The sequence below is a fragment of the Anomalospiza imberbis genome, chromosome 4 (genome assembly GCF_031753505.1).
Source record: "Anomalospiza imberbis isolate Cuckoo-Finch-1a 21T00152 chromosome 4, ASM3175350v1, whole genome shotgun sequence".
NCBI lineage: Eukaryota > Metazoa > Chordata > Aves > Passeriformes > Viduidae > Anomalospiza > Anomalospiza imberbis.
In genome coordinates, this window is record NC_089684.1 from 32,214,081 (window position 1) to 32,358,259 (window position 144,179).

Here is a 144,179-nt window from a genome sequence, read left to right on the forward strand (position 1 = left end):
AAAAATTTTAGGCTTACAAATAATCATAAGATCAAGCACCTCATTGTGAATGTAAGATATTTGAGTCTGTAAAGTCAGAGATATGGTTCTTTTCATCAAGACCAGAAAAATAACATATTATTCTGTCCCCTCTTCTCGTGTTTCAGGTATACTGTAGGTATTCCCTTCTCTAGGTTTATCTTGACCCCATCTCTGGGGCTGTCTGGAGATTTTGCTGTTTGATGTCTATGTTGTAGCATGGTGGCATCCTCGAAAGAATAGATACAGGATTTTAGGAATAATTTTGGTTTTCATATTTTTGTAACATGCAAAAGCTTCCAGTAACAAACAGATGAATTCTGCCCTCAGTAGACATTCAATACCACATTCATTCAGTCACTCCTTTGTTCATCCTATCGCTATGACAGAATTGACTCCCAAATATTTAAAATGTAATAAACCTTAGCTATCGTCCTGGTCTTAGAACCATGATCATAACCTGGTACCTGAATTCTGCTGAGATCTCTGGGGAAACACCCACTTCAGACTCTTTTTGGGAAGCAGCATGGCTCTCTGCTCCTTCCAGTTTGTGAATTTACTCAGTTCTTTGCTCCCATCCACCTTGTCTCTCCTCTCCAACTGTTATGCATGAACCCAACTGACGAGCCAATTGGATGAAGCCTTCTCTTCCCTTCCTTGCAAGGGAACCTGATAAGCTCTTGTTACATGCCTTGCTGGGAAGATTTTATGGTGCTTGAATTTACAGGCTCTCGGCAAATGCCACACCTTTTCTTCAGTGCATTTTTGAAATTCAGCTTACTGGTTTCAGAATGCAGCATAGACAGTCTGATACCAGAGTCTTTGTATGTGTGATCTCCCTAGGTAAATGCCAGCTTGACTCATCCCATAATTAAAACTTGTCAGAAGGAGATCCCAGACTATGTATTTAAGCAGTGTTATTGTTCAAGGGACAAGCATAAGCCATTCATCTCAATTTGATTGAGATGGCAAAGAAATGAGTGAGAATGACGAGCAACAGATGCACTTTTGTTTTCTTTGTGCAGTGGATAAACAAAACAGAAACTGAATCCCTGAGTTGTTATTTTTGTCTGCATATGAAGAAAAGATATTAGACTTGAGTGAAGTTTTATCTAACCAGTACATTTCATACATTAGCCCACTCCTTTTATGCACTGCAGGGTAAATGATGTCTCTCTTCAGTCATGCAGGAGTACTGTATGCAAGGAAAATGGTTAGAGCTTCATGGAATCAGAGAATGACTTGGGTTGGAAGAGAACTTGATCATTAGTTCCAGCTCCCCAGTTTCCCTCTTGCCTGTGCAGGAGTCATCATTCAAATCCAAATATAGGAATAACTACCTACTACTGATGACCACAGTAATTCCAGAGAGGGAGTCATTAGCAATAAAGTTCAAGGATGGTTCTACAGCTCAAAACCTATCCTACATACACAGGAATGTCTGTGAGCACATAATCCAAAGCCCTTTTTTTTATCAATTTCCCCATGTACACCCTGGAATACCCTATGTGGCAAAGGAATAATGCCTTGGGAGTTACACCTTCTTTCTGTGAATCTGAAATCAGGCTACCATGTACACACCCTGCACAAGAGGCTGATGAGTTGTGTAATAACTTTCTGGCTGTGTCAACTTTAGGGTGGGTGTAATCTGGATTACTGGTCCTTTAATGCACAGTTATTCCCATGTAGTTTTTATCCCAGAAAGTACTGGTAAAGGTGTATGTGGTCTTTTTTTCTGGGTTCCTCTGAAGTAAAATATATTACAATATATCTTTCTAATATAAAAAAAAACCCTGGTTGTCCAATTCAAATGCTCTGTCCCATTTTCCCTGCCTCTCCAGTGCCTCTTCTATATCCCATTTTTCTTTCAGCAGCTACTGGACTCCTTTTTTGAGGCTATCAGCTAAGCTCAAAAGCAAAAAAAACAAAAAAACAAAAAAAAAATTAAAAAAAAACAAAAAACAAAAAACAAAAAAAAAAAAAAAAAAAAAAACCAAAACAAACAAACCCCACAGAAATCTCTGAACTGGATTATAATTTTTTCTTCAGGGCTCTTGACCTATTGACCTCCTCAGTCTTAAGGGTCAATCACCACAATGATTAGCTCCTACCCTGTAACTCAATTGTGACCCTGACTGTAGACAAGCTATCCCTTGTCACCATTCTGGCAAGCACACAAAACCACTTTGATATTACTTGCATAAATTCTCACATTTGTGGATGCTTATGGGGTCACAGGCTCAGGGTGGAAGGCATAGGTCCTGAATTCACCTCTCATTGCAAAGGACTTGGTCGATGAGAAGCAAAAATTGCTTCTTATAAATGCTTCTTATGTACTCTTGGTACAATGCAGTGTAAAAGCATGTTCTAGTATTACCAACTGCTGCAGCCTATGGAGTCAGAAAGCAGTTGTAAAAAAAATTGAAATGCCAGTCTGCACATAATTGGTGTGTCTCCAAACAAGTGTGTTTGTCATTAAATGAATGGAATTTCACCAGTGAAAGAGTATTAGCATATTAATTGATGATACTGGTAACATCATGCTCATAAATGAGTGGAGCATGGAGTGACCAGGTGGCTGTTTCTGAATGGAGGTTTGTGAACACTCACAAAAATGGTTAGACTGCAACACCAGTTGTTGATTCTGTTGACTTCTTCAGGAAAAAAAAAAAAAGGAGGAAAAAAGATGGATCCAGGCATCAGTCCCTACAAACACAGTTTAAATAATGTGATTTCACAGTTGCTTAAAAGTCACAGAGCAGCTGCGTTGAAATTTTAAAATCTGCAGTTTTATTATGCCAATGACTTTCTATTGGCCTCAGTCATAAAACAACATACTCTTCACTGAAGTTCTCTGCTAAACAAAAAACACATCCAGACTGAATAAAAATCAAATTCAGACAAGCAAAAAACAGTTTGGCCTTCATTTCTCTTGGCCCAATTGGTCCAATAATAAACAATTTTATTTTTCTTCCTCCCTGCTACTCCTACTGATAATTACCTTATTCCAAGTGGAGAATATAAAGCACTGAAAAGTTATTATTGCTGGGAGGAATTCACAAAGAGTACCTTGTCCTCCTGCAGGAGTTAATGGCATGCTGAAATTCTTCTAACTTTCTCTACTACTATTTTTGCACAAATTTTAAATTTGCCAACTGGAAAAGAGGATCTGCTGAGGAGGTTTCTCTCCAGCAGAGAAGACAAGTGAGTCCTAATCATTCACTACTGCTTGGGAATTCAGGTGATGGCTTTCAAATTAATTATTGCTTCAAGAGTAATAGCTATTTTTAGCCTACATCCTCTGTGCCCATGTCTGGAGTTAGAGGGTACATTAAGGTCTGGTGTACTGTTTACTTTAGGCAGAATAAAAATAGGTTCTAAATATAGCACTAACTTGAATGCAAAATAGATGTTCTGGATAGTACTTCAGGCAGTGAAACTACTACAACACTGTACAGCTTATAAAGTCAGGGAAATGGAGAAAACAGCCTTTTTCATTATTTCTGTGGCAACAGGTATTGTTTGATTCTCATAATTCAAAACAACAAGGATATAGGTAGGAATATTGCCCTCTGTTTGGTTAAAGCTGACGATCTAAATCTGATTTCTTTGCTTTTTAACCTCGATTTTCTTAAACGCATGTAGGTTTTTTCCTCCTTTGTGCTCTCTGACAGCAGTGACTTGTCAAATATTTGAAGGACTGCATGCAGGGGTAGATGGGGAACAAAGCCTTCTTGAGTAGTCGAGTCTGTAAACATTATATTATGACTTGCATCAAATTATACTTGTATGGGATTGAGTCTGCTAATTTTGTATTTGTAATGGTATTTACCAGCCATATGACAGGATAAAAAAGAACATGGTACACTGTGGCTACGATCAGCGTATCAAATATTGAATCAGCAGGAAGCCCCAAATGACATTCTGATTATCCATTTACATTTCTTAGATTTAATTCAGGCTGGTGTTATGCATACCCTTAGATTTAGAAAACAGTGAATATTAATCTTCTGAAAGTATAAATAAAATCGATCTCTGTGGACGTTATCTGATGACTCATTTGTTGGACTATGTAGAAATTCAGTTACTATCAAATAAATTTTATTTTTGGAACAGCTGCAGCTAATGCAGTCATCATGCTGACAATGTGTATCATTTAACCTTAGGGCTTTACATTAATTTTACAGTGGAACTAAAACCAGAGACCACAATCATTTAATAGACTGCCTAGGTACACAAGCCTTGAGCTGAATCTAGATTTCTATGCACTCAAAAGGACCCTGAATTATTACTGTTCAGCTTCCAGGGTTAGCAGCCTATTGAATGGGAAGGGTCCTTTCGTACATCTCAGAGATAAGATTTCAGATTGCTTGCAGACTCAGCGTGATCCTCTTAAATTGTTTCTGCTTTTATATTTGGATGACAATGGCAAATTGATTACTTCATTGAAGTCAGCCAAAAGTATTAAGCCTTCTGTCTGCATCCCATCTTGACCTTCCACTTCAGAACTGGCATTCAGAGACTGAGAGCACCACAAAAATCTCTGCTCTGAGACCCTCGTCACAGATAGGTTACTCTCCACCAAGCACCACAAACCGCTGCTGTGAAAAAAATTGACAGCTAACAAAATTGATTTTTCTTTTTAATTACCTGATGCAAGGAGTCACATCAGTTCCCAGACAGTCCACATCTCCCAGAGCTATTGTTTCAGGTATCTGAAAACATGACCATGGGTACATGAATTCTCTGAAAATTAATGACTAATGTTGTTCTTCCAAAGCCAGAGTTTCCAATACAAAAGGCAAATGGGAAGAAATGCTGGTAGGGTGCACCACCATGTGTCTCCATTTGCTGTCTGTACAGATGGATAAGGAAGTGATCACTAGGAGCACAGGATGATTCCTGGAAAGCTGTGATAAATCACACACAAAATGATTCAGAGCACTCTGGTGTTTGAAATTGATGCTTCACTGAGTTGTCTTCTGGATTCTCCATTAGCTATGCAGGCAGCCAAGGTTCTAATTTAAGTACCCAAGCTCTCATGTATAATATTTCTATTGGGCGCGCAAATTCTCTTGGGCAAAAATACTGAGCTCAGATTACACAGACCTCAACAAAAGGCATAAGGTTTACCACAATAACTTTTCTTCAACATCTGTAAATCTTCCAAAATATCCTGGATGTTAAAAAACTGACAGTGAGGATAATATTAAAATATTAGTTTGAGAAAAAATAATATTTTTTAGATAAACTGGGTGTTCTGAAATTTCAAAATCTATACCAGAAATGCTGTATGACTTTCCCTCCTTAAAACAAGGGACAGAATGTCTGAGCCTAGTCCTGCTTCATTTTCCTTTTTTCCTTCCCAAAATATGTCATTTCATGTAATTAACCTCTCTTTTGTTTTCTTATTTTCAATAATCAAAGAAAAAAGACATCAAACAGGAATGGACTGTAAAGCAGGCTGTTATCTAACACAGTGAAACACAATACATGATTTGGATTTTCTTCAGCTGATTTAAATCAGAGCTGCATTGCAAATTCCTCCTTGTCAGAGAGAATAGAAAGTCTGGGCAGCTCTAGAGTTCTAGCAAACCTGAACGTTGACCTTGCACATCTTTTCTTTCACTTTTTGAATGCTCATGAACTTAATTTGAGTGTAAATGTTTCAAGGATCAGTCTGAAACTGTGTTTTTGAACTCAGCTGGGTCATAGGAACTTTCTCAGCACTCCATTCTAATTTGCAGTTTCACTATAATAAAAGCCCCAAATATATTGCTACCGTCTAGACATTTTATCTGAAACAAGTGTCCTTTGTAGTCTCAGAGGACTTTTCTATTTTATTTCCAGTAAATCAAAGTCTGTGAAGAGCTTTGGTTCTTATTAAGACATACCCTTCACAGTCCAGCGACTGCCAACAGAGACAAGTCATTGACAGTTCATTTACATATAAGTGATGACTTCCATCAGGTAGCTGGCTCAAAAATACAATGGACATTTAGAGCCTATCCAATATTTCTTGTTCTTTGATGAGCATCAAGTGCCAATTTATACATAGAAACTGACTATTGGAAGGTGAAGTCTTCTCTTCACTGACCTTACACTGCCTTTTGCAGATCTGGAGTGACATATTGTCATTCCACTAAACACCATTTAATTCCTCCAAAGAGGTATGTAAAGCAAGCATATGTACCAATGAATATCAGAACAACTGTAAATTTCACAGAAAACATGCCCTGGCTGCAATAATTGGCAGCACAAGTCACCAGGTTTACCATAAAGTGGCCAGTAAAGTTTGGATTTAGGGGAAATGGGAGGAGTTGACCCCCAGCACCTGGACCCGGCAAGGCAGAGGTGTGGGGGCTGCTGCTCCCTGAGCACAGCTGGACAGACAGCTATGGGCTGCAGCTGGCTGGGGATAATGTAGAACAGGGTTCAGCCCTTGATAAGGCATTATTTACAAGGTCAAGAGTACAGCAGAAGAATTTTTAGGAAAAAATTGAAATATAATAATATAACATTTTAGTGTATAATAAAAATTAGGAAATGACAAATAATAGAAAATAAAATAACTAAAATAATGAAAAAGACTGGAACAGGCAATTCTTTTTAGTAGCTGAACAGAGCCAGACTATGTGACCCAAAGCAGCATCGATTCACAAGATTGAATTTTGCATTTCTATTGAAAAGGATGGAGGAAAACAAAAAAAGAAGCTTTCCAACTACCCTACACTTTCCACTGAGAGGAAGCAGGTAGAATCCCTCTGTACCCAGGTTATCCTGAAAGCTGAAGCATCAGTTATTCATATGCAACCTTCTTGTGCCTTCAAACTAGCCAGCAGGAGGGTGGTTAACTGGTAACCTATCGGGTCATTTTTAATCTCAGAAATGATAATCAATTGATTTCCTTCTGCCAGATGCTTAAGCATCTTGTTTTGGCAGGATGAACATGAACAGCAGGGGATGGACAATTGGAAACTCCTAAAGGGTATCCACTGGCAGAGGATAGATACTCATCCCTCAGCAGCACATCTATTTTAGAGAGTTCCCATTGCCTCACACTTCCAGGTGGGCTGGATGCTGAACCAGCTGCTGGTGTGCCTGTGTGGCAATGGGGAAAAATACTCTGCGAAAACAACATCCCTTAACAATTTTCTTGCATCAGTCATGAGCTGTGCATGCAGGAAGAAACAAACTCAAACTTCCTGCAGTGCTCAGTACTTGCCGCCATGCTGCACAGCAGACAGGCCAGTTTCAGAGACTGAGGTAGAACTGCATCCATCGAGAAAAATTAGAGGTGCCATTTACTCTCTTAGGCCACCAGTTCTGAAATATTTCCTGCATTTTCACAGAAGGATGACTGTCAGAATAAAAATTTGTCCCTTATATGGCTTTAAGAAAAAAAGGCCTAAATAAAGAGATTCATTGACTTGTATGTTGCTCTAGGAATTTTACATTTTCCTTATCAATTCATTATGAGAGTTTTGAACATTGACCCCAGTATGCACACTGCACACTGATTCACCCTATCAAACTGATACATATGTTTTTTTAAAGTGCTCTAATATCTTGTAACCGGCTGGATTTTCACTTTTATGTCCTCATTAAGCAGGTCTTCAGCATGAAGGAATCCTGTCTTGCTCAGTCTCAAATATAGTATTTTTTTCCCTACAAAGGAATTTCTCTACACTGGAATTGCATTCTAAACGCTTCACCAGTTACTTTTCACACAGTGGCACCAGAAATCCTGATAAGAGAGGTGATTTTCTTCTCTCACTGAAGAAGTTGCTAACGCAGCTGACACTTCAGTTTTCTTTGACTTTAAACTGGAAAATGCTGTGGTAAAGAAACAATAAAAAACTATATTAGTTAGAAGAAAATCAGAAGTTTAATAACTAGAAACTTGGTAACAAAGGTCAATAACTTTTCAAAACCAAAGCCCCAAATTCTACATAATTTAGACAAGGTTAATGAAGTTCTTTTCCCAGTTGAAATTATTCAGAAAAATCAGGATGACTCTTTGGGCTGTTTTCAATAAGATGAAGCTCATATGCTAAATAAAGAAATTATTAGCTAAAGTGAAGAATTGACTTCTTTTATAGAACCATGCTGTATTTGCAAGCAAATCTAATTTCCACTGCCCAACTAAGATGTGAAATTTTAAAGTTATTCCTAGTCTCCATTACTGGCTTCTTCCAGGTCAGTATGTTTTCAGGCCATTTAGAACTCTTTTCCAACTGTTGAAGGAGGAACTATTTCTGTTTTGAATTGCTCTTAATTCTTTATAAACTTTTGTTTTTCACTTTATAAACACCCTAACACATCCTTAATCTGGCCATGCTAAAGCATTCAGTTTATTCAGTTTTAGCATTTGCTAACACAGTTGCTCTGTAATGTTTTTGACTGTTTTTAGAAAAAGAAAATTGGAGTCAGACATGTAAAATGCAATCCTTACAGAGAGAAAAAGAGACCATTTTAACATTTTATGAAGCAAAATAATGAAAATGAAAGCTATTTACCATGTGGTCCTGTAACATCAGAAATCTTCCTCTTTCATTTAATCTTGCCTGATGTTTGGTCTTACTTTAGTGAATAGTAAAGGAAGGGGAGAGTTTGTGTAGGAAATTTTTCTCATCTTGACCAAGTCAAGGAAGAAAAATATTATCAGAACATGAGAAGAGGAAAGACTTATTAGTACCCAATGAGAGGGAATAAAAAATGGGATCAAAATACACCATTGTACATCAGCCAGCCATCTACAGAATGATATTAGAGTTGACACAGAAGGTCCTAAGTGCTAACCTTTTATTTTCCTCAAACTGAATGCCCTCTTCTTTATGTTCCCTGGAGAAACACTCTTAAAATTCAAGTGAAAAGGGAGTACTAGGGAGACAGGTACAATTGCATCAAGTACATAATGTCATGCTTGACATTCTTCCTCAAGACTAGCAAGAAAATCCATGTTTTTCCAATAAAAGGTAAATTCACAGTAAGAGGAGGAAGAAATACTGCTTTCTGCTTTGCATTCATAAAGCAGACCCTTACAAACTCAGCTTGTTGCACAGAAGTGCCTCACACAGTAAATACTCATTTGAATATAGGACCAATACCATCCAGAGCTATGTTCTTGGTATGTATTTTGGCTCACTTTAAAGTAAAATAAAATAACATATATTTAGCTATAAAATGGCACATATTTGGCACAGTCCTGATGAATAGGAGTTTACCATGTGGATATTACTTTCTACAGAAAATAGACTATTTAAAAAGAATAACGAGAGCAGGATGCTTTCTAATATGTTCCAAAAGTAGAGAAAACCAACGCACACACAGAGGCAAAAAAAAACAAACAAAGGACTTCATTCTGCAAATACTTTCAGATGTGAGAAAACAGCACTTTGCTGCCTCCATGGCAGTGGTTATTTTTGCAGGAGGAAGGACCAATTCCCTAAGAGGACTAGCATTAGTGCCATCAGACTACCAGGTGGTCAAATGACTTCCACAGATGTAAAAGAATGTAAATAAATGGAGTGGGTTTTGTTTGCTTCTTTGTTTTGGTTTTTTATTTGCTTTGGTTTGGTTTTGTTTGGTTTGTTGTTTTGTTTGTTTATTGTGGGGGCTTCTTTGGTTTGGGTTTTTTTTTTAACTATCTGTCATTACTACAGCAGAGGCTTCAAATGATGCACACAGGCACATGCACAGTCCTATTTCATACTTTTACTCCACCCCATTGGAGCAGATTGGGCCAACAAGTCTCACGAATCCCACTATTGTTGATGGTGATCTGTCATGGTGAGTTTGGCAGGAGGTTTTGTGTTACAGACAGACTTAGTGGCACAGGTTAAGGACTAAGCAGGAGATGTAGAGCTGCATAAGAAGTTTTCCTTCCTGCATCACGTGGACACAGCCAACACCATTTTGGCGACTGTGTTACTCCTGCTGTGTCTCAATGTCAAACATCTTCCTTATGAATCCTCTCAAGAGATTATTTGCACCTTTAACATTCTGGCTGAGCAACACAGTTCTCTGTGATGGTCTCCAACTGGAAAATACAATTGGAATCGCAGGAGAATAATTAAAAAGAGTATAGAAAAAAACAATTGCCAAGAACATTTATATTATGATTTCAAAGTCTAAACAAGCCTCTCCTCCATCGGTAGTGAAAACAAGGAGACAGGAGGAGAATAACAACAGAAGGGATAAGAAAGAGAAGCAGCTGGAAGAAATAAGCAGGAAGCCCCAGAATGGAAAGTCTTGGCAGGATCTATGGAAAATAGACCCATATCCATAGAGTTGAACTGTATAAAATAATCTGTTACCAAATAAAGATTTAAATAATACACATATTTAAACTTTTCTATTACCTATTCTGCCCAAGTTAAAGAAAAAAAAAAAAAAAAAAAAGAACCTTTGATAATTTGGAGAACAATCCAAAAAAAGAAGCGTCATGTGAAAATTATTTTTTCCTCTGCAGGTTACACTTAGTCTCTTCAGGTTTTGTACTGGAGGCTCTCCCATCAAGACTCCCTTTGTTGGATACTGTCCTGGTGACTTCTCAAAGTCTCATCAGCACTGGGGTGTGTCAGAAGTGGGGCTGGATAGTAGGAAGCCACAGGAGGCAACAGCAGAAACATTTCATTACAAAAGCCAAAACCAACAAGAACGAACATGTTTTTAAATCAATAAAAAAACTGACCACTCAAAAGTGGTCAAGATGATTATAGAACAAATAAAGAAAAATCTGCCATTAGCCAGCTCTCCAAGACAAATCCATGCTACCTAAAAATTGATTTGTAGTGTTCACACACACAGCTGTACAAGTACACCGCTCAGAAGAGGCAGCCTCTCCACAATGGTGACACATTTTGATGAGATTCTGATGCCGAGTATTTTTCCTGTGGGCAAAAAAATTAGGAAACTCTAAAACAGATCATTTATTGGTTTTTAAGTGGCCATTTCTGTGACCTTTTGTTGCTTTTGCTAAATGCCTGGAGCACGCTTCATAGCTGTGGTGGGGCAAAGTAACATTGCCTTGGTCACCTGCCTCGGTTTCCTTATCTTGAAAGTTAGGATAATAATATTTGGCAAAAGTTAATTAAGTACGAAGTTAAAAAGAATATTTATTATGTAATTTGTGCTTAAAATGCAGCAATAAATGCACACATTGCATTTGCCAGCATCAGAGGTACAGCAGCCTAACTCACCCTGATGGATGTTACCTTAAACTGAATAGAGACATAATTATATAACTTAGTCACACAGTCAGTTGCAAACCTAACCAAAATTTATAGCCACACAGAAAAGACAAAGAAGTACAGATGATTTGTAAAGGAAAGCATTTTTAGATAGAAACAGGAATAAAGGTATTCAGGCTTCAAACAGACAACCACTAAAAACTTACGAGACTGAATGTGAAATCAAGTATGACCTGGAACACTGGAAGGTAAAGCAAACAGAATCAGCTGGAATCCTTTTTTGAGAAGGAAGCTATAGGCTGAGGTCTTTACTGATACTTGAGATTCCTGGCTAAATCTTGTTAACGTGAAGGAACCATATTTGCTGCTTTGCAATTTTAAGACATTATGTACAATACAGAAGCATAAATCACCTTGTCTGTTTAGAAGGATGCCATTGTATCTGTTTTCCTTAGACACTAAAAGGAAAGTTTTAATCATTAAAAAGGACAATGAAGACATTTTTGAACCACTGATATTCCTGTAACTATTTAGGATCACAACTCTTTGTTTTTAATAAAAAATAATTTCTTGTTTGTTTGGGTTTGTTTGGTTTTTTGGAGGTTTTTTTGTAGCTTATTCCTTTTTTACTTCAGCTGTTTGCAGAAGCAATGAAGATATGAACACAGCCTCAGTCCTCAGTACTATGCTGGCTCAAGGAGGCAGCAATATTGTATTGTAAGTTTCTGCTGCAAAACATTTATTAAAAGCAAGGATGAAAGCTTGGCTTTCAGGTCACAGGCAGAGTTACAGGGCTGGCATGTAAAAAACTATTAATAATATTCTTACTGGATATAGAATTCTTTGAGATAGTAAATATGGAAAACTGTACTGACATTTTCAGTCAGTCTCCTGAATATAACTAATAACCAGATACTTTGTTGTTTCACAACCTTGTCTGCAATTTACAGCTATACATAGGCAGATTTCCCAAATCACCACACTTGCAACACAAACAGTGAGATATACAGAGCGATGTGAGCAGTGGGGAAAAAGCAAAGAATTCTATTACAAAAGCAGAGGTGTGGGAACAATAGAAATCTTAGATCTTTTGTCTGCTTTTTTTAGCTAAATTTGCTGTTGAGAAGCATGAGGGTCTGGGAAAGGTTGCCAGCCCACAGAGACACAGCCTCACCTTGACTTCAGAGCAGCACCAACGACCAAAAGCTCAGGAATGTTGTCTGCCTCCAGAGAAGAAACATTCCAATACCTTCAACATGTCATTTAAAGTTGGTAAATCCAATGGAACAGCACTTGGAGAAAGACAACTGAGTCTCTGAAAGCTCCTGTGTGACAAATACAGTCATTTTACAGGAAATTGACAGGAAATTATTATTATAAATCAATTTCAGATCCATAAATTTTGGATACATGCATTGTTAAATGTATGTGGCGTACAACGTATGTTAGTCATTAGGATCTTCCCAAAATATGTAATGGGAACTTACCTTAAAATGGGATGATTCCCTTAAAATCCAAGCATTTGAGTACCAACTCACTCAATGTACAAAGAGTTCAGTAATCACTAGGTATATAATATTGCACTGTGCTCTAACAACTTGGAAAAGCTGATATTTCAAATAATCCATTATTATTCTAAATCCAGAAGAACAATATGTGAAAGAATGCAATTTTAAAGTGAGTAGAAGTGAAAAAAATCAATAAACAATAAAAGACAAACTATACTGAAATATTAGCTAGGTTACAAACTTGAAAATAATCTATTCTATTTTCTTTATATTTAATATGAAGCCGCGCCATGTCTCTGTTAGCACTTCCCAGACTTAGCTACAGTATATGTATGCTGATATGGGATTATGCTGTGTGCATTATGACTGGTTACATATTTCTCAAAACTTAATCCACTCTGAAATTTATTAAGCAGTAAAACTAAAATTCTATTAACCTTAATGGTATTTACACAAGGGAATTCACACTTAATATGGATGCAAAACTGACACTTTAAACTGTTGCCGGGGAAAAAAAAAAAAAAAGAGACAGGCTTATTGTAGTTAAAGCAAAGCCATCACATTTTCTATTTATGTAGTTCTTCACAAGGGTAATCCTCTGCGTATTAAGGAGAGAGAAGAAAGAGCCGCAGTCTGCTTGGTGTTGAAGCTCTTCAGATGCCAAGTGAGATAACTGCATTTGCCAATAAAGGGTGGTCTTACTGCTGTGGGACAAACAAACATTGGTAGGAGGATGGGAGGGCATTATCTTTGGCTTTTTTATGGGTCCTGAAAGTGCTATTGCTTACATTTTCTGTGGTATAATTCTGCACCATCACACTGCTGTGCAAATATGTTCCCTGTATTATAATAAACATTGAATGGAATGGATACAAATTCACATTCCCCTGTACCAGCCATTCCTCAAAACCAAGCCAAAGTAAAACTCCTTAGATTTCTCTCAAGAGAATATAGATCTTTATGGTTTCCAGGGTAAAATTAATTGTGGAGCAGGCTCTAAGTCATCTAGTGGGAGATGATTGAGTTGATTTTGAAAGGCTGAATGTTACCTGAGTATGTGATCCTGAATTCAGTTTTCCAAGAAGACATTTACTAGACCAAATGCAAGCTTGATGAAGAGATTAAATGGGAAAGAACAGGAAACTCCTGAGTTTTGCTCAAAGGGGATCGCTTAATGATGGGTGCATCAGAATAAGGGCTGCAAAGAGAAACATAGGATCCCTGGAACTTGGTGCCTTGCCTGTGTGAAGGAGGAATGGCATTTGGACATATCCAGGAGTCACAGCTGAATCAGGAGAACATTTTGGCCCTTGCAGGTACAACTGTAAGGCTCCCTCAGCTTTCAAGCTGCCCTGTCAGCTTTATATACCAGTCTCAATAAAAATATTTTCAATATTGAGGGCTAATCTTCTGCAGAACCAAGTCAAATAAAAGACTCTGAGCCAATCATGAAGGAATTAGAAAAAGTGAATCTGGTGTAAATTAATAGAAACATCTCAAACTTCACAAGGTTCCTAATTTGGGTTCCCTGATACAAAAATAACAGTCTGAAAGAAAACTACTGAAATGATGGTCTAGTACAAATAAATTGGTGCTTTTAGAATACATCACTTTGTAAATGCACTTGTGTATGTTGACATTTACATGCAATCTGAAATTATGAAAAAGAATCTCTTCCTTTCCTATGCAACTTTTCATTCTTTAGGAATTAAATATTCACAAAATAAAGACTTTCCTAGCATTTTTATCCTTCCTTGAAAATGCATCCCTGATATTCTAGCACTAACATAAATCTTTCCAAAATAGATTTTGAGCTGGAAGTCGGTTTTGTTATTCTGTTCATGTCATTCTGCCCAGAAGGGTTTGGAAAACAACCATTTTAAAGACAGTAGAGTTGAGCTCCCCTCTTCACATCATGGTTTGCTCTGTCAGCATTCTTCATTAGCTAAGACAAACTATGCAAAAATCTGAAAATGAAATTAGATGGTGCAGAGATTAATGCAGTTTTAACTGTCTTCTGAACACAGAGATAATTTGATTTTGGTCTTACAGTAAGCTGTCTCATACATAGAATAAGAGCCAGGCTATGAATCTGAGCCTGGATCTTTTCACTCCATGTGGGCAGAGGGTTCATTTGCAAGAGCATTTGCATTTGAGGATTTTGGGCTTCTGTATTTTGGATTGCATTCTCCTTTTCATCACATAATTGCAATAATAGAAGCAAAACAGAAAAGGCTTCATCTTTCCTTATGCATGCCAGGAATCTTAAAAAGGGGATTGAGTCTAGTCATAGCAAGTGGTCTGGAAGAACAGGAAGTACAGGAGGAAAGTCCTGAACCCTGAAGAAATCTTTCAATAAAATGTCTGAAACTGGACAATCAGGTACCCAAATCTTCATTTGAAATCCTCTTGATGCAGCATGAAATAGAAGAGATTCTTTCCATAAACCCATGAAATTTAATAGAACGCTTCCCTGACATTCAATAACATAGATGTCTGTGGGGTTGGTGGGGTCTCCACTCCGTTGGCGCTCTCACAGAGTGCTCAGGCTCCTTTAAGTTTCTTTAAAACTGAGATTTACACCTCATCCAACAGTGGATGTGAACAGCAAGTAGTTCCCCACAGTGGTTGAACTCCTTAGCCAGGGTTTAGAAGTAGAGTCTACACACCAATTTGGTTTGGAAAAGCAGATTAGCCGTCCCATAGTGCTTCTTCTTGAACCTTCTCACATGCGGGTTGAAAAAACTGAACACTACTGAATATTTATGCCATAGGCCCTTGTGGTGCACTGAACTTCATTCTAAGATCATTGAAACAAATGCCACATTGCTCATCTTGTATTTCCATTTTTTGTAGTGATATTGAGGACTATTTTACATTCAAATGTTATCTGTCTTGAATTAATGAGGATAAGAAACATGCAGTACATTGCTACATATTTTCAGTAGCCCTTATGTTGTTTTCACCCTGTGAATGTTCTTGAAGGGAAATATACCAAAGGAAAAGACATATATGAAAGGAAAATGTAGTTATACTGAGTTCTCTCTCCCTTCCTACTCATATATCTGTCTTTATTCTTTCAGCAAAATATCCACATGGCTGACAGGCCACATGAGAAAGGAGAGAGAGAAATATTGAGCAAGAAAGAAATAAATTGAAAAGGTTTATTTCCCTTATAAAACTGTGCATCAAGTTGACAACAGACACCACAATTATTTCCTAATATTCTGAAGTCTTTATTGTCTTCAGTCATATTCAGTGGGGAAACAGTCACTGCATCTGTACTTCCTTGCTAATTTATCATGCTACAGCATGCGCCAGTAACCAGCTTCCCCAAATGCTCAGATCAGGCTGGTTAAATACACATCCAGTCATCACTCCATGCTGCTAAAAACCCACGTACAAGGAACTGGAGGTGCAAACAGATTTGGGCACCTGGATGCAGAAATTCATTTGTCTGACTAAGCACAGGGAGGACATCTGAAGGCTGGCTATCCAAGATTATTTAATTTCTGCTTTATTTACTAGCTCCCCAGTCATATTTCTATAAATATAAATATATATTTGTGTGTGTAAAATCTACACATCAAGCATGTATATGCACATACGTATAAATTATTTTTTTCCAGTTTGTACCTGTATTATCTTTAAATACACAATTAAATTATTGTAAGATTCACTGTATTATTTAAAATACTAATTACAAATTTCTATACATTTCATTGCAGTCCTTGTAAAATAAATTAATTAAACTAATTTTACATAATATTGCAATTAATTTAATAGAACATTCAAACTTAATGTAATAATTATTTAACATATTTCTGCAATCTGTCCAAGACTGTTTGCTAAAGAACAAAATTATTCCTACTGCTGCTTTTGAAGCAAGAATTCCTTTTTAACTCTGAAAAACTGAGAAAGTTAGGAGTTCACAACAGAACATTACATCATGTCCTTGTACAACACTCCTGAAAAATTCAAACATACCCACACATCTGGGAAGTTGTTGCTATAAAAACTCTTTCATACAAGTAATCCTTACTCAGCCTTTAGTCAAATTCAAAACATTCAACAAAGCTCATAATTTCCTGAAAAGTCAACATTTGCTTTCAGAGGAAGTGGCCGGGGAGTCAGGTGTTGAGATAGAAATGTTGAAATAAAAATGCTAAATCAAGAATTTCAGAGATAATACATACAGCTCATTTTTCCAGGACGTATTTTTCAATAATTTTTTTATATCTGGGAGAAAAAAAACTCCTGATCAATTGAAAGCCAGTACATAGTTAGCAATAAACACATCTTTTGTCCTTTAAGAATTTGCCATTTTATCTTGGTAAATCAACACTTCTTCTGTAAGAATCAACTGATCTATATGAATAACTATAGATAAAACTATTTTATGCTTTTGGGACTCCTAAATTTTCTTATTCTCTGTATTTTCAGCTCTCACAGATACAAAAAATTTACTTAGAATATTTTTGCTCTGAGAAGATGGGAAGATTAAATATTATGATCCATAGATTCATGGCATCAAATATCCACTGTCACAAAAAGGGAAACTTCTGTGTAAAGTGCAGAGACTTGTGGCAAGTATTTCTATCATTCTCGATCTTTCCAGAGCAAGCAGAGAAATGGCAATATGGTGCAAAGCATCTAGGGTATTTTTTCAGGGATATTATTATTAATTGATGGAAAATTGTCTACAGAATTGCTATGACATTTATAATCCATGCATGGTTGTAATCCAACCAAATAAAAATTTATTAGACTGGGGTTCCTTGTCAAATCTCTCCTCTCAATGCACTTTGTTTATTTGAGTGACCTCAAATACCATTCCAATTATAATCTGTGTTTAGCCCTTTAAATAGGGTAGTTAAAATTATTTCCATGTAAAATCTGTAGAGAAATTTAGGATCTTTCCCTATTAACAAGAAAAGCAGAAGGTAATGTTATTTGAGGAAAGGGAACAGTCACTGGAAATGCAAACTGGGTAGTTACTCAGATCCCTGCTTCCATGAGTGTGAGTATTTTTACACTCTTTAGTCCCCATTAATACTTGCTGTATCCTGGCCATGTTCTCCAAAGCTAAAAAAGGTAGACTGAGACTAGAAACTGAGGTTTTCTACTCATCATTATTAAAGAAGGCTCCTGAAACTTTTAGTCCACCCTGGTCAAACCTGCAGCAGGGAGCCCGCTTCTTTCAGGACCATCAAAATATTTAGTAGCCTTTTCCAATTTTCTCATCAGCTCACAGAGTTATGGAATGGCTGAGGCTGGGAAGGGCCTCTGCAGCTCATCTTGTTGAAGCTCCGTTACAGTCATGGACACCTTCAGCAGGTTGTCTAGGACCATGACTTTTGGATATCTTTGAAGGTGCCGGCTCCAAAACCTATCAGGAAGGCAGTGGCAGGGCTCAGAACACCCTCACAGTAAAGAATTAGTACATGGATTTCCCAGAACAGGTCAGGAAAAGGTTTCCCATAATGACGCTTTGCAGGCATTTTCTTGCTTACATGCAAATGCTTGAGGTGACTCCTCTTAAGCCCTGTTTTGTTGACTATCGTAGAATCATTTAGGTTGGAAGACACCTCTAAGATCACCATCTGAGTTAATGGAAGTCCATCCATTAACTCAGCACTGCCAAGTCCACCACTACACCATGTCTCCAAGCTTTTTTAATGCTTCCAGAGTTGGCAACTCTACTACTTCCCTAGTCATCCCACTCCAATACTGTTCAACCCTTTCAGTGAAGAAATTTTTCCTAATATCCAAGGTGAATCCCCCCTGGTACAACTTGATGCCATTTTCTTTTGTCTTGTCACTTTTTACTTGGGAGAAGAGACTGACCCTTACCTGGTAACAGTTTCCTTTAAGGCAGTTGTTGAGAATGACAAGGTCACTTTTGAGGCTTTCTTTCTCCCGGATAAACACCCTCAGCTCCCTCTGCTGCTCTTCATCAGATCTGTGCTCCAGACTCTTTCCCAGCTCCATTGCTCTTCTCTGGACATGCTCCCAAACCTCAATGTCCTTCTTGTTGTGAAGAGACCCAAGGTGAACACAGGATTCAAGGTATAGCCTCACAGTTCTGTGTTCCATCACTCGTATCACTCCACGCCCTTGCAGAAGATCCAAGCAGCACAGCCCAGCCTTGTCTTTTAGCTGCTGTAGTCCTTTTTTTGCACAGGCCCTGAGTCCCAAGGTCCTAAAGCCTCTGGAAAGGCTTTTGCCAAACAACTTCCAAGCCTCTCTCAAAAGATCTTCCTTGCTATCACATTTCAGAGCTCTACCCTGTTAACAGTAGTCACTGAGTCTTTGCAACAAAATCTCCTAATGCCCATATGTGGCAAGCATTTGCTGTTTACACAGCCATTAGCCAATCTTTCCAGAAGATTTCTTTCTTGCATGCTATTTTCTAATTCGGGTTACAAGAGCAAAAAACAGAGGCCTGTAGTAATATGTTTTAACAGGCAAAAACTCAAACATGAAATCACAGCCACATTTTTTTTTAGATGTGCTTTTCAACATAGTCTAAGGGCAACAGAAAAAAAAAAGCAATATTTGTTTTCTGCTTTCATAGTAAGATTTAGTTTAGAAGATCATTTCTTCAGGCTGATATCTACATTGCAAGCAAGATTTAATCAAGAACTACATTACTTAATAGTGTTTTGCAGAACTCTGATGGATTGATTCAGCCTTTCCTTAGTCATATGACAAGTGACTGGAATAAAGGATAAACGGTCTCCCCATCTGGTCTCTCCATGCTCCATAGTATTCACACCAGCCTTAGCAAAACTGCTTTTAAAGATCAGTCTAAAATAAAAAAAAAGAAGCCAGAGCCTATCACAAACTGCTGTATCAAAGAAATATGCAAATCTTTCCTTGTTCCATATTCTCCCTAGCCTCCCACTACAATTATTAAATTACAGGGTATTAATAGAAACTAAATTAAGCACTCTGAAAAGATGAATTCCAAAGATGCAAAATTCAAATGCCAAATAGAGAGCATGCAATTAGGTTCTTAAATAATTCTTATCAGAGCTCATGCTAATATTAGCACTTCCAAAAAACAATAGAAAACTGCAATATTTCCAGAGATACTCCATTGAAACAGCATAGTGAGGCATAGCGAAATGTTCTTGGTGGATTTCTGTATTTTGGTGCTATGCAAAAATAACATTTATCTCCCATTGCAATAGGAAAAAAAATATTTCACACTCCTAAAAGAATTCGTAATATTTATGTGGTGATACTTAGGAAAAAAAAGAGTGGTTTTTTTTTTCATCTGAACCAATGTAAAAATGAGGCTTTTCAGCCTAGATTTAGCAGAGAGCACAAATTAACACAAACTGTTACCTAATTGGGCTCTTCAAGTAAGTATTTAGCAATGAGCGTTAGTCTTTCCTCATTGCTTTTTAAAACCTATTTCTATCCAGGTCCCATAGCCTTAAAAATTTTAATGGCCTTTATGAAGAAAAAGAGCATTGTTATTCAATTTGTCTCAAGTAGATCTCCATTCAGAATGACAATGTTTTCATTCACAATGCTATTGTTAGAATTGTGTCATCCTTTCTATTTTAAATCTTGTTTTTCAGGAAGTTTTAAGTTGCTAGAGAATTTTGTTCCATTAATCTCAGGCTTAGCAAATAAAGTTGGTCAGTGGGTTGGTCAGTCAGTCAATCTGTCTGTCTGTTATCTACACACATAATCTGAATTCCTGCAGTTCACAATGCCAAAAGACAAGACCATCCACCTGGTGAGTTATTCAGAATTTCACTTTATACAGCTCAAAATCACTGTTCTCCTAAAAATTAGGTTTGGAAAATTATTTCCCTTCCAACAACCTTTGAGCAGAGTAATTCAAATCAGAAATTTACCGTAACCTGGGGTAAGATGCTATCTCATTATTATATGAAATATTCACTTTAGGGGACACAATTTGCAACAATACTCACCAAGAACAATCAGGAACAGGAAATGGAAGTTGGGTATTAGCTGAGTATCATCAGTGGTGCAACTCTCAGAGAATAAATTATTATGGAAGAAAATATTGCTTTCTACATGTTGGACCAACTTCTGTGGAGAATTGGAAGGTGAGAGGAACAGATGGTCCTTGTTCAAACCAGGGCGGGCTGAACGGAAATAGAAGGATTGAGAGAGAGAGAGTGGAAAAAACTAATACTAGAACTCCTTTCATTTTTCTCTGCTCTCTCACTTCTCTCAGAAAAACTGAGTAATGCAAGCCTGGAATATCTAGTGTGACTGCAGAAGCCACCAAAAGAGTACCACAGCCTGGAGAAGAAGTTTTCAGCCCATGAGAACTGCACTAATGGAACCACACTGGAGCCACCCAAAATGCTCAAAATGGGTTTCTGAAAGAAAAAATACTACTTATGAATTTAGGCTTAGATTCTTGCCGTAGAGCTGACATCAGAGCTTGGATTACATATACAATTCTGTATCTTCCTTTACTTATAGGTGCCTAGAATGGAGATTTAAATAATGATCTCTTCTTCCCTGAAAGCTATTTTTAATACCAGATCACCAATATATCATGATAAAGTTTCTATGCACGCAGATCCAACACTTACGTAGATCTATTGCTATATCAATCTGACTTGATTTTCTAATCAGAAAGTTTTTTAAACATACTTTCTTGCTCTAAAAGGTGTTCACTTTTTTGCAGAAGAGAAAGTTTCCCCTTTACTAGCTGGCAGTGTAGTCAGAATATGCTTAGAGCTGACTAGATGTATTATCACCTGTCAGCTATTTAGAGCTCCGATTAAGTTAGAAGATAGACCCGCACTGAGTCGGGGAAAACTACATCTGCTTCCAGACATCAAACTGACATTTCCTGGAAAGAAAACACCCCACCTGTTCTCTGTAGTCTTTGGAGCTGCCAGTAGGGCAGGCGGACATTATTTTCAGGTTAACCAAGTGAAAACAGATTAAGGAGCATTATAACTTTGCCACTCCATTATTAACTCCAGTGCATTGCTCGGGACTGGGAGCATTTTTATTAAATATGGCACCTGCTAGAGACTATTCAGGAGAAAAAAACAGATGAAGGAATTAGGCCAGTAACAATTACTCTGGGGGAGAAGAAGTGCCCGGACACACATAAGTTCCTATTTTTCCCAGGACTTTAACTAGAAACTGTCTTCTCATTGGTGCTTAGCACTGTGTTTTAATGTGGCCAATGTTTTATTGATTTTTGAGTCTATTAATTCATGGGTCTGGTTTTATGGGATGCAGCAATGAAAATGTCTGCATGTATGTAGCTCCTTATGTGTCTGTGGATAGTCTGTCATACTCTCTAGCTATTGAGATGTCATCAAGATCCCAAACAATCTGTTTGCCAAAATAATTGGTTCTAATTTCTTAATTTGAATTAGATGTCTTGAAATGTCTTCGCTGCTGATAAAGGAAGGCATTCGCTTAGCAACAGTTTCAGCATTTCTCTTTGTGATTGAAATCCTGAAAGCAGTTACAAATACCAGAAATGTCTGGGCCATAGGAGATACTCAGCAGACTGACTTGTTATATTAAAGAATTCCACTGGCAGCAAAAGGAATGGATGTAAACAATGTTTTGCCTGTAGTACCCAAAGCAACTGCAAGCAGGCTTTTTAGAAGGATTACAAAGCATGTATTCTACATTGATTTCAAAGGGAGATGAATGTATTGCATATTTTAAAATAATTTAATTTTTAATTATTACAGAAAAAGAACATAAACATATTTGTGAAAATTAGCACACTAACTAGTTAGAACAGGGAAAAAGACTACAAATAAGTGTGAGGTAATTTAGACCAAATATGATTCAAGAGCCAAGAGAGAATTCATAGTTTCATAGAATACCTTTATAGGGTTTTAGAAATCAACCGTGCCAACGAATTCCACATTCAGAAGACTGCAAGCATGAATCACAGATTTGACAGTACTAAATTTCTTGACTGCGTTTGTGACACTATATTTGTGTTTAGTTAATTGAATAAGTGTTTTCTAGAATAAAAAACAGCCTTTATAGTGCAATTAAGTTTCTCCCCAACACCTACCCCACCCTTCCCATGCACACTAGCCCTGTTTTCTTAATCTTGTTTTCTTAAAATTATCAGGAAGATGCAAAGCTATCTCCAGACATCTATCTCAGAAGGGTAGGTGGTAATTGTGAAGTCAAAAAACATTTCGAAGCTCTTGGAACACTGTCTTGGTTACAGCTTCATCATTCTGAGAATCATGTTATTTAACTGTAATACTGCAATTTTGGTTTCTAATGGGTCTGGTTTCAGGGTTACACTCTAACCAATTCCCAGCAGTATTTTGAAGTACAGCTGAAATACAGCTCTTCTTGCTGTGGAATTTCAAAGCTTTTAAGTCATTAAAATTGCATGTCTTTGTATTTTGCTATAGATATAATACAGTAGAGTAATTTCTTTGAGACAATTATGGTCCTCTGAAGTCAAGGCTTTGTTGCAACCCCTGGAGCCCAACTTGAATGCCTTTTAGAATTTGCTCAGAATTTTCTTCCTCTACCTACCCTTAACTGAGAAAAATGTTAGCAAATCAGTTGCTTTATTGATTGCAAATCTATGCCAGTAACCACAAAAGACAAATTTTGAATTTTGCCTTCATATGTGATGTTTTAGTATAGTGACTAAAGGACAATATGGTCTTATTAGTCTACCAGTTCTTCATAAAGAACTACATGTATTTTATTATTCTGTATGAATTATGAAACATTTATTCAAGGGAGCTCTCAAATGGTTGGCAAGAACTATGACAAACTCCTCATATTTTGCTAGTATTTCTACTAGTCATTGAATTGACCAGTACCATAATTAATTACCATAGTTAATAAATGGGACAGCTTCATTATCTTTTCTTTTTGGGAGAAGTAAAAGTGGAGCTTCTTAGATTAAACCAACTTTCCATCATTCTGGTTAATGTGCAAGCAAAAATTATTTTCACTCCTTTCGAAGCATAGATTTCTCCATGTAACTGTTGGGATGTAAATTGGAAGTAATTGCAGAGCCTGCACAGAGTAGGACAAATATTTCTTATTCTGCCATTAACTTATCAACAGTGCTCCTCAGAATTTTAAATCTTAAATTCAGGGGCAGAATTCCAGTGAGATTCATACTGCAATCCTTGATGGTAACCTTGTTACATCTTTGCAGACCTTTAAGATACTTCGGTTTCATAAACTCTCTAACAAAGTTGGCTTCAATTAGGATTCATGTCCTTGGCTCACTGGATTAATAAGTAACATCATTTAATAACAGAATTATAATTTTCTTTAAATCTCTTTTTTAATACTATTTTATTATCATTACTTAGAAAGGCTTATACCTTGCTTCATTATGAGCAAGTCATAATCCAGTAATAAGCAGTGGTTAAAAAAAGAACATACAAATAATATTGGCCGCTAGCTTTGATAGTTTTAAGATTGGTCTTGGATTACAGGGAGACAATGACACTTCAGTTAAGTAGAACTTTTAAAAAGTGACAGCTTGATTAAAATTTTTCTCCTTTATTTTGAAGAGTTTGAAATTTGTGTTTCAAATACATTGAAGGAAATTCTTAAAGAAAAAAAAAACACTGATGACTGCTGACATCTTTCACTCAAAGGATGCTGATAAAAGAGTGCTGACTATGTCAGTCAAAAATAAAAATATTTTTTAAATTTTCAGCTGCACTTTCCTTAAAGAATTTGATGTCATAAAATAGATAATTATTACATACATACAATATTTATTTATTATATGCTTACATAAAATGGATGGACATAAATATGCAATTCTCAGTATTAAAGTGCTTTGGGAAGTTTGTTCTTAGCAGATGTATCTTATCTCTATGTTGTATCTTAGCAGATATTGTGTTTGTTATCAAAATAATAAAACTGAAATGCCACGCAAGTACCAGTCCCCACAAGTTGCAATGAATTATGCTTTACATCTAAGCAACTACTAGATGTAGAATAGTTTAGTAATGATCCTATATCTGCATTTCTAGAATTCTAGATAATCTTGGAACATTTCAACATGGCTCAGGCTTGACACTATGAATAGATGCCTGGAATAATTTTAATATTTAGTGGCACTTTTCTATAATTACACCTTGGCATGCCTCTACACCTTTTGAGTAAACTTCCAGGTGAATAGGCCTGAGCAATGAAAATCCTATTTGAAAGTCAACACAAAGACTTCATGTTCCATTAGATGTGTTTTTGAGGGCTCTGTTAATCAAACCTGGAAACAGGAATAGAATTTAAGGTGAGATTTAATTGAGTAGTCACAAACATGCACACAGCCCTGATTTCAAATTCTGTTTTTGCAATGTGATGGATGAAATTTTAGAAAAATGCTGCCATTACAGGACCCCCTTACACACAAAATTAGACAAGCATTGTCTTTACTCACATTAATGGGTATATTTTATGGCTAGATCATGACCAACCTGAGTGCCACATTCCCAGAATCATATGAAAATAGGACTAGAAGAGATGTGACATTTCCCTTTAGCCTTCTTCTAAAGCAATTTCAGACACTTCAGTCCACTTTTTGTGGGGGAAAAAAACATATTAAAAAAATCTTCCTTTCTGAGCAGCCAAGCTGTCATTTCCAATATTTCTAAATTACTTTTAGGCTGAATTTCACTTCAGAATCTTTTGATATCTAATACAACTCAGGAAGCTAAGGAGTGCTCTGATGTGAAATGCCACTGTAAAAGAACTACAGTTGTCACCTGAAGTGAGGCACTGAGATGCTACTGCATTATCTGCACCTTCTACAAATATTGGTGTCGATGTGCAGCTTTTATGTCCTGCTGCATACCCTGAAATCATTTAGAAAACAAAGACTTTTCTCTGGAGAGCTTGAGTTTTCATTTGTGGGTCCAAAGACTGCATTCCAACATGGTTTTAGCTTTACAATCCTTCACACTACAGAAAGCTATACTGCCAGGCTAATACAGAGGAAGAAGCAGCTTTACAAAAAATGCAGAGGAAAAAACTTAAACACACAGTACATCTTGCTGTCCTAGCCCACTGGGCACATATTGCTGGTCACAGCATGGATCTGAAACCCTGGGGTGCATTTACAGCATGGGGTGCAGAGAGCTGAGCACACAAACAATCGTGAGAACATTATATTTTTTCTTATGTCAAATGCATTGACAATTGACCCTGTTGGGATATAAATGGGGAACTGGATTGTTGTGGAAATTCTACCAGGGTTTTTTGTGCTTTTTAAGTGTTGAATTTTTTTTTTTTTTTTTTTTTTTTTTTTTTTTTTTTTTTTTTTTTTTTGAGTGCTCAAAAGTGTCTTTGAGACACAATAGTCAAAGATGGCAAAGACCACATATTGCTCTAATTCTGGTCTTCAGGACATCTTGTAGAGATTAATGATTGAAAGATATTATTAGAACTTTTTATCCCTTTATCCAAAACTGACACCATATGAAACACTTGCCATGATAACTCTGCAATATCTTTTTTATTATTATTTTTGAAGCTGTGCCATGTAAATTAAACTGGTAAAATCACATCAAAGCTAAAAGAAAGAGCTAGTATGCACTACATACAGACTTTTACAAATCTGTCATATCCTCTGTTCCTCAGGTAGTAGAATAATCACTCCACCTCTTGACATGTCAGTGCTTCAGCCTTCCATTTTACATTGCTTCCTCTCTGCTTCTTTCTTTCCTCATGGATTTTTTAGTTCCCTGTTTACAAAGCTGCTTCTCACATAGAAGATCAAACAATATCACAGTTCCTGTAACTGGTAGGACACAGGGCTTTCAGGACCTTCTTATTATAGATTAGTCCAGCAACCAAAGGAAAGGTTGATGGAACTGTGTCTATCCTGAATATCACCAGGAAAGCATCCCTGGAGAGACCCTCAACACCCATGAGACAGAGAGGCTCTGGTACCAAACAGTGGGTTTCTAAATCAGTTTCTCAGTGAAAGTTTTCTCTTCAAAAACCTTTTTCAACCTTACTTCTCCATTTGAATTAACCACACTTAGCCCATTGTTGTACTACCAATACTCATAATTTCACGGTAAGTGTATATTTCCAGCAAGCAAAACAACATTAAATTTTTTGTAGCATTGCTTCCTTGTTGAAGTAAAACATTGGAAAAAAAGTCTTATTTTGCAGTTAAAAAAACTCAATGAAAAAAAACAAACCCAAATTCCTGCATGGTCTGGTTGCATAGAGGAAAAAGTCTTCTGTAATTGATAAAGTAAAAAAATTGTGTCATTCCTTTAACTATCAAGACCAAATATTGTACCACAGATCTAATGAAGAACAGACAACTCTGTCATCATTGATAGTGTTATACTGCTTAGTATTTGCTTCAAATTGCACCTGGCAAAATAAAAGTTTTGATCAATCACCCATGCCATTATTCAGCTAAGGAAACCATGCCTTCTTATTTCACCCAAAGGCATTTCAGAAAAGTGAATTTGAAATACTGTCCCATTTTCAAATATTGAAACTGGAGTATGTGGGAAGTTGAAATGCTTGCAAAACTTATCACAGTGACAAAATTCAATGTGAATTAAACCTTGATGTCTTGGCTCCCTAATCAGCAAAGGAATCCGAACACAAGAGCTGGCAAATAAATTGAGTGGGAAGATGCATTTCCATAGAGTCATTTTTGCCGAGGGGAAATGAATCTTATCTTTCATTTTCTAGTTAAAAAATACACTGAAGATTACTCATCCTTAAAAGAGATGTTAGCACAGTACTTACTGGTAATGTAGAAGTGATAATAGTTGATACAAGTGCAGAAGTGTTGTGAAAACATGCCTTGTATATCAATGATATGAAAAAAACTATTATATTTCATAAAGCTTAAAAGCTTAATTCCAGCACATTTAAACACAAGTACAATTTCTAGATTAGAAAAAATCCATAATTTACATATGTGGCATAAAGATATGTCTGTGGGAACTTCTGCTTGTAAATTAAATACAATCACAGCTGAAGGATTATTTACCTTAGTTTAGATGTGTACCAAACAGTAAAAGCCCTGCCTACAGGTGATTTGGTAAGGGGATGTTCAGTGTTTCAGGGTTACCCACTGAAAAGCTCAAGGTGTCTCAGAAGCCACGAAAACAGGCACAGTAAGCAAAAAAAGGACATATGAATCTTGAGGTGTTTATGAGTATTAGTGGTGGAACACACAATAAATGTCCAGGTCTATCCAGAGCTAAAATGCTTATTGGAAGAGGACACTGAGCTACAGAAAGTCCTATTTCAATAGACTGATCTCTTTTCAAGGCAACTATTGCATCTCTCGTGTCAACCAGCTTAATATCGGCTGTAACTCAGGAAGATGCAAGAGCCTGGTCATTGAGCAAAAGCTCAGCAGCCTCCAGAGGCAGATCTTAGCATATGCATCATAATCCCACTTGGAGATCTGTTCTTGTCTCCTCCTCTATTTTTGTCGATGTCACAATCAAAATCTGTCAGGCCAATGTACTATCAAAGATCTAAATAAGTATTTTAAATGAAAAGTCGGTATCTAGAGTATTGACCAGCATGAGGCGAGCAGTTAAATACTTGAAGTCCTGGCAGACTTCAATCATCTCACACAAATGGTACCTGTCTACGGGTGTTATATTCCAGCCTTGCTGCATTAAAATAAATGAATTTATGAGTACTTCCAGCAGACAGGGATCTGCCCCAAAGAATGTATAATTCACCATGCCATAGAACCAGTTCAAGGACAGTTAAAGACAGTCTTAATGGTACATGAAAAAAAGTGAAAAGCTTTTGCATGTTTGCCTTAGAAGTATCTCTTATATCTGCAGGTAAAAAAAAATTCTTTGACATTTAATTTCCAAACAGAGGTTTACAGCTGTTAGAATAATGAATTATTATCCATGTAAAAATAGTCACAAAAAATTAACTAAAAATTTCAAACTTATTTTTAAATATGCTTAAAACATATCTGACAACTTAAATTTTGAGTGAGATAGAAAGTTATTTTTGAATAATAATTTCTTCAGCACAGCAGCTGTCATAAGGACACTTGTAAAAAGTGATGGAAAAAGAGTCTATCTTGTTAACATATCAAAGATGAACATAACTCTTAATTTCAATCCATGTCTCTTTTCATCTGAAAGCAACACAAGTATACTAAATGTCTGGAAAAGGGGTGGCTCCCCCTCTTCCTGCCATTTATTACTTCTTTCCACTAATCTCCTGACTTATATACACATTTAACAAAAAACCCCATGCTTGTAGAAGTAGGCGTTTTTGTTTCAGTGTTCTAAAATTCCACATTTTTGGGCAACCTATAGAGAGTGATGGTTTTGGGCCAATATCCCAGAAATAAGTTTAGAGCAAAAATGAATGGCAGGAAAATCCCATGAAGATGTGGGAGTAACCAACAAAGATTTTCAGCTTGAATTTCTAACATAAAGTTTAGCTTCTATTAAATGACAAAGTAAGGGGGAAGGGTATAAGGAGAGTAAATCACAGACCATTTCCCACACACATTTTATCTGATGTTTTATCTGATCCCTAACTTCTTGTAAGGAAATATATTCTAACACTAGGGACTAAAGCCTGCTACACACTTCATAGTTTTGTGGAAGCTTTTAATGTATTTTTTTTCCTTATATTTTCCCATCTTGTTTGGTCACACAATCCCTGAATGCATTCATCATCCACTTAGTGGAATCATGCCCTGAGACAGGGTAAATGTATCAGCTTGGACTTTTTGATGCTTCTTATAGCATCAGTTGAAGTTGAAGAATAGGGAAAAACATGTATAATGACCAACATCTTTTATCTGATATACATATAAATGCAATTGACATTCACAGTAACAACCTGTATAGATAAGTTTACTTTTGTTACATAAGTGAAACACGTTCGGTGGAACTGGGAGCTTCAGCAAGTTAAAAGGTTGAGATGAATATAGGGTTATAAATTGTGGTGCTGCTGAATGGGATTAAAAACTGTACAAAGGTGTCTAGAGTTGAGAGATTTAATTGATTACTGTTTTAATACTTCAGCTAGTTCAATATGCAGATGGCACTCACTTAATAATACAATTCAATCTTTTCTGAGTAGAGTCCAGTGATAAGCATGACTAAAATTTTCAACGGCATTCAGGACTTAATGGGAGATGAATGTGTAATATCAGACCCATTGAAAATCTCAGTCTTGATACTTACTGCTTGTTGATCACAAACTGTAATATATCTGAAGTCAGACCACTACTTTATTTGATTAAATGAAATATTTGTTTAATCAAATAAATCAAATTATTTATTTGATTAAATGAAATATTTGTTAAGAGAATCTTATTTTAAAAAAGAAAAAAAAAGACAAAAAATATGAGGAGGAAATAAAATTCCAAGTTAGGAGCTCTTATCAACACAATTTATACAGTGATCTTTAACGTCTGCTGATCATGACGTCTAAAAATGGAACCAAAAAAAGGGAGTCTGTAAAGGAGTCTGCACGTGTAAGTGTGCATTACATTTGTCCTTCTGCACTTGGGACACCTGAGACCTCATGAGACCAAGGAGCTGTGGCACTCACATTTGGAGGGCTCACTTCCCTGGAAAAAATGGCCTTGCTCTTGACCACAGGAACAGTTTATGCAATTTTTTGGATATGACCTTTTTTTGCAGCAACTACAAAAACCTTTCTAGAAGCAAGTCAGTTTTCCTGTGTGACTAACATCCAACTGCAATACAGAGCCAAGACAGTGAAACTGACACTCAAACATCTGAACCACCCTTTGGAACAGAATGAACCCAGTTCCTTATAGCACTGCACTGCTGGTGGTGCTGGTCTTTACCTGGACATTTCTGAACCTACATCTGGAGGAAAATGGATCTATATTACTCAAGAAATAAATTTCAAGGCAAATTCAACACTGAGCTTCCAATGTTTTGTTGTTACAGTTCAATAAAACCACTTTGTGTTACATTCATTTCTGTATAAAATAAAGTGAATGTCAAACTTTTTTTGTCATGTCATTTTTGTTTAACAGGGTTTTTTTCTTTATCCATTAGTTAAAAAAGTTTTAACAAGGCAAATCATTTATCAAAATGAAAAATGCTCCACTCCTTGAGCAAGGAAAGGGAGTCTAAGTAGAATGCCCCTGCTTTTAAATTAATAGAGCCATCTTACATTTAAAATTTTCTCTTAAGTAGTTACATAAGCACTCCAAGATCATTAATGAAGAAATACAGAATCACAATTTACAGCTGAAGGGCAAAACTGTTAAAAAAGCATTTCAAAACCTTGTCATCAAGTGACATAGTCTAGGCAAATGAATGTAAGGATCATTGATCTCCGATATCATAATTAAATGTACATAACACATGACAAGGAGAAAGGACAACAAAGTTCATTGAAACTTGACTTCAAGATGAAGATGCAGAACTAATCAAACAAATATACTAGGGGAGGGTCAGGTTTATAAACAAGAAGCGCTTTCATTTTGACAAAAATACATTTTAAAATCTTTTTTTGGTCACTATTACAATTTTCACTAAGAGTAATGGTTAATAGTTATTAATAATAAAAAGGCAATTCATATGCATGCAAAATCCCCAGAGGTACCCTTCATAAGTTCTGGTGAACTGGTGAAGGTGGTTCTGGTTCTGCTGAGCTGGTGTTGTGATATTCTACATTTCTGTCCCTGCATTTCAATTGTTCTTTGTAAATCCAGATCCCTCTTTGCCATCTAGACACTAACAAACACATTCCTAGATTTCTTCCTAAATAATCCATCAGAAGATATTTACCCAGACTTATTAAAGTAATGCAATAATTGATTTTTAATGTACAAAATGTTTATTGCAACAAAAGAATATTCACAGATATCAGATGGAATACATCCCAGAGTGCTAATGGAACTTGCAGAAATAGTATTGGAGTCAGTAGCTATTATTCTTCAGAACCAGTGGAGAAAAGCCTGGCTCCCAGAGTTGAAAAACTACAAACTATATTATCTATTTTGGAGAGAAAAACATAAAAGCCAGACAACCTACTAGAGGAATTACAGAAGAGATACTTCAAATTTGAATTGCTAAGTCAGCTAGCAAAGCAGTCATTTTGCAACTTGCTACAAAGGCATGTTGAAACATGGTGATGAACAACGGAAATGAGAATTGGCAAAGACTAAACATGTCTATGATATAAATATAATTGAACATGGGTCTCCTGTTCTGTGCTTTTGTTATCACTCAACAATTTAAGACAGTTTCATATGTAGCACCAAGTATAATAATCATGAATTTTATCGAATTTCAGAAACAAAAATCTACCAGTTTAATTCTTCATTTCTCCCCACCACTTTCACAGGAAAACTATATTTTGTCAATGTCCCTTTATACCCTTCAAATGTTTTTTTTTAAGCCCCCTTGCATTTGTCCAGGTTAAATTGCATGCTGAGTACACAAAAAGACTCACAACATATAATAGAAAATGGATCGTAGATCCATCACACTCAGATGTGGAATGTGGAATATAAAATATTCCCATGTAGGGATTAGGTCTTCAACAGTAACAAAATATACTTAAAGAACTGATTGCGAGGTTTTGTGATTTACCATGATTTAGAAGGTCATGCCCCTAACAGTTGCAAGAAGCTTCTTCTGTTGAAAATCCAACAATAAAAATAGATTCCTCTTTTGTCCCACAGGACATGGGAACCAGAAACCATAAAACACAGAGGTACTTAGAACAGCCAGATTTATCAGGAAACACACACAAAAAATTCTTCCTTCTTCAATTTAGTCCTAAATACTTGGATAAATAATGAGTTTGTTTCTTTCAGAATATATCACAAAGTTCCAGAAAATAAATCATTTTATCCATTTTAGCAAACATTTATTTGTTTGTTTCTTTTAAAAGTCAAAAGTTAAACTCCCTTAATTTTTAAATCCCCTTCTTTATGTGAACATACATGTAATTTTATCATGTATCAGACAAACTACTTTAGTTTTGCTTTTTCAGTACTGATAGCATATATTCCTGTGTTTGCCACATTGAAGTTCTGTATGTAGGTACTCAGTCTGGACTTGGGACTGTGATCCTAACTCTAGCCAAGATCATATATATGGTGGAAAAGCTCATATGGGGTCCACCTTTTTAGACTGATGGAAGGAAAAGAATTTTCTTTTTCTTCAAAGCAAGTGAGGCAGATAATTTCAAGCATGAGCAAAATCATAAACTAGAAAGAACACTATTAAGGCCATTAAAAAGTACAAATTTAACCAGGGGAATTATGCTGCTGCTAACTCAACATATTTCACCCCATTCCACAAGCAGTGAGTGAGCGCTGTCTTTGCAAGAATTAGAGCATTTACTCTGTAATTCTGCAAAATATAAATGTTTTCTACAACTGGAATCAGGTTTATATAACCTCACTATAAAAGTCACAGAAGGATGTTTTATTCACATTACTTCTTACTGCTATTCAGAAATTTTTTAGTTACCATAATTCTTTTTGAAAACTTTCCTTATGTTAGCCATCCTGTATTCAATGACAATATCTAAAAATGTGCAGAGACATGTATGCTTAATAATTATAATATGAAATAAAATGTTTAATATAATAAAAAATAGTTAGCTAGAATGATCTGAGCAGATGAGAAAGACCAGTAATACAAAAACCACAAAAATGCATGCTTAATTTGCTTACCATTAGTGCTGCACCTGATTTGAAAACTATACAGTCTTGTATTGGAAAAAAATTATCCATTATTGCTTTCTTTTTAAAATTTTATAATTATTCTCATCCTAGATTTTAATTTTTCTTAAAATGTTATACCTTTGCTATTAGAAAGCCCAGGTTTTCCTCTGAATTTTTTTTGGAACTCTGATTCTAATAATATACAAAGGATTGACCTTTTTTCCCTATACTTGCACTTATTCTATGTGTTATTTGCTTCAGAGGCAGGAAAGAAAACCACATCTGACACCTCACACCACATGCCACTTTGCATTTAATTTTTAAATAGGAGGAAAAAATATCAAATCAGAAAAATATATTAAAAAGAAATGCAAACAAGGAATGTACAAGTTATCCAAGCTAATTAAAAAAATATGCAAGAATGCAGGTTAGGCTGAAATCTCAAAAGTGACGTTTCTTAAAGGTATACCCTGGGATTTTACTTTGCCCCCCTCTCTTTCTTTTCCCTCCGTTTTTCAAGTAAAAATGTAAGTAATCTGTAGAACCAAACAGATTCTTCAGCTAATTTTAAACTACTTTTAAATGTTCATCTCTGGGGCAAAACCAAGACCCTTCAAATATTTTGCTTCAAAAATGGAGTAACATAGGAGAACTGCTAGCCTTCCTCAACCACTGGGCAAAGAAGCAGGAGAAATAACACTAAAATGACCCTGAATCCCACATATTAGTGCCTTTTGTAAGTATTTAGAAATACATTCAGAGGATGAAGGACTTACAAAAAAAGATTCCTAACAGCACTGGAACAGAAATCTAAGGAAATCCACAGAATTTTCCAACTTCAGACCAGAACTCCATCTATGAAGAGATAGCAAGAACATAGGTAAGAGAGAAAAGACAGGGAACACAGATTTCGTACTAAAAAGGTAGATTTTCTTCCTCATGAAAATTACTTTTTAAATCTTGAACAATAATTAAAGTTTGGATTACATGTGAAATGCAATGTGCAACTAAAATACATTTTCATATTTCATACAATGGGATAGTTTTTACAGACATACAATACTCCTCTAAATGGATTGTGCTCCTGAATCTCTGGTAGAATAAACTTTGCATTTATTTTCATCAACATGGCAGACTTGTCTCATTAACAAGATTCATATTTGTTTTCCAGAGAATTTCAATGGTAAATATTTGGTAGCCAGCTCTGAAAAAAGAAAAAGTGTATTAATCACTCCCCTAATAGAGACATATGAGAGCCTGGGGTGCAATAAAACTTGTATTCCCTCTGGTTTAGGAAAACTCTATTAATAACAGGTGGCAGAGCTGTAAGTTAGATGTATGTATCTTCCCAAACAACTGTCAACCAAAACTTTTTAGAATCCTACATGTAGAACCGTGTTCTCATGTTCCAAGTCAAGCACTGCGCAAGCATCAGAACTCCTTTTGCATGTACATTATTATACAGTCCTTAATTTCACAGTCCTGTCTCCTTCACTATACCCAACTGATGATGTTCACCTCATGAGCAGTTGCTCAGGATATTTTTTTTCTACTTTATCAGTGTTATCCTAGGGCTTGATTACCATAAAGTACTCATACTCTGAGCAGAATACAAAATTAGCAATTTCCTACTTCTTCATGAGACTCACCACGAGAGTATCAGATGTTCAGAGACATTAAAAAAATTACCTTTGTGACAGCCTCTGGAAGAAATAGGTTTTATTACTGCCATTTTACTGCTTAGGAGTTAAGGCACTGAGGATCAGGTTTTTCACAGTTAAGTAAGTACTCAAAAATGCATGAAAGAGTCTAATATTTTTCCCAAAAGAGCTAAAACACTTCATTTACAGCACAGGGGTGCTTTTGTAGTTTCTTCCATGAGACTGTGCCCATCACTAACCATGCAAATAAATAAATTTTAAAATCTGACCAAAAATAGATTAAGGATGAGGGCATCAATGTATTGTGGGTTCCAGCTCTCTGACATCTTGGATCTCATCTTCAGTGTGTTTGGAATTCTACTTTTATTTTGTATGCCTGAAACACTATCTTCAAGCTGCAGCAGAAATCTGAATATCAGTTGTAGCTCTGAATCTTCAGCATTTCTGCATATCAGTCAACGTGATCCCAAGTCAGGCATCCAAAAATACTGAATACCTCTGCAAACAATTTTACATAAATGAACTCTCAGCACAAAGAAACTCTGCGGAGCTGCTGTGGGCAATTTTTGAATACTCTTAACTGACTAACCATTCTCTCCCTGCAATTCTCATCATCATTTGCTGCATACCTTCCAGCTTCTGCAGCAAAATGGAGGAGTCCTGGCTGCAATCTCTCTCACTTCAAAATCTGAAACTCTTGATAGGGCAGCAATTTCTCACAAAGATACACATGACTGTGCAACTGAAGACTGTTACTCTATGTATATACATAGAGGCCAATTTACATTTGTAGTGCAGCTGATGTGCAAAATACAGATCACTTGCCTTTGCAACTCCAACAGGGTGCTTTTAATGCTTTGCAGACTTGTTGTTGGAGGGGGTTTTGTGGCATTTCAAAAGAGCATATTAGAAAGAACATACAAACAAAAGCATGATAATGATTTAATGCACTGTCACTCCAGAGATTTTGGCAAGGCAGCAAGCCATTTGCTGCCCTACATATATGTAGGTGCCCTTGATCACAATTTCCATTATTAAGAAGGCAGAATTCAGGGTCTAGCCTTTCTGGTAGGTGTTCTCAAGGCCAGCTTCATGATTCCACAATCCTCAGAAGAAAATTGTCACTTCAAGGCACTTCGTTTCATCTAGAAACACCAAGTAAATTCTGTTCTGTAGTTAAACAGATAGCCTTTTCTCAAGATAACCAACATTTCATTTTTTTACTACCTTATTTTCCTTGACCTATATGAGTTATCCTAAAATAAAGTTGTATTTGTAGTAGTGATATCAAGTTAATAGATCTAGCTCTGCACATGGAATCCAATCCAAAATCCAAGACCTGCCGCAATTTCTTAACTTTTTTTTTTTGTCTCCTCTTGTATAAATGAGCTGAAATATTCCATCATATAAACTCTTATACTAGTGATGTGCTGGCTTTTGACAATTATATAAGTGGTAATTATGAAGTGTTATTTCCACTAGCTGTTGCGATTATTGCATCAAACTAAGATTTACCATATAATAAGGCCTCAAAACTTGAAGGACATATGAGGACATTTTTGTTCCTGTAAAAGTAATTGCTTATCACATCAATTGCACTGACATAGATGTACAGATGAAATAATAAATGAGGAGTCAAAATTGAAAGCAGTAGAGACTCCTGAATGCTCTAATAAATTTGCAGTGCAGTGGAAGGATACTTCAATTGTTGGCTAACACAGAAACAGAGACTAATCATAAGCATATCTCCATCAACACTGAAATATGAGTAAGGACAATAAAACTATATATATATTCTTTTGTTCAACAAATTTGATGGAGAACTATAATTTAGAAATAATACATAATAGCTCCATAATGTATAATATGTAATTATGTAAATAATTAGTATAATCTTGAGATGAGATGAGGGCTATTAGTGGCAGTGGATACTTTGAACCTTGCACATTTAGTCAAAAAGACCAATGCCATCCAATCAAAGTTCCTTAAAATGAATTGCAACAAACAATGGCAGCACAGCTGCTATTAGAATTATAATTAAGTTTAGGAGGGAAACAGCAGCTGAATACTAGGCAGATAATTAAGGAGCAAGCTTTTGTTAACACTATCAGTAGGGTCATGATTCTGCAGATTGTGAACTTATTATGGCTGAACAAACTGGTCTCTTTTTACAACAGAGGTATATTTTGGCTTTTTAAGGCAATAAATAGTATTCTGGGTACTAGAAAACTGACTTATTTTTTTAAAGCTATCCATTTAGAGAAAGATAAGCATTTACAGAATCTAAGATTACCATGGCAACATTATTCTTAAATGCCGAGGATTATGAGAACAATTGGTTATACAATTGGATGAGTAAATAGCAAGCCTCTGAGTATGACAAAGTCTGTAGCCACAGAATTACATTAATTTCTCTCTTTCATGCTAATATGCATTTTATATTAACCCCGCTCTGAAAGGGGAGCAGTTTACCTTCCATGGGTAAATGGTGAAAAGAAAACCTTTATGATATGCAGGAAAAAAATACACAGGGTTCTCTTGGGTTCCTAACATCTAACCCAGGTGTTAGGGAACTACCAAACCCAAGACTGGGAATTAGAAAAGTGATCTAGAATTTGTGTTTCCTAATGTATGTTGACTAATGTTGGAACAAAGGTAGAAAAGACAAACAGACAACAATGATGAAAGGATCCAAAGTCACTCTGAGCTTGCGGCTTAGAGCCACAGTCAGGCAAACAAGATGCTTGACCACTCATAACTGTGAGTCTGGGTTCAAGAACTGGAAAGAAGGACATTAAAATCTCAGCAACATTACATGCTGCAAGAAATACTGCTGTTATAATATAATTTTTTCATAATAACACATACTCTTTAAGCAAACTGAAGGGTCTGAAGATCTACCAAAGATGTTTTCATCACCATTGTATTTGTAACCACTGTAACTTGTATAGCACAGACTCAAGATCTTTGGTTTAAGAGAATCCTGCTGACAACCAGAGGTCATTTCAGCTGTACATCTAAATTTGTTAGGCACAAATGAGTAATCCTACTTTGGAATTTCATTGACCTCAATGTGTGAATACAGCAAGCAGAATGTGTCTGACTGGCAGCAAGCCATTACCGTGCTGTGTGCAATAAAAACACTAATATGTCAAAGGGATTTTAAAAATATGCCTTGGTATTCCAACCTGCTGAAAATTCTATTTTTGACCCTACAACCTCCTGAAATAATATAACAAAAACTTAAAAAAAAAATTTCAACATTGATAAACATTTGCACTGTAGTAAAGTCATTTGCATTTTTGGTATTCCTGGTTCTGAGGTCTCATTTCACCTGACTGTGGAGAAGGTAAGCAAAAGCTTGTGCAGATTTGAAACTGTTTTTATCTCTGCTTCTTTAGGAAATCCATTCCCAACATCAATACGGAAAAGCTTAATTTTATCATTATTACAATGGAATTCAAATATGCTTTAATAAGAATAGAAACATTTTTAGCCAGGAATACAAATACACCCTTCTGTTCATATGCACAGCATGTTGTGAACTCTGCTTACAGATAAGCAGAAATCTCAAGCACCTTTCAGATTTTATAAAAATTACTGTTGATAACTTAATAAAACTTCACTCTCTTCCCATTTGCAGTGGAAGTAAAAACATGGATGTTTATCTAGGAATGTAAGAGATAGAGCCAAATCAAGGTGAAACAAATTTGTAGGTTTACTAAAGCATGTTGTAATGGTGACCAGTCAAACCAACATCTTTCAAGAGCAGAATCTGAATATATCCTGGCTTTTACTCTATTTGCAAAGGAAATTTCAAAGGAATATTTGACTATTACCCCTTATGCCCCAAATGCTCATAGCAGATTTGGTATCCTGCAGAATAAAGAACCCTGACTTAAAGTGGCCAACAAAAATTTCAAGATTACTACGGATAAGGACAATCTTCAAGAAAGGGTTCTAAAACCCAAATGAATTTGGAGTTCTGGCATTTCCTGTCATAGGTAAATTCTAGAATACTCTTGAAATGGATAGTTTTACTGACTTTTCTTTTTAAAACTGCTACATATTACAGATGAAAAGACTCCTGAATTTGAAATTTTAGGAATTCCCTATCTAGGAAGTATAAGGACTTGTGAAAATAAATGATGGGTTAAAATTTATTTTCTGAACAGTTCAGAGAGTCAGTGTGATTGAGACGTGAATGAGGTAATGGCATATAAAATATGAAGTTAACATTTTTCTTAAAACCATTAATAAATATATTTTTATCACCTTCTTACTGGAAAATCTGGAAGTTTTCCTCAACATGCTCAGATTTCATTAAGGCAACAGCACTGGAGGCCTGTCCCTGTAAAGCAAGCCTGTTTTCCTAATCAACCTCTGTAATAATAATTTCACAGTTTGCCACTTCAAGGACTTGGAGCCCAACAGAAAATCAACATTATCTCCTTTTGGCAAGAATTTTTTCTGCTAATTTAAAATTAGAGACTGCTGCTATGATTGTATATGTTGTTATGATCACCAGGGAAGACAGTGATGCAGAGCAGAGAGCAATCTGGAGCTGCACCATTTTCCAACTTCATTAGACATCACTCTAATGCAAGGCTGATATATTTGAACATTTAAACACATAAAGCCCTCTAAGAGAAATATATTGCTTACCAACAAATGAAATCAGCAACTATTGAACAATTTTAGAATTTATTTTCTCTCCAACTGGATATGGTTTTTACAGTTCTTCACTTATAATAATGATTTCAAATATTTTGCAAAAGTTTCACTGTTGGGGTGTCTACCAGAAGCAATAAACTGCTCAAATCAAACCCTCCTCATTCCTGTCACAATTTCCTTGTACCACCTCCCAAATTCTCCCACTAAAATACCTTCTACTTTTTATATGATAGCTTGATTTAAAGTGCAAATGTTTCCTGTTTACACTGAGTACAGTTATGATAACGGAAATTCAGCATTCAATAAGAAAGTGAGTTTCAAAAGAATAAACAGGAGTGTTTTTTCCCCTATACAAAAAGGAAAATGATCAGCCTTTCTAACTAAATAAGCTTGTAAAACTTAATCTGATATAGTGGAAGCACGTACAGTAGCTAATGAAGGCAAAACTGTCTGGAAACAGAATCAGCATATTGGTAGGTTCTATCCAACAGCTCAGTGCCTTCCTCAGCTGGTCTGATGTCCCATCAAAGGGTAGCTGAATGTCACTTGTGACACATTTTTTTCAAATTCTTCTCTTCAATCAAGAATGTAGGTTAAGGCCTCTCATTCTTGAAGGGTCTTTACTTCAACAGAAAAGAGTTAGAGTAGTGGAAAAATCTGGAGATTTAGTTCTCTTCCTGTCTTTTGTTCTCCACCTTCTCTGAAGGGCGGTGATTGAAAGGTCTGTCATATTGTGAATAATTTAGATCTAGAGGATACCATATTCTTTCTTGCACAGCTGCAATGGATGTCCTGAGGGACATGCATTACCTGCTGGCACTCCAACAGCAGCATTTCATCTGAATAGGTATCAATAAGAAAAGAATTTGGTCTTCAGGATTTTCATTACCATGAATGCATGATTTCTAATAATGCAGGAGGAATAAAACCCAAGTCTGATTTCCTTTGTTGTTGGGGAAATAAAAATAGATTTTTCTGGTAAGCAGTAAAGCTTTGCTGCAAAATACCTGACACATGATTAAATGTGGAAAACTTCCTAATGCAATGTGACAGGATGATTTTTCAGCTGAAACCTGTTTACTCCTCCCTTTACTCCTGAACAGCAGTTAACACTATTGAACTGAACAACAGGTCATATCTGCAATTGTCTTTTTATTGATGAGAGCTTTCTCTCCGCAGTGATGTAATTGCTACTCCACAGAGTGGTTAGGAGCAAAGCGTGGAATTGGAACGTCCCTGATCATTGTACCACGCTGCCACCAACCCTCAGCAGATGCAGAGGGCTGCAAAGCACATTCCCAGGAGAACAACTTTTGTGTGGGAGGCTTGCGGAACACAGCTCAGACAGACTGGAATGATGAGATATAGTACAGCGCAGTAATATTTGTCACTTACAGATCACTTTATTATTTTAAAATATCTTGTGAATTTTATTCAAGCAACGTCTTCAGTACCCCATGAGGTGGGATAACACCCAGAGTTAGCAATATTGTATTGGGTTATGTGATCTATGAGACTACATATAATACATGACTTAAGAAGATTTACTAAAGACCTTGAATTCTATTCAGACTTTCATTCTGTCTTCAGCTGTATGGAACTGAAGCCCAGAAACTCAAATATATTTAGGTATGCATCTTCCATTGATAGCAGGGCAGGTGAGGTAGATAACTTCTGAGAACCTGAAGTCAAATACTTTCATTATATGAATTAGAGGACGGGACAAGTATTTTATTTACCCTTTTCCTTCTCTCAGTATTTTTTCCCAATGGGAAAATTATGTGGCTTCTTTCAAAATTATTTTTCATTTATTTATTTTATTTCTGCTGTGCTTCATGTGTTTGATATTGAGGCAAGGTAAATGACATGCAGTTTGCATTTGGAATTGAAACTAGAGATGTTTAAGGTTGTCCCTAGATCCTGTGGGTATTTGGTAGATATTGCCAGAATATACAAGAGATTAAATGATGCTTATCAAAAATCAATGTATACTAATTTTTTCCTATCTGTGCAAATTTGCTGGGTTCACAACACAGTGGAGGCAATGCCTGCATTCCATACATACTAGCTACCCAAATTCAAGGTCAAATTCTAAATTACTTCTTGAGGCAGAACTCTCAGGTAGTTGATTAATGTTTTGGCTGTGGTAGCACATTAGGTTTCACCTTCTGCAATGATTATATATGAGGCGTCACTGAAGTCTTGCATGGAATCAAGGATGCTTGATTGATTCTTTTAATGCCTTTGTTTCCATTTAAAAATACTTCTGAAAACTGTAGCTGTAATTAAAAGCAGGACAATGGTTCCCTCTCTCCATAGAGATGCTTAAGATGAATAGCATTGGTGAAAAGAGACTTCAAATGCATTTGTCACATTTTCTGGGAGATTTGTAAACTTAATGTGTGCTAAAAAGAGAGATAAGAGAAAAAAACCTGTTAACATAGTTAAACATCTGATTAGGCCACAGGGAAAACATAGTCAGAATCTGTTTCTCTTGATGATTTCTTGTGTGACTATTGGTAAATCTTAATTATCCCATTCCTCCATGTTCCAGTAGAAAAACAGGCATAACCCTCATCTTTCTTCAAGGAAGTATTGCTGAATCCAGCAGTGGTTTTGAGGCATTCACAAACTACAAGTACGTAGGGGAGGGCAAATAAGGTTTTCCCTGACATTTTTTCCCCTCTCTTGACTGAGAGCAAGCCTACATCACCCAGGAAATTTATGTATGTCTGAAGGCTCTCCTAAGGCTTGATTTACACTGCAAGTGTGGCTGAGCACAGTGCATATCTCAGATATGAAGCATATTGACCAAGGAAGTCATTGCAATTGAAGAGAGAATTAACTGCTCTGTTGGAGGGCTCCATAAACTCATTTGTTATTACTGTTGCTCCACAGAGCACCAACAGTCCAGCACAGTCTCCTTCTGCCTGTACAGTCTGCTGGGAGCTCCAGAGCTCTTCCACTGAACAGTGAATCTTTCTGGGGTTGGGGTTTTCCAAGTTTTTGGGGCTTTTTTTTCTATATAATAGTGCACTTAAAGCAACGTGCTGGGCACTGTTATGCATTTATTTACCATGGTGGGTAAATCTAATCTGGGGACGTATAGAAACCAAATCACAAGTGCTACAGTATATAAGCTAATTGCCAGGATAAAACCAAATGAATAATTACTTAACTTCAGAATGAGGCCTGGGGGAATTTTTCTTTAATAAAGGTTTAATTCACCAGTGATAATGAATGCAATCTCACATACTACTGAACAACACTATTAACATAATGGCTAAGATACAAAAACTATAATTAGAACAAAACAGAAATGTTAATTACAGCCACAAAGTTACCCAAGAAAAAGAGTTATCCTTTACCTGTCAAATGGGTTCCTGCCTGTGTAGCTTTAGTAATCCCTGCAAATGGGTCATCAGTTCTGCTCAGAATTCAGACTGACTGACAGGCAGAAATTAAAAACTGAGGCTCACTTTGCCTTTTGATTCCAGAGGGGTCTGCCATTCACACGAGAGACTTAAACAGTTAGGAGGACAAGTGAGGGCAGTAAAGATTGCACCTCTAATCACAAAGCTTAAAAATTAAGCTTCCATATATCCGAATCCCACCCTTCAATTCCTTTTCACGCAACAGCAGCCCCATCATGTCGGCTCAGGAATATGAGATCTTCTCCAAGTTTATTTGCTACCCCCAGGTGTTCTTGCTGTGCACAGCACCATGTTGCTGGACAAGGAAATGTGGGAGCCACTTAGCTAGGAGCTGCTGGGAGTTTTACTGATAACAAGCAACTTCACTTCCTGCACTAACAACAACAACAAAGCTCTTTGTACATAAAATTTTTCACAAACTCTTATATCTTGCTTAAAAGACGCCTGGGAGATGTCCTCGTGGAAGAGGACTCTTTTGTGCTGTTTACGGTCTGCATTTTCTCTAATCTCATGCTACTCAAATATTAAATTTTCAAGAACTCAAAACTTATAAAATATGAGAATGAACATTGCATTTTCCCTCTTACAAGACACAGTGCATAAAATGGACACCAACTGAATGGGGAGTTATTCAGTTTTTCTTTTTATCTTCATCATTCTGTGTTTGATTCCAGACCTTATTTAGCACTCATCATCAAAGCCCTGCACTGAATACAAAATTACTAATTTCTCCATAGGCTTTTTTGTGGATTTCTCAGCTTTTTTTTTTTTTTTTTTTTTTTTTTTGGTGCTCTCAGCTCTCACTATAATTAATCTATCCACCCAACACCTCTAAGAAATCATATAATTGAAGCACAGAGAAGAAGACCCCTTTGCTAAATATTCAGTAATTTGGGTGCCTGCTTTGATACAAATAAGTTGTAATTCAAGCAGCGGTGCACGCATTTAAAACACAGCCCCTATTCACTTGTGCTTTACACGTGAGCTTTCAGCTTGTCCATAAACAGGAAATATCTGTAAAGAAATCATTAAAAACTCTAGATGAAGAAATCTTAAGATGATCTCATTAAGAAGATGGTAGTGAAGGCAGGAAAGGAGCTCAGTCCCTCACAGTGTCATTTGGCCACCTGAACCATGAGACAACCCCTCAGCCCGAGCAGTTCTGCCTCTTGCATGTTGCAGTCTTGCATGCAACAAATGATGAAGCAAACAAAAACGTGAGAAGAAAAAAAGAAAAATAACAAAAAATCTGAGAAATCAGAGAAATTTTTGTTGCTGTGTTTTCTAATTTCCTTGCAAATTGGAGAACATGGAGGCAGATGTTGATGAGAAAGACTCTTCTACTGCTCACCTAACACCATTGCCATTAAAGCTAATGAAGGCTAGCTCCAGAATTTACAGCTGAACTCGATCACAGTCTAGGCAGGGAATAAACCTGCCTTGTGGTGGATGCAGCCCGTGGCTGACAGGGTGCTGAGAGTAGCTACAAACAGGGCACTTTAACTGATGTTAGGAGAGAGATTAGTAAAAGTGCTCACTGTTCTGAAACAGGAAAGTGGTCCAAGCCCTGATGCTAAAGCATTGGCTAAACCACCTCAGAGGGAGGAGGCTCAAGGTCCATCTGTTTGAATAGCTCTCTCACCACCTGGCTATTCAGGATATGATACCTTTCCTGTTTAAACTGGACAACCTCAGCAAAACGTCTTCAAGTTTAATTAGCTGAACCTGTGGAAAAAACAAAATCCAGCACCATGATATGACTTTTAATGCAGTAAACAGGATGCTCATGTGAATGGTTGAGGGGTAAGAATCCTGCACTGTGTTTCTGTTTGTGTACTTTATGCAGTGAAATGCATGAAATGCCTAATAACAATGGTTACAATATGGACTGGAAACCAAATGCCTCTTCTTCCTAGTCCCTTTCTTGAAATCCCATGTTCCAGGCAAAAGAAAAACTCAAAAACCTGAAAAGCAACCAATCAACCAACCAAAACCAAAACCAAACAACAACAAACACACACAAAAAGAAAAAAAAAAACCACACAACCAAAACAAAGTATATTAACTTGATAAAAGGAAAAACTTATTGTCCATGGAGGCAGTCAAGGAGGGGAAGAGCCTGCCTGGGAAGATTGTGGATCTCCCATCCCGGCAGATTTTCAGGATCATACTGAATTAAATGCAGACCTACCTGATGTGACTTCACAGTTCAGCCTTTATTCAGCGGGAGGTGGGACCAGAGACATCCTGGGGGTCCTTTCAACCTGAATTATTCTCTCTCATGAGAAAAGTACTTTCACAGGAAAAGTGGTTGATGGTCTTCCTCATGAGTTATTCTGTGGAAAAATTAACAACTGAAGCGATGCCTTAAGGAGGACCTCAGAATTACCTGCAGCAGAGTACAAATGCTCACCAGACAGAGCCCTTCACTCTTACCCATCTGTCTCATTGTTTCACAATGTCTAGAAAAGCTATTTACAGGCAATTTCCATGCACAGTTTTTATTATGGATTTTTATTTTTTCTTTTGTCTCAGTAATTCGGTTTTTGAAGACCTGTTAGCCTTACTAGACAATGAGAATATTTCTTTCTAAGTTGATTTTTACATTTCAGAAAACACTAGTTTTTAATTTTGGACAGAAATTACCTATTAGCCTAAACTGCCCACATCCATTTTTTTCCTGTGCAACTTTAACAGATTTCAATTCACTCTGATGCACAAAGCTAAACAATCTTCTCATATGAACTTGTCTTTCATGCAAAGTAAGGTTTTCTGGAAAAAATGCTGTAAAACTAACAAAAAAGAACAAAGGAACAGCTGTAAGTCAAGAGTTCTTATGCCAACACACTGTTCAGCTGGGTTCCACATTCATTTCCATCCCCCACATCGTACTGATTACAAACTTAGATGCAGTTCTAATGTTTTCATTTAATTCATTTTTTCCATATTTTAAATTCATTGTATTTAGCGAGCATTCAGTTTGAAACATGCAACAGCAAATGAAACCCCCACAGGTGCAGAGAATTTGAATAATCAGGTCCACATGATCCCTGAACCTCAATCCACTGAAGTCTCCCTGGGACCATTTTAAATGTGCAAAGGAAACAAATGTCCAAATTACTCCTAGCAATAGTGAGATAAGAGATGAAACAAGGCAGATGATTAAAATATTGATACTTTTATTATAGTAATGCCTTCAGTTCCTCACAGAGATATTGGCTCTATTGTGCCAGGCATTGTACAGGTACACAGGATGGTGCTCTGCCCAGGGGGATTTACAGTCCAACCCATGATTTACCATCAACATCCATCTTATAACATCAGCACAGGAATAGTCAAAATTGAGTATTGGAAACAAAATATAAACATAAACATAAATTATGTTATCATTTTAACATTATTATAATAAACATAATAGTAAACATAATAAACAGCTATTCAGGTTGCCCAGTAAGACTGTGGCAGATATGAGCACAATTCCCAAGGCTCTACAGCTCTTTTTTTGTGCCCTGCTTCCCAGACCTGACTGTAAACTAATCTGTCTGTGTGTTCTTCTGCCATCCAGGGCAGCTCAGCTCTGGCTGGCTGCAACACATTTTCCAGCTTTGTCGGTGCTTCAGTTTTCCTCAGATTATTGCAATGTGTCACAATTACTCATGTTGCTGGATTCTCTGCAATACCTCTTAATTTTAGGATTTTTTTTTTACTTTCCCTCTTTTTTTTTTTTTTTTTTTTTTTTTGCAAAAGTTCTCAAATTCACAGTTTGACCTAACGTTAAGTAGCAGAGTCCTCTAAGGCACTACTATATCCCAAAGACAAGGAACAAATGGGGATAGGCAGAATGAGCAATGCAGTGCACAATCTTAATAAATTCATCTTCCGTGCTCACACTGCACAATCCATTTGATGTATTGTTGAAATATAGCCAATGACTGAATATAGCCCAAAGAGCTGAAGGACAGCTTTCTCCTAAAAACTGGCATAGTCTGAAAAAAAATCAAAATGAGGCATAAAGGAAAACTTGTGATCTACTTGAAAGCTTCAATTCTGTCCTTTGGCATGTTGCAGGACATACATGCTGTTGCACTGCTGAAGATACAGCAGTGGAAAATCATGCATTCCTACATTACACACCTGACTGATACCTGGGAAGCAGAATATTCTAGCAGTTTCTCTTGACAGCTTTATCAATGGGCCTGAAAGTGCTCACCATTTCATATCTTTCAGGAATGTACAGTCAAATCTGATTATTTTGTGTAACAGCAGTTTTTATGTTATCTATTTACCTTCTAACTGAAAATTCCGCTTACTGAGATGAGTGCAAAAGAGAAAGACTTTGCTACACAATAACAAATTCCTTGATTACTCCAAGGAATGAAGTCTTTTAGAGCAAGGACTGCTTTACTGAGGTGAAGAAATTTTATGCAACCCAATCCTTTGCTATCAGCTCAAGGCTTTACAAGCAAAAATACCAAGTAGGGGTTTATTCAAACCAAATTTGAACCAAAGTCATCTGCATAATGCACACAACCTTCTCTGCATCCATATCAGAGGCAAAAAATAGAAGAGATGCCGAAAAATACCTGGTGATACACTATGTTCCTTATTTATCAGGAGAGTTTCTTTAGATATGGCTAAACCACTACTTTTTTGGTGTTTTGTTGCAATATATGCAATGACTGAATACAGCTCACACCCAGTTTGCCTCTCATGCAACCAATAACTCTCTCTTTTTCGCAGTGTAAGTAAGAACCCAAACAGCTAATTTCCTGGAAGCCAGGATATATCTATTGGTTCCTAACTATGTCAGCCATTTGCCATTTTTATTTACTCAATAGGCCAAAAAATTCCATTACACAGTATATTTTGTTACAATTTCTTAGACTTTTATAGCACTGTTTGTTGGGGATTCAGGTGGGAGAGTTAGGTTGGCAAGGATGTTTGGATCTGAATTATTTAATAAAAAGCAATAACAGAAAACCATGATTCCTCTCTTATTTCTACATTTATTTTATTATACCAGACATTCTCCTTGACTCCATACTAGAGTCTTTTAAAAATCTTCCATGTTCCGAGACATGGGTTTAAAAGCCTAAATTTAGGCTCTTGAATCTGCAATGTATTTGCCTGCAGGGTGCCAAAGCTCAAATTCACCCTTCATATTAGGGAGTGCAGTTTCTCTGGCTTCACTTTTCCCATCAGTGAATAAGTTTATTCAGTTACGAGAATGTACTTTACCACCTGTCAACACCATTTTTTGGTTGTGATGTTTTTTATAATGAAGCTTTACCACCTTTCACTAATTTCCAAGTGAGCCTGACCTTCTCTTAGAACAAGCGAAAACTAGCTGGTGTTGGTTTGTTCCTTTTCAGCAATGTATCTTGCATCTACACTGATTGCTGGGCTTTGGAAAGAGACTGAACATGTATTTATTGACTAATCAAAAATACAGTAAAAGTAGAAAGACACAGCAATATTTAAAATCTAGCTGATTACCCTTTGGTGGCAGATGACTAACAGCTTACCTCAGCAAAGCAAAAATTGCTGCCAAAGGTTTCTTCATAGAAATAATCCTTATTTATTATCCAAGTTCACAGCTGTATACACTGCAGGCAGTAACTAAAAACATTTAAAAAGCACGATGCTAAAAAAACAAACCCCAAGCTTACGTGACCATGATGCTTATTAAAGGTCCAATTCTGCCTCATTAAAACCAACTGGAGGGGCCCTGCCAATGATTTTAGTGGTAAAGGAAGTCATCTCAGGGAAAATATTCAGACAGAGTCATAAAGCTGCATTCTGCTCATTAGCACTAAATGTGTGATTCTCTCTGGCATGAACAGGAAAACAGCTCCAAGAGTTCACAGGTTACACAGTAATCTTTTTTTTGAAATAATAGGACAATAATAAAATAAATTTTCTGCCCCCCATGCACACATGCAGCCCCAGCTGTCCAAACCTTAGTATTTCTTTCAGAAAAAAGTGATTATACACAGCTATTATAATTGTTCTTTTGGGGCTAAGTCAGCAAACTTTACATGGAACATTACCTTTTTAAGACTTATTAAAATCTCACGTATTATTACTAATCACTATTCACTTTGGTAAAATGTATGGAATAAGACCTGATGAAAAGAGTAACATTTACTAAGTAATTCAACCACTTAACATTGTTTTCTTGGAGGGAAGAATACAAGGAAATAATCTACTATTCTTGTCCTGCCATGCACTCCATCTTCCCCTCACATAACTTTATTTGTCCTTCCTGAGCCGCACTCTGCAACATTTTCATACAGTTAGCCGGAGCCAAATATGAAACTGAGCATGGCTAGGTGACAAAATACCAGCCATTGAGTTGATACAGATTGAAATGAGGTGGAATCAAACAGATTCTACCTCTTTCTTCTTGAATCACTACTGCAGGAAATAATCGCCTTTAGACAAAAAGATCTGATCCCACTTTTCTTGATACATGGTGAAGGATGCTGTAAAGGACACCCATGGCAGCTGTGTGGTTCAGCAGTTGGACCTCAGCATTGCTCCAAAGTGTGAAAGGTGGGAGCAGTAATAAATACTGTCTTCTGCACCGTGCACAGAGCCTGGGGCCCTGTCAGGACTGGAAAGAGGACTCTGACACTGAAGATCCACCTGCCAGAGCCAGCAAAACAGAGAAGAACAAAAACCTCGGGAGCCTGTATGAGCAAATGAGCCTCTGACATGAACTAAAGAACAGAAAACTTGGCAGACTGAGTATGGAAAAAGTTTAGAATAAGGAAAATGTGTTGGACACCTTTGTCAGTCCTTTGAGGTTGAAGCTGGTGAAAGCCTAAGAGCTTCTGTGCCATAAGGTCTGCCATAAAGAGAGCCAGCTGAGGGCATAGCTGATGACTCAGTCTGCTCAGAGAGCCCACAGAGACCTCTGAATGAATTAGTAGGCTGACATGTATCATGCAGCATTACCAGCTCAGCTTTCAGAAATATGATGAGATTCATGTTAAGTCTGGACTAATTAGCCATGTCTTCAAGCAAGGCTAATTAGTCCAGGTTCCACATGTGTGCTGACATGGTGGTATTGTCCTGGTTGAAGAGCTAACCCTGCAGTGTGACAAACTAAATTCCACGAAACAAGGGCAGCCCCTAAAGTAATGAACACAAGACATTTAGAATTTTGTAAGTCCAAACTACTGCTCTAACCCACACTTTAAAAAAACCTCAGCAACTGGTGCTGGTTATGAATGAGAGGTGCCCTCTGTTTACCCACACCACATCAGTCCAATTCTCCATCAGAGAATTTATATATAACTATTGCTGGGATCAAGTCCCTAGCCAGAAACCTTCTGGCATCTTGGCAAAGAACTTACTGGGATTCCTGAGGCAGTGGGAAATCTGAGCAACGAGGAATCCTTCAATGCAATTCTTTTTCCTCCAAATTTTCTACTTCAGGTCTTTTTTTAGCACATTTTTTCTGTTCTCTTCAATATATTTATAATGGCCAAAAACATCATTCAGTCCTACAACTCAGTATGTTGCAGTAGCAGCTGAAAAATGCTGTCCAGATGTTTACAGCCAACTTTCAGACCTCGTGTTCATGCCTCTGATGAACCACAAACTTCCTTACTTTCTTGCCCAGGAAGCCACTGATGAATCCTAACAAGGGTTGGCTGTTGCCTATACAGCAGCAGTATACTTGGAAAAGTGTGGATATGCCAGGGATTTGTAACAATTCCAATTTACCCCCTAGTTATTGCACTTTTGTTTTTGTACACATCATACCAGTGATTTCTGGTGTATAAGTATTGTTCATCTAGAATATATGATTCATTTTTGTGATCAGTTTTACTGTGCCTAAATCACATAATTACTGAATGGTTTGGGTGGGAAGGGACCTTAAAGATCATCTCATTCTGACCCTCCTGCCATGGGCAGGGACACCTCCCACAACACCAGGTTTCTCAGAGTCCCATCCAACCTGCCCTTGAACACTTCCAGGGATGGGGCAGCCACAAATCTGGACAACCTGTGCCATCCCTCACCACCCACCCAGCAAATAATTTCTTCCTAATATCCAGGTTAAACCTAATCTCTCTCAGTTTAAAACAATTCCTCCTTGCGCTATCACTTCTTGCCCTTGCAAATAGACACCCCATCCTTCTTATAGGCTCACTTCAGGTACTGGGAGGCTGATATGCGAGAGTCAGTTCATGTAAAGAATACTTTTTTATGTTGAAGGATGCATATAGAAAAAAAAATCCTGAAGAGGAAAACAAGCCTATTAATTGTTGAAGTAATTCTGAGACTGATTTTTTTCCAGTAGAATTCTGGAGTACAAATCTACATTGTAACTATGTTGCTTAGCAGGCATTTCAAGTATATATGTTTTCCTTAAAGGTGAGTATAAACAAAAGGACTCTGTGAGAGTAAATTCATATTTGCCTATTCTTTCATTATAAATTATGTGATCTTTCCAAATAGAAGCACTAGAATAATTAAACTAATTTTCCAAAATTATTCTAGTATATTCAATTACAGATTTTAATTATTTTCAAGAAATAATTCGCAGTGTTTATGGAAGAGACAGTAGTTAGAATCATGGCAGAGTATGGGTTTCATGTCTCTGCATTCCATAAGCCTTATTAGAAATGTAAATCAAATATTTGATGAATACTAAGAGTCTATTGGGACATTAAAATGAATATTACCATTGTGACTCTGAGAATCAGGTTGAAGTATAACAGAAGTCACTTAAGGTAAGTGGATTTCGATGCCAAAGGGAACATTAGCTGTTTTATAGAGGCCTCTAGAGTATTAGCCAGTATTAAAAGTGAAAAAATAGATGTTTAAATAACACTCAGGTTGTGACATGAACCAACAAAAGACAGCAGAACTTCAAACTTTCAGCTGTTACTTCATATGTATTGACCTCATCTCCCATGTTAAATTAAGTGAGGACAGCAGGGTGATGGAAAACACATAGATGGCATAGGGGAGTTGACTCCGAGACTCCCAGGTTATTCTCTAATCATCCAATATCAGTTAATGAGAACTTTGACATGGTTTTTGAAGACAGGAAGGTTTAATGCTGGCCCTGGCATACATCTTAAAATATGACTTTGTATTTAATGTGCAGTAAAACCATCCAAAACTCACCATATTCTACAAAGGGCATTTTGATAGCCTAAAAGATTGAACAGCTTTCAGCAATTAAGACACTTCTACATATTTATTGTTAATATAGCTTATAGTATTTTGAAAATTATGCCAGCTGAAATGTATTCTTTCTAGGAGATATCACACTTTGGAGAAGGGGTAAATGGGAAAAAAAGATTAGCTGCCTCTCCTAAGCCGACAGACAAAGGCTCTGTCAGCGAAAAAATCTATTACACATTTTATTCCATCTCAATTTATCCACAAAGCACAGTGTTCCACTATTTTTGTGAACTTTTAAGCAGTTACCTACCTCAACTTTATGTTCATTTGAAAGCAAGAAGGAGTTACACCATCTGGGAAAAAAAGTATAAAAATTCTGTATGCTTGCTCTACCACATCCAAAGTGAGATATACAAACAACAACTGGTATTGTTGGGGTGAAGAGATAACTTCAAATTTGTGTAGGTTATGGTGAAGTCTGAAGAGAAATTGTAAATAAATGCATGTTTGTATTTGACAGAACCAAGGTTATGAAGAGTGATCCCCTAAACTTAGAGAAATTTCTGCACTTTAAACTGTCAGAAGATAAATATTATGCCAATTTTTTTCACTATTTGAATGAAATTTCCTGCAGGTGAGAGTGCTTGGGAAGTTTTAATTTTATGTGGGCTGAACTTGAAAGAATAAAATAATTTCATATTGCTCCAAATTGAACCTTTGTACATCTTGTACCACAAAATCTATTTACTTATTAGGACTCATATTCAGACAATTTTGGATAGTTATCTCTATTTTCTACATTTTACCCTTTCCATCTCATTTCTATAATTGTATCTGTGGCCAGTACATTTCATGATCTAGTACGTTAAGGTATCACCTTACAATATATTTAAAAACAGAAAATGTAAATGCAGATTTCCTTTGCATGATGTATTGCTCAAAATACTCCATATTCAAGGGAAAGGGAGAACCAGTGTAATAGCACTTTTTTTTCCCCAGTGCTTTTACAGAAGTTCTGGAAAAGGCACCGTTCAAACCATCAATAAAACAGAATATTGCCAGAATACTTTCTCAATATAGATTGCCAGTTTTCTCTTTGACCTAGAAATGTGAATGAAAATTATAAAAACTTCATAAGATACAAGAATTTTCCAGGACTTTTCTTCAACTTTTTCTACAGAATCCAATGGAGTGAAGCATAAGTGAACCTGCATAATGCACATGGTCCTTTTGTTTTTTTCCCCAGGATACAGATACTAATAAAACATTTAATTTCAAATTATTTAGATTTTACCTAGACCCTTTCTGTTACATTCAAATAGCCTTCCACTAGTAGAAAAACCAAATAGCAAAAACAAATTTAGAAAATGTATTTATTCTGTTAGCATAAAACTTTCAACTTAATTTTTACAGAGATTAAATCATGAACTGTTTCAAAACTATTTCAGGGACATAAGTGATTTAAGTCATTATTCAATTACTTTCACACAAATATTTAACTCAGTGTGACAGCATTATGCCAACACTTAAAGTTGCTCTCATGTCTCTAATCCTATGACTGGGACAATTAATTGGAGTGATGAACTTAATTCAAATCAGTTCTATTTATGTCACTGGCCTCTGGCTTAAACACTACAAGCAAGGGCCTGTCTGTATATTCAAAAGACAATAACAGTTCAAAAGAAATATCTATTTGGGACTTAATCATTTAGTGTGGGATGTTTTCTGACAAAAGAGCTACAGCCATTAATACATGTTCTTGGGTAAGAAACTAGGATAACTAGGATATAGGAAATAGCATTTTCCCTTTCATTTAACAAGAAACATTTATTGATAGACAAATGCAGAAACCCACCATTTCCCACAGCTTTTTTAAGTGGCTAAAATATACTAGCTGCAGTTTCTAGCCTACAGGGTTTTTTTACTTTCTTTAAGAGAATGCAGCCTATTGATGAGAATTCTACAGCATTCAGTCATCTACCACACAGAGATTTATTAGGTGCTGCCTTGAACTACAGCAGAGAGACATCTTGAATCTTCTTTTCCACATCTGTTCCAGAGACTTTGTTTCAAGAAATTGGATGGTTATCGCAAAGGCATCCAATGCTTGGGGTGCAGTTTCAAATAGATTCAAAAGAAATTATCACAGATACGCAACTTTCAGCACAGCTTAAAGAAATTAGAATAATAATCCATGACCTAGAGGAGAAAACTCCAGTAATGATGGTCATGATAAGAGATGTCCCCTTCTGCTGGGTGACAGACAAAATTAGCAATAATGCACTAAAACTCAGTTTGAGATAGAATAGCAAAACTGAGACCACTGTAATCCCAGCAAAACAAAAAATAGAAAACCTAGAAGTTACTCACCATCAAAACTGACAGCCAAGTCTGCTTTCTTTAGGAGAAACACAAACACTGATGATGAAATCCCACATTGGTAGAAGGACTGGTAAATCTCTAGGAGAGTTATAAAGACAATATTATGGGTTTATTTTGTTCAAGCAGATATAACATTTGATAACAAGAAAAGTATTCAATCCTTCTGCTGAATAGAACGCAAAACATAATTTAGAGAAAAAATAAATTATTTCTCACTATATCAAGTAAAACTACTTTATATAGAGTTACTACAACAAAGGGCAAAAAGGTCATAATCCAAAAGAAAAAATAGCTCTTGATAAATCTTGATACACAGAATGCTTAAATGATAGAATTCGTATAATTATTGGGCACCCTAATTAGGTGTTTTTGTAGGTGTTTTTTCAATCAGGTGTGAAAGAGGCAGAATCTTAGCCTATAAAATATTCTTCTGGACATAAGCTTAAAGGAAATGGTTTATATAGGAATCAATTGTTGATATCAGAAACGGTTGATTCATTGATTTTGCACATAAATTTGATATAGGATTTGGGGGTCTTTTTCACTTTATTTTTGAAGGGTGGATCAGTGGCTTTATAGAATGCTGTTGAACAGGAAAAAAAAAGAAATAATAATTATGTAAATCAAATTATTGATTAATTTTATGCCATACACTTAAGAGATATTTAAATTCAGCAATAATTACAGAAACATGTGACAGGACATTTAAAATAACAAAAGGCTGTTTCTCAAATAACTTAGCAGCATAAAGCAAGGATTGCCTTTGCTGAAGTTAGGGGAAATATAAAAAATATTGCAAACAGTCAAGATGACAGCATATAACAATCCTGTTATTTTAAATATAAAGTTGTACAGACAAATTTTACAGTTACAAACATTTCACAGCAAATACTAGTTTTTCCATTTTACAGCATGAAGGGGCTTTTTTGTCACTTCTTTCAACTGAAAAGAAAATCTGTTTATTAGCATAATTAGCAAAGTAATTTTAATGGGGCAAAGACCCTGTACTCCTGCTTCTGTAACTATGACAAAAAGTTGAATGTTTTATCACTGACAATTTGCCTAAAATGTGTCAAATTATCAAAATGTAACAGGAAAAAAGAATAATGTTACGATTTTAGGATTCTATTAAAGAACTTAAGTAAACGCTCTACTTTGGCAAATATTTTGTTTTAGAAAAAGCAAGTCAGATTTTGTTTAAAAACCCTTTTAACTTAATCAACCTCTTGCACATATTCCCTATTACAAGAAAGAATTCAAGGACCTTTTTTTGAGTAGTATCTGGCTCAAGAGGCAACAAGAAGTTGAGAACATGTGTTAGGTAAATTCCTAGAGGAAAGGACTAAGCATGAGTGTGTATGTGAACACATGTGTGAAAGACAGAGTAAAAAAAATCAGCTGCCCTTTAGAAAGCACCTATTTGTTCAGTATGGGCATAATAAGCAGTTTGAAGACAATTGTAAATAATTCAGCTGAAATTTCTAGCACCAATTCAGTATACAATCAGAGACAAACAACTTCAACTGCTCTTTATTTCTCCATTTAAGAAATGAGAATAATATATACTTGTCTACAACTCAGCAGTATAGGAAATATCATTGCACTTTCAAAACATGGCTAAAAATTGCTGAAAAAGAGATGACACTCTATAATAACCCATAGAGTAATACATAAACTGAATATTAGAATGATCCTGTCTTCAGCATTATCAAGACAGATGCTTAAACTCTTTACATTCATTGCCCTGTCAAGACATCTTTGAGTATGGGAACTCGTGATTATTCACATTTCCTGGTGTGTAGCAAGGAATTTCTTTCACTGGATAATTTTTTTTTTTAATTTCAAGATATATTATGCAAATTTTCAACTTTTATATTCTATATGTACTAGAAATACATATCCATGTACCTGTGTAGATGCATTCTACTGTGCATATACTGAAATACAAAATATAAGTATGACAATGCGTATTTTAACAGGCATGGTAGTTGAATCAATTGGTATGGTCTATCTCTTTGCAGCCAGCAAGTTCTTCAAACTTTCGAAACCTAATATATATATTTTTTTTGACCAAGAATACTGCAATGATAAATCTTTTCATGTAGTATTGAAGAATAAACCTTCTTTAAACATGTAAAAGACATATTTGTAGCAATATATTGCAAACATTTAATTTCTCTCCCACATGCTGCTATTCTTCTCTGGAATTTGTAAATCACTTAACAGCTACCAAATCTTTAAGCTCATTTGTTTTTTGCTGACTCATTTTTTCTTACTATGGATCAAAATATCCCACTTAAAGGGTGGATAAATACTTTCCTGTCAAAACTGAGGTGAAATATAAAGTGAGGTCTCAGAGAGGTCTGTCCTAAGTTCTCTTCAATATTTTCATTAATGACTACTAAGATAATGGAATGGAGAAGTCACTTTATAGAGCTTGTAGTTGACACCATGCTAGAAGCACTTACAAGCACTTTATAGGAGAGCAGTCAAAATTGTCTTGATAAATTGGAAAAATGGCCCAAAGTCAATAAGAGGAAATTCAATAAAGACAAGTGCAAAGTAGTAAATTTGAAAAGAAATAATCAAATGTTCAAAAATGAGGAAAACTGACTAGGCAACAGGAAAGATTTGTGCTATAGAGAACAACCATCAGAAGTGCAGTCAACAACACAACAGCAAAAAGGGCAAGTGAAGTGATGAACTTGTTCTATCGGCACTGGTGAGCCCTAAAGAGAAGTTCCTCCATTTAAGGGACTAAAGTCAAAATCTACACAAAAACATGTTTAAAAAGTCAGTGCCATTAAGACAAGTGAAATGCAAATGCAAAATACACAAAGCATAATTATAGTTATTTGTTAACCATTTCAGCATGGCACATATGCTAATTTACTTATTCCTTTAAAAAGCTGTTAAGATGTGTGCATTATCATGTCAAGGGAATGAATTGCACTTACTATTGCATGAAATATATTAGCAAACTGAGACACTAATGCTTATATAAAAACACAAATTCCCTGTAGTAACATTAATGAAAACACAAACTGCCATGTGGAAAAGGATGTAGCATGGTAAAATCATAGAATCATAGACTGGTGGAATGGTTTGGACTGGAAGGGGCCTTGAAAGGGACATCTTCAACTGAATCAAGGAATGTTGTGACCCAACCAACCTGATCTTGGATGTTTCCAGGAATGGGGTATCCACCACCTCTCTGGGCAACCCATTCCAGTGTTTCGCCACCCTCATGGTAAAAAGAGCTTCTTCCTTGTATTCTATATAAATTGACCCTTTTTCAGTTTAAAACCATTACTCCTTGTCCTGTTACAGTAGGCCCAGCACAAAGTTTGTCCCCATCTTTCTTGTAGACCTCCTTCAAGTGCTGAAACTTTGCAATGAAAAATCTTCTGGGCATGGGAAAGGCCAAATAGCTAAAGGACAATTTGATCAAGCCACCCTATTGGAGTCACCCTAAATGGTGTCATTGGAGAGAGGAAGAAAAAACCCCATCCTAAGCTTCAGTAAGGAGGTTACACCCCACATTGTAATGAAGAATGTTGGTCCAAGGGAGGTCCTTTCTCCTTGATATTCAGCCAGATGGTCCCAGAAGAAAACTGCTCTGTTTCCACTACTGGCCATACGGATAAGTACTATGAGCCTGCTGTGCTTCCCACTCACAACCTGCCACTGGATTCTCTGTAAGAGGAATCATCCTTCTTGTATTTGGGGGTAGGGAGATGCAGTTAGCATAGAAAACAGTAAAATGGAAGGATATATACCCTATGTATAGGTGTAAAGATCCATCCTTTATATTTAAACATACCCATCTTTCTTTAGAGCATATTTGACACTGCACCATTATTTGTATTATCTGTAAGTGTAAGGATTGTGCTCTGGAGCCCTAGGCATAGAACGAGACCCTCAGTGCCAGATTCTAAGTCGAAACAAAAAGCCAGTCCAAGATTTTATAGGTTAGGTATGGCAGGAAGAATGAAAAAAAGCACAGGAGAATGAAAAACCAAAGACAACATCAGCCTGGATGACAGGCAGCAGTGTCAGCACACTGCTAATTCAACTCTTGTCAACTATTCTATAGACATTGTAGCAAAAGAGAATTTTAAGCAGAAATTTTACTTTTCAGGTGGTTGTCCTTATGTAGATTTTGAGATTAATTCTGAATGTAATACAAAATATGAACAGACCTGAAAAAACTCTCTTCATCAACAAAGTAATGTATTTGTTTTGTTTAGTTCTCAACCTATCAAAACATCTTCATAAAGCCATGATGATGCTTTAGAATATTATTAATAGCCATAATGATGCTTTGGAATATTATTGCTGTCAAAAAGAAATAACATTTTAACCATGTTTAAAGCAGGGTTGGTGGCTAGACTAGGGTACTCTGGCCTGTGCGAAAAATTGCATTTTCTGTTTCTATTTGCCACCCCCAGGAGGAGCATAGTGATCAAAAGCAAAGAGGAAAATACTCAAGCAAATTAAGTTCTTAAGCATGAATTCTATATTGATTTAAAAAGGAAACAACAAAAAGATACACACAGGCTTTTCTTGGTATATATGTGGAAGGTTAGAACAAACATTGATTAGATAGCTTTTGCATCCAGCAGGGATTCTTGCATGCTTGTTGACAAACATTCCAGATGTTGTGGGAGTTCTTTAAGCTTTTAAACCCATTTTAATCTGTAATTCGTTTGGGAGAGGATCAGCAATCAAGGAGAAGAGTATACTCTGTGTATTTTACTTCCTTTTGCTGCAGTTGACAGTGAATGACCCACAGTCCTAAAGACCTGAAGGAATCACTAAATAGATTTGCATTTAGCTTTGATCCAGAAACCATTATGAAGGAAATGCAAAGCTTTACAATAGCTCTATTAAGGCATTTTATTAATGCATCTGTTCATTATCACTAGCTCTCTTGCAGAGTTCTTACACAGTAGAATTTAAATTTCTTGATGTTATATTTGGCTTAAATGGTCATAAGGATTACCTTCATCTCCCTCAGGGCTCATTATTGCATAGGTGTGGAGAACATTATTAAACAACAGTACAATGGGAGAAACTCCTGAGTACTGTGTTCTGCCATATGCATGAGAGCTATCACACCTTTGTTCCCACTACAGTATGCACAGCTTTTTGCTGCTTGTCCTTTAAGATTTTGTTTAATGAAAAATAAACAGTTTTAGGAGGCAATTTTCCACCAGTGATGCAGGAAGTATATTTTTCTTCAGAATCTGCAGGGTACTCAACAAAGTGGGGTCCTTCTCTATAAATAAGGCTTTTCTGGCATGACTGCAAGAGAAATTGCTGTTAGGTTTTATTTAAAAATTTATGCATAGTTACACATGTAAACCACAGTTAAGAAGAACTGAGAGAGAAAATAACTGCAGGGTGCATTGGTGAGAGCTGCAGTCAGCCAGTGCCATTTCTGAGCTGAACCTCCAAAACCATGAGAGCTTTCCAAAAGTCCCAGCAACAAGCACCAGTTATGATGGAATTCACAGTGGGACTGAAAACTGCTGAAGGTTCAGCATGAGTCAAGCCCCAAATCAAAGGTTGTGACAAGGGACTGCTCCAATATCCTTTGTTAGCTTCATGCAAAAACCGAATCCCAGGGACCTCCTGCATCTCTCCTGCCTGTCTGCAGCTTGAGAGGGAATTGGCATTGACTTTAATGAGGATACATTGCTTCGATATGTCTCTTAGAGATCATTGTTTTGTACTCTCATTTGTTTTTTCACGTCAAGATAGACCAACCTAAAAGCTCCCATAAAAACCTTGCCTCCCACTAATATGTGTGAAAATTGGCAAGGCCAATATAAATTGAGATGGCTTAAAGGCAATTATTCAAATTCTATGCAATATTGCATATTCTTAGCCTAAACACAAGATATTTTGTGTAAATACAGGACTAGTTGTCAAGATCACAAACACAAAAATGAAAAAATATGGATTTTAGTAGAGGCAACTCCAAAGGGCCAATTGCAGAGAAAATCCTTACTGTGTTTACATGTTATTTGAAAACAATCCAATTATCAGGATGCTGCAACTGTGAACAGTTTGCCTTCACAACATATAAACAGCTACAACTATTTCCCCAATCCAGTCCCAAACATCATTAATAGCAGTAATTTCAGTGACTGCAGAATACAGCCAATACCAAGATATTATGGCTGGACTCTTCAGCAAATAAAGAAGCAAAATAACTAGCACTCCCAATACCTAACCTCCAGGCATGCATGGCTCCTCTAAGCTCAATGTAAAGGTTTACCTGAATAAAACATGCAGCACTTTGAATCAACCAGAAGGGAAAAAAGGTATGTTTAAACATTGGCTACAGTACTGTTTTCAAAAAAAAACTTTCAAAAATGTTTTTCATGACAATTAGCTACAATGTCAATGGATGCATCAAAGAATTTGGCCAAAATTGATTGGTTTATTACCTCTATTTTTCCTGTTATATTCAAGCAAAGTACAGCAGTGCTGCACTGAGGCTTTCTCCTGACTGCATAGTGCATGGCATTCTGCTTTTCAACAGCAGAATAGTGTAGCAGCACAAATTGGCTTGAAATATGATGAAATAGCATCATTACTTGTGTATGAAATCTCAAAATCACTGAACTATGACCTTAATTTTAATTGGCTTTTTCACAAAGCCACCAGCTAAATCTCACCACTCGTGGAAATTCATTCAATTATTTCTAGGCAGTTCCTAACTCCTCAGCCACCAATGTGCTAGGTCGTAACACAGTCACTGATTTTCCCTTACACTGTGGAGAACAGGAGATGTATAGATACATCTAGAAAATCATCTGTGGTTATGTTCATCTGACCTAAAGGGCTTTCGGTTTTCCAGAAGCTGAAAAGCAGATTTCATAAGGAAATCACAAATATGTTTGTCTGTACAAGCCTCCTTTCAGGACTCCTGAGTCCACTCCAAGTATCATTCTCCTCTTCAGTTCCTGATAGTGCCATTACTGTAGTCTGGTTTGGTCAAATTATTGTACCAGCTCTGCTTGTACAAACAGAGACTCAAAACACTGTGTTGAGTACAGCATCATATATTCTCTCTTTTTTTTTTTTAATCCCACCTATTTTTCTCATGCACATTTCATGGTATTTTTTAACATATAGCCTTCTTTCCTATTTTGACAACAAGATCTTTGTTATTTAACGATGAACATCAGCATTTTGCTACAAATATTTTGGTTTTATTCTGATAAATTTACTACCTTTGGTGTCTAACCTTTACAAAAAATAAGCAGATCCTTTTGTAGTTATGATTGATACTGATGTATTTAAAACTCACAAAAGAATATGTAAAATTAAAAAGCTTCAAGCTTTTCCTGTCTAAACTATCATTAGCCAAAGACAGCATTCATTTACGACTGAAAATGGAGAATCAACAGGACATTTAACATCTGGGCACTGCTTTTTCAGTATTGTCTAACTTAAATTAAAAAACAAACAAACAAACAAGAAAACCCCAGCAAAAGCAGTAAGAGTAAAACGAGATGGGAAAATTTTCAAGAGGTTTGAATTTTTTTTTTTTTTTACCTAAGCTAAGACTAAATAGCCACATGCTCCCTTTTCTTGTTTTACTCTTCTATGGATCAGTCCACGGCCATGCAGGATGCAATGTTAACCTTTGTAAGTAGATCAGTAGATCTCCCCACCATTCTGCCTAGACCCACAAACCTCTTCTTCTCTCTTATCTTTCCACTCCTGAATAGGCAGACTGATGCTATGGAATGCTTTTGCATCAGAGTATGGTTGCATCAAATCAGTATTCAGGGAATCCAAACATCCAACCAGTTGCAGTTGTCTCTCCCAAGCAATTTAGCAAGGTTTCATTCTGTTCATAACTTGGCTTCAGGAATTATGACATCTATATTATAAAACTGAGGAAGAGAGGCACTTTGCAGATAAGTGGAATTTATTCAAAATGGTTCCATGTTATAAATCACGTTATGGGTGCCCTTTAGACTCAGGCATATCTCTATGTTTTAGCAATTATTCATAATGTACATGTTCACAATTTAGAAGAGTTTTAAAATCAAAAAGCATTAGAAGCCTACACTGCCTCAAATGGCCAAATAAGTCTTGATAGCACTTCACACTCAAGAGATTCTAAATAAATTAAATAATGACTAGGGAAGCATGAACCTTTCCTGGTGTATCTGTGAACACAGTGAAAAGTAGCAATAGTCTCCCAAATCTAGGATATAAGACAAAACCTGTCTCACGGTCACAAAATATCCTGTTGCCATAGTGATGGGGACTGAGCGAACAACTAAAAATACCTGGTCTTATTCACACTGTCTTAGGAATGTGACCTAAATGACACGTGATAGATGATTTTCCTTGAGAAATTGATGGCATTTACAAGGAGCCAACACTGGAAAGCAAGTCCCATGTGTGGTAAGACACTCAAAGAGACCACCTTCTCAAAGATGCAGCTTGGAAAGAAAGCTTTCTGGGACAAGGCATGCAAAAAATTATGATCAAGAGAATCCACACGTAGGTCGTTAACTAGACAAAAGCATCAATTACATGTGGGTTTCTCTCACTAAGTAAAGTTGGACTTTAAAAGCATTCTTTGGAGCTGCTAATACATAAAATTAACCATAACCTCCAAAGAAGAGCACTGTCCACAAGAATCCCCCAGTTGTGATTGTCAAGGTTGGGACGACTCATGTTTAGGCTAGTTCTGGTTCACAACACCTACATATGTCACTACAACCTAAGAGGGGGCTAATAAAGTGTGCTACAGGAGAAGCTGCCAGGGGCATCTCCCACATCCTGTTTTATTTAAAAACAGTCATCTAAGAATGTTTTCATCTCTGAATGTTTCTAAAAGTTTCCTGCACTGAGCTGTTCAAGAGTGTTGGAAGGCAAATACCACAAATACTGCTGAGTGTACAAAGGGGATAATGTTTGCCTGAAGACATCTGCAAGTGCAGACCTGCCACAGAATTGCTCCACACCCTCTTAAGGATATTTTAAAATAGTATGGGATTATATTCCAGCATTCTTAGTGGAATTCTGAAAATATGTACTTTATTTCAAGCATAACAATAAAATGCTCAGTTTTGGAAAAGATCATCAACATCAGGTAAGGTTTATCTGGACTATACTTCTAAGAAGAGAAGAGTAGTTTCTTATTCATGCAAGGAAAAGGGATTAAAAAACAAGCAAAAAGCCCGAAACCAACAGCACCTGCAGGTGAAATTTTGTTCTATTGTAAAGAATTTAGGAGAAGCCACTTGCCTGAATAGGCCAGCTGGAGGACATACTGAATTCCACTGGGAAGTATTGAGTATCCATGGTATCTCAAAACTTCAGAAAGATCATTTCTGGCCATCTTTTTGACAAATTCTCCCTAGGAAAATCATGATTTCACAAACTGAAAAAAAAATTGTCAGATATATCTTTAAAGTAAGGTATTAGTTACTGGAGAGTTTTTTTAGAAATACTTTTCTCATTTTTTAGATATACTTCTTCAGAACCAAGTTAGCATGCTTGAAATGCTTTGTATGAAGACATAGGCCTGTGCAGATGTTACATGCTGGGGTACTTTGCTCCTGACTTATTCCTGCGCTGAAGGGAAAGTCATGCATCATCCTTGCATCATCCTTGCATCATCACTGCTGATCCTTCAGCTGTGCTAAAACATGTCTCTTTCCCATATTAGAACCTCTCCATATGAAGAGGGGATGGTCAGCAGAACTGGTAGAAAGAGGTATTGTGGTTAGCATTCTTTTTTTACTTAGTAGATACACTCAACCTAAATCAGTATATGAAACTTCTCCCCTTAGGGTAAAAGGCAAGAGAAAACTCAGTGGAAGACATTTTCCCCAGTATTATTGTAATGGAAATGCCCATAGATGCCTTGCCACAACTCCTTAAAAAAAAAAAAAAAAAAAACCAAAACAAAACAAAACAAAAAACCAAAGGAAAACTCTTAGCAGTAGGCCGTCAATCATTTTCTTGAGAAAATTAATATATTAAATAATATAGCTAAGGAGACTAACTCAGAGGTAGGTGTTGTATGATTTATTTTGTACTATTCAGGAAAAGAAAAGTAAAAAATAAAAATTAAAAAAGCTTCACCATCTCCTATACCTTCATGCCCACAAAACATTTCAGGTAATCTACTTCTAACTCACAGATTTTTGCAGATTTGGTGAGATTCTGCAAAACTTTTTCCCTGAGAGGCAGAGCTTATGAATCTAGCTGATGAACTATTGATTAACAAAGCCATCAGACTTCCTGTAAGGTTTAACACTGCTAGATCGTACTACATTCCATGTTGTGCATGAGCATCTAAAGCATGTTTCCTTCTGTCTTCAAAGCAGAGAAAATTAATATCACTTTAACATTTACGAAAATCAACATCTGTTTTCTAAGGCAGAGTTTGTACTCTAATCTTTGGAGACCATGAAAAAAAGACAGTGGAAAAAAAAAAGACAGTACATTGAGCTGCAACATCTTATTTAACAGGTGGTACATTTCTACTTCTCTGAAATGTCTTTTTAAAGAAGATGAAATAAATTCAAGTAGTATTTCTAATTCTTAGGTGTGAAAAAATGGATACCTAAGTCCAGCTTGTAGTATTGTGTTTGGATGTATAGTTGAATACTCACCAATTCTCTTTCTCTCACTTTTTTTCCATGAGGGAAGCTGTTTTCTAGTGTACACTTGACTAATCTTGTTCATATGCTGTGATGAGATGGCCACCTGTTATTCTAGAAGAGGAATTTGAAGGGCAATGGATGAGACAAAAAGGAAGTTTAGATTAAACTTTGCAGTCTAAATTTTTTATTTTTCCTTAGTATCATCATATAGTCCTTGAGGTGATAAGGACTACACAAAAAAAAACATTCAGAAGAATGCAGATGGGAGTGAGCAAAGCACTTGGAAGGTTTGGTATCAGTCAAATATTCCTCTTGTTTTAACACTTCTCTGCTTATGTATCAGGAGAAGCAGCCCATGTCTCTACTCATATCTCTTCTATCAAATACATTATTATTTTTTTTTTTTTTAGCAATTGAGATGTAAAACAAAGTGGGAGAAGAAGAATGAAATGAACATTCTGTTAGTTACAGGCTGTTTCTCTACCTGAAAAGCTGCAAGCCCAGCATTGACAGTACAATATGCAGGCACACCACGACTCTCTGGAGACAGAGGGATCAAGTGTCAGACAGGGCATTCTCCTCTAAAAACTGATACAGAGCCTTCTGGAGATGAAAGGATGGGAATGGGCACCAGCACAGCACTCAGTCTCACTGAATTCTCCCTAACCTTGAAGGTGCAGAACAACCATGACAGTCAGACTAGCTGAGGATGGGGCTTTTTAATAGCAAAATAACAGTAATCAAGAATTCTGACACTACTAAAATATAAGTACTGAATGAATTAAACAACCAAAATAATATCTTAACCTTTACTGCCTTGAATATGCTGTGTTCAACCCACCTTCTGATGTATCTTCAAATGCAAACAACAGCTTTAAGTTCTTCTCCATTGCCAGGGTGTTTTCTACTATCTCAAGAAGCTGCAAAGACTTCCTAGTGAGTTACATTTTTGTTGTGAGTTTGAAGATCTCTAGAATTTAAAGGACAGAATATTCCTTTTTTCAGTTTGATGGACTATGGATAAAAATTCTAGAAGGCAAACTGTAATGTGCACCTAAAATAATTGCAGAATCACGTGGAATCCTCTTATTTACATGAATAGCTTGGAAAGACTGAAAAGGAACTTTTGGTCATTTACCATCTACAATTACAGAATTAACATCCAGATCTTCTTGCCAAGTGTTCTGCTGCAGCTGGGTAGATCTGTACAATGCCCACGGCTTTGCAGACTATAAGGATTAAGTTAGTTTCAAAATTGTTAATATTTTGAATTCTTAGTAAACTATATAGCTTTGGTTTTGTTTGGGAGTCGTATGAAGTCATATTTTTGTGCACAAATACATGGTAATTTGAGTGAGACTAAAGAAATATTTTACCTGCCAGCTCTTACAATTGAACTGGTAATACAAGCTATAGCTGAAAGACATTGAAAGCTTTAAGTGTTTCTTCCATATGAATGCAAACTCTCATGGATTTTATGAATGTGTATTCATTAAACTTGGCAAGAAATTTCACACATACACTCAAAAAAAAAAAAAAAATTAGGAGACAAGAGAAATACACTGAAACCAATCCTTTTCATAAGAACACAGCAGGAAATTCTGTATTGGAGATTTTCCTGTCAAAACAAGATAACAGAAATACTAAAAAGGCGAGGATATTCAATATCCTGGAATATACATGTATTTGCTGCAGTAAAATTACTAAAAGTAATTTTAAAACTCTGAAAGCTCTCAATTTTATCTTGATACAGAATGAGTAGAAAGGAGCTCTCTGAAGTTTCATCTCCAAAGTCCTCCTATGTGATTACCTTACTGTGCCTCAGCTGAGGAAACGATCACTATATATGATAAATAACAAAAAATGTTGGATTTTGCATTTAAAGCAGTGTAACTGGCAGAAATGTAAAACAAACCATAGCTGAAAATTTTCCATCAACGACATTTAGGTTTTCTTTTTGTCCTGAAGATAAAATTCTGAGTAGAAATAGTAATTTTATACTTAAAGTCATGAGTAGCTGCGTGCATAAAGTCACTTTTAATTTTACTTAATACAACCAGATTGTGCCCAGACGAAACCAATCTGCTTGAAATAGCTTTGAATTAAGAGGAAAATGAGGTTTTATGCCTGGTCTTCATTCAGCGAGGTGCTAGCAAGATAAAATTAGAGAAATGGAGACTTGGGTATTTCTCAAAATATTGTCTTTTGGTAGTTTTGTTCTTTTGTTTGTTTGTTTGTTTTTGAGGTTATAAAATGTTGAGTTTTTAAAAAAGAAAATTAGTTAGATGATGACTTTCATCTGAAACTGATTATTTTCTGGCATTTTATAGTACTTTCTCTGTGTAACCAAAAGCCTGCAGGATTTCTCATCAGACCATCTCCTTATAATTAAAAAATACCATTTGCACTTATTCATCACTCCCCTCTACGCCACAAAGACAAATCTGTTCCATGAATCTTGATCTCTCTACTGGCTAAAAAATCTTCCAGGTATTCCATATAACCTGACAATATGGCACCATAATTGCATCCTTCACTCATAATCTGACAGACTCGCTAACCTTTCTCACTGAACAAGGAGCTGAACCCTCTATCAGCATCATTCAGCTCCATATCTGCAGAGACCGTGCATTTACCCTCTTCCCCAGAGAGTCTATCTGAGAAGAGCAACATTTTAATTTGTCTGTAGGGTTTTGAGAAGATTGCAGTTTCCTGGGTTGCACAGGGAATACCCTGAGTGGATTCCCATCACCTCAGTTCTTTCTAGACATGCCTATGAGGTCCAGGTGATGCATATCTGCTCTAAGACAGGATAATGTGCCAAGCATGGAAATATTCAAGGGCTACATCTCTGGACTCATCAAACCCACTGTCTTCAAAGACCAAGAAACAACATTATGTTAGATGGACAAGAAGGGAAAAAACTTGACTGATTATCTACATGGATATATAGAGTATACACAGCATTTCTACATATTATTTTTTGTCAAATTTTGAGAAAAAGTTTATCTAAGACAATTATCTGTGTTGGGAGGGCAGGGCCCATTATGCTCTCTTGAAGGAAGAAAAGCTTGAAATGTTGTCATAACATATTTTTTATATTTATTTCAGATTCTACTTAATGTTTGATGCTTCAAACATAATCCTCAAATCAACAGGTAAGTTGAGGAAGAGACAGATTGCTTAAGGAAGGCAAGGTACTTGGACAGAGGGAGAGAAAGTCTTCTGAAAATTGGCACATTTAATTATTTCTTTTGTTTAACGAAAATGTCTTTCTGATCAGTTCTGATTAAGTTACCATTACATTCTTTTGTAGATCCATGATTAAAAAAAAATTATGTGAAAGATACGGACAAGTGGCTGTTTGAAAGATCAAGTGTACAATCAAACCCTCACTTAGGTACAGCAGCTGTCTGCACTACAGATGTCTTTGTAAAATCAAATTCATGCTGTAGATCTGATGGGAATGCATTGAATGGCTCTTCCTACTGAATTATACATGGGGCAATTTTTTTTGTATAATATCACAATTTAATTTCATGCAATTTACATATTCTGATTAATAGTGCAGTGCAAAGATATATTTAATATGCTCTGGCACTACTGTATAAATAATGACTGATATCAGTATTTTGTGCTGTTCTTTAAGATTAATTAATTTTAAGGTTGTAGTCAAGTTACGGTTCTCCTTCTCTTATATGCCACAAAAAAATGTATTCTAAACTACCTTTTGCTTAATGTAATTTCTCTCAGTTACACTTTCTCTAAAGAGAATGTTTACAGGAAAATATGTTGTTTAAATGGAACAAGATAGTTAAACAAGAAAAAAAAAAGTGCTTTTTATTTAATAAGTGTTTCGAATATACTAAAGCAGAACAAATACCAAGTGGGATGGTTGAACAGGAATTTCTATCAATTTATCTGCATTGATGTATATTCCATCACTTACAAATTTCAGTTCAGATAATGCTACTAATTAGTTTTGGCTGGTATTGGAGTATTTTGTATGCCCCATTTATAAAAGCTGTTTGCCCATCTGTTAATAGGTTGGAAGTGATTAAAGGACACTTATTTTGGCTGTTGCAAAGGCCAAATCATTTTAAAGCTGCAAATAAGTGACAAAATCAGCTAAAGGTTTGCCAAGTTCAGGACCTACCTGATTTTCTTAAAGCATTGTGGTGTCTGCTTCCTTTCCTTCCTGCCTAAAGTGCCTCTGAGTTTTCACTACATAAAAGTAAAAATTCATTCTACTATGGCAGGCTACACCTTCTATTTCTTTAAACTGAGGTTTTAATGAACTTTGAATGTTTTTCAGATCTCTAGCATTTCTGCTTTGTCAACTAGCTCTGGAGCTTTGCTTCTGGCACCTTAATTAAAATGGGGCTTACAAGAGTACTCAGTATCACTGTATTTTAATACCTGGCCTATTCTTCATGTATATTGATTCATCTGTGGGCAAAAAAGAATGGGAAAGCCAGAGGAAAGACAAAAAATAGGAAAAATAATTTGGTTGACAAGGATAGTCATGGACAGTGAGCTGGGAATCAACAGAAAATCAAAACTTCTAATGATACAAGATTTATGTGTGCAATTATTGAGAGATAATTATAAAACTTCAGGTCCATCCAGCAAAGAGTCATAAGTTTAACTTCAACGAAGGTAAGAATTAGCCTTGTACACAGAGCTGGAATAATTCCTACACAGCATTTACATCCTATGGCCTACCTGAAAGCGAAGGTCACATTTAAATGATACTCTTCTTTCTACAAAAATTTAACTTAATGCTTTGCAGTATGAGGACAGAAGCTGACCCTTACTCCCAATGAAAAGTAGCAATCGAGTAGTGAAAAGAGCATTTACGCAGATATTCTACCCCTGTTTTTTCTGCAAACTCCTGAGTACTTTTTCCTTATCTGGGTTTGAATGTAATACCAAAGGGAAAGGAGCAATAACTAACTCTAGACTTATTCTCTTAATCTGCAAATTTAATTTTATAAATGAGCAACATAAAGTGCTACCAACATACATTAAAGAAATACCACCTGCTTTGAACTGCTTTAATGGAAAATCTGTCTAGCACTTTCTTAATGATTATATGTCTTAAAAATTCAACAAATGAAAGGATTATCACTGAAATCATATTAATCTGAAAAGGATTAACAGCCTACTGTTGAAAGACTTCATGAACTGCAGTAGGAGAGGACCTGAAATAAAAATGCAAAGAGCTTTTCACATAAATAGTGCAGAAAGACTGTTAAAGGTTGAGGCAGCAAAAGTGAAAATGGACTGTAATGAAGAATGGGGATGTGAATCAAACACATCAGTGGTGAAAATGAAAGAAAATCACAGAAAACATTCTGTGAGCTCTAACATCCTTAACACCCGTATATGCATTTTCCTTTGCAGGTTTCTGTGATTGGCTGCACTCTCATTATCATTGGTAATTTTGGACAAATTTAGATACATTATTTTAAATGTCTTGTTTAAAGAATGAAAAGTTTATTGAGCATTCTGAACTTAATGAAACGCTGAGAATGAACCCTTGGCTTCCTATGGATACAGATCTTTTGAGGGTTAGAAAGACCTCCCACAGTCTGAAAAATACTTTATCTTCAATAATACACAGTTTAGCTTCCAGAATTTCAACACACAAAAAAAGTGTTTTATATTTCTGTAATATCTTCCCTGCCTGTAGGCCATTAATGGAATCATGGCCAGGCATTTCTTGTTATTTAATGGCCAACAAAGTTCATTTCATCAAACCTCATTCAGTAGTTATCCATATTCATGAAGACACTTAAGGATGTGTTTGATTTTAGCTTTAGTAGGATTTAAGGATATGTTTAAAGTTCGGCACATACTTAAAATGTTATGCTGAATTTGGATGGAGGCAATCTCATGCTTACCTGAGCTAAAGTTAAAATTAAGCAGATGCTTAAGTATTTTGCTGAATACAGATGGAGTGCTGAACTGCATCCCAGTGATTACTTATAAGTGTCAGTATGTTCTCAATCCAGAAATTATCACTTTACAAATAAAATCTGAAGATATGCATATACATAATCAATGTATGGCTGAGTAGAATTTTGATGACCAGCTAATTAAAATTCATGCAGATATAAATTAATAAGGAGATGAAACACTGCTCAAACTCAAACATACATCCCAAATTATTCACTTGGGTTGCACACAGAAGATAAAAATAGGACAGTAAAACAAAATGGAAGCATAAGCACAAGCCATAATGACAAGCACAACAACAGCTTTTGCTTCCAGTTGAAGACACCAGTCTAAACCTCAGTGGGACCAGTTTAATTGGTCTTAGGGCCTTATACTAAAACTTGCCTGGTTTCCTAAGGCTGGAATTATGTTAAGGAGAGGTTAATATAAACATCAAACAAACAAAAGCCAGAATCATGATTCTGAGGTTTTGCAGTTTAATGACATTGAGAATCTAAGGGTTCTTCTTGGAAATAATCTAAATATATGACTGCAACTGACTTATGCTTTCTAATTCCTCTGTCAGTTTTCAATATTAATTACCAAAAGAAAAACATTGAAAAATAAGTTTAAAAACAATTACCTCTGTTTCATCTGTACCTCATATTCCTCCTTTCTGACTTAGCATTTGATGCAGGGCTTTACTTTTTGTTGGTTTGGAAGAATACTGTAGTCTGGAAAGACGGAAAAAAGACCTTGTGAATTAGATAAGTAAAATCTTAGGCAGTTCATGACTGCCATATATTTCAAGAACTCTACATATAATTTAAAAGGTTCCAAACTTAGACAGGACTAAAAAAAGTTCAGAGAAATAAATCTGCCTAATCAGTAACCACAAATGCTGGGGATGAGTACAGCAATACTTTGCTTTAAACTTCAGTGTACAGGTTCAAAAAAGGAAAATATTGCTTTCCCATTTCCATCTCCTCAATGACCACTCTCTGTCTTGCTACCCAATAATTCTAACAGATGAGGGTTTTGCTATGATGTATTTTCGATCTAGCTACCTTTTAAGAAGGACACATCATCTATTTAAAAAAAAATGGGAAAAGAAATCCCAACAAAATAACCCCATATATAATTGAAGCATGTCCTTACCATTTTAATTCCTGTGTTCCCAAAACACAGCTCTAAACAGAGCATCTTAAAAAATGGATATCTGATATTCTGATCTATTACCTCTGTTGCCATCAATGGATGGTTAAATGGTATTCAAGATCTGTTATCATTAAACATTTTCCTACCTGATTATTCCCATCTTATCTAGCCTGTTTCATGATAGAAACTATCCCATACCTCTCGCAATTCCATACACTACATCCTAGATTTCTATTCTTTTTAGGACAGCATGACTGGCACATTGTATTTTGTCACTAACTTGTGACTGTAGCATGGCCACACCACCTAGAGGGATACAGACACGTTGATGTTTTCTGTTCAGACCGAATTCTTTTCCTTTCCATACCCAAACTCCTACTGTGTTTTGTACTCCTTAGGGTTAGCAGTTTCATACAATTAAATGCAATTTTAAGCTTGTGCCTTTGTGAAAATGCCAAATTCAGGGCTTATTCAGGTGTGCATATATAGAGCCGTTCTCTCTGCCAAACATTTTCATTACTTTTCAAATTACCAGTGTTTTAATGAACAAATCTGTTTTTAAAAGTCAGATGTGGTACATGCTAGACTAACGTAGGCAACTACATTACAACTACAACTAAACCATTCTTTCAGACATTCCATTTAGCAAGTTTACCCACTGCCTCTGAATTCTAGAGGCTGATTATCATTTTTTTAATCAAAGAATGCGGGTTTTAAAGGCTGCAAAGTCAGTGGCCTGACATGTATTGCAGTTTTCCAGCAGGGAGGTATGAGTTACTCAACTGTTAAACATTTTTCTTATGAAGACAAGCATGCAATTCAAGCAACCGCTATTGCAAATAGAAGACCTGGCTCTCCACAACCTTGTATATTTTAGGATCATCAGGCACCACTGTTATCTGGTGGGAGAGCTAAAATGCATGCAGAAGCTCAGGAATAGCTCTATTTAATACCTCATTTTATAGGTGTATAATTCTTGGGTCATTTATTTAATAAGTTCTCTGTCACCACTGAGTAACCCTGCCCAATTTAGTTGGCTTCTATATTAGCTAGCTATATATTGGGGTTTGCTCCTGGTTGTAATCTAGGGACTGGAGTCCTGATGTTGCTCCTCCCAGCACCAGAGTGGCTAAGCCTATCATTTTATCAACCCCATTCATCTACTTGGAAACCCTGTAAGCCATGCAAGGTATATGCTGGAAGATCATCTACATTTTAGTTCATGTGGTCTAAAGACAAGACAATGACTAGTAAAGTCACCCTCCATAATTTAATATGAAGATGAAATTGTGCTTCTTGTGCAATTGAGATGTGACTAGTTATTTAATGAAATATGGATGTTAACACCTGAGGAAAAAAAACATGAGAAAAGAGTGGACATAGAGGTGCAGTAGGCAGAGGATCTGCATAAAAACTTCAAGAACCATTCTCCAAAAATTTCTTTCTGTGCAAAGATCCAGCGCTACAGTAAGGGACTTTTGCATGTCTGGGCTTAAATGTATGAATTCAGGAAAGGATAGACACATGAAGTAACAGAGAGAGTTACTGAGCATTTTAGCAATTCACATGAAATTTCCCAAATGCTATGAAGACATTGTCTGACGCAGTCTTATATCCTCCAACTGTGCATATCAGTATGATTCTGATTATGAGCTAATAATAGAAACTAAAATCCTGCTATGCAAGTGATCAGCATGGGACAGATCTCTGAAGATCTCTGATATTCATGACTCAAGTTTCAAACACATAAAAATGCTATTCATTTCAAAAATTATCATTTTGAGATGACAAACCATTGATCAGCAGATTGCCATACATAAGACTTAATACAGCTGAGTGAAAACTAATTTTCACTTTACTTTCTTAAGTATTCTTTCTTTATTTAAATAAAGTATGTTGTACCTTGCTTTTCAAAATTTGACCACGTAACTTGAAGTATGTCCTCCTTTAAAAATAAGGAAAATTATATCATCAACCCCTGAGAAGTGGGAGTTGAGAAATACATGCAAAGGTTCTTTACAACTTGCACTGCCAGGCGATTTGATACTATGCTGTAGCAAAGGAGTAAAATGGCTTTATCTTCTCAGAATCTTCCATGTAAACCAGTGCAGCAAAGCATGTGTTTAACCTGGAATGAGCTGCTCCCACTTTACACCAGGATGAGCCACTTGCCAATTGAGTTCAGTCTCCTGCCTCCCTCTTGCAAAAGGAGTTTAATTGGCTCTAACAGCAATCTGCACTCTGATAAGGTTGCTGAGAGAGACAAAAAAAAACAACAAATGAACAAACAAATAACAGCCACAAACCCATCTAGCTGAAGACCCCATACAGCGTATTTCTTCCACAGTCCTCTATTTGTGCTGGTCTACCACCATCCCAGCATGTAGTGACTCTTCGAATAGCCATTCCTCCCTCTAGATTTCCAATTTTTATCCCTGGCCATCCAAAAGTTCACAATTCCTTCCCTTTGCTTCCCAAACCCTCTTTCAAGTCTCCAGTATGTGGTCCAATGGATTGGATATGCTTTCATGTGAGGATACCTCCCCCTTTCAAATTCCCAGCTTAATTACGCTAGAGACAAGGGTGGCCTACAATAAAGACCTTGCTTCCACTTCACAAGCCACCTGTTATCTTCTTCGCCAACCTGCCAACTCCTCTGCTGTTTCCCAATCCTGTTGCTCGCCAGCCCACTGTGCCATCTGCACAGCAGGAATTCAGAGATAAACTTACCAAGTGTTAGAAGTCTCAGCTTTGTCTCTGAGCTGGTGCTGCTTTGTGAGCAGAATAATTATTCTGGAATAAAAGTAAGTTTCATTTAAGTATAATGTCTGTGTGGAAAACTACTCCAGAACTAGGGATAGCAAACTAATTTATTCTGTTCTAGCTCTGCTATTTTGCTTCCTCTTTTCTACAGGGCCTGAGACTACCTTAAATTTTCTTAATCATTCAAGCTGTATATGGATATAACAATTACATTAATCTACAAAAATAATCAGAAAATTACTCAAAGTGGAATTTAAAAATTTACAGCAATTTCAGAGAGTAATATTTAAAATATTTCTGAAACTGAGGAGAAGCTGAAATGCAGAAATCTGATTGCTCAGATGACTATTAGAAGGCTTCAGAAGACTTCTTTCCCAAAGGTTATTAAAAACAAAACAAAAAACCCCAAACCAAATAAAAAGAGAACAAAAGCTACCAACCAGAGATCACCACAGCCCAGAAACTGGACTGAGCACTATATGATAAACTGGAAGAGATTACTAGTTTTCAACCTGGGAAAAAAAAAGTTCCATCTATTATGGTTAGTGGCACCTTGCCACAGAAACTAAGGTCCTTACTTTCTGTGGCAAGGTGCCACTGGACCATTATTGCTCCCAGTGTCCCGTAATGCTGGACATGGCCTGAATACATAAAGTATAGAACAATTACTATCCCAGAAAATTCACAGGTGCAGCAAAGATCATGAGAAACAGAAGCATAGAAGACAGACAGATAAAATAATACAAGAAAACCAAGAAGTGGATTCATTTTACATGACACAAAGATGTCACAGTACACCAGGAACTTAATGCTTCTTTCTTTAGATTAGAGAGTGTGGTAAATGTTAACCTTAAGAATGAGCATAAAGTACATTAAAGAGGATGGTCTGGACCATCTACAAAGTGTTTCTCCCAAGTCTACAAGGCAGCACAGGAAAAAAGTCACCTGCAATTCCATGCTGGAATATTGAAACTGTCATCATTCATCAATGAGAAGAATAGAATTTGATCATTCTTTTGTGAATCAGAGATGATAGAAGGAAAAAATATTTCATATTTTGTTCAGTTCTGATTATTGTGGTATTCTGTCTAAACTGGTGAATTTGAACTATGCAAGCACTTTGCATGAAAAAGAGTAGAACTCTTTATCAGCCTTGAATGATGTTGCAGAAATGGGTAATTCACAGCTAGCTTTGAAAGGGCTTTTGATTTAAATAATGATCTCCTGTTTCAGGTCAAGTGCAAAATCCTACTAAAGTGCAAATCACAAGCAAACAACACCATCTTATCTCTGAAAACACCACAGATATATTCTATCTCATCCCAAAGAAAATAAATCAATAATTCAAAATAATGGCATTCTGGCAATGGAACACCTTGCCTATAACGTATTCCTCCTCATGCGTCTTTTGGGGAAAGATTTTATGAAGCATATTTTAAAGTTAAACAAACCATTCTCACATTTTTGTTTCTGCTAATTTTACAGGAAATACATGAAAGTCATTCTGAAACAAGAATACCCTTTGTGTGCAGATGCAAGCAAAGCTACAGGCATCTTCTGAGCACACTCACTGCTTTATCCAAGTTACATTATCTCTGTTGCCTTTTCTCATTAAATAAAATGCAATCAGACATGGAAATACTCAGCAAGGTGATTTTCTTTCACATGAAACATCCAGTAACAAAGATGTCTTTGTGCATGCCATGCTTTCTACTTCCCCACTTCTTGTGTGCATTTTAATCCAGGTTACATTTTCTTCTTAGAAGTTCCGACTTTGTATTTGGTTTTAATTACTTAAAAATGTCATGATGCAAGCACAAAGGTTGTGTAACTTACCTACCATGTTAGCTTACCTACCAGGAACATGGGTATTGTAAATAGCTGAGTTGGAGTTTAAAATAATTAAAAGAATGTGCACTGGGTTCAGTTGTGAAAACCACATAACTGCAGTGGCAACACAGGCCCATCATCACATCCTCATTAGATCAGGTATTTAACTACAAAAATAAAGAGTACTGTCATGTCTCTGGACAACGTGTCTTTTACAGACTCACTCATAATTTCACATGGAACTTTAAGATTTTGAAGTTCAGCTTTGGTTTGCTGCAGAACAAAACCAAGGGATTCTACAATTGTGGAACTGAAATGGAATAAAATGCCTTGAATGGATAAGCAAAGAGATTTCAACCTCACTTTTTCAATACCCTAAATAACACTCCCCTACATGCTCGGTTTCCTGAGGGTTTGAATTTCTGTTTTTCTCCTCTATTCCCCACAGCAGATACTACCCTAGGCCTGAGAAATTCTTTTTGACAAAAATGTCATAGAAATTCATTTCAGGGGGAGAGGGGAAACATTTTAGCTGCAGAGCTTCAGGATTTGCCTAAAGTCAGCATTTATTTCTCTGTTATTTGTTCCCTGTTGAGGAAGTGGTGGCTTATATTTGCTAAAAACACTTTTCAAGGAGAACAGCACAGTAAAGCCAGAGCACTTTGTCCTGATGAAAAAGTGTTTGCAGTGTCACAGGAGATACTCCAAATCCTGAAATTCCATAAACTCATCCTTCTCAGCAATGTGTGCCCATGACACTTTGCTCCTTCCACAGAAGTAGCATGGCATGCTTATCTCATCCTTAATATCAAGAAAAATTAAAAATCAAGAAACTCCTTTAAGGTCAGGCATTTTGATGCCAGATTAGAAACAACCCAATTTAAAGAAATAAAAAATCGGGTTTTAGTTTAGACTTAATGATCATGTGCCTCTTCAGGCAAGAGGTAAACTGATTTATCTAGGCTCCCTAAGACTTCCACTGTCAAAGCTAGACAAAGTTAGACATTTACTTTTTGAGATGAAAAAAAATTTAAACAGAAAATAAAATTTCCAATTTTTTCTTGCAAACCTTTCAGTCTTCACAAGTGTTTTCAAACAGACTAAAATAAGTTTACAGTTATTTCATTAAATAATAGGATTTATGCAGCTTTAAGGTCAAACAGAAAACTTTTAGTAGATGAAATGCCTCTCCCAGCTTCTTTCTACTTTAAATTACTCTTAGCACTTACTCTTACCTCCAAATTTCTTATTTGGAGTTACAGTTTCTAAACCTTGTGTAGAGAATGTGTAAAGCTTTGTTAAATTTTTCTATTTTCTGAGTTTTGACTCATTTTTACTTTGAATTTCAGAACTTGTAATCTCGGCCCTGTCCAATATTTTTTGTAAAATATTTCCTAAAATTGCTATAAAAGTAGGAAAATACACCATTTATCCAAATTATTTCACATTCTGTATTTGAACTCTTCTGATTCTCTCCCCCATCCCAGCACAGGGAGTGACTGAGCTGCTGGTTGGGGTTAAACCACAGCACTGAGCCATAGGTGCCTGTTTAAATGTCCTTTATTAGTAGCTCAGCCAGTACTCTTTTTTTGAAGCTTAATCCAGGTAAATTTTGTCAAGGCCTTGGACTGTATACAGGCCACCCCGCTGCTGCCATGTGCTTTTGGAATGCTGTGACTCAGACTGCACAATATTTCTGATGAGGCTGCATTGGTTATTTATGAGGAAGCTTCATTAATTCTTTCTGCATTGCTATATTATACTTTCTCTTTTCTGTTCACAATATTTATATTTAATAGCACATGAGAGCTCAGTCTTCTACCCAAGCTCAACAAAAATTCTGTCAAATATTCACTAATGTTAAAAGATGAAAAATGCTAGGGAAAAAGACCATATGAAGAATTCTGTGATAAAATGCTTAAGGCTCAGGCCATGCTCATCAATTTTCCTACTGTCAGATGCCTTCTGCAACCTCTGCCAGTGTAGGATTTTGCTTCATTGACTGCTAGATTCAACATTCTCTCTAATGTAACATAATGGTAATTCCTGCAGGGAAATGATGGGAGTCTCATGGCTGTTACCAGGAGAGATGAGCTCCCTAACTACTAAGTTACTTAGGACCGAATTGCTTCCTAGAATATATTGGGGAAAAAATGAACAAACAAACACACAAACAAAGCACACCACAGAAAATTCTGCTCTATATTTCATAGAGCAGTCACACCATATCATTAGGAATCATGGAGATAAACACTCTTAAGCCTCTACATGTGAGGAAGAACAGGATTTAAAGAACAGGATTTAAAGATATTTCTGCCTATTGCACTTTTAAACTTATTTGATTAAGCACATTTCTGTTTTGTGGGAGGGATTGTACAACTGCTAATTCTGTGAATGCCTAACTCATGGAATCCACTGAAAAATTCACTTATTTGAGTCACTTGTAAAAACCTTGAACATTTCAGACATACTTCAGAATGTTGATTATCGCCTGTATAGATATTAATCCCTCCTCTAAAATGAGAAATTGTATTTGAAAAATATCTGAGACACTCAGGTATGAAAGATAAAAGAGCAGCAATCTACTGATCAGAAGTAAATATCTTAATGTAGAGACATTCAGAGTTCCCAATATACTGGGCTCTCTGCTCCAATTGCATATTCCCACAGCTTGGCAATAAGCCTTTCCACTATACACAGCACTGCTTACCTTGCAGCCTGAGAAGTTAATAAATACCAGCAATATCAAAAATAGATTGATGGGGGAAAAAATATGTTTATAAACTTTTGAAATTCCAGGGGCCAGTGAATCAGAATCAAAATTTTAAAAAGTAAATTAATTTTTTTTAATACCTTTCCAAGTTTTCTGATTCTTATTGGGCTTTATCAGTCCCAAATTAGGTTCCCTTCTGAACTGCCATTGTGTTCCATTTCTATGTCAGGCTTTTTCATCTAGCTCTTTCCCATCTGCAGGGTCAGCCTGGTGTGCTTTTAAACTTTTTACAGGCAAAGACTGTTGCAGGAATCCCACAAAGATACATCTACATTATCTGACAAATCAGTGAGAAAATCCAGAGATGATGAAGATTCACAGCTAGCTAATGGCTTTTAAAAAAGAGGGCATTAATTTTAATCTATAGTATTTACAAACAATTATTAGCTAAAATAGGGAAATAGCAATTCATAATTTATTTGTACATTTATTAACTTTGTATTAAATAATTAATTTAAAGCATTTGAATTTTATCTATAGAGTCAATCTACGGGTGCTTTAAAACAGTGAACAAGAAAAATAGCAGCCAGGATCTAGAAATATAAAGCAGACATAGAACAGGGTTGAAGTTTGCATCCACTTTGGTGTCTTTTATATTGCCAGGATATTTTAAATAAGACTGTATTTCATCCAAACATCAAAATAAGAGAACGAACTCCATGTCTAGATTGCAACTCTCATTACATTTATTTTAAATGAAGCTGCATAACAAGAAATACGTATTTTCTGAATGTCTCCAGTGGCTGAAGTCTTAACGGAATTAGGATATTTTTGTTTTGTTTGGTGAAACTTTCAAAGTATACAAAAACTTAGGTGTTTGTCTAATGGAATTTTGAGCAATCTATAAACCTTAACTTCCACATGAATAAATACAACAACTGAAACCTCATGGGTTTTACTGAAATACCCAGTGCTTAGACTCTGTTTTGACATACCGAATTATTGTTGAAGTCTGAGTTTTTATTTTCAGGTTTTGGTTGATTTTGTGAACTCATTAGTTTTACTCACCATTTTTAATGTGTAGAATGCAAACTTTCTGGGGCAGGAGCTGCCTATACTCACATTTAGGTACAGCAGCTATCTATGCAAAAATTACTGTTTCTGTTCCCAAACACTTTCATCTTCCAGCTTCACTCTTTGTCACTTCTAATCCAGCTTTCACCCTATCCTAGCTCCTCTGGACTGCTGCAATTTTACTTTAGGTTACCTATGTAAACTAGATTTAACTAACAAACCATGACAGTGCTCATCTTCATTTTCTCTTGCAGATACATACTTGGGCTACTTCAAGGCTTGTTAAGAGCTTTCAAATGCAAGAATTCTGGTTTTGTAATCTAAATATTATAGAAATTCTCAGTGCATTTTTTTAAATTTCTACTGGTTTGTGAAATTTGTGTTTTCACTTCATTTTTATTGATTTACATGTTGCTGCATGTAAATCAATAGTAAATGATTTGGAACACTGAAATTTGTTTTCTTTTCTCAGACCTCTTTTTCTCAGCAAAAGGAGGTCTGTTACTCTTCCTAATAGTGCAGCTACCACTGGTAGCACAATTCCAGTGCCAAGCAGCCAGTGTAAGGTGCAATGATTCATGGTATAGAAATAGCTATTGAATCAGTAGTAATTGTACTTTTTGTGTCAGGTTCAACAGCAACAACAAAACTAATCCCTGCTAAGCCCCAGAAATGGAACTGGTCAGAGCCAGACACTAAGTATTTTTTAGAATTCATTTGTTGTGTACCACAGCCACATTTCTAAACCTGGTTATTTAAAATGAAAAATAGATTCTTCATTATCTTTCATTAAGGTATTGTGAAAAACTCTTCTGTATTTTAAATGAAGATACGTATTCAGGAAGTAGTTTCATATCATTGGAAAAACATGCATTTTGTTTACTAGAAATGTACCAGAGACACTGTGAATAGAGAAGAATAAGGCTTCTGAAAGTGCACCCACAAAGGTTTGCTTTTCAGGGTTGATATTACAAGTAATTAGCTTGATATTTAATGAATGACATTTCTAAGAACTGCTAAAGCTAACTTAACAGGCAGACAGAACAACCTTTTTTTTTGTTTAGAGAAAGTAGTAGCATTTTTGCACATTTTATGTAAAGTGATTTTGCCAACTAATGTTGAAGACATCTACATTCATTAAATACTTGAAATAAAAATGCTGTCTGCTAACTGAGTTTCTGGTACAGTGCTGTGTGCTTACTACAAGCTCTGATAAGAGTTCCTGTGGTAAAGATGAGCGGGGCCTTACTAGAGTTAGAATAAACTGACCCTCAATTAAAATTGTGTGTTTTTTCCAAGCAAGTTTAAAATCACAAACAATTCAGACAGCATTTCCAATTTTTGTAAAGAAGGGAAAAGAAAAAAAAAAAAGAAAAAAAAGGCAGATCTGTTGAAATTATATGTTCTTAAGCTTTTCCTAGGCTTAACAACTTAATTTTATATTGGCAAGAAATTCTTTGGAAGGATCAAGAATGCACGTGTTAGCCTGGTTATCCAACCCAGAGGATATGTTTGTTTACATGCAACACATTTCAAGGGCACATAGAAAACCACAGTAATTCAAGAAATACATCTAAAATTTGGTCTTATTTCCTGCTTATATTAAGAATGAAATTAAATGTTTATATCATGATAGTCTCATCAGCTTTATTTTTGTGCATTAGAAATCTGGAAATGTCTTCCAAGTGCCTGTAAGATCAGTCTCATTCACAGAGCTCAGCTGCTGGGTTAGCACACCCACACTTCACCAGGGAAGAGAATGGAGCTTTCAACCCAAATGGAAGAAACCTGGTTATAAATAGAGTTCCCATTTAGCACCTTTTCCTTTTTTTTTTCTAATTTCTGATAGGTTTTATTTCACTGCTTAGACATGGATAAGGCCAAACTACAAAGTTATCCTGCTTTAAAAGAAATGCAAGCAAAGCCACTGACTCTTTTATTTTCCTAAGGCCATGGATGCCGCCAGTGATGACCTGGTCTAGTGAACTGAGTGGCCTTGTCTTGTGACAATATTAGCATGTACACAAAAGTTTGGTTTAGATCTGGAGTACAAAAGAAAAAAAAGTGAAATTCTAGAATGAGTGAAAATGGTATCAAATGTCCTATCTTCAATATTTCTAAGATTTTTGGGACTAAAGGACACATATTCCTTTTGCTCTTTCATTCCTTCCTTTAATAATTCCTTTTACAATCTAAAAGAAAAGGACAACGAGTCCCATAAATTAAAGGGAAAATAACTTTTTTTTAAAAACCAAGTGATAATTTTCAAGAAAATTTTCATTTCTAAAAAAGAGAAAAGCTTAGTAAAATCAACAGCCCATAGTTTGCAGCAGTATCGAATGAGTAGAAACATAAACTCAGAAATAAATTAACACAGGGTTTTCCATTGCAGTGTACAACTAGTCCTTGCAAATAATCAAAATATGCCACTACAAGGGCTCACGTCCACCAAAGCACAATTTGTTTAATAAAAAAATAGAGGTTTTATTAGCACACACCTCAATACTTTGGTGGTCCCTTACTGTCATTGCATTAGCATAGGGACATTGATAGAGGATAGCCCTGAAATTTCCAATTCAGACAAAACACTTCAAAAGTGTCTTCACAGACACTCCTTGACATCTCTTCTACTACATCTCTTGTCCCCTGCTATTCTCTACATCTGATCCCATAGCTGATATTCTCCCTTCAACTCCTTCTGTAGCTGATCCCCTCTTAGCTGATCCAGCTCATTTCCAGCCTCCCAGCAATACCCTGTTTCACAGCCTTTTTTTATTTCAGTCCTATAAACCTTTCCATTAAAGAACTCACTTTCTGCCCACAAGGCACTTCCATGGGCCTATTTTATTGTAGTGAAAATGCAAGCAACAGGGAAAAGAATCTTGTACACACATGAATGAATTATGCTCCGTCAGAAAAAGCCCTTTGAACTGCAGTTTCTCTCCCTTCTTCCCCCACCCTTGTCACCATGGGTTATTTTTCAAATGTTTTTTCACAGCAGCTCTTCATTGAAGTGAATGGTACTGCTTTTGGACCTTGGTATTTGTGCAATAATTGCTATTGTTCAGCCCTGTGTTTAATAGGCAAGTGAGAGGACTTCTAAAAATATAGCAGCCCTCATAATGATTGCTTACAAATCCCTTCAGAAATACAAAGCTGTGGTCCCAAACAAACCCTGTTCCATTCAGCAGATTTCTGTTCAGCTGTAGCACAAAAACACAAGATAAGGAAGAAGAAATACTGGGTCAGAAGAAACACAGGAAAGGAATAAAGACTGGAATTGAAACAACTAAAGCCTTGGTTGATAGAGTCAAAGTCTGTTTTATCACTGCTGCAAACTGTTCTCTTTTCAATTGCTTCAAAATCAAGAGTACTCTAATTTGCTCTAAACAGCTTTTGATTTTATAAAGAAAGCATCAAAGGGCCTGAGCAATACAATCTTTCATAATGGTCAGATTGTTTTCCTGTCTTAGAAAGCAAAATCTCCTCACCTATTTTATGTTATGATTTGAACTTTATTTGAAAATACACAATTTACTTACAGTGCTACAGCTCTTTCTTCTCCTTTTCTTTCTGCAAATCTTATTTTCAGAAAGATCTTTATAACACTGTCCTTTATGAAATAAAAAAGTTTACATGTTTTCCATTAAAAAAGCCCCATCAGTTCTTTATCTTCATGTTACTAAATAAGTATGGGAGCATGAACTGTGATGAATAGAGAAAGAAAAATAAACAGTTCCCGAGTTTCCTGTTGTAGAATGGAAGTGAGCAAACATAAAACACAGCCCCTGCAAATTGTGCTAAAAGGTTTGAAATTACACTTGTAATAAGGTTAATTACCAATAGCCCAACTATTTTAGGAGAACATAATTGAAAACCAGTTATGCTGGAATCTAAAAAGAGTAACATCTCTTCATCTGACACTATTTTTCTTCTTTTTGATGGGAAAAAATGTCATTTATCTTACTCAGTATGGAAGAAAATAGGTAAATGTGCCTGAAGCAGACAGGACTAATTTTACTGTTTCTTAAAAACCCATTTATTTTGAGGAGCCAAATTGAAACCTAGCTTTGATTTTTTCCATTCTAACCAGGTGTGACTGACTACAGGTCAACTAAAATGGTGATTGAAAAGGGAATTAGAGCAAGACTTATGCTTCTGCTGGAGCTCAGCAACTTGCCAATGTCCCTTCAGAGAGGAAGAAAGGGTGCAGATGTTCTTATACCGAGTGAGCTCAAGAGAGAATGTGATTCTGCAATCCCTACATTTGTAATGAGTCTGAGCAACATGTAAAGACCTCCAGCTTTTGGCAGTCATTCAGCTCTGAAGATCAGATTTTCAAAACCATTCAGCTGTCCTAGATAAAGCAGTACCATCCAACACTTGGCCTTGCAGCTTCTGGCCTCTATTGCACCAAGTCTTTAATTCAGAAAACAGATTTCCTATTAACATCATCTGTCAAGCCAGGGAAGGAAAACTGATTTTCATTGTACAAGGTAATTTTCATCAAGGCATTCAGAAGTGCTAATACTAATGTATTATTTCATGTGGGACCTATCTGTAGAAAATATAGGTTTGGCACATGTTGATAGATGGCTTTTGGGATTCTCTTTTCTTTCCAGCACCAGATCTGTCATAGCCTAACTATGAAAATATATATACTAGCACTGACTTGGACAAACTGAATCAGGCCTTGTTGGACAGAATGAGCCATTCTGGGGAGAGCAATACTCTCTTATTGAGTCAGGCCAATAACAGATGAGTGGTCTTGCAAGTGTTTCCAGCATAGCATTATTTTTTCAAAGTATAAATCAGCTGCCTAATTTGCAGCACTTCACTCAACACTGAGATATTTCTCAACCATGCTTTTACATAAATGGACAACATGAGTGTTATTACCAGCCCTTCCCATCAAAATTGATCACTGATTTTCCTTTACAGTACTCTGTTTTCAGCTGCTTCGAGAAAGTGCAACTATTGAATCTGACATTTTCTCTGCTAAGCAAATGTATCCTTAGGGAAAAATAACCCAACTAAGGAAATTTAAAACACCAAAAACTCAAAAACAGACTACTAGACAAAAATTGAATTCCTTATTCTGCTAGAAAATAATTATTTCATATGACAGAAATAGAGGTGGGCAACAAAACAAAAAAGCTGAACTAAGTTCAAACCAGTGCCTGATTGTGACTCATCTCTGTTCATGAATAAGGATGAACCAAGTCAATGAAAGGTTTCTGGAATTATGTCCTTATCATCAAATATGTTTGATTTCTCACATATTTGTCATCAGCTCCTTTGGCTTGGATTGGTTTTGGCTGATAGAAATAATTTAGACCCTTGAACTAAGTGACACCTTGAACTATCTCACTCACTGAAAGAGAAACATTCTGTGTTCTATCACCTTTTATGAGAAATAACTCATGGCAGAAAATAAAGAGAAAGAAACAGCCCCAAAGTTTTGTTCAAAAGATTTTGCTGAGAGGAGAAGGAATGAAAAATTATCTCCAGATCAACCTGCAGGACTTTTAGGCCCTTGCAGGCCACAGATGACTGCAAGAAGTAAAGAATTAGGGCTTTTCCACAGTTTACTCTACCTTAAACCAGTCTAGTCCCTCTATATCCTCTTACTCATATGAACTTTATTCAAAAAATGGGTAGAATGCAGGAAAAGAAGAATTTTACTCTGCTTCCCTCAGTCTCTCCTTGGCCTCAAGAGGGCCGCATAAGAAGCTGAGTTGTTTAATCAGAACATTAGTGAGAATGGGTCTTCTCATTATGAAAGTTTCAAAAAAGGGCAGGTTTCTATTTATTTGTAATTAACAAATAAAGAAATCATATCCATTCTCAACAATGTGTCTGTACCAACTTTGCTTTATCTGTAAGCAAAATGGCTCAGTAGATCTTAGGAATCCATATTTATTTTTACTTATGTCTAGTGACAAACATATAAATATTGCTATTAACATAAAAGAATTGGTATTTGTCCACAGCCTTGGCTATTGCTTCATGTTTTTAATGGAGTGAATTATTTAGCTTTTTTAACAGTATATTAAGTCTCTATTTCAAGAGGAGTGAAAATATTCATAATTTAATATGCAGTTTAGACTCAAAGGAATACAACTAATTCTGTGCAACTCTTTACAGAATTAGTCAGTTTTTCTTCTCAGAGATATGGGAAAATCTCTGATTGTTTTACTTTACAATTCAGCTGAACAATGTCATTTGCTGGAAATATTTTAAAATTAATCCTAACATTTTTAATCAAAGAATTATTTAGTAGTTTGGGGTTTTTTACTGAAGACTTAGGTATTCAGCTAGTTTGACAGTTGCTTGAATATGTTTTGAGGAATACTGGCACTAATAATTGAATATATTATTAGAAAGCATATCTTTCTTGCACAGTCCCAGCCATTTTCACCCCTGTTTATCAGTTTCCAGCTCTTAATGATAAAATCCACTTATCCTAAGGAAAAAATCCCCTTTTCCTCAAAAAGAGAGATAACTTGGCATTTTGTGTTCTTTTAGTGTATTAAAAAAATTATTTTTACACTTGCATGAACTTAGAAGTTTTTAAGGTATTAAATAGACTTGAAAAGCACTTCTTTGAAATCAGCACTGTGAGGACATAATTGTAAAGTCTTTTTACAAAGATATGCAACAAACATCATCTCACAGCCCAGCTTCAACTTCTTCTTCCTATAGTACAAATGTATAGGCAGTACCTAAAAGAGTCAGCCATTTTGACTCAAACAGGAGAGCATCACAAATGAAAAGAAACTACGTCCTCTAAAAAAGACAGTTGCAACTTTATTTTTGCAAGACCGTGTCGCATTTTTGCTGTTCTGACGAATGGCACCACAGCTCTCGGTGACTCCACGGAGGTTTCCCCTCCTCATCACACACACTGATGTGCACAGCACGAGTGGTGGGAGTAGGATTCGCAGCCTTGTTGCCCAGCAGATCTGGACCAGATAGCAGGAGTAATCCTGTGTGAATAGACTGTAACAGATTGCTTCCTCCTGTAAAGAATGAGGGACCAAAGCACAGACCATAACTGCGAGCGAGCTCCCTGCCTGATCTGAGCTGGGGGTGGACAACTGTAGGCTGCCACTGAAGCAGCTGAAGGCAAGATGTCGTGCTGCAATCCAATCCTGAAGAACAGTCAAGCACAGGTTTTCAGAGCCTTTCTTTGTATTTTTAAACAATATTTGCAAAAACACAATGTGTATATAGACTAAACATTCCTGCTCATTGAGACAGAAGTATCCTATTGATAGTAGCTTAAGACAGTTCCTTTTTTGTCTGCTTGCATAAAAATTTAGGTTTTGAAACGAGTAAAAGACCTAAACAGAAGGCACTGCGAGACAGAACGGATGTTAACTCACTCTCATTACCCGATCACTTCAGAATCCACTGGCTATTCACAGCCTTGCATTTCCTTACACCAAGATTATGGAGTTCAGAGAAAAGAGAAGATCAGAGCAGAAAAACCCATTTTGCTGCAAGCAACAGCCTATCTGGAGACTTATAAATGCAGTAGATTAAGAAAATGTTTAGTGGCTATCATGATTCAGTTAAGCTCAGTTAAATCTGTGAAAGCCCGAAGAAGCATTTATGGCAAACACAATTTTATTATCATTTCTGTTTATCAATGAAAGCTTGGGTCGGATAAGTGTCTTATTTTCACAAAGGTCGGATCTTTTTTATCTGTTTCTCAATGCCCTTTGACTGAAACAGATGAAGCTGAGTAAGTTCCTTAGATCTCAAAAGCATTACGTCTTGAATTTTTGTATCAGCTTTTACTGCAGATCTCTTTTCAGTGACAATATTTTTACTCAGTTTCCATGGGAGGAGAGGAGTTCAGGCTCTCAGATGTCCATTATACTAGCACCTTGGGCCAGTGAAAAGCTAATAGAAGCTGAATTTAAGATTCAAGCAGTAAATGCAAGGGGAGACTCAGCTGAGTATTACAAGATCCATCCTGCAAAATGGAGCTGTCAAAGAAAGAAGGCTGGAGCAGCATTAGTCTGACTGCTCAGCTGCAGGAGCAAGCTGGGACAGCAGGCAGGACAGAGGGATCTGTATCCAAGAGACAGTCTCAAGGGCTGGAGCAGATAGTAGCAGGTGTTGGGTCTCAGGATCACAGACCAGAACCACACCCAAGTCCTTGAGAGGAAACCTGGCTGATGGGAAAACCATCAGCTAAGCTTTCAACCCAGTACCTAAATCCTGAGGGATAGACTGTGGCCAGGGAATCTGACTGCTGCTCGGAGTCCCCAAGTTATCCAAGTCAGTTTTGGAAGGGATTTGGCTCGTGCTAGAAATGGTGCTGTTGGTCAGACCTTTGCACATGCTCATGCATACAAAGAAACAGGGGTAAAAAGTCGCAGAAGAACAAATACCATGCACATTGGGTTTGAAAGGCACAGCATAAAGTTTTCAAGTAAGCTAGCAAAGCCTGCTCAGCAGGAGGGCATTAGGAGATAAATATGGAGCGTTGCTCCTGAAATACATGGATTTACAAAAAAAAATTCCTGAAATTAAAAAATATATATACATATAAATTCATCTAGCATCAGTATTGGAAACATTTGCAGTTTTGCAGAACATTAGGAAGAACACACTCAACATGAGGAATTTTATAAGAATATCTCTCCCACCAAAAACTCAAGATAAATTTTCGTTTCTAATACTCACTCTAAGTTAATCATATTCTATCTATTCTCTCTACCAGAATAGAATTTATTTCTCTTTACCTTTTTGTGTGATCTGAAACCCAGGAATACCATATGGTCTAGAAGATGCACAAAGTCCCAAGATGTACTTTATAAAAATAAAGACAAAACAACATTTTATTCTTATCTATCTCTACAAACTTACATTGCAAGTTAAAGTCTCTTACTGTGTAAAAATATTAATTCAAATTATGTTTTTAAACACTTAAAAGCCAAAAGTAACCATTTAATCAATACTAGCTCTTGAGTTTGTGACTTTTTAATGCTTAAGACTATAATTTCTAAATTACTGTCCTTATTAATGTGCTTAAAGTCATTACAATCTAAAAATTGCTTTGTCAGAATGGAAAATACATTGGTGGCTTCCTTCTGGTTGTTCACAGACTGACTTCTGTCATTGTGACTGCAATCAGCGGCTGCTCGTGTTGACATTGTGGGTGTGGAAGTCCAGGAATGAAAGTAAACAAGTATTTTCTGTGGTAGCATTGCAAAACACAGATTTGTCCATTCTGATAAAGAGCACTGGGCAAGTGGCCTTGCCTGTAGAGATGCTGTAGCTGTTGTGTGAATCATGGGTGTCAGTGAGACCAGGAAAAACACTTTTATGAAGCTTCATTCTCTCTTGGATGTGTAGGAGCAGGCTGGCCTGGCTTTTGCTTCTTCACAGCCATACCAATCTGTCTCCTCATCTGTTCAATTGCTGCTGCAGACTAATTCTGTCAGTTCCAGATGTTTCATTTATCTTACCATTAAAACAATGTGTTTTGTACCCATGGAGTTGGGTAATTTTCAGAAAGAAAAAAGCATTTTTGGTTTAAAGAATCAATTCCTAAAAGCTATTCAGTGTTCATGAGTACCAGTCCCATATTAGTTGAATTTTAATTCAGTCGTGGAGATTGTGCTTTGGGGCTCCATTAAATGTATAAATACATTTAATATAAATAAGTTTACCTAGCATGTTTTGACCTAGCCCCTTGACAATTGTTAATTTTGCATAAAGCTGGACACGTAACACATTCTCATCCTAGGGAACAAGGTTGTTCCCATGGACAGCTTCTAGAGCTGTTGTGAAGTAGCTAAGAGCAACAGGAGCCTCCATGGGATAAGCACAGCTTAGTTTCAGTTTTGGCTTAGGAAAAAGACTACAGAGAAGTGTTGTAGTCAACAGTAACACAAAGAGCTTTTACTGGAGCTTTTAAAACTGGAACTTCTTTCCCCACACCTGTTGTGCAACCATGGTCACAAGGATAATTATAATCTTTTGATAATTATCAAAAGATATCAGGAAATTCACAGAAATGAAAGCACTATCACAACTCATGTATGTAATTGAGCTTGGTTTTTAAGTATGGCATCTTGTAATAAATGTTTCTTTTCCCCTATTTTACTAATTTAATGGCCAAAATCATGTTCATTAAGATCTAGGATAAAATATGTATAGGAAATTATCAGAGGCTTATTAGAATTCATCAGTGATAAATGTATTTAACTTCTTGCTTACCTCAATACTTTGTGACACCCACTGAGGAGAGTAGTCCTCCAGAAGCATGGTACAAAATTCTGCTTATTACTGAGATGTTACACTTAAAAAAAACAACAACAACAAAAAAAAAAAAAAAAAAAAAAAAAAAAAAAAAAAGAAAAAAAAAAGAAAAAAACAAAAACAGATTATTATTTAAAGCCTGAGTTTAAATCAGGAGGCTGATCTCAAGCTGTTTGTGAATCCCAAGAGGGAAACGTTATGTGAGACTTGCTGGCTGAAAAAGCTTACACTGAAAGCAACACAAGATGAATTCACAAGTATGGCTTATTGTTTATTTTTCCTTGGGAGTGTCACCAGTGGAATCTTGCATGAATTTGTAAGGATTTTGGAAGATTAAATGAGCTTTCCTGAAATTCTTGAAGTGTATTTAGAGCCTGATACAAGAGAAGGCAAAAGAACACTTACAAGGATTTTCAGTAAAGAGTATTATATCTAAAAAAAAGTTGTCACAAAGGTGACAGATAAACTCAATGTAAACAAAAAAAGAAGCCCTAAAATATCAGGATTATTGACCTCAATCAAAATAAAGTTGCATGCTGTTACCCTCTCCTGCTGCTTTTTCTGCTTTCTGGTGGTCATTTTTGTTACTGCCTACTTCCTCCCCTCACTGTGATTCCATCTCTCTTGTTTGTCCAAGTCCACACAAGAAGTGCAGGATAAAGGATAACAAACAAGGGAAACCCTTCAAAACCATCAAATAAATATTTTTGTGAATTTATTAATATTCGTGCCATTTGGATGGATGGAAGCAGGGGAAAATGCAAGGTCTTGCATAAATAAAAATTTTCTCTCTTTTTAAGGATATCTGGAAATAGGCAGCCAAAGCTCCGTGTTACAGCTAAAGTGTTTTCTCTGAGTAGCCATTTCATTGTGCTCATGCAAGGCAAATATAATTACCCTATGTCTCTAAAACCACACACTTAGACCTCTATATTCTCCTACCGATAATTTAATATCAAATTGAAATTGCAAATGTTCCACTAAGAATGTTCCTTCAAGTGCTAAGATTCAGATGATAAAAGGAAGATTTTGTCAACAATTTTGAAACATTATTAAGAGGTCTTTTAAATGGTTTAAAAGGATATTTGATAAGCCTTTCAAATTATCAAAAGCATAAAGGGTCAGCTTTTCAGCTGCTGTAATTTATCATCACCGTGCTTAGGTCAAGGCAACTGAAGATCTTGCTCTTTTTTGTAGGTGTGGTGGGTTATTGCATAACTGATAGTTTTAAAAGGGTACTGTTTCTGGGGTGTTTTTTTAGTTTTCTTTTCAGTAGTGTTTTACAGCACTTCAGTCATGTTTTAGTGTACGGCCTTATCTGAGAATAAGATATGACTTTGACCACTAAAATCAGTAAGAAAATAAACCCCAGGAATTTAGAATAATAAATTTATACATATGAAGCGGATGGTTCTGTTCATCTGTAAGAATGTAAGTCTCTCAAATATGTCATTGCCAAGATAGGTCATCCTGCATTTTTCAGTGAAATCTTCTTCAATCTATATATTGAAGAAACAATAGTGAACTCCTTAAAAACAAATGTAAATAACCAATCCAGAAGAACACCTATTTCTAGACTTTGCAGAACATTATGGTTTCTCAAAAGGTTTACAGTAAGAAATGTACAGTGAATACAACATATTGCATGTAAAAGGCAATCAGCTTATTTGGTTTTGAAAGGAAGAACAATTAAGAGTCCAGCCAGTCATGCCAGGTCTTACCTGAAAGATAGGAAGCTCTCCAAAGCTCTGCTCAAGAGTCAATCCCAGACAACCACTTATTCTCTCTATGAAAAAGCCAGTGATACAATGAAGATTTTAAATACTTTTATTCTTATACATAAAGGCACAGCCAATTCAAGAGACATTAAACATCATGTTCTTCTACAAAGGTATGAGAAACTTCTCAGGAAAACAAATAACATATGCACGAACTGCAAACACACATCTCCAGTGCCACTCTGCACTTAATTTTGGACTCCAAACCATTATGCAAGTGGACCACACACTCCACATAGGTCTGGTTTGTATTTATGAGCACTGAGAAAGCTAGACCCCTTTTAGCACCAAAATTGCTTTAGAAAAGATCTTATTAGGAACGTACACATTCAGCAATTGTTTCAGAAGTGCCAAAGATAGCAAAAACATTTAGCAGCCTTCAAATATGTACATGTAAGTATCATCTCTTTCCCATTGCTCCCTTTAGAAACTTTCCTTAAACAATAGAATTGTTGTCTCTATGCTTACTTCTTATTTATTCCCCAAATGAACATATTCTAACTTTAGTAATGTTTTATATCTTGTCCTGTGTTGATGAATTTGAAAGATTTCTATTTATTTTAATATTCACATAATCATACTACAACTACAGTACAGGCAAAGTAAAATTGAAGATGCTCATTCCTATAAGCCCCATCATGCCAGTTCAGCACATTGCCAGAAGTGAAAAATACGGGGAAGAAAACAAATCATGCCCTTTATTTTAGTATATAGTGTATGTAATACAGGTGTGACCTGTAATTTGAAAGTAAAACATATATGGCTCTTTTGCATTCAAAATGTGTTCATGTTTGTTTAACAAAGGTAAACGTTTATTTCGTTTCAGTGTCATCTGTAAATTCACACATTACACAGGGGAAGTTAGGCAGGCTGCATATTTTTAGTCTGTTTCTGATGTTTCCTCAGGTTTTCAATCTCTTTTAAACAGAGTTACCCTAAACCTATTCTCTTACAAGTTGTACAATTTTCAGTCTCTTAGTTCTTGTAATTAGTAACATGTCATTAGCTTCTCAATCAACAGAGAATTTTCCTTGGAGACTTTTAATTTCAAATGTGGACATCAAGCAGAAAACTTCTGTTGTTGGCATAAACCTTTCAAGATTTCTGTATTTATCATCAAGTACATGGAAAAGCTTTACAGGACATCCAGAACTTCCCCATGATAAACTGGAGTAAACTACAATTCTGAATAACAGGTACACGTCTGTTATTAGACTTAATACTAGCATTAATTCCATGGTTTTTCCAGCTGATACTGTCTATGTAAGTACAAGCAAGAGTGGTTGCAGATTCCTTTCCAGCCATCTCCTAAAGAAGGGGTGTTTCAGGTCACTACTGGTCCCTGAGATGAGATCTGTTCTCTCCCATACTCATTACATGTCTTCAAGCCAACCTTTTCTTCACCTCTATTGCTTCTCTCCCTCTGTGTCTCTTCTGCCCTCCACCAGCCATCATATTAGATGGCAATTTGAAATATTAATAATAATATTCTTTGCAAGAATATGCAGAGGTGTTCACATCCAGAAGCATCATTGTCTCTAAGTGAAGGTAGAGAGTAAAACGCAAGATTTGGTCATGACTTGTGGGGAAAAGAAAAATTTAGCAGCATATCAGTCACCTCTGAATGTGCACAAGTTCTAAACAAACATGTACAATTCTGATAAAAGCAGGTCTGTTTCTGCAGCATTGCTGCTTTTCTGCTCAATTACATATTCAATTGCATTCTCTTGCTTCTTGCAAAGTGCAGGGACCCTGCTCTTTGAAAGTACAACCACTTAACAGCCAGAAACATTGGCCAAGGCCAATGCTAAGGCAGAGCATGAAGTCATAAACATGCACAGATGTTACTATTTGAAAACATTAAAGAGCTACTGAAGTTCCTGAGCACTTCTCAAGTTGTGTTGATTTCAGCAATAATGACTCATAAGGGAAGAAGACACAACTAAAATTACATGCCAGGGACACTTTTCTTTGTCACTTACATTTAGGAAAAAAACAACAGTGTCTTTAGAAAATCTTAATGGGGAGAAGAGTGCTATGGAAATGAATAGATCTGCTTGCCTGTATTTATGCAGTAAAACAAATACAATCCTAATGCATTACACATTTCTGATGATTTCATGGAAAGCTCAGGAGATCCAATTTTGCAAGTCTCTAAAAAGGTTAGTGCTGAAGGTTATGAAAAGTTATGAAACTGATTATTTTAGGGAAAATTTTATTTAATGGAATTTGGGGCAGTTTTATAAACATAGCCAGGAAAAAGAGACTACTCACATATTCTGTGCCAGTCCAGCACTGATGAATAATTGCATTGAGTCTACTGAAATATTCAGTTAGGTGAGTGAACACACTCAGGAGGTCTTATTTTTTCAGAAGTCCCTGAACCTCTTCTGAGTTCACTTTAATAGCAGCTCAAGCCTACCACACCATGTAGAAACAGGGATTTCATGATGAGCATGAAAATTTACTGCAGAGTGCTGATATAGTCATGCTCAGGCTAACCTCTCTGTAGTTACCTCACCCTTCTATTACAGAAGAAAGGACCCTCAAATTAAGAAAATATTAAGAAATGCAACTTAATAACTCTGTTCACCTTGGTAAGTATAATTCAAGGTTTTAGAAAACTGTCTAGGGGAGAAAGCTGAATCTCTGAGAGAATTCTAGCCCATTATCTACTAAAGAACTGCAATTTTAACTGAGGCAGAGTAGAGCTAACATTGTACATTTTACATTTTTACCAGTGCAAGGATAAAGACACCCAGAAAAAAAGATAATTTAAGCTACCACTAGGTTTCTAACTCAAGGAATAGGGTATCAAAACTGGGAGAAAGTAAAAGTTCATGAAAATAGAAATTTCAGATTTTTCCCCCTTTGCTGTTGCCATTAAGCAATTCTTTTCTTCCCTTTTCTCTGTCGTTTAGGAATTATCTTTGTAGAAACAACTTTGCCTTAGACACTTTCTCTCCAGAAATGCTCTCATCTTGTCTTATTCCTAGAGAGAACTACTCAAACTATGCAATAAGTTGGCAGGTCAACACCTCCTTGTTGGGCCCAAACTCAGCTAATAAAGACAACCAGTGCAAGTTCCACATCACCTTTTACAAAAGGATCATTTATATATTTAACTATGCATCACAGTATCAGTCTCTTCTACCCACTATTATTTGCTGAGGTTTGACTCTAGATAGTTTGATTTCTAAATTTAATTAAATATATTTAGTTTTATATCAAGAAATATGGAGATTTATGAAACTTATGGAGAAGTTGGTTTGATTCAGAGTGTTTGAAATGAGATGCAATCCTCCAAAAAATAAGGGAAAAATAATGCAGTTTTGTTAGCCCTTATTATTCATAAACAAATCTACACTATGGCTTATAGACCATGAAGATTATGATGTAGCTCATGAGCTGCATAAATCTATTAATGGACATGGAAAAGTACCAATGTCAAGCCACATGAGAATTCACAAAAAAGGCAGCAGTGGGCAAAGAATAAACCACTGAATTTCCTCATGTTTAAAGACTTACACGTGAAAGAGAAAGTCTTTCACGTCTTGGCCCACAGCTGTCTGTGGCAATAGGTACATGCAAGCCTTGCAAATCTTGACAGGTTTCTCGTTAAATGTTGGGCTGAATGTTACAGAAAGTGGTCTTTCAGGTAACTTCTACAACAATTTTTCTAACCAAGGCTCTTGCTGGAAAACTTTTCTTTCCAAAACATTTGGGTGTCACAAGGTTTGGTGGTGTTTTCCAAAACAGAGGGAGACCTCACAACAGAGTGAGGTGATTCCCAACCGTAGTAAGGTACAGAGAGTTGCTGGGAAGAAATGGGCCTGTTGCATTACTGTTGATAAAGTGAATATATTTGTTATTAAGGGGCTTGTAGTTGATACTTATTTCTTAAGTTGCACTGAATTATCTCCAAGCCCTTGATATTGAATAAGATAACAGTGAATCAAACAGCTATATCAGAAATATTCCAAGTCCATTATGAAAAGGAATGTCATCACCTGACTTTTTATTCTTTTTGTTTCCATTTATGAGAAATTGTTGACTTTGTAACGAATTACAAACATTAGCTTGTTCTTATAGAAAAAAAAATTAATACATTGAGCTGCAGTTTTTAGATGTTTAAGCTCCTTCTGACTACCAAATATGTATTTATAGGTTTAGTGCCCAAATATGAAAGTTTTTGTCAAGAACCCATCCATCTTTGACCCAGAACTCTGAGATTAGACTTCACACCTATTTAGCGGCTGGTCACTTAACATTGGCCTATTTTATGCAAATAGTCTTCCATTTAAATAACAGTCATTTCCATTTATAAGAGTAATTCAATTTTCTAAGGACAGTCTAATCATACAGCTGCCTCATTATGCCATGGATGAATGTCATCAAATACTTGCAATTACATTTAAAATCTGTTACTGCTATTTAGCATTCTGTCACACCTGCAGCACTGTCAGTGGCTCACAGATATGACGTACAGAGATCCCTGTCTTATCTAGAGAGCATATGGAGTATGTCCCTCTTCTAATCAGGATCACTGTATTGGTGCATTTTGTAATGCTTATAAAGGGAAAATTACTAGAGCTTTGATGAAGAAAAGTTGAGTTGACAATCATTTTACAGACATTATTTATAGGTAGTTCAGCAGAGGTGAATTACTCTAGTATTTACACAGTATTTTAGAGAGTCCTTCATCCATTGAACACTGAGCCTGTTTTTTCTGCAGGCTGTTATACCACAAAAGAGGGGTGCATTTACAAGGCCTCAATATCTCTCAAGTAGGAGAGAATATCCTAAAGGTCTTTTACAACTAAGCTCATCTGAGACCTCCCTCAAGAGTTTTTTCCTTAACTGGAATTTGTTACAGGCTCCTTGAAGCTTGTGACTTCCTCTACCACCAACACTGTTCAAGATACAATAAGAGATATTTTCATTCTTCTGTTCACTTCATCCCTTTGAAAGGGCCACATTTCTTCCTTTATCCCATATTTGGGGCTCAGCTAAAAATCTTTTCAGTGGTCAGAAATAAAATTGTCTTCTGCTTAGTAAATTACAGGTGCTACATGATATTTACACAAGAGCTTTGCTGGTTTACTGATGTCAAATCAATAGAATTATGTAAATCAGGGGAATCATGTGAGTTTTCAAGAATTTTAATACAAATTGCCATGACACTGCACTCTGAAGAAGGCAGCTAGAAGTTATTTGGCTGTATGTGCTAACCACAGCAAGTAATAGTACTTTAAATGCTGAAATTCTGTGATAGAGTTTATTCTTTGTAAGTCAAGTGAATCCTTCCTAAAAGCATTATCTCCATATTGGGCTATTCACTCTCCAAACTTCTGTAGAGGTTCAATAACAAATTCAAAGCATCTACAATCAAAGACAGGCAACATGAAATAGACAGGAAAAGGAAGAAACTGCAGCCATCCTCAACTGCCTTTTCCTTGAACATTACAAATTAATTACTTATGTGAGACATTTTATTAGACACCAGCTCTAGGAGGCATGTGTAAGAGGGAGAAGCTTCTACATAGCTTGTCTCAAGAAGGATATGATCTTGATCTTGCATCAGAGAGACACAAAAATAGCACTCATCACATTTTTTTTCATTGGCAGGCTTAGAAATCACCATTGATTAAGCTGAGGTAAAAGTACATAGAACAAAAGTAGAATTTTGGAAGAAACTTGAAGTAATGAATAGAAACAATTTAATTTAGCAAGAAGGAAAGAGACAATAAGAGGGCTAAGGATACAATAGTCTGTATAGATGATCTGGATAGATGTAGTCTGTGGTCAGGAAAACTGGAGACAGGAATCCTGACAAAATGGGCGATGAGAACCAAGACTGGTAGCTGCAGGAGATGGGTCATAAATAAGTAACCAATATAAAATGGTCGTGGACTCACATACAGGGGGAACAGATAGAAAAGCCGCAGCACTCTGGGTGTGAAAAGAAATGTACTGAAAGAGATGCAGTAAAATTAGGCAGAGGGGTGGGCAGAAAACCAGAATAAATTTCACCAAAATCTGCAAGGGATAGTATTTTGAAAGGAAAGATAGGATTGAAAGTGGCAGTGGAATAAAGGAAAGAGTGGAAGACATTCCAAGCAATCCCAAGATTTGGCTGGCTGAGAGAAATTTTGGGAAAATGTTGAGACTGAAAGCTGATTAGAAGTGACTCAAGATGTAGTTACAGAAATGAATTAAATACTTCTGTTTGCAGAGCTAAATAACTTAGATTTCTGAAAAGATAGAGCAGTGTGAATTACTGAAGGTACGCTTGCCTGCAGCTTGGGGTATTGTGTACGTAATTTTGTGGCCCGTAACATCTATAAATTATTTAATCTGATTGAACCACTCTTTTTAGGTTTCTATGGAAAACAACATGTATTTCATTTCTAATCATCTACCTGCAGAAAAAATTATCTGTGAATACATGTCACTTCCCTTTGTGACATGCCCGCTACATCACACATTTCTGCATAATTTGTATTTGCTCACAGAGCTTAGTTTTGTTGGTTACAAATAAAAAATCATCACCAAGATGGTGCCTGCATGACAAAATTAATGTGCAATGCAATAAAGAATGATTTATCTCTTCTTACAGCTGTTTATGCATTTAACCAATTTTTTAAGTACAAAATCCATAATGGAATGTTGCAGTTGAGTAAATAACTCCTTCCCCTCCCATCATTGGCAGGAAGGTAAGTCACATTGACTCCAGCAGAAAACAGAGCTAGACAAACCCAAATATTTTTTAAGACCCTGCCAGTCAAAGAACTGAAAACTTACGTGATTTAGTTTACAGAATGGAGAGTCAAAACAGCCTAAAAAATTGCACAGGCTTCTTGATCAAATTTGCACTTGATGCTGACCTCCCTCAGCTCAGACCGTACTTTCATACTGCACAGCCCAGCTGCCCAGGTTTCTGCCTCATCATCATCGTCATCATAATCACCAGCCTCAGAGTTTTGAGGTAGTTTAAGGCCCCAGGCCTGCATTCCACAGGAGGACACTGACACAAAGCACAGAGCTCTGGGCAGTGTGAGGGACAAGGGACTGGAGCACCTCTGTCTTGGGTCAGCTCTTTCTTAGGTCAGCTCACTCTGGTTTGGATCTGCTTCATTAGGAGCAGACCAACAAGGAGACACCCCCATAACCAGAATACCTGACACCATTTTCTAATTTCATTTCTCACAGCCCAGCAGGGACATTATGATGCACCGATCTTCTGCAAGCTTAGAATAAACTGCTGCTTTAAAATTTAAATAACATTTTTCAGCTTATATCCTACTATTAGAAAAAAGAAATGTGAAATGTGGCTTTCTTATCTTCCCCAAAAGTTTAATTGATTTTATGGAAATGGGTGATTGTACCTTGAGCACTCTGGCTGCAATCTTGAGAGAAGAAAATTGGTTAATATACTGTACTTACATGGCTGTAAAGCATTTGGCTTATTTCCACATTCTGAGCTACCATGTTCTTGCTGATTTCTCAGAGTAAGGAGTATTAAATACATATTAAAATAAAAGAATTGTATTAAACACAATGGGCTAAAATAGTATTTAAATAATTAAGGTTTATTTTTAAATTATACTTTTTTAATTATACATTTTAAATTATATTTTTTTTATTATCTATACTGGTTAAAAATACATTCTGCATTCCTCTTCAGTCTATAGGAATGCCTCTTTAATTTACCAGCATTTTAAATATGGACTATCCAGCATCTAAACCTTAAGCATCATTTTCAATGATCTGGAAGAAAATACAAAGTGATTGCTGGTAAAACTTGAAGAGTTTGCATAGAAAAATTTGTAGAGTGGCAAGTAATAAGGCAAATGTTCTGTTGAACAACCTGTCTCAGCTGTCTAGGTGCCTTCATTTGAACAAGATAAATTTTAATAAGGACAAATGCAAAGACATAAATCTAGGCACAGGGAATACAGGTCATATTTATAGGATGGAACACTGAAAAAATATTATTCTGAAACTGTAGTGGGGCAAGGAGCTTTCTGTGAACTCCCAGTGCAATGCTGTGTCTAAATGAACTGATTTGATCCTTGGGAAAGTAAAGGGATATCAAAAAGAAGCAGATTATTTTCATTATTTCCAAATTCAAAAACTCATGTCACCAGTGCTGGAACACTGTGTTTAGTCTGGGGTTTGAATTTTTAAAGACATATGAAGAAACTGAAAATATTTAAAAGTCAATTAAAGCATATTTTGACACCTGAAAAATCTGCCTTAAAGCCAGATAAGATCAATGTGCTTAGTTTATTCAAGAGAATGCTAGAAAACACTTGTTCGTGCTGAAAGAAGCTCAGATTAAACCAGCAGAAAGCATAGAAGGAGATATATAAAAGACTTAGGTGTTTAGAGGAGCTTGTATATGTTATGTATACAAAATTCATATAGATAGATGGCAACTTAAACTCATAAATAGTTTTATTTTGTAGCTGTAGAAAGTGTTTTCCCTTGCTTCCTGTGAATATCAATATGAAGGATATCACTGTTCTTAGAATGAGAGATTGGAAGTGGTAATTTCCAAGAAATCAGTAAAACAGCCAACACCAGAGTTAAGGAGAAAATGTTGCCTTACCATCAATCATGTTCAGAGCAGACAGGAAAGACATGCAATCACCACCTGAAAACAATATGAAGAATATATTTTCTTTCACCATCCCTTCATAAAGGAGGGACAAAGGGATATGGAGCAGCCAGTCAAAGAAGGGCTAAGATAAAATCAGATCTGAATGAAGGATGAAACTATATATAGAGACATTAAATGGGGGGATAAGAGGGTGGAGGTGTGGGGTTTGGGTCTGTGGGTTTTTTAAACCACAGCATTGGAAATAAAAAAGAATATAGAGAAAGCTGAAAGGATGATTCCTTTAGAACCACCCTGCCAAATATAGCCAATATCAATTTTCAATAACAATGAAATTGCTTATTTGCTTGAAAACCAGCAACACTTACTGTATTGCTCTATAAACCTGGTGTGTCTACTATCAATTTCTTATCTCCTTACTTACAGAAAGAGAGAAAATGTTCTGTAATATCAGGAGAAATTTAGTGCAACAAATCACAGTCTGTGTGAGCCTACATGAGACTCCAACATGTAGAATTGAAATGAAGTGCACTTGTTTACACTGCAGATACCTGTTGCAAGATAAAACTCATATGCTTGATTTTCCATAATCTGGAATCTATAAATCAAGATTTGATGTTTATCTAAAAAATACATTTCAAAAGTGATGGCTTCATGCAAGAGTTCCTCAGACATGTTACGCAGGAAGCCAGTCTCCATTATTTTTCCAGCTTTCAATTCAATGAATCTGTGAAATCTGTAAAAAAAATGTTTAGAAGCATTCCTAAATCCCACTGCAACAGAAAAGAAAAATTGCAACAGAGAGAAACAGCAGCATATAGAGCCAGACCATGTACAAAATGAATCCTCACTTCCTGGAGAAGGGTAGATGAGCCAGCTTTCTTAAAAATATATTTTTTGAGAGAACTGGGGGGAAGGAAAACTCATAAGGGTAAGAGGGGCATCAGAAATTAAAATGAACATCCATATGTTTTCATATTTCTTCCGACTGCATCTAATAATTCCAAGGACACTCATAATTAACCAAGGATAGAGCATTTCCTTTCAAAGTACTGTACACACAGTGACCAATCACATAGAAATACTTTTAATTTGTTAGGTTTTCAGCATCAGCTTTGTTTTTAAAGGTTTAAATATTGCTTACTATTAGCCTGAAACATTCTGTGTGATGTTTCCAAATAAATTCTTTTTGTATCTTTAAAACATCCTCTGTTAGAGAGAACAGTATGAAATATTAATAGGTAGTAATTTACTTTAGATTATGTTGATTTTATTGTGTCAGATACATGATAATATTTATAGCAATAAATAATAATAACAATGTATATAATTTCTGCAGGGAGAGAAAATATGTACAGAGAATAAATCTATAATTATGTAAAATATAAAATGCAATATTTTTAGTGACAGCAGGTTCCATGACAAATAGCTGGGAGGAAGAAAATTGGAGGGAAGCAAGGGAGCCAAGATAAAATTATGAAATTATTTAGGTTAATGGCATAACTATTTTCTTCCTGAATATGGACTTAACTTATATTTGAAACTAAGACTTTGGTCAATACCAGTGACTCTGAATTTAAAGCTTCATAGATTATTTTTATCAAAAATCATCTCAGAATTACAGAACAGGTGAAAATAATTTTTAAAAACATGAATGCATAAAGAAAGTTCCCCTTCAAATTTCACATTATGGCAATTCCAACCAAAACCAGGATTACTTTCTGTGACGGTAAATACTGCAGAGCCTTTACCTCTCCCTTTTCCAAAGGATTTTCAAAAATATAACCTGTTCAGTTATCCTCCCATCTGAACAAAAAAAGAAATGGCATTTTTTTAAGATATCAATTTTTACCTCTTCCGTGATGATTTATATGATTGCTGTTTCCCTTTTATTCTGTCAAACAGACGTCTGTATTCTCATTGCAGCTGACCTCTGAATGCATTGTGGGAGGCAGGAAAGTTTGATACCATCACTGCACGGTAACCTCTCCTTACAGAAGCAATGACTGCTTGAGCAGCAGGAGACTCTGTGAGAAATGTCTTAATTCCAATCATTCAAAAGATGACTTTTTCATCAAAATTATCCTGGAGCCACTGATCTGATTCTTGAAAATAAAAATATTGAAGGAGCAGTGTTTAGTCAATGAAGGATTTTGTTAGAGCAGATGCAGTAAATAGGACCTTATTTCTGTGGGATGTCTCCAAGAAATGAACCTGCAATTCTTTGTAAATTTTGACCACACTGGTTTTACCACCAAACTATTATGTTAACCCAGGTTAGACTTACTCTATCTATGCTCCCTACTGCATTCCTACCAGTTATTAAATAGCAAGGAATAACCTTGGAGGTTAAAGGCATTAAAGGCATTGCTTCTCACAATATGTTTGGTGTCACACCGCTACACAAAATAACTCACAGAAGCAGGCTAGATGTAAAAGGAAAGAGAAAAAGAACTCCAAAAGGCCAACTTTATTTTCTGACTCCAGTATAAATACAAGAGCAAAAGTGACAGTGGATTGGAGGGTGAAACTGCCACCTTTCCAACCACGCTGGTCAAACCAACAGTCCATCAATTCTCTCCACCCACAAAGAAGAGTGCAAAACAATCATTATTTATATGAACAGTGTGAGAAAATTCAGTAGACATATATAAGTATCAGAAGGCATAGGAACTTTTAGAAGAACTTTAAAACTCTCAAAAGAACAGGGCGACAGTTTGGAAGTTAGGTGGTAGGAAGCTATACAACAATGAAATCCTACAATGAAAGCAACATTTTCTGAAAGCTTATCTGGTATATTTAAACAAACAATATTTTAAATTTGGAGGTGTCAGGTTTCTCCTAAAGGTTCTTCCAATCAAACTGTCCAGGCTTTTGGTTTGTTTTGACAGAAGGGAAGGTAAGGCAGTTTGTTTGTCTTCTGTTTTTAATGGGGAAGCAGAGACAAGAGCACTCTGTGGCCACTGCAGGAAAGTACAGCAATGACATCACAGCAATGCTACTTTCTGCAAAGTTGCAGATCAATCCCAAAATGGTATTAGCTCTGGCAGACACTTGGGAAATAAAAATATCAGCTTGACTTACAACTGCAAATGTTAAAGGCTAAGAAAAAAAGATGAAACTATAGGGTCAGCTGCAAATATCTGAAGCTGTTGGAGAAAGAATAGCATCATGTCAGTCTAAAGATAAATGTATCTATGGAAAAGAAAATATAAGATAAAAACAGTACTGCAGGAAAATATCACAACAGAATAGGTACCACATCACAGACACATCTGAGATGGAATGATGTTAGCAACAAGACACATAACTAGGAAATGTCCAGCATGAGAGAAATACAACATGAAATATAATAGATGTGACTGACAAATGGAGGAAAAGGAGAAGCAAAGGTAGTCCGAAGGAAAAAATATCTATGAGAGAATTTAGTATTAGCTCTGAGCATCTGTAGTTTAACCTTTCAAAACAGAACTTCTGAAGCTTTCCTAAGAGATGGTAAAAATCATCACTACTTACAGATGTGTACAGTTGTTTCTATTTGACATAGATATTTGTTAACTATGCCATAGGGATATGCAGAATAGTTCTTCAAAATGAAACACCAAATTCAAGACATAACAAAATTAGGTTGTTCAGAAACAACATTCACACTCAAAATCTTCTAAAACTGGGTCTTTCAATATTCTGAGGTGCAAAATAATCTTCCTTTCAAAACCCCAATACTGAGATACTTCATTTTTACATCATTTTTGAAGTTAACGCTTCTGTTTATCTAAATATACTAACAAATCAAAGTTCTAAGAAAGGTGAATTTAAATTTTACAGATCAGTTCAACAAATATTTAAAACAATATTATTTCTACAACTCTGAGAACAGTTCCAGAATCTAGGATAGCATATCATACTAATAAAGAAATCCACTACAATGATTCATTTAGCTACTTTTGATCTCCAAGCTGAAGACTTATTAAGCATGGTGCTAAAGGGAGTAGAAATTGTAAATCATAAACTGCCAGGGACAAGTAGACATCTTTAATTCTCAAACAATGTGTAAAGAAGTCTATCTGGTTTTGGCCAATCAGGTGTCTTTAGTAGCCATTCTAAAGACCATTCATGTTGCCCAACCATAAAATGCGGAAAATTTCATTTACTTTTGTTATCAATTCTCTGGGAATAAAAATGTCTCTATGAAGCCACAATAGCTGTAGACTCATTCTGGAGAAACCTTTATTGTTCACTTAGCAGATCCTCTAGCCTAAAACTATTTAAAGACATAGTTCTGAGGGGTACTCTCAAGAATCATAAACTTCTGTCTTCTAAAAATGTAGCTCAATTCTTCATTTTTCCCCACACCTTGTAACAAAAGCAAACACACACCAAAAAAACCAAAACAAAACAAACAAAAATAACTCAACCAAAAAACCCCTAATAACTACAACAAAAGAGGATTAAGACATCAGCAATGGTACCTCTCTTTACTGGGAGTGGAATACTGAAAGGCACAAAGTTCTCTAATTAGTATTGGAAAGGAAAGACAGAAACAATTAAAAATATTTGTTTTCCTGCTCATCTGGTATAGCTTTAACAGAGGTGAACTTTTAATTTAGAATTGCTCAGAAAAAAATTAACTAAGGAAGACCTTCCATTTCAACACCTCAAAGCCATATGCCATTTAAATTTGAAGACCTAAGAATTAATTCAAATATGATAAAATTTCTTTACTCAGAACCTCTTTGCAGATTCTGTGCTATACCAGAGGGCTGGCCCCACTCACTGATAGTCCAGCTGACTATCTCCAATGGAATTTTCATTATCTAAAATATGACCTAAGCACTACTTTTTACAGGAAAAAAAAAAAAAAAAACCCACACACATTAAAAAGCACAAGCACTCTATTAGTCATGGTCACTGATCTTTTCTACAGCCTTACAAAACAGGGACAGGGCCTTATACACCCTTATTTTATGTAGCATTGATGCCTTATATAGAAAATTGTATATATCTTTGCAAGGCAGCAGAGCATTTTGCAGTTTGAGATATTGAAATAAGGGAAACAGTGGCTCTACACTAATACTCCATTTTACCAGTCCTTGTAAGTCTTCTCTCCATTTATTCTATATCTCACTTACTAAACCACCAAGTATGTGCCTCACTCTGCTGGTGTCATATAGGAGCTTAGTTTGCTACAAATTTTTCTCTTTGCCAACATCAAAATGCATGAAAAAGAGCAAAGTAGCTAGAGCACCTGACTTCACTAAAGATGCAAGTTCTGCTCCCTTGGTGCAAGGTTATGCACCTTCAGGCTGGGGTACAGCTGGACAGAGCTGTGCCTGCAAAGAGACAGAATGCAGGGACAGGTCCCAGTCCAAGGAGAAGTTGGCATTTAGAACAGAGAAGCCATGGATTTACATTACAGAGATCCTTGTAATTGTTTTATTTATATCCATAAATCAGTAGCTCTGTTGTTTTCAGACCACCATTCTTCCCCACAAGGTAAGAAAATGTTTGGTTAAATTACTGCATAAGGACTTCTGCCTTCTTTGCCATTCTTTCCCTAAATGGCTGAATTTTGTGTGAGATTCTACAAGGCACTTTGAGGGGTTTTCTTAAGATAAAATGTTAAATGAACAAAAGCCTGAAGAGACTGCATGACCCTGATTCAACAGCTGCATTATTTGATTCACTGGAGTGGAATCAAAAATTGTCAGATCCAACTGAATGTTCACAGGCGCAGTGAGCTAAAGTTTGTAGCTGCATTTGGAAACATAACAAGCACTTTTTCAGCTAATTTTTTATTCTTGTGTTTGGCAGGAAATATCACATGTAAAGGGATATGAGGCAGGGTCTTAACATTAAGAAGGGTCAGCAGGGTAACCTTGGTGCACAGGGGATTGTGCTGCATCTTCAAAGCTCTGTACTAATTTTTCAAACTAAAACCAGAAATCTATATCCCTAAAAAGTGAATTACCTAAAGCTACAGCTTTTAAATCACCAGTTGGCAAGAGAGCATATATATGCAGAACATTTAAAAATATTAGCATTTCTATGGCAAATTAACACTGAAAGGCATTAACAGATCACGTTAACCTGTTTTCCATCTTGTTTCTGTAACTTCAGCAAGATAGTTGCTTATGATATCGCCAGAACACATCACTGAAATCAGAACCTCCCAGAATAAGTCCTGGGAGATTCAAGTTAGAAGTTAAGCTGAGCTTCCTAATCAGTAGATTTCTTTTTGAAAGCTACTTGGATTAATAAAAGAACAATTACTTTCACTCTCAATCTTCTTCTAAATTGTTGTAATCTTAGATAAATAGAGTGTAATGTGATCACCTTATGCTAAATTGATTTTTCTATTCTACAGACCAAAGTGCTTTTCACTTCAGAACTCGGCAATAAACACAGTGAAGTTATCATGATCAAAATAGTCCTTTCAGTATGGGAAATGTGAGACAGGCACAGTATATTGCTTTGCTGTGAAATTCTAATATAAATGTGGCTCACTTCTACATTCAGATTTCTAAAATGAATGTTTTGTTCCTTGCAATAAATTATTTTTTCCCCTTTCCCTTGCAGGATTTTTCAAAACCAGATACATGGCTTTTGGAAATCACATATATCCTCATGAGACAGATAAAGTCATCTTATATTGAATGGAAGTCGGGACCTACAAAGTCTAATACATCTTTTGAATCAAATATATGCTCTACTAAATCTTAATGGTATTATGTATATTGAAAGCTAAACTGATGAATCACTGGATAAATTAGCTAGCAAATGCATGACAATATAGTATTAATTAAAAGGGATCAGCAATTTTTTTCAGCTCTTACAACCTCATATATCAACCCTTGAAGAATTCTTTAAAAATGCAGAGATTTTAGAGAAAGGCAAGAGACACAGGTAAAAAATAGATCAGAAATGGGCAATCTATGTGTGATGATACTGTATGCTGCTGTTTTGCTGGTAGGGTGGCATCATTAGGGCTTTCAAAGAAATTCAGCATTGCTATTAGTCAGACGTAGACATTTATCTGGGATTTTACAATTAACAGGTAAAAACAAAAAGGCAACAACTCCCAAAAAATGACTTCATATTTGAGGGAAGAAAACCTAGACCTTAATGAAAGACTCAATAAAGTAGATATATTCACTCAAGAAAGTAAGAATAAGATATGTAACACATATATCTTTGATTTTAATCTCTGTAAATACTATTTAGACATGGTTTTCCACAATGTAATGACCATTACTAAAAATTACGCCAAAAATCCTTACGGTGAATTCTAATTAAGAGAGCATGTTTCAAAAACTCTGTTGTCACTCTACTTCCAGAATATCTGCCCTGAAAGTTCCAGAAAAGATCTGAGAACCCATGTTCACTTAACCTCCTCTATTTTCCTGGGAAAACTGAAATCTGTGATTACACTGGAATGATAGTTTCCTTAATATCACTCCCTTTGCACCATTATGAGGATTCAAGTATTACCTGAATTATCTGTCAGAATAAGTGGTCCAGAATTGATTCCAATTTGCACACATGTTACGTTTTTTGACTTTTAATTAAAAAAACAGGCAGATCACAGAATCACAGAATGGGTCAGGTTGGGAGGCATCACATTCGGCCATCTGGTCCAACCTCCCTCCTCCAGCAAAGTCATCCCTGAGCACATGGCATAAGATTGTGTCCAGGCTGTTCTTGAACAAGTGACTCCACACCCTCTCTGGACAATCTGTCCCAGTGTGTGGTCACTGCACAGTAAAGGAGTCCTTCCTCATATTCAGGTGGAACTTCCTGAACATCATTTTTTCCCCTTTGCCTCTTGTCCTATTGCTCAGCACAACCAAACAGAACCAGGAAACCTCCTCTGATACCTCCCTGCAGGCACTGACAGACACTGACGAGGGTTCCCCTTATTAATCTCCTCTCAAGGCTAAACAGGCCCAGCTCACTCAGCCTTTCCTCACAAGAGATTCACCAGCACTTTAAGCACCTTTCTTGTTACCTGCTGGACCCATTCCAGGAGCTCTATGTCTCTCCTGTCCTGAGGAACCCAGAACTGGACAATGCACTCCAGATGTGCCTCACTAGGGCTGAGTAGACGAGCAGGATCACCTCCCTTGTTCTGCTGGCAATGCTCTTCCTAATGCATCCCAGGACACCATTTGCCCTCTTGGGCACAAGGACTCACTTCTGGCTCATGGAAAGACTGTTGTCCACCAGGACTCCCAGGTCCTTCTCCACAGAGCTGCTTCTCAGGAGGTTAACCCCCAGCCTGTGTAGTGCTTGGGGTTATTCCCCCCCAGGTTGAAGGACCCTGAATTTGAATTTCAGGCAGTTCTTCTCCCATCTGTCCAACCTGTCAAGATCCTTCTGATCACCAAATCCCTTAACCCAGCCCCGCCATATTCGCTGCTCAACCAAATCCCCAAGTGCAGCAAAAGTAATGCAAAACAAAAGCAAAAGGAGGGCTTGAGAGCAGTGTCACATAAAACTTTTGAAAATGAGATAATAGAAAGGCAATATACCATGAGACAATATTCAAAGCTGTAGATGTTTCAATTTATTAATAGATTTAAGTGCCCTAATATAAACTTACATTTGGAAAGATCTGCAGCATGTACCTATGACTTAAGAATTTTTTTTCAACTCATTTGATTTTTTGGTTATCATATCCATATATTCATGTACGTATTTATTTATATATATATACATATATTTATGTACACATATTTTTATATAAAATACAGGTAGGTATTACAATAGATGGAATCCAATATCCTTCCCTGCTTAGAACTCATTAACTCATGCCTTTCTCACTCAAAGTCTGTAACAACTTGCTTACACATTTACCTAATTTAATGCTCCACTAAACATTTCTGACATTTCTGAGACTTTGCAAAATTTTATTCCTTTTAAACACCTTTTGTTTTATGACTTCTACTCTCTTAGATATTATTATATTACAAAAAAAATCACTGTTTTGGCTTATTTTATTTCTCTTTTTTAATGTGGTGGGTTATTTGAAATGTATTCTGATTTCTGATAGTGAAAAATTAATATTTGATTTGTAAACATATTGAACCCCTACTTCAAAAAATGCAGTGTACAGTGTGTTTCATGATTTCACTCTCAGTATAATGTTGGGATGTATCAGTCTATCACCCTGAAGAGCTTGTAGTTTTCATGGTCATCCATGGCTAAAGCTTTTTAACATTTTATGGGAGTCTATGTCACATTTTCAAAATCTAGTTATAACTACTGGAATCTAATTATGCTTGCTTTTAATGGATGTTAGGCTTATTTAAAATTAGGACACTGCATACTTCTGAAAATTTTATTTCATTATCATTCTTGTTATTTCTACTGCCTAATAATTAAGGCAGTTAGATTTTTTTCCTGCAGTGTCATTAGCATGCATGTGACATACTCAGCTGATTATTGGATACTGGACTGCTTTACATTTCTGAATTAACACAACATCACCAAAAGAAGAATGTTCCTGATGAAAGCTAACAGCAAGATTTGAGGTAGAACAAACTGATAACATAGATCCTGGTCACTGCATGGTAAAATTCACAATACTCCATGAACAATGCAGTCACAAAATTGTGAGAGTGTCAGGACAGTGGTCCATGTGTTATGAAATTTTCACCTTCTTTTATACTAAATTACAGGTTTGGGGTTTTTAAGATGAGGCTGTAAAAAATTTGCATCGGAAATAGTGACCATAGCTCAAGATAAATCTTCTACTCATCATAATTTATGTTGTTAGATTACCTTTGTCATAGGTCCTCCAAGGAGCACCTTTCTAGAAGTCTATTTCTTTAAAAATCCTATAATGCAGATAAAGTAAAACATATGCAGTAATGATTTAGCTGAGATGATTTAGCTGTGTCTACAATGGAGTCCTTCTCTGACCTTGCTGAGTTTACAGACTGTGCCAATAACAGAGCTGGGATTTGAAAACTGACTGATTAAAATTTTGCTCACTAGGATAAAACACTTGAAATGAATCATCTAATTTTCCAGCATGTCCTCAGGTTGCTGCAGGCACAATAAATTACATTCATATAATAGCAAACAACTATAAAAAATGGAGTTAATACATTTAATATATATTGTTACACTGTGTCCTGTTTTGAAAACTCACAATTACCTTAAATTTTGATGTTCACAAAGAATGAAATTGATGACTACTATTTTTCAGGGTGAAATTTCAGAACCATCAGACTGATCCAAAATACATAGAACTCCACTGAAGTCTTTCTCCTGACTCAATAGACCCGAGAAAAACTCATATTTGCACGTTTCTGATTAACATCAAATGCTGTGCCTGGTATCTCCACAAAGAATAGACTTGCAGAGATGCTGAATGCTCTGGATAAGACCTGCACTCCTGTGAAATGAGCAGAACATAAATAGAAAACAGCAACAAGCAGTCACAATGTAAAATAATCAGCAGAGGTAGTAATGGCTGCCAATGCCTTGTATACCATGGCAAAAATGCCATATATCATATGGCAGTTTTGCAAGGGGTTCCAAAGGGCTGAGATTCCCCTAAGAGGCAAATCCTTGGATTTTCTCTCTAGTGGAGAGATGTAGGCTCCTCCTCCAGAGGGAGATTAAGAGTATCCTCTTCCTGTTTCCTTCTCAAGAAATCATGTTATTAGCAGTATGGTTTAGGTAAAGACTCTTAAAATTTAAATTAAATTCTTTCACATTACTAAAAATATTATTTTTGATTCCATCTATTTGTACTGCATCCGTTACGCTAAATCCCAAAAGTTTCAGAGAGAAATATGGTGGAAGCTCTATAAAGACATCAAAAATCCCCACAGTATCTCCTCACACTTGTCTTCTTTTTCTGTTCATTTGATGCCATGAGTAACTCCCACAATTACTGAAAGGTACAGGAGTTACATTTTGCACTCTGTGCATTAATTGGATTTGAAAGCACTTGAACACATATATATGTCAGAATGCCAGCTATCAGGCAAATTGGGGAAACGCCAAACTTAAAAGAAAACTATAAAAATGAGATCATTGCAGCAGTTCTTATCATGCTCAAAATTTATAATAGGCTTTTGAACTGGATTTGAAAGCATATGGACACTCTTAAAAGGAGCCCCATATTTTTTTAACTTCTGAGAGACAGCTTGCACTCTTCAGATTATCCTACCATTCTGCTGCACTGGGAACCTGGTGCCTATGAGGTAAGGCGGATTTCTCTACCATTAAATACTGATATTAGATTTTTGTTATTGCAAATTGCATTACCATGTCAAGGATTCAATATATTCCCAAAGTAATGCAAAAGTGTTGGCAAGTTAAAACTGCCCTGCTGCAGGGCTACAGTTGAAAATATTTCATTTTTCATACTACAAATATTTGCCTTCAATTTTAAAAAATGACAGCCATAGTTATCAACAGACAAACAAGAAGTTAATCCTAAACAGGCATTTATCTCAGCAGTAATAAGGCACAAACAGATTACCTTTAAAAAATGCATTAAAAAAATCAAAAACCAACACTTCTTCATTGATTTTGCTATATATAAGCTTTAATGTTTTGCAGATGACTTCATGGGTGACAAATGAAAGAGGCTTCTCCAAAAAATAATCAAAGGTAGACCATAATCTCCCTGAAACAAAATTCTAATATTCATGTAAATTAATAAATTTATAGACAAATAAAGAGATGCTGCTACTACATTTTTAGGAATATTTCTTTATTCCTTTGTAGCCCTGAATTAGAGGTTTGCTCTAACAGTAATATAATATCCTACAACTAAAGAAAAATATGCAATTAAAAAAGGAATTCAATCTATGTGATTCTTTCTTTTCTTCTAAACTTAAAGAAAAATATATTAATCAAACCTCACATTTGGTATTGAACATGTTGAACAATTACATGGAAAAAAGATGTTTCCTTTTCACATAGAGTTCATCCACTTTAAGTTTACTTATTCAAGAAAACACTTAAGCACATGCTTGACTCTAAACACATGGTTTGGGCCCAGTGAAGCAAATGGGATTTAATCACATTCCAAATAATGATGGATATAAAGCCAAAAGATATTAACACAAATGGTTTTTGGATTCAGGCTCAGCATTTTTCAAGTCTTAAATATACACATTCAGACATGTACATACACATATACATACACCCACACACAGACACATACACAGAAAGATCTGTCTCCACGCTAAGCCAAAACGTGCAAAACCAGAATTCAAAAGATGATTTTCTAAGATGATAATATCGGAGTTAAACTGAAAACAGAGATATTAAAATACAGGCTACTGTATGTTACTGGCTCCATAAATCACAAGTATATTTGCTCTAAAGTCTGAGCATTTCCTAGCTGGAATCTTCCTTCCATGCTCTCATGCCCTAGGTTTTGATCTCACAGACAATAAACGGTTTTACTTTAACAAAAAATCCAGTTTACATAGCTTTTTTTTCTGTCATGCTTTGATTCCAGGAACAAGAATCAATTCCTCTTCTAAAGAGATGAGTCTCCTCATAAGAGATTCATGTAGGCAAAAGCACAGACTTTACATCACAGATCACTTTATGGGTTTTTTTGAAATGAGATACAAAATTTAAAATAAGTCATCCAATCTTTATAATTAGATTACTATAATAATTAATTATTCAATCACTTATTGGTTTAATGATTAGTCATTATTTTGCTGATAATTCAAAAGATGATTTCTTCTTGTTTTATCTCCCAAATGAAAGAAAAAAGCATTTTCAGATGGAATTGCTAAAATAGGGGTTGGGTGAAGCTTCGTTGAGAATATGGTGCACATGAACATCCTTTTTTTGGAGCACATTTAACAGGCAGCTAAGCTCTCTAAAAGCCTGATAATAACTGAAGTGTAAGACTTTCCCCCTGAAACACAGCACTTGGACAAATCTGCCCAGCAGTGAGACTATGTGTTTGAGGAGTCTTTTCCTGTGGGCTGAAGATAATGACCTGATTATCACTTGATGAATATCTAGAGATGAGTGGAGAGAGGCAGCCGTACAGTCAGAAAAGTCAGGGAAACAGCAAGATAAATACTTACCATCCAACTTCCAGATCATCTCTGCTATTTGGAAATCAGAATGAAACACAGAAAATTAACTGCTCTCTCTTTCATTCCTGTTGTGCTTGAGGAAACAGTTCATCTTCAGTCAACAAGCAAAGTGACATCTAAGAAATACTGCTTAATACCACTGATTTCTCCCTAAAACAAGAAAAAAAATAACATGTCAAAAATCCAAAAAACCCAAACCCCACAAAACTAAACAAAACAAAGCAAAAAAAAAAAAAAATCACAAACAAACAAACAAACCCTCCTTCAAATCAAATACTTTCTAATTCTTAAAAAACTAACAGCTGAATAGAAGAACCTGCTCTAACCAAATACTTATAAAAATAACTGGAGGAAATTCTGTGCCTTGATATTATGTAATACACTGATTTCCTGCACAACTAAATCAGGATATAAATCTCCACAACCATGAGGAGCCCACTTCAGTCAAAGCCTCTCAGGGTGGGATATGGAAGCTCTGTGTAGGGGAGCACCTACACTGAGTCTACAGGGTCTTGGGGTGTGACTCAGCACAGATAAAATGACTGCATCCATGCCAGGACTACACACAAGAGATTATTTTCTTACCTGTGGCAGAAGACCCCCATGTCCAAGAAACAGGATGCTCAGGACTCTGTCTAAAACCCCTTTCTACATTGCTGTTTGCAAGAGAGAGCAGCAGGGCGCCAGTTGTGTTCTAACAGCCTGAGAATGAAATGCATCAAAAGTAATGCAATAAAGTCTGATTTCCTTCCCCTGTTTCCACAGAATCAAAAAAATAACTTATCCCACTAATCTCCCTCTATCTGAAGAACAGATGAAAAGCTGATCCTGAAATATATACTAATTTCAGTAAGCTCTGCAACAGGATGACTTACATTTCCAACATCATACAAACTGAAGTGAATCATTCCTCTTATTTGCAAAGCTGCTAACTTCTAAGGGTGGCTTAGAAAAGATGTAAGGAAAACACAGCTGAAAGGCATCCAAAACACATTCTATGCCATACATGAAAAAGATACCAAGATGTCCAAGCTGGTAAATTCATATATCACATAAACAACAATAATTTCCTCGCTTGGATTCAGAAGCTGTGAAATTCTCAGTGCTGGAAAACAGCTATGCTTCTCTAAGGACTGAGGTGAAGATGGTTCCTGGGAATGTGAGAGACTTTTGTGTTTGATTTTAATATGTTTGATAACTCAAGAGTTATAAAACTTACAGTTGTAATGGGTGTACTGTTAAGATCAGCATTATAAATCCTTCTTTTGGCAGAGAGAAAGGGTTGGTCGTGAGAAGGGCACAGGAACAAAGATGAAAGACAATATTTCAGACACAAATTAAAAATCTGTCTACACAGCTATATGAACACCAGTATCAATGACTAGAATTTTGGGATCCATAACAAAATGGTATTGAAATTTTAGTTAATGTTTGGATGACTGATTTTTCCATTTCTATTAGATCTTTTATCTGATTTGCTCTTTGATTTGATAATTGCTTTGCTTTATTCTTTATGTTACCATAACCTACAGAACAGTAAGTTTTAAAAAATATTTTCTTAATATGTGTTCATATTATTCAATAACACTGGCCATTACCCTCATATTTAACTTTATTGATAAAATTTTTATTAGCTTAAGCACTTTTACAATAGCAGAATCGAAGTGTTGGGTTTTTTCTCATACAAACATGTGATCTGCTATTAGACAACCCAGAATTTTTCTAAATCTTCCACTTTCTGCTTGTATCTCAAGTACTACATGGATCAGCAGAGACGCTGGACACAGCTGACTGCCCACAGCCAGCTTAGATATTCAAACTGACGAGCATTAAAACCTAAAGGAAGGTTTCCACCTGGAGAAGCAGTTATCACTTGTCTTTTTCCCAGAGAGAAAAAATTATATACTCGACTCAAGGATAGCATTTTATAACTTGTCCAACTGAAAACCATACTATTCTCCTTTATTTCAGATTACTTTTTATCCCAGATTACTTTATGGAGGAGGATTACTACACAAATTCCAAATATTTTATTGAAATGTATCTTAGTATGCTTCAAAGAGTTTCAGTCTTACTGAAATAAAATGTTTCCATTAATCTTTTCAATATTCCCAGAATGAAAGTTTCTGCAATCTTTTTGTTAAGTCTCTAGGTTTTATTTTGATTCATGATCACTAGAGAGAAATTTTTTCTTTTGAATTTTTGACCAGCCTAAAAATAGCTAAATAATGTTTTTTATTATTAAATATTACCATCACAATTTCATATCTTTAGAGATTCCAGGAATAAAGTACTAGGAACTGTATAAATACCATTTTACTTTTCATCACCATAAATTGCCCATGTACTGACAAAAACCTCAGCTTATCAAGATTGTTTTTTTCCCTCAAAGCAGATTTTTCAAGCTGTCTTGCATTTTAAATTTGAATTTAACCTCAAAACAGTAAGGTCCAGTAAGGTCCAAGGAAAGTATTTACAAGGGTTCATAGGCTATCCCTAACCAGCATCGCTAATATTTTGCAGTAGTTTATGACATTTCATTTATATTGTTTTCATTTCAGCTCCAGTACTCTCAGTGCACACTTCAGATATGAAGAGGAAGTACTTACCCAAGCAATGGCTGCAATAAAAAAAAAAAAAAAAAACAACTAAAAAACCAAATACAACACGAATATCTTTTATTTTGGATAATACCCTCACAGAAGAAGATTTGCTTTGCTTTCCATGCAAATTTATTGAGATCTCGTACCAGTTATCCTTGACTGGTGACCTTGACCAAAATTTCACTAGTATTGCCTCCCCTCTCTCTCTTTCAGCCAGTTTGGAAACAACAGACTGCAGTGGCCTTTTCAACTCTTTTAGCTGTGTTTTTGTAACAGCAAAGAACATGGAGTATTTGAGCTCTGTTAGGATGAAAAGTGGAACATATTGTGCATGCCTTGAAAACTGGATACCCTGTGTCTTCTAGTTGAGCTGTTGCAAGGATAATCAGGGAACTTGCACCCAGAATCTCTTAATTACATGGATATCTCTTCTGTTTGTTAGGCACAGCATATTACTGGGAGAGAGAGAAATGGATAGTGCTCATATTGCTGGGAAAGAAAATAATTCAGCAACAGCATTTTATTTAACTCAACATCCCTAAAGTGCTTTAAATGAAGCCAGTCATTAAGGTCTAATAATTAAAGCCTTGCACAGTTATAAAATAATTACAGTCTGATCTTGTAACATTTTCTCTCTGACGAGCACACACATCAGATTCCCTTGGAATACTTGTACACTAATGACAGTTGCTGCTAGGATGGATGTATCTGAGCTAGCTTTAACCAAACTAGTCTGAGTGCTGTGCAGCAGTAACAGAGCAAAGCTCAGAATATACTGCCTTTTTAATTACTTTTAGGTCTATTCAAACACATTCCACACTGCACTCTGTCACTGCAGCTACTCTGCCAGCACAAGCAGGAATAGACCATTTCAAACTGCAGTGTAGTTCTATATGACTCTGATGAGTAAATGCTATAGTAATAATTCTAAGTCTCTAATTTTCCCAACTGTCTAAGGATGCCAGATACCCACAGTACTAAAAAAACAAAAGTATTTTAATAAGAAGACCTATGTCCCACTAATCCTTAGGGCTTTACTTACAAAAGCCAAGTCAGAATTAAGGAAGTGTAATTGAAATACACTTGCCAGCAGCTTTTCTTAGCTACTGTGCTGGGTTTGGCTGGGGTAGAGTTAATTCTCCTCACACCTAGTCAGAATAGGGAAGCAATTTGGCTTTTTTGCTGGAAATAGTGTTGATAACACAAGGATATTTTTGTTATTGCTGACAGGGCTTACACAGAGCCAAGGCCTTTTCTGCCTCCCACCCAACCACACCCCAGCAGCCAGGGGGCTGGGGGTGCACAAGGAGCTGGGAGGGGACACAGCCAGGCCAGCCAACTCGAAGTGACCCAAGGGATATCCATAACATACGGAGTCATGCTCAGTATATAAAGCTGGGGGAAGAAGAATGAAGGTGGGGGACATTTGGAGCGATGGTGTTTGTCTTCCCAAGTCACCGTTACCCATGATGGGGCTCTGCTCTCCTGGGAGAGACTGAATATCTGCCTGCCCATGGGGAGTGGAGACTTAATTTCTGGTTTAACTTTGCTTGTGTGTGTGACTTTTGCTTTATCTAATGACCTGTCTTCACTTCAGCCTAGACAGCGAGGTTTCCTCACTGTTACTCTTTAGATGGTCAGTCTCATCCTGTTGTGGGGAGTGAGGGAGCTGCATGGTGCTGGGGTTAAAGCCAGCAGAGGAGGAAGTTCTGAAGCAGTGAGTTCACAGTGTGATGAGCCCACCGCTCCGCAGCAGATACACCTTGAGGCATTTGTGGCTGTGCCTGAGGTCATGCTGGGGCACCTCAAAGCGTTTGCCATGAATAAGCCCATGGCAGAGCAGGCACACCCCTGCAGGAACAGTAGCCATGGGAAGGCCTTGCCAACACAGGTATCTGTGAGACTGTGCCTTGTAGATAAGGCTCTACTTGGAACAGGTACAGCCCTAAGGTGCTGCAATCTGTGGATCAATCCAAGACCAAGCAAGAGGAAGAGCTCATTGCAATGCTGAACCTTATCTGATCCAAAGGGACCAAGGTGGAGATGTTGTAGAAATACCTTAAAATTCTGATACCCATGATTTCAGGATTCCCATAACAGGAGTTCTTTGCTTTTAGTCAGAGGAGTAGGAGGAAGAGTCCACTGCAATGTCAAAGCCTATAATTTAGCCCATCGGAACCAGGAGTGGAGATTTAATGGATTTATCTTTAAACTGTGGTAAACCATTATTTGAGTTGCATGTTATAGGATTTACTACAGCAGGAACCACTCCAGAGTAGAGAACCCCAGTGGAGGACAAGTGAAACAAGAAGCAGTGCAGGTACAGCAGGGACATGACCTGAGGTGGCTTTGGTGCCCAACAACTCCACTCAGCACACCATCTCTCCTGTCCTGAATGACCACCACACACAATTTTACAACTCTGATTCTCTCACTCATTCTGTTGGATGGCTGGGGATAAACCACAGGAGCTACAATGAATGTCAAGACAGGAAAGTAAAGTTTCTTCACCTCCTTTTCTCTTGGATTCTAACAGACTTTTTTTGAAAAAAACTGAATTTAAAACAATCAATGTCTATCTACATCTAGCTGGATGTCAGGTATAATTTTAAAAGCTTCACTGGGCATTCAAAGCATAATCATACTTCAAATGATGTCCTTATTTTACACCACAGGAATGGCTGCAAGAAAATGTCGTAATAGCCTGAGAAATGAAACTCACGGTCCCCTGAAATGCATTGGAAATCATTATTCTTGCACATAGGTTTCACACAGTGATGTTAGACTGCAGTTTTATAAATGAAAATTAAAATATTATAAAATACAGATTAACCTCTCAAAATCCTTTCAGACATTATTAAAGATGCCTTATATAATGTTACTAACAAGGTTTTGAAGATATATGATACTGCAAAGAGCAAACTACTGTTCTGAACCAGCCTGTGTGTAATACTTACACACTTACACCCCTCCCAGAAGGGACTACCTAACCATAGATTCAGGCAACTCAAAATATATGCCAAACAAACTACTTTTCACTACCTAAAGTTTTCCCCAGAATGAGAATAACATTTTCCATAGATGTGGAAATGACTGAATTAAGTTTGGTAATAAAAGTCATAGCTACTTTTTATGTATGATTCAACATTTCATTTCTCTACTGAAAAATATGGGTAGTATTAATTGCATAAAAAGAAAGCTCATCTTTATTATTCAATGAAATTATTAACATTCAAAAACACCACAATATTTTAAAACACTAGGGAATATTTAACTCAATGTTTAAAGCATAAAATTTGCTTATTTTAACCTACTTTTCATCCTGGAAAATTATTTATATTATTACAGTTTAATCTTACAGAATTTCAATTACATATAAAATATATTGAACACAAATTGTATTAAGTGTTGCTAATTATACAGTGGATACTTTGTAATTAAAATATCTTAGATCTAATTTTCATGCAGTTCTGTGCATAGACCAGTTCAGAAACCACCAATGAGTTCAGGAAGAGAATACTTTTTCATGTTCTTTTCCCAGCAATAAATATTGAGGCAGCCTCTCGTGTGTGGTGCCCAGGATTCAACGGAGATTTCACTGAGAATCTCAAATCTCTGCTTTGCTTTCTGACCTTTCTGGTCATAAACTTCTCTACTGATATTGGCTACTCTGTTGTCCCACCAGAATAAAGCTCTTACAGGATGTGAAAGCTATGCACAAAGGCAGCAGAGAGGCAGATTTTCAGTTAGCAGTAATTAATATAGCTAAAGGCCTGAAATCATGAAAACTCAGTGCCTGAATTTGACCCAGTGGATTCAGAGAAAAGGGCAATGAGATTTAATATTCTTGGTGGACTTAATTGCTGAGAAAAAGCCCTAAGCTTTCATGCCCAACTCATCTTGTCAATTTATGTGTGTATCATTTGATTTCTATAGTTGACACATAGAAGTCCACAGTAAAGTCTACAGGTAACACCTGTTTGAATCATCCTGCTAAAATCCACAATCCAGGAGAAACAACCTCTGGTGTCAGCTGCTAATTGTTGACATTAGATTAGTACCTTCACTTTCCGTGTAGGAAAGATAAAGTTAGAGGGCAGGACATTAGCCCTGAGTGTCAACAAGATGACAAGGTGCCCCATCACACTGTGAGTTTGTGTAAATTTTGCTTCTGACTGGCTTTGCTCCCTAGCCCTAGAAAATCAGGACAACCTGAGATCTATAGAATTGGAGGTACGCAGGTGATGGCCCACACTGAGACAGGGGAATAAAGTGAGTTAAATTAAGCATTTCTCCCTCACATTAAAGAAAGTGACTTGAAAGGATAGAGACGTGTTAAAGGAACTTTAGAAGATATTAAAGGCAAGTAATTAGTCTTGCTTTTTTCTTTATTTGGCTATTTATACAATTGTGTTTACTTAAAAGTGCATCCTTCTGGGAAGATGATGAGCTAATATTGGCTGTAATTAAACTCTGCTCCTCTGCCTGATGTAACACCACTGAAGTCAATAAGAAACTTTCAAGCCTCATTTCTGGATCTGTTTGAGAGCTGCTTCTTCCATCCTGAACCATTTACTTACTCATCTATTCCATCTCTATCCATTTTTTAACTAAAGATTAATAGGAAGAACCCCTGTAATTAGCTACTTTCTTTTGAATTCCATGTCTTTAAAAAAAGACATTTATTTTATGCTCTGAATATAAAACAAACTCTATAGTAAGGTTATGTCACAGTTTATTCAGAAAAAAACTAATGAGTTTTCACATTCAAGTTTTACTGTTTGCTGTAAATTCTGCTCATTAAACACTTAAGTACAAATACAAGCATAATTTTAATTTATTTTAAAAAGTGGTCAGTATCAAGATAGAAATATCAACAGCAGCACTCTTCTACTCTAGCTTTCTCCATGAAATATGGAACAGCTAAAGTATTCAAGCAATTCCTCAAATTTATGTGCTGAAAGCTATTCAAATATAAAATAAGCACTAACAAACGGGCAACCTTGTCAGTTGCAATGCTAATAAATCAAATTCACCAAGGTAAGTTAGCTACATTTTCAGTGCAAGTGGATATATCATAAGAGCCTGATAATGATACAACTACCAGGAAAATAAATGTGCATTCTCTGACCTTGACAATAATTCACTAACAGCTTGCCTCACGATTTTCCTAACATTGAGCCACTCTTCACAGGCCACGTGTTTATATCTCTGTGGATGGAGAGTTTCATCTCTGTCATCACTAGTCTATTAGGGATTTTAGTGCCCTGCTAAGATTAATTATAGAAAACAATAAATTTCAGGATAATAGTCTATGAAACAACCCAGGGGAATTTGGGGGATAGGGATCAGAGGAACACTAGGGGGTTTTGTTGTGTTAGTTCTTTTTTTTTCTTTCAGACTACTGATCTAATGCCCTTCACAGCATTTCACATGGCTCTAAAACATCTAGAGCTGGATTTCTTTTACTAATTTTTACTCCCTAAAACAGGTAATGAGAGGCAATGCTACTGGACTAACAAGGAAGAAGCACCTGACCACTGTTGGACCCTTCATAAATCTTACCAACTTGGAAGAACAACAACTTTTATAAGGGAAGACCAAAAGAATGTATTTTATTTTAGATCAGTGAAATTATGCGATATGGACTTTTTTATTACTTTACATGGTAAGTTACAGGATAGAGATCTTAATTTACTTCCTATAGAAATAAACTCTAAGGCCAGTGTTTCTGTACCAACTGGAAATATATCAACATGTGCAACCAGCTTTGAGGATACAGAATGCAACTACATAGAGGGCTTGACTCACTTTATTATGATTTTTTTCCCATTGTCTAGAAATCTAAAGCAATGGGAGACAGAGGGAAGAAAGTGAACTCATCTAATTATAAGATTTAAAAAAAAAAAAACTGAGTCGAGGAGCATTGCTTTTCAAGGGAAGGTTAGATTTTTTACTTTCCAGCAAACACATTTTTCTCTTGCAAAGTGCAATGTGTGTGGGAGTCTGCTCACGTAGAAAGTGGTTCCCTGATCAAAACAGATGGCATGCTGGCAGGGTAAGTTTTAAATGGCAGAGTGTTGATGTTGAAAGATTTCAACAGCAGCTTCCATGACAGGGACAGAGACATAAATGACAAATACAAAATACAAAGACATTTCAATAACTTATCATCATATCACTCTGTAAGTTAATACCAGTCTCTCTCAGCTCTCAAGATGTTAGAGGAATACTTCCGAGCTGTGGGCATGAAACTGTATTCTAGCTCAATAAATCTCAAAACACTAATGAGGGTTCTATTTTTAGGACAATGAAGCATGAAAACTAAAGCTTTTACTGGCATGGGAAGGAATAAGCTGGCTATTGGAAAGGTTTGTAGCAAAACTCTCAGAGGAACAGAATGGCCGAGTAATTCCTCTCCTGACTTAACCAAACTCATCAAGTTATTCTGAACAACGGCTTTTATTAGACTCTCAGATTTTGTCACATGCATTTTATCCATCCACTCATCTCTGAGGCACAGTATATCAGTGTGATCAAACTGTGGAATCTGTGAGGGATTTTTTATCAGTGTGTGAATATGTTTTTAATATTTTCCTAATGTTTAAAAACATTTAACTAGAGAAATCATTTTAGATATCCAAATTTGAATAGCTCCTCTCCTTGCTCTTTTCACTTCTCATTCCTTTTATACATATCTGTAAGTCAATATTGCTTTTAGGATATTAAGTCATATTTAGAGAAGTTCTTGATATTTGTTATTCTCCAAACTTTCCTCATCTTCACCTGTTTTCACTGTCTTTTTTTTCAAGGCTGAGGGTAGTCCCTCTTTTTTCTAACTTTCTTACCAGTATCCTAATCTTTTCTTTCTCCCATCAATTCAGATACAGTTGTGCATCAAGCTGTCCCTGAAGCATTTACTACCAATAAGACAAGGCACACAGTTTTGCATTTTTTTGAGGCAGAAATAGAGCAATTGAGCCTTCATTCAACTCCTTTTGTAGAGGGGGATGCTCAAGATGGAATGACAGCTCTGTGAAGCAACAAACCATCAAAAGGAGATAAATGATTTTTTTTCTCTGCAATGAGAAGGGTGTGTAGATATCAGCTTGTACAGGAGATACTTCCTGATCAGAATAAGTGATATGTAGACAAGGCAAATTTAAAGTATTTTACAAAAAACATATTTCTCATAAAATAATCTTGGAAGGAATTTATGCAGAATCCTGACATGAACAGCAGCATTAAGTAACTCTGTAGCTTGGTGAAAGACAAAATGGCAGGGGGGAGATGGGGAACACATGACAGCTATTCATTTGTACCTAATTTTTGTGTCTGGTAATGACTGTAGTCAAAAAAATGGAACACTGCAGATTCTGTACAGTCTCTAAGGCATTTGCTTTATAATTTTGATAGATTAGAGATGATGGGGCTTTTTTTTTTTGAGTCTACGCTTGCTTTGAACTAGATAAACACCAAACACTGAGCAATACATAGTAAATAATAGTAATGCCTAATAATAGTAATGCATAGTAAATACTAAAGAACATAATGGTCCCAATTTAAAATTGTTCTGAAAGACCTTTGTAGGCCACATATAAAAATTAAATTACTAATGAAGGCTGGATCCCTCTTCATATGATAAAATATACTGTCCTTTCAGGGACCTACATCCCCGAAAGTGAGTTGTGCCTCATCACAGTAACAGCATCTCATGCAGAAGCTTGAATTATTTTGTTAATAAAATACAAATAAATTGATACTAAGAAAGAAAGGCTAAGGAAGAGGAAAGAAATGAAACCTTCAGTAAAGTTCTTTTCACTTTCAGTTCCAAAATAATTTGCTTAGTGCTAACAAAGACAGCTACAAGCAACCTGCATGTTTCTCTCCAGAGCACCTGTGAGCAGTTCTTAAACTCAGATGTGTAATCACATAAATGCAAAGTTTTCCCCTTATATATTTATGTACAATAAAGTTGATTAGACTTCAAATATCTTTGCCAAGTGCCTGCCCTGGTAGGAGCTAGAACTGGTAACAAATATTTTAGACAAATTTGGCTAGAATGAATCAGCTAAGTGCAACAAAATATTAGACTTCACAGTTTTCAGGCCTAACCAGGAATTCATAGACTATTTTTTAACAGACAGGTTTGAATATTTAGGTCTGTGTTTCCACTTTTGCACATAATTCCACTATTTTGCCCCGACTTCAAATAACAGGCCACCCTTTCTACAAGAATGACCTGAACCCACAAAAATGGCACCCATACGCTCAATGGCTAAAATCAGTACAGTTTTCTCCTTATATATATTGTTTTAAAAGACTTTGCAGACAATCTTGTAGATGGAAATTCAATGAGAATCTTTACAATACAGTTTTATTCATTTATATGCCATATTTTATGGTAAATAGAATCTTTTTTTTTTTTAAGCAAAAGAAGAATTAGTGATTGTGCTCTCGGTTTATTACTGCTAAGTGTCCTAAGAAAAAGCAAAGCATTTTCTGAGTGGATTTTAAAGGCATAAAGGAGCATAAAGAGGCTAAAGTGTGTTTACCACAAGTCACTGCAATTTATAGTCACAGCAATACTGTTTGGCAGGATATCAGTATGTCATGAATACTCCTTGAAAACATGACTGTGTCAATTAATGTTCCACTATTCTTTTCAGGATTGTGTTCACTGTCTGCAGACCTTCCTCTGCTAGGAAAAACTTAAGTGATTCACACCATCAAGCTCTCTAGTTTGTCCTATCTACTGCAAAGCAGCTAACAGCTGAGAGAAGTGAGACTGACAGTATTGAGTCTATCTGAAGTACTCAGAATCGTGAGTCACAGCCCAATGTCCTGAGCTTTTGAGAACAATCTGAGGGATCCTCTTATTTGCCATCTGGTCTTTGAGACTTACATCATGGTTGAAGAGTAAATAAATAAAACACAAATATAAGTTGTGAATGTATTCACTTTGCTTTATTAAAAACACAAAATATCTATAGGCTGTAAGATGTCAAGGTCTGGCTATTACGCTAACCTGTTCAACTTCAGGCAGCAGCACCTTTTCTGAAAGAAGAGCAGTGCAGCAACCTGGGCATTGCATCCCTCACACTTCTCTGTGGAAGAATGAGCTGCTAGCAAAACAAAAGCAGTTGTCAGCTGAAACAACCATTGGGAGACAAGCAGAGAAATGGAAGAAAGGTCAAACAAAAGCTTCAACACCTTACCCCCGCAAAAAAATTTCAAAACCCTAATATTTGTTCCTAACATTTGCATCTGGATTTGGCAAAGTCTGACAGAATAACCATATAATAACTCTGGGAGACTTTGAAGTCCTGGTTATTAACTGGATGCTACCCAGTTCACTGGTATTGAAGGCCAGCATTAGGAAAAGCTCACCTTGCAAATCTTGGTAACAAAATAGTTATTTCTGCTTCTGATATCAATTTGTAGAATAAATTAGTGGCTATTTCATTTGGTTGGCATAATTTTTTTTCTTCAGATGGCCCCAAGACCAGAACTCATGTCTGTTGAGATGGAAGGGCACTTTAAGGTACTTCACTTACAACCAAAGCTACCCAAACTGGACAAAGTTGCTACCACTGAGCCTCTGACCCACAGTCATCACAAACCTCTCAGCACAATGAGTCCCTGCACTTGCAACAGTGGCATAAACTTTTTTGTACTGTTACACAAACACCCCATCCATTCAACCCCAAAATGTTACCTGAAAAAACCTTACAGATTTTGAAAGAAAACAATGGAAAAATGGGAGAGGGGGATGGGAGATACACAGCATCAGACACCTGGCTAGCAGAGCTATCATCACCAAGCAGATGTGTAGTCAAGCTATTCAGCAATGAACTGGGTGATGGCACCTGCTGACAATTTCATCATTAGCCATTCTCTCAACAGTTTAATATGATGGCATCCTGATAATGAATGAATCATACAGGGAAAAAAAGAGAAAATAAATAATATTAAAGTTAATGTGAAAGGGGCAAAAATGAGGCAAGCCTAAACAAAGGGAACCCCAATCAACATCTGGAGCAGAGTAACCCAGAGAGAGACCTGGCACCTGGAAATAGAGCACATGAATACAGAAATCTTGCAAATCAGCACATGGAAATAATGAAACGCAATTAGAAACACACTCCCTTCTAGCATTTCCACCTCTAAAATAGACTGATAAATTCCTTGAGTCTTACAAAGATAGTTCTACACTGAGATCCTAGCACTCTACTGGCTGATTTGATCCCTAGCTCAACAGCATCATGTGGGAGACAACCACCAGATAAAATTCACCTATCCCTCTTTAAAGAGGACAGCTAACATGCACCAGTGGAGTTTTAAAAATTCCCAAGCAAACAATAATTTCAAATTTCATGTTGAATTGAATGAAGCAAACATGATAGTTGCTGTTGAACTAACATGAAGAGAGCTGATTCACTGTTTCAAATTCAGAATGTGTTAAGAGATAAGGATGTCATAATTCAAAAACTGAATATTGTACCTGTGACTTAGCTGACCAGAAAAACCAGAAACATACCATTCTCTTTGCCCTTTAACTAAGAAAAAGAATTGAAAATCACAAAGGAGCTTAGAGCTAACAGTGAACTGTAAGTCATTTAACTATTCCCAAAAATAATTTCCATGCTCACATGCCAGTTGTAAAGAAGAAAAATACCCAGTTTCTACCACATTAAAAACACCTTATCTCTATACTATGTTACAAACAAGGTTATTTCTTATACTTGAGCAACTGCAACTCTTACTTCATAAAGAGTTATTTTCATTATTGCTCCATGCTATTGCAGCAAGTATTCCCCCACTGGCTCTGACTGGAAATGGGCACATTAACACCATGACAACTGCCTCTCCTAACAGCCAAGTCTTGAACCTTTAGCTTCCATGGATGAATATACACCAATAATCTGGAAATTGCAAGACTCTTGCTATGAAATACTCATTCCTATTTGTCTACCATAATAACACTTGCAAAATGACAGGCATCTTGAAGAGATTAATCTACGACAAAATGTTCATTCAAAAATAATTTGATGTTCCAGCAATCTTCAAGAAGTCTTTCATATTCTGCAATCCATCTTTTAAGAATGCTAATTTTATAATCTAAAAGCTGAATCCTTTTGCTCTGTGCAGAATATAATATACATTGACTAGCAGACAAGTAGGCTATTACAAAGAGGCGTTGTTCATGGCTTCTAGTACATAATAATACTTACAATGACACAATATATTGCTCTGATAAGATTATAAACACAATATCAGAAGAAAATCCATAAAAATCTAATTATGCACACAAAAGTTACAGCATGAAAAGCTAGCTGAGGCACTTGGACAAAAGGTTTGAAGTTACTATTAATTTTGAACATAACACTACTGGCGGACTTAATACCTACAGAAATTTAATTTTAAAGTTTTACTACTAGATGATGATCAGAATAGCTTCAAGGCCAGCAGGTTTTTAGTATTTCTTTTAAATTAATATAGGAATTTGTTACAAACCCAGCTCAGGTTTCCTGGAAACAGGGAAATCAGATGTCTAAGAGCAAAGTGATCATAAGTCACCTGTAACAAACTCTCTAAGTCAGTCTAAGGTGTTGCAATGCAAGAAAGGCATTTCAAGTATCACCTTTGAAAAGCTGTAACAGGGAAGTACAAAAAGCAGCGCACAATCCAAATTGCAGAAAAGAAAAACAGAACAAACTCATCCCGTGTGCAGACATAACCACAAAATTCAAGCACTCTATCCAGATTGCCACAATCATCTGTTTGGACCTGATGCATAATTTTTTTTCTAAGTCATGCCAGCAACGTGATAAAGGATTTTTACTTCTCTATCATGACTATGGCCTCACATGAGTAATGGCAAAGTGTCTGGGTGGCAAGCTAAACATAAGGCAGGACACAGATCATTAAATAAACTTTTCAAGAGGCAGATCATCCCTATATGTCTTCATCTGTTCAGCTGCTACAGGAGTAAACTAGAGAACAGTACTATGACCTAAAATCCTATAGGGTTGATATGAAAAATATTTTTGGATACTCTTCCCCTTCCCATCAACAACAAGCATATATGAAAGAAAATAAATACCTTGCCAAGAAGCAAGTTTGTTAAGTTTTTAACCTTAAGTTCTATGGAGTCAAAACTCTTAGTGACAAGATTTTCATTGACAAGATGATTGAGTGCTAAATTCTCAACAGGACACAAGTGGAAGGAATACAGATATGAATTTATATGTATATTTATAAACAAAGAAACAGGAGGTGTATATATATATATACATATATATATATACATACCCTGATAATAAGAAAAAATGTGAAGAAATGAAGTCTCAATAGAGAATGACAAAATCTAAACAGAAAATGGAAACAACAAGACAAAAGGTGAAGCTCAGTTCTCTGCAGAGGCTGATAGCTCAGAGTGTAGTGCTGAAAGAGGTTTCAAACAGAAAAAGATTCCGTGAAAGGGATGGCTTATAAATACAAAATCTTACCACAGTATTCCTTAATTTTAAGAAGACTTTTGGGGAAGACTATTAAAAACAGGAATAACCAAGTCAGGAACAAGCAATGGACATGCTGCAATAAATCCATCAGAGCTATCAGGAAGTATGTAAGAAGCTGAGGAAGTAGCTGTCACACAGACATGAAGTCAGATTTTCCTTTCAATTTCCCCACTGTAGACCTGTGCTATTGCAAAAATGAAACTGGTGAAAAATATATTCTGTGGTCTGTGTTACCCAAGGCTGAAAGTCTGCAAAGAGAGAAAAGAAAGCAGGAGAAAGCTGAAAAAACAAATGAAATCTGCTTATTTTTCTTTTGACAGAAAGGACGAAAACAAATGGAAAAGTAAATGAGGGAAAAAGAAAAGGTAAAAAAAAAAAAAAAGGGAAAGGGGAGTGAAATGCAAAATAGGGGGGAAAAAGTGGAAAAAGAGGAAAGAAAGAAAGAAGATACAGAAAAATCCTTTTCCTCAAGAGATTTCACAGAATTTCACAGAATTTCTAGACTGGAAGAGACCTTTAAGATCATCGAGTCCAACCCATGTTCTATCACCTCAACTAGATCATGGCACCAAGTGCCACATCCAGTCTTTTTTTAAACACATCCAGGGATGGTGACTCCACCACCTCCCTGGGCAGATGATTCCAGTATTTGACCACTCTTTCTGTGAAAAACTTCTTCCTTATGTCTAGCCTGTATCTCCCTTGGCGCAGCTTGAGACTGTGTCCTCTTGTTCTATCTGTTGCTGCCCGGAGAAAGAGACCGACCCCCAGCTCACCACAGCCACCCTTCAGGAAGTTGAAGAGAGCGATAAGGTCACCTCTGAGTCTCCTTTTCTCCAGGCTAAACAATCCCAGCTCCCTCAGTCATTCCTCATACGGCTTGTGTTCCAAGCCCCTCACCAGCCTCGTTGCTCTCCTTTGGACACGCTCAAGCATCTCAACGTCCCTCCTAAACTGAGGGGCCCAGAACTGGACACAGTATACTGACACAGATACTATGTGGGATTGTCACAATTGCCTGTTACAGCTGGCTCCCAATTAGGAAGTTCCTTCCAAACCAATAGAAGCTAAATTACTGTTTGTGTCTTTAAGAGGAAGGTTATGTTCCACATACATATGCCCTTAAGCCCACAGTCACCAACCGTCTATCTCAACCATAAATGCCAGGGCTTTGTTGATTCAAGATGCTGCACTGAGAATCAGACAAACACCACACTTCCCCAGAAGAAGAGCATAAGCTCCATTTACTCTCGTGTTATTCACATATAAATCTATGGTGAGGAGGCTTAGGCTGAACTCTAGAGCAAACATGCAAGGGGTCGCTTCCACAGTCTCAGCACACATTTGGTATGGATGAGCTGTGCATCAATGAGGCCAAATATATCACAGTCCAGAGCAGTGCCAGTAATGTCAAACACAGATCTTCCTGCCTTCTGAGAATCTAAGAGCCAACGGTTTGAGCAAAACCACATCCCACTGAGCTTCCTGTTGGACAAGTAGATCGCAACTTAGCCTTCATTAGGGAGATGTTAACTTCAAGACCAAAAAAAAAAAATTAATACGGGCAAAAAGTCTGTTTGCCACACACTTGTGACTTTAATAACTGTGTTCACCACTAATAAATGCCCAGGGTATTTAGATGGCCACCTTAATTAACAATAACATACTGTTAAACTCAGTGGTCTGCTCATCAAGAGAGACACAATAAGGTCTATTTTGTATTCAATTTTTTTATTACCATTTTCTTGCTACGATACTACTTTGTGCAAAGTCAAAAAAGCCAAAATGTATATCAATATTTACTTTAATTCATCTTTTCTACTCATTTCCTTCGTCAATGCTGCCACCTTCTGATGCTCAGCAGCTTCACCAAGCACCTCAAACGCAGTTCTTAGATTACAGCGCTGTGGACAAACCCCTCACTGCAATTCTTTGTGGCCCTCAGGCTTGGGAGCCCTCCCTCCCCTCCGCTGTGGCACCTACTTCGGTGGAGTTTTATGTATGGATGGAAGCAGGGATTTGAAAGATGGATATTTGTAACACAGCAGATGTTTGTGAGACTTAACCTATGATGCCAGAGTTTGTTCAGTGGTCTGGTTCTAAATTGCCCACTCTCCCGGGTCGCTGAGAACTTCTGGAAGTCACTGGAAACTGCTCTTTCTGCCTTTTTGCCCTCTCTCCTGGGGAACTTACCATGGAAACTCATCGGGTTTGTGAGTTTTAGCCCCTCTTTATACTGTTTCTGTGCCATAACATAGTTTCCTTCTCTAAGCTCCAAGGCATGTCTAAACTCATATTGAGCCTTTTTGGTTTAGCCAACTGTCTATCTGTTCTATCTCTCAAGGCAACCTAGAGAAAGACAATGGTTCATAAAGATGGAATCATTCTCTTGGAGGATATTAAATACTGACCTACAGCCTTGAACTGAACTCTTCTCACTAGAAAACCTGCCAGTTTAATATGCTCTCACACCCTTTAAGAGTTTCAGCAGAACTCACAACATTTAATAAAATCACAGGCATTGACATCAGTTTGGGGAAAAAATTTAAATTAAAAAAAAAAAAGCCAAAAAAACCCACCATTGACTGACAATTCAATAGAACTCCTGAAATCAGCTTCATGGAGCATTTATCCTGCTCAACATAAACAGGTGCAATTCTTGGATTGTAAATAGAATAGCAGTATTCTATTAGAAATTGAGAAAAAAAATCTAGATATTATTATTACTGATTGTGTTAAATTAATGCCTACACCCAAAGCATGAAAACAAAATTCATAGCCAATGTGTGTCACAGCATCTGATTCAAGAACAGGCCAAGTTCGTGTACAGTAAGCACAAATTTCAAGCTTATCAGAGAGCACAGACCAAGAAAAATATGTTGTGAGATGGTCTTACCCTAAACGCTTTCACTGGAATAAGAACCTATACAGAACTTTCTTTCTTATATGGCAGTTTAATGTCCCAGCCTCTTGTCTACTGAAATAGAATCATTCTCTCCCTCTTTTTCACTCAGGGGCCTAATAAATATTTAATGCAAAGTGGAACTGCTGTGATCTGACTCCAGAGCAGACAGATATTTTAAAGCACAGACTCTAATACCCCAGGCAGATGGCCTGATCACTAAACCATTGGTTAAACAGGATGCCCATGTGCTCCACTGTGTTGAGGGTCAGCATCAGCCTCCAAGGGAAAAAGGCAGAGGAACTCTCACTTCATGAATGGTGGCAAGATTCAAGTAACAAAATCCCCAGTCTTTTTCAGTATTTGACATTTCTAGGCATAGCCATAAGTAAAATTGTACTTGGCATGTGGGCTGTATTAACAGAAATCTAGGCAGTCCTGGGATTAGCCAGTTTATTCTTGCAGCTAGGTCTTGGATTAAGGTTCCAAATTTAACAGTAGCAAAATTGTCATGCCTATGACACGAGGAAGTGCAATACAGAGAAAGCACTTACGAACCATTTGCACACCCAGGAGCAGCTTAGCCCTTCCTAATGGCACTGCACCAACAGGCAGACTGCTGAAAGGAATTCCTTTTAGCTTAGTTCTTTACATTTTGTTTCATTTTTATGTTGAGATTGTGTTCACCAGGGGCTCAGCAGTTCAATGGGGCCCACAGGTCTGAAGGTTTTCATTATGCAGCTATGATGCACAACATGATTGCCTATAGCTTGTTGAACATCTGCTATTTTGGTGAATTATTTTAACAAGCCAACAGAACAGTGCACTCCATTGGGTTTTAAGTGCTTTACAAGACATCTAGAAAAAGAGGTTACTCTCACAGTTGATTATTCACCAGAGCCAAAATTCCTAGGTTGTATGTCATTAAAATAAAATCTCAAAGTTTAGTAAGTTGAACACACCAGGTAAGCTTTTAATATCATATACTGAAAATGGTTTGAGACACGGAAATCTCTTAGTTGAGTACATCTCAACACACACTGATTATTTTTACAGGAAATCTTCTAGAAGAGCCATAACTCCACACAAACAGCCTGTCAGTTCTGCCAGCTGGCTCATCATATTGTGAAATGAAAAATAAAAGATCTATAGATTTTATGGGTCATTTTAAGATAGAGTGTAAGTGAAAACCTATGTTTGCTGCATAGCCAAAATTTCTCTGATAGAGAACACAGGTGCAGAGTCAGCTGCTTGAAATGTTTAGACTGTAATAAATTTCCAAGATTAGTAATATTCCTTTTAGAAATTTCCAAGAATTTTAAAGAGAAGTTTTCACAGAAGTGTTCTGAAGAGTCTGCATAATAGCCAATAGCATAACTTAACTCTGAGGACTTAAATTACTACTCAAACTCTTTTTTCCACACATTCTAAGGTTTATTTGCAAAGGGCAGATTCCACCCTTGTGTAAAGACTTTCACTTTAAAGAGGTTCAGAGAAATAAGTGGAATACTCACAAATAAAGGTATTCAGTCACATCTAGAATAGAATAGAATAGAATAGAATAGTTCCAGAGCAAAGAAAGAAGAAAAGCAAATCTCTCATCTTATGGGGCCAGTAATGTATTAAAAAAAAAAAAATACAAGGCACATACAGTATGCCCATTGAAAGTGGAAAGTAAAAAAAAGCCTGATCCACAGATGTCAATGACTACTGAATTATGTCTGAAGTATGTCAAGTGAAGGAAAACCAAAAGCTGCAACTTTCATCTTGGAGAACAAACTCCTTGCTTGTTCTTAACAAAAGATTTTTAATGTTATATCAGTATTTTTAAACTTTCACTTGCATTATTCTTTGAAGGTAGATGCTTTTAATTATAAAATATAATAACTACAGTTGAACTGTACAATAATATACAAAAATAATGATCTGTAATACTATATAAGTTTACACAGCCCAATGGAAAATATGTGTATTCATTTCTTTAATAATATTTAAATTATGAAATTATTGTTTTTTGTGTCCCCTAAGAATTTTTTTTTTTTCTGGAGGACACATTTCTTCACAGTTTTTTTCTTTTCCTTAAATAAAAGATAGCAATTTCCAAAAGAATTACAGCAGACTGAAATAGCTTTAGGAGAGGGATGAATAAATCTGACAGCTAGGCAGTGAACTTAAATACTGTTTCTTTAGAAAAGGGGTTAGAGTTTTCCAAGACTTACACGTTTGATTTATCTTTTCATACCTAACAATATGGAAAAGGAAAAACGACTGTATAGAAATGGGATTTTCTACATGAGGGGGAAGAAAATGGTTTGCAATCTGAAAATCTGAAAGAGGAGGAAACTAACATAAACAGAGATGGCAAGGGGTGAAAATCCATATTGTATCACAACAATGGTCATATCAGATCTTGAGTGCAGGTTATGAGCTCTCCCTATGATGGTCAGTGGCATCTCACAGAAAAGAAACTCAGTGGAGTATCTTTGTAAATATCTGACCATTATGGCATGTTAATCACAAGGCAGTACCAAAATGAAGTTACCTCAAAAGGCCTGCTGTGCTGTGAAATGTATTCATACCTAGCTCCTTATGCTGCATTTCCCTTCCAACAAGATATTTTGAGAGATCTCCATTAGAAATGCTGTATGGAACCAAAGAGGAAGTTGCACAACCTGTTATTGAGTTGTAAGATAAAGCTGCAACCTGTAAGTGAAAATGTAAATACAATAAAGATAAAAATGTTTTAAGTAATTCTAATCTATATAATATCATATATACTGTATTCTATACAGGTACTACGAGCAGCCAAGAGCCAGGATGTCTTCTCTAGGAGAACTCACACCGGTAAACTTGTGTACTTACCTGTATTATTTATGGCAAAGACATCAAAAATAAGCCTTTTTGCTCTACATTCATTGATAAATTGCCTCTGTGACCTGATCTGCAAGGAGACTTCAGCAACGTACATTTGCCACATGGATGGAAAGAAACCACAAGGAAAATTTGAGCTGAGCAGTACAATGCATCTTCTTCACCTGTAAAACAGAACTCAAACCAGCACTTTTAAAGGAAGTCTCCAAGATAGCACCATTATTTTTGTGTTCTCTGATCAAAAATGGACCGCCAATCTTTCTTGTTCTCACATGAACAAAATTTGCCATCTATTTCTGCGACCTTTGTGATTATGAAGAAAAATTATTATTTAGTGTTAATGATATAGTGTCTTCTATCTGAAACTGCAGGTAGAAAGGCACCAGGCACACAGGAGCAGTAACCCAGGTGTGTCAAGCAGCCCTGTTATCTCAATGAAATTGCCAGTTTTGAAACCAGTACCACCCTTACTTCATATGTGGTAAGAAAAAAGAATATAAAAAAAGAAACTCTTTCTCAAGAGTAAATAAAAAGTAAAAAATACAATGGAAGATAAACATGAAAATCTAACTGAGGACAAGTAATTGGAAGGTAAAGAAGAGAAGACTTGCACCAAAAATTTTCTAAAGACATTTTTGTATCACTGGGTGTAGAAGAGCTGCATTGACACTAGACGTACAAGCACAGGAAGAAAAAAAAAAAAAAAAAAAAAAAAAAAGTACCCCCAGAGCTCAAATAAGTCTACTGTTATTTCGCCTTTGCCTCTCCTCTCAGTCCTTCTGTAGTGTTGGCTTTTGCTGTATCCAAGTAACAATCTCTGATCTCACTCTTTGACTGTTTTTTTTTCCTCAACAGCTATTTGTTCTTTCCAAACCTTATGCTGCTCCCCAAATTGGTTGCTTCAGCTGTTTGCTAAACCTCTGGAAAAAGAAAAGCAACAATTCCTGTTACCAGGCAACATCCAGTTTCTTTCCTGTGAGGTTGTGACAAGGTACAGCACTCCTGCTCCAGTTCCATGGACTTCACTCCACAGCACCTGGAGCTGGCAGGCAGCAGTTAGTCTCTTTACTTTGCTCTGAGAGCTATTTTATAATTAAATCATGTAAAATCAACTTTCTGCATCTTGATTTCTATGCAAAATTCACAACAGCAACAGGCCAGCAAAAGAACTTAGTGCAGTTTTAGTAAGGCTATTAGATTAACCAGGACTGCATGAATAAAGTAATTTATCTAAAGAAAATCTCATACTTCATCATGCAGAGTGATTGCTTTTGGTATCACAAATAAATTACTTGCTCCTTTCACCTTTTTTTTCTTTTTGAATCAAGTGCTTTGTTCACTTCTTGTTCAACAGAGTTCAGCAGAGAAGGCTGGAACCTGCAGCCTATGCGGATGGGGATTTCTTGGTGGGTCTCCCCATGAACTGGTGCACAGCCAGCTCAGCCCCAGAACTTCTTCCAGAACTGCCTGAAAAAGTGAAATTCAGCCCATTTTCCATTCTTCTAGGTGGACAGAATTTAATGGGTTTGTTTTTTTGTTTTTGGTTTTCGTGGGGTTTTTTGTTTGTTTGTTTTTTTTTTTTTGTGAAATCATAAGACATCAGATGCAGATCATCAGTAACAGAAGGCATCTAGCTTTCTTTAAAATGCTTTTCCCAGTCCCTATGGGCTTAGGAACATGAAGGGAATGTCAGCTCTGATATGATGGCACAGGATGTAAGTATAGCTAAGCCGACTGTAAGCTACCAACATCACAGTGGCAGTTTGAGCACAGCAGTCTCAAGCTCCAGCACAGCCTAATTTACCCAGTTCTTCAGGCTCTGAAGTAAAGTCAAACACTAACAATTCCAAATGACATAGCAGATCCTAAATCCCTGCATGCAAAACTCCATACAGCCTGAAAATACCTCACTGCTCACAGAGATGATAACATATCTTGCAGCACAGAAACAAGGCTTCACACTTTAGTTAAATCACTCCCTTCCTCCGTATCCCTTTGTATGAATTGCACCAGGCAGATTCAACCTGTTCCTGAATGTAGGCTGCAAACACTAATCTGATCTCTGAAGGGGCCTTTGGGATGATTGATGGGGAAGCCCTTAATAAAGGCTTTCTGGTTTTGGCAGGAGAGCAAGTAAGAAGAGGAAGCAGCTTGAGTTATTTGAAATGCTGAGGTGGAGGCGTTTGATAAACTGTGATGGGAAAGATGTTTGATGAGCAGAGAGCAGCTGTAGGAATTCTGATGGACTGGCTGAAATGGCCATGGAGGTAGTGGTTAATCTTGATTTTCCATTCTTGTAATTGACAGTATGGGTGTATATAGAGTACAGTTAGCAAAATACAGATGAGCAGAATCACCCTAAATTTTCAGTGAAACAAGGAGCCTGGAGACCTCCCTGTCTGAAATCCCTATAATGTCAAGTTCCTGGGGATCTCTGTTTTGAGAGCTCTCACTGAATTCTGTGGTAGATTTCTAAAGATGTGAGAAGAAGAGAATTTTAAATTTTGCATCCCAATGCTGTTAATAGTTGAAAGGCTGGTGAAAATACTGGCGTATCTCAAGTAACAATTGATAGGACAAGATAAAACAGCCTCAAGTTGCACTAGGGGTGGTTAAGGTTGGGTATTAGGAAGAATTTCTTCCCCAAAGGGGTTATCAAGTATTGGAATAGGCTGCCCAGGGAAGTGGTTGTGTCTCCATCCTTGAAGGTATTTGCAAGACATGCAGATGTGGCACTTGGGGTTATGGTTTAGTGCTGGACTTGACACTGTTGGGTTAATGGTTGGACTCAATGATCTTAGAGGTCTTTCCCTACCAAAAATCTCTGTGACTCTCTAAAAAATCTCAAGGAAATAAGGTACTGAAAAGTTGCTGAAGAAATTGTCCAGGAACAAACAAAAAACACTCAGACCATCAGGATACTTGAAGAGGGCCTGAAGCATTGCATTATAGTCAGTTTACTTTGAGCAACACCAACTGTCATGGTTTGACACTGGCGCGATGCCAGCGCCCCCATGAGAATATACTTTTTAAAATAATTGCTGTGAGATGTGATCAGGAACAGAGCAGAGCAGGCCCAAACTTAGTAACTAAGGAAAGAACTTTATTAAACTACTTCTACTAGGAAAACTACAAACACTAAATCCTGGATGAAGACTTCCCAAAACACCCCTCCTCCTCCCACTTAATTTCTAAACAAACTTAACCGTGAGACACCACCCAGGATCTTAATCAAGTTGCCACCCTTCAGATATTCAAACACTCAATCTTTCAAGGGAGACAGGAGTCTCTCCTGTGCCACAGACCCCCCCCAGGAAACACAATTGCCACCCTTGTGTTTCCATGTCACACATGGCGACTGCCCAGAGAAAATCTGCCATGGTGACACTCTCCTTTCCATGTCACGGTGCTCTCACCACCGGGCATGGACAGACTGCTCATAGGGCTCCTTTAAGGATGCTTTGCCATGAACCAAAAGAGACAACAGTTCAGTTTCTCATTTTGGGACTACAGTCCCCCCCATTTTCCCCTGGGGCTGAGGGTCCAAGAACAGAGGTCCTCTTCTCCTCTTCTTCTTCCTTGAGGATAGAGGGCTTCTCCACACCTTCTCTTTACTCCTCTGCTGGTGATCACTGAAACAGGTCTCCTGGCACACCAACGCACCACCCTAAGTGCAGCTTCTGTTAGGAGAATTTGGTTCAGTCTATGGCTAACAAGAGAAGCCCAGCCACAAGCCACTCCATCATCTCCTTCCAACTCGAGAATTTCTTTTTCCATCATCTCGGATCCCAGACTGTCTCTCTTCTACTTCAAATCAAGGAGGAGTAATATTTTACAAAGCCTTCGTTTCTCAGGAAAGGGTTAAAAGCTCAGACTCCTTGGACAGCTGATATCTCTGCCCAGCAGCCGATCCCCAAGGCCAAGGCTGGGCGCCTTCCCCCCCCCTCTTTCTCCTCCGCGCCGGCAAAGTTACAGGTGCCGTCCGGACTCTCTATCTCTTCCCTCTGGGGGGGGGAATGACAAAGACATCTCCGCTTCTCTCCACCCTTCCGTCCACAGGAGCTGGCTCGGTTCCAGTCCTTCTACCCCTCAGCTCACCTCGACCAGGCCGCATGGCTTCCCCTCCCCCACCCAGCCCCATGGCTGGGCAGGGGAGGTCTGCACAGCACCTTGACCGGAACCAAAGAGCGAGCTCTTGGGAGTTCTTGCTTTTAACCCCCTGTGTTCTCAGAGGCGTATCCCTATCTTCAGTGGTCACTTCAGGTGCCAATATCCAAACTTGACCACTGATTGGTTTGACCCAACTTCCTGAAGAAAAAAAAAATCACTTCCATGTCAAACCACAACACCAACTCAGAAGACTTTGCTTAACCAGCCCACAAGTGGAAATAAGTGATGTTTAACCAGTGAAGGTATATTCAGACTTCCTCTGGCAAAAGCAGAAGCAATTTGATTTTCTCACAATTATTATGTGCTGAGAAAAACTAAATTGTTGCTATGGAAGTGGAAAGGTACAACAACCAAATAACACACCAGACTAACAATCCCAAGGCTGAAACATTAAAATATGGCTTCACATGCAGATTCACCAGAAACAGATTAAAGTAAATCATAGAATGATTACACTCAATTATATAACAAGAATAGGTTATTGCAGCTATATAACCCTGTTTGTGTGCTGTCCTGACTTGGTTCCATTCTGCAAGACAAAAACGGCACTGTATACATGACACAATATTCATATCCCACATAAAAGACATGAGACTACTGCTGAATGTATGTTATCTGTTATCTGAATGTATGTTATCTATAAACCAGTCCAGTTTTCCCTGAAGCTGAACTCCTCATATTATCTCCCTAAAGTATCTTCCAAGCTTTAAAGCTGGCTTCTTTGTGTCCATTCATACAGATATTACAGATTATGTTCTCTGATTTAGCCTAGAAAGGGTTTTACTTCCTTCCTTTCAAACAAGAGAAAGGGAGAAAAAACTTAGAAAAAAAGCAACAGAATTGGGCATATTTGAGTTCAATCTCAAAGTATTCTGTTCAGCCTATAATTTAATTCCCAGGACAGATCCATATTCAGTGACCCAAAAAGTCTAGCCTCTATCCCATGGAATTTTGCTATTAACTTCACAGTGATTCCACCTGAAAGAAATAAGTTCTTTCACCAGATTGAAAGGCTGAGGTACAGAGGGCAAAAATACTCATTGAAAATTCAACAGATGCATCACTTTCAGAAACAATCAAATTCACACAGATAACCTCAGTTTGTCCTCCTTTATGACCTCATTTAATGAAATCTTGAGTAAAATTTCACATCAAAATGTCAAAGAACAAACACGATGTATTCGATGTTTGAGACTTTAAGGTGGAGAGGATGAGGTTATCTTAGAAGATATATCGTACTGGCATACAAGATGAATATTTTCTTGTTTTGACAACTAATATATTTTGAACTTGATATTAAGACCTGCTCAGAGATAGAAAGTTTTAGCTGGTATCTCAATTTGCTAAAGTAGTATTTACATTTTTGCAGTAGTGTACGATGGAATCACTATTAAGATATGTGTCCTATCTTGGAGTCCCTTTATATATTTTGATTGACATTTCTAAATGCTGACTTCTCTAGCTCATAAGGGAAGTAAAAGAAATTAAGAAGTTAACAGCAGCTTTATGAAGATAGGTTTCTTCTTGAAATATCAATTGGTAGCTAAAACTTGCCAAGCACCATGGATCACGATTGCAAGAAATCCTGAAATATTGCCAATATTCTTGAAAAAAATCAATTTCCCAAACTTTGTGTTAATCCTATTTGTTCTGTGTGCCTGGGAATTTTTCAGCTGAAAATTATTCTTCTCTAAGAACATTTTCTCCTTTGTTAAAAAAAAAAAAAAAAAAAAAAAGCCAAGCCCTGAAAAAAAATCAGCAAGGGAAAAAAAATCTTGTCTGTGTTTTAGTATTAGAGTCATACAATCCTGCCAAAATTTTCACACTTCATAATCCATAATTCAAATAAGAATATGGTTTAATATAATAAAACCTGTTATCTTACCTAATACAATATTCTGGTACAGTTTAATACTATCTTGTATCCCCAGTCCAGCTACCTGATTTGTTTGAGAGAGTACAAAGGTCAGAGAAGGTGGAATTAGGAAAATGGGGATACTAATTTTATATAACTGGGAAAGAGGGGAGCAAAGGATGGGGTGATATGGAACTTCATTTCAACAAGCTAACATATTACCAGTGATCTCAAGTTATATTAATTTTTTATCCTTTGTATTTTTAAAAGTTTACTTTAGAAATAAACTCCATGGGGTTCCTGGCAGAGCTGTTCTGCCACAACAGTTTATACCGACCATCTGTGGTGTGCCAGAAGCTTCCCGAATGTTCTGCCACCTGACTCAAAATCCTGAAGCTTTTCACGTTTTTCTGCCAATTTTCATCCATACCATGTCTGTTTCCAACACTGAAAACCTAAAAAAGCAAAATATATATCTAAAAGATGCACAGGATAGTAAATTCAGCCACAATATCATGGCCAAAAGAAAAGACCAAAGATTGCAGTAATCTGGGTCTGTGAGCTGTAATCATTGGGGACAGTTGCATACTCTGAAAATAGAATTGTTAAAGAGCAAGGGGCTCCTGCCTTTACCAGGTACACAGCACATACAAAGCTCAGTGTCATTTTGTTTTAGCACACAATAATATCAGGCCAGATGTAAGGCTGATTTCTATTTCCATAGGTGACCAAAACCTTTTGGCACCATAGACAACATTTTTTCTGTCAGTGTTTCACTTTCTCACATGAAAAGCATAGAAAGTATAACTATGCTGTGATAATACTTGGTCAATTTGCAATAAATGAAAACTTCTGGAAAACACAGGGAAAGTGCAAGAGAAAAAGGGCATTAAAATAATTGAACACCTCTGCTTACCAACAACAGGAAAGGCCTTGATTCAGGAGAAGATTCAAATTTTTGCTGCATGGAAATGAATTACCAAAAAACAATGAAAGCTTAGAGTGATCAACTAAAAGCTCATATAGAAGAGCAGCAGTATAACAGTTAGAAGCCATGTGAGCAACTCTGCAATAATTTCCTTTTAAAGAGGTAATTATTAAACATTATCAAAAATTTAGTCCAGCTGTTCCTGTACAATTCTAATGTTAGACAAGTCCTGAAGCATCTAGATTCAGGTTATTTTTTTTCCTGCTTAAGCTGTATTTAAAGATTCTAAAAACACTGTCAGCTAAGACAACATTGATGCCACAAAATATCTATAATTGATCAATATCTTATAAATCCATCTGACACTTGAGTAATAATATCCAACTTGCTCTTATGAATAGCTACCTACTGCTGTTTTTAAACCAAGATGCTGTCAAATACTTCTCCCTAGACACTTACAGCACAGAGAGTTGCTTTTACATCCCCAAATGACTCTTCCATTGTAGTTGTCCCAACCCTAACCTGTTGAGTTTGCAGCTGTCTTCCAACTTGGCACACAAGACCAGTCAGGTTTCACAGAGCCCCAGAGTCAGTCTTTCCAATAGATCCTCTCTGTTCTTGAGCAACACTAGCAACATGATTTCAAGGGAGGCTTCATTTCCAAGCCTTTCCTGGAATAAGCCTCCTCTGTGATCAGAAAGGGATACATTCCACATTTGTTTTGCCAAACAAATATATAACCCAAATTTGTGTCTACTCCTAACCAGGATGTTGAGATCCCACGGTTTAAATGCTTATCTAGGGCTGGGTTCTGTAGAAAATTTCCAGAAATGCTTTCTCAACAAATATGTTTAAAGAATATCAAAGAAAAGTAAATATATATAAAGACACACTGGTAGTGGAGTTTTAGTAATTTGAGGGGGGTGCTGGTGGTGGTGGGTTGGTTCGGAACTTTCCTTTGCTTTGTCTATCTCAGCTAAAGGATTTTGTCAACTTGCTTGGAATTCATACTTTGTGTAAGCCCAGTTTTTAAGAGTCATATAGCTGAAATATTCTCAGCATGCATTCTTAAACAAGTTTTTATAACTCCTGGAGCTCCTGTGAAAGAGCTGAGTGTTCAAAAGCCAAGGTCTTTTTCTAACTTTCCTCACATACCCTTTGAACTTTTTAAATGGGTAATGAATTTTCACAGCTACATGCTTCAGCTGGTTTCCTTGGATTGGATGCTGATATTAAGAACACCACCAGCTGTCACTTCCTCTACCAGACTCTAGAAAATGACTCAGAAGTGTGTTGGCCTTTGCATGCATTATCCAGCTTTTGCCAGCACAGTGGTCTCAAACCTGATTGACAATTTCCATGTTAGTGGATTAAGTATGCATTAAAATAATTCACAGACAAGATTCCATACAGAGCCTTTTACCCTATATTCTCTCTCCTGCTATTGTTGTCATATTTCTCTTTATCATTACTTTTGTAAATTTTATCACAGTCTTTTAGATTACATAAAGAGTTTGCAAGTTGTTGGACAAAGGTCTATGAGAAGCAGCATATCAACAAAAACAAAATATACTGGTTTCAAACCAGCACTTAATGCATGCTCCACAATAGTAAACAATATTTTCAAAAGCTAAACATTTTCTCCTGCCATTAATAGCATTTTGTTCCCTGTGACTGTACTGGGTTACCTTTCTCTCATGCACAGCTGTCTGACTGACCTCTGCCATAAACTGCCT

The 144,179-nt window shown here is 36.5% G+C and overlaps 2 long non-coding RNA genes across 5 annotated transcripts; one reads left to right on the forward strand and one right to left on the reverse strand.

The window, feature by feature from the left end:
- Window positions 1-7,473: 7,473 nt before the first annotated feature.
- Window positions 7,474-115,785, reverse strand: LOC137473389 (uncharacterized). Of its 2 annotated transcripts, none has more exons than XR_010998755.1 (4): window positions 115,176-115,785; window positions 92,823-92,887; window positions 45,353-45,497; window positions 7,474-7,854 (listed from the first exon to the last, which is right to left on the reverse strand). It is a non-coding gene; the product is annotated as an uncharacterized lncRNA (long non-coding RNA). The 2 variants fall into 2 exon arrangements; XR_010998756.1 differs by lacking the exon at window positions 115,176-115,785 and adding an exon at window positions 111,283-112,126.
- A 3,638-nt stretch (window positions 115,786-119,423) lies between these two features.
- LOC137472565 (uncharacterized) lies at window positions 119,424-124,525 on the forward strand. 3 transcript variants are annotated; one of them, XR_010998272.1, is made up of 4 exons: window positions 119,424-119,513; window positions 122,685-122,861; window positions 123,500-123,564; window positions 124,078-124,525. It is a non-coding gene; the product is annotated as an uncharacterized lncRNA (long non-coding RNA). The 3 variants fall into 3 exon arrangements; XR_010998271.1 differs by having other exon boundaries at window positions 123,500-124,525; XR_010998273.1 differs by lacking the exon at window positions 123,500-123,564.
- The last annotated feature ends 19,654 nt before the right edge of the window (window positions 124,526-144,179 follow it).